Here is a 141625-nt window from a genome sequence, read left to right as displayed (position 1 = left end):
AGTAGCTTAAAATAAACAAAATAAGCAAATGAGCACAAAACCTTTTTTTTTATGTTTTAAAAATAACTTCAATTATTTATATTAGTACAAATAGTTTGATTTCTTTTTCTTTTTTACAAACACCAGCATGAAAAGGATTACAATAACAGTAGAAAATGACTGTGAAAAACATATTAACATCTTCTTTAATTAAATGTCTGCAATTAAAAATGGCATTAAAGAATTACATTGCAAAGAGTCTTTATCTGGAAAAAGGTTCAAAAGAAGTATTGCACATAACAACTTGAAGTTAACTTGCAACATTTACCACATTCAAGTCTTTAAGCTCCCCTTCCTCCAGATAGGTCTATATAAGATCACCTCGACAGACAGCGGGGATGAGTTCTCAAGTCTATTTTTTTTTTTTTTATTCTATTTTATTTTTCAACAGTGTTCTATCCAAGGATGCTCGACGCTCTGCACTGCCAAAAAAAAAAAAAAAAAAAAAAAAAAAAAAACCCACCCGAGGTTTAAGATTCTCCCGTTTCATCATGTCTGTGTCATTTGCATCCTAGCTGAGGTCTGCGAACGTAGAGGGGGCGGGGAGACCAACACGTGGGAGGGGGATCGGGGGCGGGTTGGGGCATGAGGGGGGGGGAGGTGAGCGGGTCTGGGGGGGTGTCCTTAACAACTCAATAGTTGAGAAACATTTGGTGCACACCACAACAATTAATTTTAATAGCTAATTCATGTACTTGTCATTTTCTCTTTTTTTTTTTGTCATGCATGCTAAGGATTACAATAGGTGCTAGTTGGCAAGTTCAAGAATATATATATGTATATATATATACTTTTTTTTTTTCAAATAGTAAAATATCTAAACACCAAACATCCATTCTTGTGATATGAGATCCAGCGTTACGCGTGAACCGAATTTTGCATTCTCCTCGTAATGAGTTATACTCCATCTATGGAAAGGAAAGTTACCGTTTTCCAACTATTATAGTCATGTTTAGAGACATTAACATCAATTTCGTAAATTACTACTCGTCTTTTTTTTTTTTCTTTTTCTTTTTCTTTTTCCTCTTCTTCTCTCGCCATGCTATTATTGACCAGATTTGACTGGAGACGCCGCTCGTGCGGAAACGCCAAGACCAAGAGAGCGCTAACACTTTGGCCTTTTCCTCTGCAGATTTGAAGTCGCATTCAACACAAGTGCGCACTCGGTTTGTAAAGATTCCTCAGCACTGAAATGTATAAAAAGCATAACTGAAAATAATATATATTGAAATCACTCGACTTTTTTTGTTTTTTTTTTCTTAAAATGAACATTTCCATAATATATGCAGATCTCTCAGTAACAAAAGTACAAAAGCTACCTTTCACAATGTGAAAAATTGAGGTATTGCAAAAAGGAGTTTCCCCATTTGTGAAAAATGTGCCTAAAATGACTGTTGGAAAAAGAAAAAAAAAATATTTAGAAAAGTAGTGCATAATAAATGTTTATATGTGCATGACAAAATAATTTAGCTAGAAAACACTGTACCAAAAATCAGCAGGCCATGTATAAAATAATCTTTTTTTCCTCTCATCTCATTTTAACAGCAAATTCTTCACAAAGTGTTTTAACTTCTAAAATGCTCACCCACCGCATCCGCGGGACCAACGCCCAGATAGGAGGGCTGGTTCTTCTTTTCTTTTTTTTTTTCACTAGTGAGTAGAATCAAGTTTCGGCACGAGCTCCCTGACATGTTTAAATTGCTCAGCTGGCGGTGACGCTGCCGAGCCACTTAAAACGTCGAATAAACGTGAGGGTTAGTATTTTGTTGACGTTCGCTGTGTGAATGTGCACTTGAATTGTCCCTAACATGCAGACCTATTTGAGATTTTTATATTTTGATTTGAAAAGAAAAAAAGGACTGAATGTACACTTCCGCTTTGAGCTGCGAGAGAGTGTGAGGCCTTATATGTGTGTGTGTGTGTGTGTGTGTGTGTGTGTGTGTGTGTGTGTGTGTGTTTGTGTTTCTGCAAGCCCTGGTGTTTTCCCCACCAGTGTTAAAAAGGGTTCCACTCCACCGTCCAAAAACACATTTCTTAGACAGCGGGGTCGAACCTCATTAAAAGCACCAGTATATATGTATATTCATATTTCATGTTCAAGGCCAATCTTTGGTTTGCTGGAGTCCATCAGGGCTTGACAGTTGAGCAAAACTGGGTAGCAATGACGGATTGAAAATAAAAAAAAATAAATGAGAACAAAAAAGGAATCTGAGCCTAAACAGGAAATGAGCGACAGTATGACCCACTACTGCACAGCCATCTTTGGTTCCCAAAAAAAAAACAAACAAAAAAAAAAAACAAGCCACTGGGTACAACCTACTAAACCAGCAATTTGTTTTCGACTGCATGTGGGTCACCGGTGTGTAGTAGTAGAGCGCACTGCAAAGACTATCTTCATTTATGCTTCAAAAACACTGGATGCTGAGTTGGATTCGCTTCGCAGGAGAGAAAGGACGGAGGGTTCGCCCAAAAGGGCACGGCCCTCCCTGTGACTATGGCTGATGACCATTCGGAAGTCGGCTAATTGCCTCTGTCTCTTAAAAGTAGTCGACTCTCGCATGCAAAGAAGAACCTTTTTCATTAAAGACTCGGGAGGATTGCACAAATGTGTTGAAAAAGAAAAAAAAAGGAAAATAAAAAGTAACGAGACGGGCATATCCCCATTTGGGTGGTAGCCCTGTGAAAACAACAAAACTGCAATAAAGGTGGCTACCTAACCAGCCGTTTTCCTTTCGTTCCTTTTGTTTTTTTAACCTTCTTTCCTCAAGGGGTAACCTTAACCTTGTCGCTGAAAGATCTGAGTTCAGGCCCCGCTGCGACAAGATGCACAACGGGTGGGGGCGGTCGGGTGGGTATGTGGGGGGGGGGGGGTTATGGGTTCTCAATCTATCAGTGAGGCCCTGCCCTCGATTAGCTGCTAGCTTAGCGGCAGAGGCTGCAGGCAGGCAGGGAGGGGACGGGATGGAGAGGGGGAGGGCTGGGGGGGGGGAAGGGAACGGGTGATGGTTGGAATCTGTTGCCTCCTGGAGCCTCCCTATGCAATACATTCCCATAAAACACTCTATACTGCACCACGCTCCGGCGTGCCCCCATCGTGACGCTGGGTTCAGTTACAAAAATAAGGAGGTGATGAAGCAAGTGAGTACAAAACTGTGCCAGTCATATCACAACCTGCCTGTTGCATCACTTCCCTTTGATTATGGTTCTAAGGAAAGGAGAACAGCGGCAGGCCTTCATCTTTACTCTCTCTCACTCTCTCTCTCTCTCTCTCTCTTTTTTTTTTAAACTGTATTCGGCACGTTAGCAGCTGAGTCTGAGGTATTAGTTTTGCATGTCAAAATGGAGATTTTGCTAAAGAAAAAAAGGTAAAAAAAAAAAAAAAAAAGGGAATTTCGTTGTGTTATCATTTTTCCAAGAAAAACATCAAGGTGTTTCGTGTGTTGTTTAAAATTTAAAGAAGAGAGAGGGTTTTTTTTTCCTTTGAATCTGGGAGGAGAAAAAGTCCAATATTGGCGAGAGGTGGGGCCGCCCTGGTCTTCACTGTTGATGAAGATTCAGCTTTGGTTATCAACTAAGGGGTCTCACACACTGTTATCTGCACTTAACCTTGAAACGAGCGCGCCCTTCTCGAGCGACACCTTTTCGTCAGTTCACGTTTCGCCCTGGAGCCTTGGGGATCGATGGGAGAACCGGATTGCACGTCTCGTGGACAAACAGCCCGTAATGCACTCTTTTGATAGCGCCTGCTCGGGAGAATCGCAAATGATCAGGCCACGGATCTGCTACAAAACAAGTCTAGCCAATGGTTTCGAGGGGGGCCGCCTCTTGTATCGAAACTAAAACCACATACATTAAGAAAAGCATGCCAATTGAATACCAGAGTACCATAACACACCTCAAACCTTCCGATATATGATTTTTTTTGTCAGAACTCATAAAAAATTATATATATATGTATATATATGTATATATATACGTATATATAAAAAGAAAAAAAAATCAAACACATAAATAGAATCATGTCACACATCATTTTCTTCACCGGACAAACTTGGGTATAATTCCAGTTTTGTTTTGCTTTTTTTTTTTTCTTCTCTGTCTCCAAAATATAGATATATATTAACTTAAAAAAAAAAAAAAAAAAGGTGACAACAAGGTTTGTTGAAATCAGAGCAAAAAAGGAATCAGCAACAGAAAAGTGCATTTATTTTGTAAAAAAATGATTTGCGACTCCTGCACTATCTGCCTTCCTGCTCCCCCTGTTGCCCTCCCGCCCCACCCCACCCCCCATCCCCACCCCCGTCGTCCACCTCAGTTCCAGCGGAAGGAGATGTGACGGGGTCGGTCGCCCCCCTCCTTCACCAGGGGCTTGTGAAACTCCCGTCCGGCGCGCGAGTGGATGGCCGCCCAGCAGTACTCGCAGTAGTACTGCAAACAGGTGACGTTGGCGCAGAAGAACGGCGCGAACTTCCCGCCACAGCGAGTTCCCTGGCACTCGTCGCACAGCTGGTCGTCCAGCACATATGGCTTCACTTCCACCTGCGGGCCAGGAGAGGGGAATCGACTGCATCATGACTCCTGATCATCTTTGAATTCTACTCCTAATCTTAAGAAATACCTGACTTTGGTTACTTAATCGACTCATATTTCTAGAAATGTCCTGGGATAATCTGCACCTCTGGTGCAAACTCGCAAGAGGAGCGGCACAGTGGTTAGCACTTCCGCCCCAAAGCAAAAAGGTCCCTGGTTGGATTCCGACAAGGAGGCCTTTCTGTGTGGAGTTTGCGCGTTCTCTCCCTTATCTGTGTGTTTCCTCAAGGTGTTTCCTCTCACAGTCCAAAACATGCAAGAGGGTTCATTCGAAAACCTGAATTGCCCAAACATGTGAATGAGAGAGAGTGGTTGTTTGTCGCTATATGATATTGAATGTGATTACCGTAATTTCCAGACTATTGAGTGCACCTCACTATTAGCCGCGCCGGCTAGCCGATCGCTATCTCGGGGCTTCCTCCTGCGCACTAAAACTGTCAAAGTCATCTTCTTCGGTGTCGGGAGTTGAACAGACTCAGAATTTCTCGGTCATTTCATCGGTCCGATGTGACGAGGATAAATGTTTTGGTGGCGTGAAGCTCGTTAGCCCCCCCCAAAATAGTCCATCTATTAGCCGCAGCGTTGTTTGCGTGAAAAAAGTCGCGGCTTATCGTCCGGAAATTACGGTAAATGGTTGTATGTCTCTACATGGAAAGTTCCAGGGTGAACGCCTATCACCCAATGACAGCTTGGACCGCCTGCAGCCCCCCTCCAAGACCCCGAGTGCAGGATACGTTGTATAGATAAGACTTGAACGAATGAACTAGAAAGACCGGTAATATGAGGCACAATGCTATACAAGTCCCGTATTTTGAATTATTACGCAACCTCTCTGCTGTATGTTTCTGTGTATCTGTGAAACCATGCACTGTGATTCGATGAGTCAGATTTGTGCTTAGAGGGTAAATCATCCCTGCGCTTGGCATTCGGTCGCCGCCTGCAGTAACGGCAAACAGCCCGGAGCACGTGCTGGACACAACTGCAGTTACGAAAGCGCCCGCCGTTGTTTCCATTCCTCCGCTGTGGGTTGAGAAACACCGTTTTGCTAAACCTGCTATTGCACTGTTAGGATGTGTTTGGTAGTATTAGCTTCAGCTCCGTGGTCTTATCAGACACTTATACTTAAGTACTCGTGTACATTGTGCATTTTGCACTTGAAAAAGAAATGTAAGAGTCTCCTCTCCTTTATGCGGCTCAAAAGAAAGGAGCAGGACTGTTAAGGGGAGATTAAAAAGGAAGGGGGCCGAGGGGGGAGACACCGAGACGTCTTTTCGTTCCACTTACCCGTTTATCGATTTCTCCATGCTGCAGCTGTACAAAGCGAGCACTGATAGCAGCAATGTAGCTCTGCTGATTAGAGAAGGCGACCCGCCCCGCTCCTTTGGGGTACTTCAGCTCAGGGTCCGTGTCAATGCCGGCATAGCAAACCCCGCCGTAGAGGCGGTCCATGATCATGGCCAGTTCCACTGTGGGTGGTAGAAAAAAACACAGGGAATATAATGAGGCTTCACATTTACGATGGGTGGTTGCAAAAAGTGATTAAGTAAAAATGCGTGCACATTGGTGTGGCTCGATTAATAAACTTGAGGTATGTTAAAACGAACCAAACAGTGTAAATAGTTCATGCGCGATAGCTCCTTATGAACTTGATCACCTGCTGCTGCAAGGAAGCACTAAGTAAAGGTACCGGCGGCTCACAAAGAACCAACACACTCCGAGTCGGTGCGCTTTTGAAGGGGGGGACTATCAGAAATTTAATTTTCTACATAGCAAATGGTGCCCCGGAGACTACATCCTAATAAGACAGGAGAAGGTCAAAGTCAATTTCAGCTCCTACGCCCTCCAGTAGGCCCCATGTTTATTATGAACACAAGCTGATCACATTGCAGTGTCTTCAAGGGAAGCGGTTTGCAGGCGGCTGGCATTTAAAAAGATGGAGGAGCTACTAAAACAAGGAAAACGGACAGACAGAGAAAAAATGAGTCAAAAACTAGGGGATAGTGTTGATAATGAGCAAATGCACCATGAGAATTCCGTAAAAAGGAAGCCTTCTCCTTAAACCTTGTTAATACCAGAACAATGACTGGAAAACAGTCTAGAGTAAGTACACACCAAACACAACCCCAATGTTTTCAATGTCAACACTCCTCCTCGCGATGATGAAGAAAATCTAACAGATCAAAGATGTCAGGTACCTGCGCGGAGAGGACGAGGCACGCCCCCGACGAAGATAGTTTTTCTCGGGTCCAGGGGTTGAGATCCATCCATGACAAAATCGCTGTCGTTCAGGTTCCACGGGCGGATCTGGACCTGCAAGTTCCACTGATATCAGCCTAGAGAGCTAACAGCCTCAGCGCGCAGTTTCGGCAACACAAAGGGAACGGCGTTCACGATACGTGTGTCCACTGACCGGCTTGTCTTTGATGGTGGGGCTGGAGACGCACAGGTATAGCTTCCCGTCTTCCTCAATGCAGGCGTCGATCAAGGCCTGCACTGAGCTCTCATCCTGGAACAGCAGGAAGGCATAGCCTGGACAAGAGCGTGACAGGGGTAAGAAAAGGAAGAAATGGGAATTCGCAACACCGATAATCCTGCCTTAGAACGATCAGGACTTTTTGCACAAGCTATTTTATACCAACAGGAAAACCGAAAAACAGCTCGGACACGACTTCAAATGTGCGCAGTGCAAAGCCATTTCCTTTTTTCCAAATATGAGACAAAGCATAAGGATTTACACCTGAGACGGCGTCGGATCTGGAGCACATACTGAGCCTACCTTTGGGGGGGAAATAAGATTTGCTCTCGGCTTTATGAGGCCAGTCCACGAAGAGATGCCCAAAACGGCGGAAACTCGCGGTGATCTCATCTGAAACAAAAGGAGACAATCGAATGACGGGAAGTGCGGCAAAATATCCTATCTTCCTTTTTTTTTTTCCGACCCAGTAGAAACACCGTACCTTCGTCTATATCCGGAGGCAGGCCTCCGACGAAGACCTTGCGCGAGTAGCGTTCGACGCGCTCTCCATTCTGGTGCGGAAAGCAGTGGGGAGATCCCAGACCCGCAAGGCCCTGATCGCCGCGCTCGTCGTCGGGGAAGCCGTCCTCCATCGGGAAGAGCGAGGAATGGCCTGAGGGGAAGGGGAGGGGGGTAAGGGGCAGGAGAGTTTTATGTCACGGGTGGGGGGTAACACTAGGGAGTAAATGTAGCGAAACGGTCCCTGATACTGCTGATGTACCTACACCTAGTCAGTAATAACACATAATAACACGTCACTGTAGCAAACTGAGGTGAATCATCCAAAATGAGGAGAAAAAGTCATTTTACAATTAGGTATAATTATAGCATATAACAACCTGCACTCCTGATACTTCCCGTCTTTTAATCTTCAATACTATTTGGCAGGGCAAAACTCTAAAATATGGTTAGAAACATCATTTTCATTTATCATTCAAAGTCTGCTCACTTCAAGGAATGAGCAGTTTTTTTTTTCTTTTCAATTGCTTAATCTTAAATTTGTCATCCCTACAAAGCAAACAGCTGTTTAGCATGTGGCAGACCGGACATTCACGTAGCAGACGGTCTGTGCAGGAGTGTACAAGTGTGTTTGAGTGTGTGTAGAGGTTAAGCCCTCCCTGGCCTATTCCTGCTCCCATACAACCTGCCCTGAGCTGCTTTATAAAGATTTATGCAAGGGAGTTAGCCTCAGCTTACAGTATGAACTGTGTGTGTGTGTGTGTGTGTGTGTGTGTGTGTGTGTATGTTTGTGTGCTCTCAGCACAGCCATGTGCCCAGCCATGTGTCTGTAAATCACATAGTGTACTCTGCATGTCATTAACTTTGAGCTAAATGTGACTCTTAACAACCTTCAATTTTCTGACTTATTAATCTTGAAAAAAGGCGTGCATTCACAAGGGTGGAAAAAAAAAAACACGTATGTAAACATGGGCCCTAGTGTGAGATGACAAGGCTCGACGCTTCATGCAGACGAACGAACAGATCACTTCACGGGACGGACACACACTGCAGAGTCATTCACAACTGATGAGAATGAGATAAAGTAATGGAGTAGCATGTCAACATTCAATAACCAGTGCACCAAAAGACCATAGCTTAGCATCACAAAAGAAGAAGTAGCGTGCCAGCTGGGAGAGATGACAAGAACACATCCATGATCGTATTTTACCTCGTCTCCTGCTATAATTCCTGGCTGCATGTGAAATAAGGACAAAACCAAAGAAGAAGATGATTATAAAAGATGCAGAACACAATGTGCCAATCAAAGTGCCAGGCCAGAGCCAGGTCCACAACAATGGAGGGATACTCCACTGTCCGACGGCCTTTCCTCGGTTTTACCGATCAGCTATGAATCATGATCAGCCCACGGCACTGACGATCGCTGAATTACTTAAATGACAGATCAGTATGAAGCGGCGCTTTCTTTTATTTTCTTGGCAGGGCCAAAGGCCACAGTGAGGGAGGGTAATGACATGTAGAAGAATTGGTCCGGCACGGTTTTAATCACACACTAGTCAAATATCAGGGCGGACACCTTGTGTTTTAAAAACAATCATTTGGAAATAACAGCCTTGAAGCACCTCAGGATCGAGAGATAGAACACCAATTCCGCTGGACTTCCGGAGAGAAAAAAAAACTCAGCAGCGATGAAGGGCCTGATGTGATAGCCAAAATGGAAACCAAACAATCAGAATTCTGACAGAAGCAATAAAAATTGAAGCCCCAACTTGAAACAATAACAAGTGGGACAGAAAGAGTATAATAAAGAAGTATTTCAATTAGTCTGAAGAAAAGAAAAAAAAAAAAGATTGGGATGATAATCTAAAAGGCAAGATTGTTGAGGAGAAAATAGCAACAAAAAGAGGGGTTGTGCCTTTTTCTGTTACAAACGACAGAAAGTGACAAATATAGTTTACATAATGCATAACATTACTTTGGGATAGCATTATCTAAATGCCTGGGGAAAAAAATGACATTTTCATAAACTTACTTGGGGCCTATCAGTAATGCTTTTTCAAAAAAAAAAAAAAAAGGATATTTACAGCAGAGAAAGGTTTTTGTCCTGACATATAAAAATAAGCCAATGAGCGTGTCTTGATTTACATGGCGGGTCATCCGAAACAACATTGACGAACTCTTTTCTTTCCAGTATGAACGTGAGCCTCCATCTTTAGATATGCGCAGGTTTGCCTCCTTTGCAGGCCTGGTTGGATAGGCAGTGTGTGTGTGTGTGTGTGTGTGTGTGTGTGTGTGTGTGTGTGTGTGTGTGCCTGTGTGTGTGTATAGGATAAGGATAAGCGGCATAGATAATAAATGAATGAAAGATGACAAACCATTGCAAAACAAACATACCCATATATTTGCATCTATTACACAAGATATAGCAGACAGCAGATATAGCAGATATAATCGGACAATCTTCACACCCCATGTGTCAAAATATCTGTCAGCATTACTCGTTGATTCACACACACAGGCTATAATGCTGTTTGTATGTATTCATAGGATAGGGCTTTGTTACAAAGAGCCCAAGTGAATTGAATTAAAAAGTAGAGGCTGGAGAGACCGAGGTGCTCGCACATCTAAAACTGCGCAGACACTGAGTCGATGAACAAGTGGCCAGAACACACAAGCAATAATCCCCGGCTGCCCAGCTCAGTGGACTTTCCAGATGGACATTAACTCTGGGGGAAGGTCAAAGCGAGCTAAAAAGACAGCAGAGACAAGAGAGCAAATTGAAACAAAGCGTGGGGTGCTATAAAAAGGCCCATGTGAGGGACGGGGTAAAAGATTGCAAAAGAGAAACACGTAGATAAAATTACAAAATTAAAAAAAGGAGGTGGCGGAGAGAAGCATTAGACAGAGAAAAGAGATGTGTGCAGCCTCTGAATCCTGCCTATCCACTGGCACCATCTGTCTGGAGGCTTGATGACAGCTCGCGACCATGTGATCTACCCATGTGACTGATTTACATCCCGGCCCGAGCACAAATGACACTGCAATGAAGCAAAAGCGTGGAGAGGCAGCATGCCTGATGGGTAATGGCTGCAAGTCAAAAGACTATTTTTTTTTTTTTTTGCCCAATGACAGGAGAGAGGCAACACTGTTTACACAGCTCAAAGTACTCTACATCCACAGTGCAGAAAAGACCATATCAGGAAACACTCGTGAGGGTCAACATTTTTAAGAATCCATACGCTTTCTATTCTGACCAGAAAATAATAGATTTCACCAACACAAAAAAATAAATGAATAAAAAAACTCAACGTCACATGCATTTATATATTATATCTATAAGTTCACGATGCAATAAAGGTCCATAAAAAAGCCAACAAAGTCAGATTTATTTCCCAGCATGAGACACATGGGAATGATCCATCCCTTCATTCCACTTCCATGCACTTTTACACTGTCCCTTCCCGATGATATAGCGCCGATGTAATACTTCATTGTACAAATTGTGTAGTGGAACACTCATGGTTCTCCGTGGCATCAGCTGAGACTGCTAACCTACCAAACACGAACTAACACATCGCACTGCAGTGCTGTAAGAATTCAAAACGCGGCGGGCCAACGTGCACAGACTGCTGATCATTTGTGTGAATGCCACCTGTGATTTTGGGGGTCGCGGTCGCAATCGTAATAGCAAATATGTTGTGTTGATCCACACCTGATCCAGAAACAAAGATATTCAGAGGGTATGGGCGTCATTGTGAAGAAAAATAAATAAATTCGAAAGACCGACAATGCTGCATTCACATGTCACACCCTCTGTTGTGGATCTCTGTATAAATTCACACCTGAGCTGCAATATACAGGCTAGACTGGTTATGTGTTGGAAAAAATAAAAAATAAAACAAGGCATCTAGTGCCAAGGGGTTCTTTGCCTGCCTCGATGTAAATCAGGCGAAAGAGGGGAATGACAAGGCTCCTTTCCCTCAGTCCAGCATCCTTTGGCGCCCGTCGCCCCATTTCTCACCATTTTTTATGTTGCTCTTGTCATGACCCTTAATCCAGAATATTTTGGGCAAACAAAAAACACAACTGGCCCACTCAAATGAAAATAAAAATCAAATAAAAGGAAGGGGCCTGACCAAAATGATGAACTGGGTGAAAGGTCACCAACAGAACTGCCTATTGGTTTAAAACTTTTATTTTGATATCTGGAAAGCAGAATCCCTAGCCAGGCACAAACATTCACTGTTATCTAAAACATCAAAACCGTTTATGTAATGGGTGGGAAAGTACTTCTGTAAATCTGACTGTTGACACTATTTAACAAGCAATATTGAATAAAATAAAAAAGCTCTCTGCCAGCTCCTCCGAGGATGTTTTAGGGCTATTTTATACAATAAATCAACTCATCAGCCAGGGTTTTTCCACACACCTATTTCTAATATTGGCGGGCCCTTGGAAACCTGATCGCGTTACAATACGTACCATTGAGGGGGAGTGGGTTGTCCCCTACTGGATGGGGGAACCCCAGACGACCTGCACAGGGAGACACAGAATAGTGATATTTAACGTCACGTGTCCTACATAACACTAAATGGGAAAAACATGAAGGGTCAGTGTATTTTTGGTGTAAACAAATGGGTTTATCTACTCCAGTGCCTTCTTGCAAATGGAATCTCAACTGTTTTTTTTTTTTATATAAGAGTGAAGAATGTATTAAGTGGACATTGGATCTTTGGGCTCGCTTTGAGATGTGACGAGAACACACCTCTTTAAAAAAACAAGCCAAAACAAACAAAACAAAAAAAAACCTGCACGCAAAGTGTGTGCTAGCAAACAACGCAAAGCCATTTTACCAGCAGTATCTTTAAAGAGCTTCTAGATTAATTTAAAAAAAATGACAGTATCTATGATGACAGTCTCGATTCTGCTACACGGGCGCAAAATTATTTTGCTGATGTGAGCAATTTCTAAACATGAGGCAGAACCGATTCCCAACAACGGGGGCAAGATTTAGCGAAAACGATGCGTCTTAAGAGACTTTTAGTAATAATGTAATAAACCAGTGCTGACAGCCATGAGCAAACTGGGTGTTTGCTTCCACATCAATCTCATTAGAGATTCTACATCTGTGGGATTCCAAGCTCTCATCGACCTCCAGTTCTCTATCAGTGTATCCCCCTCCCCGCCATCATTTCTCATATCATACATTTTACACTGAACCATTTGCCAGGACTGTCTCTCACACAAACATGCACCCACACAAATACATGCTGTGATGCCAAACAAGCTTCAAAGTTACGCAAGGCCCACTTACTGCCGAGGGATAATGAGATGAAAGGGCTGAAATAGTGCGACCATTGTTGTGCGGGGCATAGACCGTCCTGTGATTGGTGCATTCCAATGCCTCAGTCACATGGAAATCTGTAGGCCCCTCCCCCACACCGCGCCTATTGAGCCTCAGAGTGCCCCATAGATGTGGTGCATAAAACAAAATTAGGACTCGCAGACCACAGAAACCAGGACAGACCACCCATGGATTGTCCAAATGCATCAAATGTACCAAACTACGGATTTCTATGCATTTGGCTGTCAGGGGGAAAAAAAAAAACGTCTTTCATTCTGAATAAAATCAGAGGTGACACTGGCACTGCAGCACTGCACTACGGAATTAAAGTTTACATCCCTCTATAATCTAGATGTCAGGTAATGAATGGGCTGACAGGCACACCACCTAAAAACAAAGTCCTTCTGAGCACAACCCATCATATTGGATTTTCAAGAACTATTTATAATGTATGAAGGGTATGTCTGCTAACGTATGAACACATCACTTCCTTACTGCATCTACGGGGTATGATCGTGGCCGCTCCGTGAACCCGATTTGCATGCTGCTAGCTGCACATTTACAGTACAGTAACAGTCGGGGCACACGCATGCACAAGCACACACACAACATGCTGGCATGTCCGTGTGGTGGACTGAACAGAGGGATCCTTTCTGTCAGTCAAGACAATGCTGGAAGCAATTCAAAGCTTCTTCTACTGTAGACATTTTGTCTCGACCATTCCCTTTGCTTCATTGCTCTCAATTTGTTCAATCTGTTTTGATGGAATGAGAAATTCTTGCTGTGTTTATGGGTACCTAAATAGCTCTGTGTACATATGTTATCTGTGTTTATTGCATGTGTGCGCACAGGGCATATACAGTATGCTGTATGTGTACCATAACAAAGCTAGAGAGTTGGCCTGGGCGGTCCTCGATGCTACTTGGTTAAACTATATTTCTCATTTTGTTTTGCAGTTAGGGAGGGATCGGGAACAGACTCGCTTCACTTAACCGCTGCACTTGGAATTGCATTGTAAAATCTCAGCAAATAATTTAAGAGACAAGAAACAAATTGTGCAATATTTGGAAGGCCAAGGGCTACAAGACACAAAAATAAGATAAGGATATGTGTGATGCATCATGTGAAAGCAGTAAAGAATGAGGTACTGTATAGGAACAGATCTTAAAAACAGGTAGCCTGAGGAAAAATTGAGACAATCCAGGTCAAATGAGCGAGAGTAAATGTTGCCCTACAGTAACTTGTTCTTAAAATGGTGTAATAAAATGAAAAAATATTTTGGATAAAAGTTTTGTTTCAAACACACAAAAAAATGCTAAACAAGTACACCTTCTCTTTTCTCGACAGAAGAAGAGAGAAGTAACATAGACAAAATTCACGTTCACCTGGCCGTTTGAAGGAAAGGATGGGACCGGCATTTAAAAAAAAAAAAAAAAAAAAAAAAAACGGCATATTTTCATCCTAATTTCAAAGCCTGTACATGGTTTGATTCCTAATAAAGCAGCTGCTTGGTTTTATTTAGAAGATAAAGTGTGTTGTTTTCCGGTGCCAAGCTCTGGGATCTAACAGTTGCAGCAATCTGAGCCAGCAAGGCTGGAACTAAGACACCAAAACATGTATAATGAGGTAGCCTTCCAGTCTTCCTCTCTCAATATTAAGGGAAGATTTACTATGGTTTGACAGCAGAACATTAGACCCCAGCTGGATGTAGCTGAGCTCAGTGGTTGTGAAGCTTAAATAAATACACAGTGTGAAGTGTCTGGAGCTCCATTTTACTCATCTTGTTATTATTGTAGCTGATCACTTTGCATGTGTGTTTTACATGGCTTTAAAAGGTAAAAAATACTTAAAATCCCAAATTCTAGAACTGAATAGGTATAACAAACTGTGGATTGTGATCTGGGGTTAGGGGGATATAAATAAACTCAGCTTTATGTTTATGAGGGATTCAAGAATGGATTATTTTCATTATCAACTCCACCGATGATCATCTTTTCCATCAAACATTTGGTTGGTTGGTCAATAAATGCCAGAAAATGTTGATCAGTTCTTCCTGAAGACCATGTTATTAAATGTCTTCAATGGGGTTGAATTTGAAAGCTTTAAACTTACATTTTTAAATGAGGCTGAAACAAAAATAATCACATGAAGACTACAAAAGGGAGTAGGAGGTCACTGAGGACATTCACTTTTTGACTCTGATGACCCACTGGAAGGAAATATGACACCACAAAAAAACACACTGTCAAGATTATTCACATTGACTAAAGTGCGTTCTGTTATCTAAACACTGTCTATCTGCAATTAGCCAGGTACGTTCACTAAAACAATAAACAACCCAAGGTACTTCCTGTATTCAATAACCCACTTCTGTTTCTGGTGACCGAGGCCGAAAAAAAAAAAACATTCAGCCAATACCTGACGGTGACTTGTCCTTTTGATCAATAACCACAGTAACTCAGAATCGAATTGTCTCCACATTGTAAAAGGACACGGCTCATTTCAAGTGTTCGAATAAAGAGAACATAAGAGCCTAAATAAGAGGCAAACAACTAGCGCCCGAGAGCCAGCTGTAAACAAAGCACATATAGCATCAATCAGCATATGGCAGCGGTTAAAGCCACAGGCGTCTGCGTCGCCCACAAATGGACGTGTCAAATTAGTAATCATCTTCAGCGGCCATTATGAAAGATTTACAATGACAGGCGATGACAACTCCGAACCCAAAACAGTCTCCTCTCCCAAACACCACCTTAATTACAAATCAGCGCCGGGCAGCAGCCCTCGGTTCCCTGCATGATATCTTTCTACAACAGCGTGACTGAGCGAGGTGATATTCATTTTACCATGGTCTGGTAATTTGCAAAAATAAATTTTCAGGAGCTGACGGCTAACACCGGCTGACCTATGGCATTATTATTGACAAGGTTTTCCATTTCAACTTTTCATTTATTGTCCACCCAACCGTGTGCATCAGCGAGTGCAGAGTCAGACAATGTATTGTCTAAATTTGGAAATGGCTGATGAGGCCCTCTTCATTTTGCAAGGAGCTTTTCGTAAGCTTCTTGCTCAATAAGCAAGTCTCTATACAACTGGTAAAAAATGGCAGAGGAAAGTTCACCTATTGGCTGAAGCTCCTGAGATATGATGGGATGATTAGGGTTTTTTTTTGGTCTTTTATTACAGACGACATATCAGTTTGTCACAACAAAAACAGAGTCCACTCATGTTACAGATTACATCATTCCTCATGAATGGTATTTGACCACATGCATACAGCAGCTTAGCAACAGACTTTTAAACCGACATTAGCAGAGTGGTGGGATAGACAGATAGTATTAAGAATTGCATGGTATCATAAAATCATCAAATTCATGCTCAGTCATTTGATTATTAAAGATAGAATACTCATTGTGAAGCTATGCATTACCTACAACGAGGCATTTCAAAGTGCATTTCAAAAAATGTAAATATTATTTCGAGAACGGCGATAAACTGTAAGGAAATGCCTATGTAATGTAATTTATTAGGGGATAAACGTGCAAATGTCACCAGCTCGAGATCGAAAGTGAGGGAAATGCATGGAAACAGATATAGACAATAAACTATATGCTATGTGCGTATGGGTTGATCAGGCACAATACAAACTGAGATGACTCAGGGGATAAAATTAATATGTGATTTATTTAGATCCAACATGGAGAGATCGACGTCCTTGTATTGTAACTTGGCAAATAGCCATTATTAACACATAAATGAGTTTCTGATGTGTTCTTAAATGTGCCATCTACTCATACTCGCCCAATTTTTTTCCACAACAGAGCCATTTTTATATTCCCTCTGCCGAAGTAGGCGATTTCTGCAAACCTCCTTAAAATATCTGAGAGACACATAGAACTTCATGATATGTATCCAGGGCCAAAGGGCCAACCTCGAAAGCCTGCTGAGTTAACCTGCGCTCAGTTTAACTCCAAGATCACTTCCTCCTTCCGCTGTCCCACGAGGTGAGGATGCCAGTCACGGGCAATCGCAGAATTCATGCGGGGCACGGACTTCTGTCGACTTTGAATTCGGAGAACTTGGCCCGAGGGTGGTTGCACCCAGAAGCCACAGTCACGTCGATCGTCTGAATAAACCGATGTGGGTTTTACTGGAATGTAACACGAAAGGTAACAGACCTAACAGCAATACACAGAGCAGGTTGGGTGGGTACGCCCTCTCTTAAGAAAACTATATTAAATTATAAATACAATCATTCATTCTTACATAAAATCACACAGTCATATTTGAAGAATATGAAAAGTTAAACAGTATGAGGTTGTATGTGGAATGTGTATATCCTCAAGGTCAAGATAACCTTGATGAGCATTTACCATTATAGAGATTATTCAATTAATCAAGATAAAGATCAGCAGTCAAAAATTGATTTGGAATTGATGTTTATTTCATTTTTATTTATTTTATGAAGTAACTCTTGCTGCAAAGGAAAAACAATCCCATCGCTATTTCATGTTTGCTTAACTGACAGCTGTCACTCTCACCTTTCAGGTTGTCTTGCTCGGCTCTCATAATGTCAATCAAGGAGCTCTCCAGAGTGTTCATGTTGAAGCTGTCGAATGACCTGGTGCGTTCCTGGGGGGGGGAGACAAAAAAATAATATCACTGTTTTCCAGAAAAAAATAAAGCTTCAAACAATTGGGACAAACAGCACTGTTGGGCAGAGAGCAATTAATGGGAGCACTTGAGGAGGGGGGGGTGATGTGATGCAATATTTAAGATATATATCATAAATATGATTTATTCCTTAATTTTATCTATGAATTCTCTAGCCATGTCTAACAAACCACCATTATCACCACAAGCTTAAAATATAAATTCATCCAAAAGATCACCACGGGTAGATCCCTGTGACTGCAAGTTTTGTGGGGCATTTTAGTAAAACTACGACTTTCATAAGAAACTCATCAAGTTCACACGATACTCGATATATTTTTCGTGACTAACCAAATCCAGTTTGAATTTCATTGTTTTCTGTGACTCTTTCTTTTGCAACAGGGAGGTCCTGTCACCAAGCCATGGTTGAAAACAAGAATTTGTGCTTAATCTGACCAGCCTGGTTAAATACAGGTTAAATAAAATAAATACATAAAAAAAAGAAGTCCTCTGTAAAACAAACATCAGAACATGATGAGAAGACAGCTCTTCGGTGAATGCTCAGTTATGACAGACACATCCCTGGCACACCGACCATAAGTTTTTTTTTGTATGTACACAAACAGGGAACAAAACACACACATGCGTTGTGTACACAACGTGCTCACATTGAAAACATGTTCCCGTACACAAAGATACACTATGCCAGTGCCATGCTGATAAGATTTCTGTCTTAACTCCTCCGTGGCTAAACAAACCACGCAGCATCTGGAGATAACTTGTTAGACTGCTTCTTCCCTTCTGTCCCAAATTACCCGAATTCGTACGCTCTAGTGCTGCAGGAGACGACAGAAATGTGGGTCCTCAAACGTCAAGCTGGAAGATGTCCCGCCTTTCCCTCACTTGCGTCTGCTTTCCAAACAGCTCTTCAGTCAATGCCACTTTAGCAGCAGAAATACCTGGAATACTTTTTTATTGTTATATCTCGCACTTTGTTCCAAATATGGTACACTGTTTATCAAGAGGAGTCGAAAGCTCCAAAAATGTTGAAATATGAACGGTTTCGTCACAAAAGAAATAGCCTTTTAGCCTCTTATCACTTCTTTGTATGCAACTACGGGAATCAGGTGATACATCAATTGCATTATAAAAAAATAAATATAAGTGGGAGGGTGAGTATGACGGGTTAAATGCAGAGGTTACAATTTCCCGCAAGGGATTAATAAAGTATCGTAGATAAAAATGGAAACAATAAAGATTATTAAGCAAGTATAGTTTTGCTCTGCATGTTATTACATTACTTGTTGGCTGGAAGAAAAAATATTGATGAGATTGTGCATCTTGATCATTTTGGCTCAGTCATATTTCAAGCAACAGTTGAAACTTCCACTGTATTCTGCCAAATCCTGTCTGAGTCGGTATGTGGGGCGAGATATCTTAAAATTTTATCAGGCCTCACTCAGAATCACCTGGACCAGAAAAAGTGCTTAAATCAGCACCAAAAAAAATGTCCCTTAGAGTGACCCGTGAGGGGTTTCCAATGCGGACAAAAAAAAAAAAAACAAAAAGTGAAGATGGGCTTATGTGTCAATATGGACTTGAAAACAAGGTCTAAAATAGAATAGAAGAGAGAAGGAATTCTGGGCCGTGAGAGTCTTTATTTTTTTAATTCAGAATTCAAGTCTAGAGAAAAAACTGCATGTATCTATATGGTTCTGAGAAGGCTATTTGGTTGAGTGGTCACTTCTGACATGCGACTGATGGTAAATCGGATCTTCAGTAACTGAATTGCACTTCTTGTAAGTCGCTTTGGATAAAAGCGTCTGCTAAATGACTGTAATGTATGTAACGTAATGTATGAGAAACAGATTGTGGAGACAGACTCATAACACAACAGTTATTCAATGATTTAATGGTTCAAAGCAACTTCAAATTTTAATTCAATGCAAATGGAGTGATTTTTGGAATGTATGCCATCTTTTTTCCCCAATTTGAAACCCCAGAACCGTTGCTCATGGCCTGCCAGCAAGTGTAGCATCTATTGGTTTTGCAGTCTCGGCCATACAAAACAAGGTCTGACATTGACGGTTAAAAATAATATATTTACTCTGAACAGGAGAAACAGTACATCTGTAATTCAAAAAATATACATGCCAAGAAGAAAGCCTATAATCTCAATCAGAAAAAAAAGCTTAAGGTTGACTTCAAAGCGGTTTCCGGCAAAGGTTGAAAAATTTCCCGGCTTTCGATGCTGCGTAATCTGCTTTGCCCTCGGACTGAACAGACAGTCAGCAGTCAGTATTTCACAAGAATAAGCAAACTTTGTTGTTATCCTGCAAGTAACCGACCTGTGCGCTTTTCCTCACTTGCTTCTTTGTCTCACAAACGAGATCAATTTACAACGCGTTTTCTACATGTAAGTTCTCCGAGCAGCGGAGTCGTCCTTCGTAAGCGGAAGGACGTCTGAGAGCAAAGCCGCAGAGGGAAGACAGGCACATAGAATATTATGATAAACCATGAACTCCACATGGGGTCAGATGTTAAAGGGTTCAGAAAAACAGGGCCCATGTCAGCCAGCCACATGACCACTGGGGCCAGGCAGACGGAGAACTTTTTCCCTTCATTTTCTTTCTTTAAAATCAACTTCCTGCAGTAATTGTCAAATTTAATTACTACTATAACAATCTCAGACATAGACCACAGTTAGATGTCAGCTCCCTCTGGGCAAAACTTCACCGACAGCTCTACGGCTGCGAATTTCCCACACTGTTAAAGGGACATGCTAAGATGATGATGACATGTTTGTAGAACACACCCAGTATTCTCTGTCTCTCTCTCTCCAGCAGAAAAGAATGACAACAGAAGAATTGAGGCCACAGTCCGTCTGTTTTCCTATATCCTTCTCCACATCTTTTGTGGACTTGGTCTGTTGTTCCAGGTCAACAAGTGCATGTCGCTTGAGGTGAGCACCATGTCCATGCTGTACCAGATTGTTGATATTAAGGCAAAAAGACCTGCACTGCCCAAGCTGCTTTTTCACAAGTTTACACATTTTATGTTTATTTTATACAAAAAAATCTCCCTGTACTTAACAGCAAATGCCCTTTTAAAAACATTTGCTGACACCAGAATTAATAACGAATACAGCTGGAGAAATACAGAGAAAAGTGTCCACGTTCAGTGTTTTTTGTTATTTCTATGGGAAATCAAATATCAGATACCTGGATAATGGTTAGAGTATTTCCAGTGTCGGCTGTGATGCCATCATATGCTTGGATCTACTTTGCCTACTATTGGTCAGTGAAGGTCAAGAGATATTTCAGGAGTATAGTGCTGCTAAAAAAAAAGGAGCGGCGGTTTTGCAAACCACATTTCCAAAGTTGTTTAATCGTGGAAATGCTGCCAAACATGCAGCAAAACCATCAAACACCATGAATGGCTTTGAGGCATTTTGCGATGTTTCATTCAGGAAGCTGAAATGAACACTTTAACACTTCCACTTCATCTTATCAAACAGAAAATTATTTAAATTGATCAAAAACTTTAATTGTTGAACCCATCTCTCACGAAATATTACAAACTGAATTAAATATAGGTCTAGATTAAGTTTAGAGTTAAAATAGTTATCATTATTGAGGGTGGGTTTGATTCGTAGACCTATTAGGAAATCCCTATGCAGCAGAAAACAGTATGTAGTGTTGTCATGATACCAAATCAATGACTTTAAATAACCCGAGAATAAATATTAATGACAAACAAAGATTTTTTTTTAATTTTTTTTTGATTACTGTTTTTGTACCACAAAGGATAGCAACTGATTTTAACAGCTTGCAAGGGGACGGTAACTTTACTAGAATGTTGTATGCAATATTTGTAAAAGTTACCTAAAAAGAATTAACAATTATCAATAACCACTATTCCCTTGCCAAATGAGTACGTAAAACAAAAAAAAAAAAAAAAAACCTTTGTTATGTCTCACTCCAATATGAGGAATTTTTAAATGAATGGCAAAGGTATGTGACTGATTCCTAGCCTTTCACTCTTTGTGTCTTTGTTAAATGCTTTGGCATTGGCTGCCCGGGTCAATATTATGCTTCACGTGGTAAAAATATAGTGTTATCCACGTATCAAAACTATGACCGCCCATGCCTGCTAAAAACACGCATAGATAAAAGTCGTCATCACCGTGTCAAACCGTTAACAAACGGCTGGTCGGGGCGAGGTTTAAAACGACGACTGACCAACAAATATTGAGGAAGAAAAAATGCATTTGGGATGCCTAACGTGGCATTAACGTGTGCCCGAAAACTAGCTTTGAAATGAAACGTTATTACCCTATTCTGCAAATCAATAAACACAACGAAATTAAGGCACAGCCTGGCAAATCTCGAAATATTTAAAGCCGCATTCGATAAAAGTAAAATGAAAATTTATCACGCCAACTGAATCGACCAGAATTGCCCCAAAGGCAGCGGCATCATTTAGAACAGAAAACATAAGTCAAACCATTAAACAAATGGAGCAGAATGAGGACGTGAAAAGTACGAGAGGAATACAGAATGACTGAATTCTAAATGCTTTGGGTGATTAATTCCAGTATTAATCTTCCATGCCACCTGCTTTTTAATTAGAAAGGAGGGAAACTGAAAGTGAGGGGAAGGAGACAACAAAAGGGTATCTGGGTGAAATTCAAGAATTTGGCCATATTTCGATATCTACATTTACATCACCGGTGAGACTGTCTGCTCCCCCCTTTTTTTATTGTGTTTCTAATCACATCACTGAAAACGGGGAAAGAGAGGAAGCCGAAACCAATGAAGGGAAGGGGTAAAATGGCAGATGAAAGAAAGGGAAGATGGAGAGTGGGAAAGTGCGGTAAGGTCAGGAAGAGGTAAAAAGAGAGGAAGGGGGGGCAGGAAAAGGAAGCAGGTTGAGCTTTTGATTCTTGTTATAATGGTCTTCTCTAACCAAAGAATTTCAAAGTCCTGCTATGACATTAAATACCCCCAACTGTCAAAAAACAACCTATTACCAGGGGTCAGTAAAATGGCCCAGCGGTCTCGTATGTGTGCATGGATATAATGGAAGGGACAGGTGGGCATTCAAGCTGTGCTGGGTAGCCTCCTCTGGCTTCGGGGTTTGTGCTAATTTCAGTTTATTTTATGCAGTGAGCTATTTCAAATAAAATGCAGTCGTCGTCCCCCCCCCACACACACACACACACACTGACTCTACCTCGTTTGCTTCCCGAGACACATGTGTCGAATACATAGGCTGGGGAGTAATAAGGGCCCAGGCACACATGGATTTGGATGTGCCACACGTGTGTGTGTGCGCGCGCGTGCGCACACATGCACAAACGCACACATGCATGCACACACGCACACAAGCTCTTTCTCCCATTTCTGTCAAGGGTGTGAGAAGGGCACAATGAAGCTGTATGAGCATCAGAGTCGCCAGAGCCGCTCAGGCCACTCATTAGTCCAAAAAATATTTCCCTCATTTAGCGCCGATGTCACAAGGACCAGCAGTAATGGCTGAAACCTCGGTCTTCTATTGCTCAATGGCTCCATCAGAATTATTGTTCGTGGATGTACATGCACTTGCGTTGCATGATGGGAGAGCTCTCCAGATAAAATGAGACTTCTTTCTTCTGTATCATCTTTTTAAATTATGGCAAGCGGCAGCACAAATGAGTCTGATCAGAGTAAGACGCCCTGATTCTCAGCAGAAGCGGACGGCGAGGATTAGCAGTAGGTAGTTATGCTGACAACAAACCAGGACATCGTGACTTCAGGGTGTTTAGTTGGAGCACTACAGAGAAAATGCTGCCTGTGGGTGAACCATAGCCATGTTAGCAAAGCAGTTCAGATGTGCAATCCTTTTAAAAGTTTGGCTCACGTACTGCGCCGCTCAGCAAAAGAATAGCGCTTAGCCGACTAGTTATCGATCAGAATGAGCTCAATTTATGATCTGATCACTTCAACAGTGAACGTCTGAGTTAATCATCCCAAGTTTTAGCATTCATTCATGTCCAGGAATTTGACAAAGCTGTGTCATTTTAAACAATCCGAATTCAAACAAAGGTCAGGGTTCCATTTTAACAAAATAATCGGTGGCAAAACGCCACGGATGAGGCATCGCCCTGGGAAATGTCCGCAAACAGGGAACAACACATTTGAATAGCGTGATGCATACCTTCCGAATTTTCCTCCCTCAGAAAGGTAGCAAAACACCGGGCACATCTGCGATGTGGTATTTAAGTACATCAGACAGTATTTTTCATGTTTGTGTTTCCCTTCTCCCCCCCCAACCGACCTCACTAGCTTCATGTGATCAGCGATCAGCTGAGAGGAAGCTGAGCAGTCTAAGGGAGGGCCAGCATTCTCCTGTCAGAAAGTTTCAGAGCTCATATGGCATGGGGGTCATTTCAACACCCCGATCACAGAAACAAGTAATTTGACAGATTAAAAAGAATTAAAAAGCATTGCATTACTGCTTCACACTGCCCATAGTACACTAAAGTACTCATTTAAAAAAAAAATGCTAGTTTATATGCTATTCTACTGATATTCCCTCCTCTTTGATATGAACAGATGGCTGCAGTGCCTCACATAGATGAAGAAAGATAGAACTGACGTAGAGAAAAATAGAGCCACTTTGCGACGGCGTCCCATGGTCGGTGTATCACAATTGATTGCAATTGAACCGATCCATTCTTCCCCGCGTGTTTCAGACCTCGACAATTACTTGACAAAATACCCACCTCAAAGTTAATGACCTTGCCAAAAGAATGAACGTGGGTCTTATTTTACTGTGTCGCTATTCAGCAGCAAAAGACCTTGCTCTCTATTTGCATACAGCCATTTTGTCCATTATAGAGGTGGGAGCGAGTTCTTTGCTTTAGCGGGATACTGTAACATACCGCACCAGTAGCAGATTGCTGTTAATGTGTTAATGTAATCTCCTAAAGAGCCTTTTACTGCAAAAGGCAGACGCTTTTTTCCGTAGGAGTCAAATACTCCATTTGTCTCTGCAGCAAGTGGGGGAAAAAATATGAAACAATTTACTGTCTTAAGAATAGAATAAATTTAAAGCCGCAGTTCATTCATCTCTTCTGACAGTTTTAAAATGGTCGCTATGCAAGGCAGTTAACAAAACAGATTATAGCGGCGCATAGTCACAGCACTTTCTTGCAGAGTCTGTTTATCTCATAGTTAAAGGGGACTTCATTTACCAGTCACATGGGAGCTCTGGTTAAAGTAGCGTGTTCAATATTAACAAAAGCCCGTTGGCTGATGGCCACCACACATGCAGTGCAGGTGACCCGCTGTAGCCACCATTTGGCGGAGTGCATGGAATAGGAACCGAACTGGTGGAAGAGTGACTTGCTGAAAACAGCAATGTCCTCACCTGATTGAAAGTGAACCACTGTTAAGTCTTCATTCGCAAAGCATTGGCTGGGAAACGCCTCATCATTGCAGCCGATGGGAAAAGTGGATAACATTTGAAATGCACAGCTGCTAAGCCCACAGTTACGTAACCTGAAAATTCAGCCATGAACAGACAAATATATCAAATGGAGAGAGGGAGCGTGTGTGTGTGTGTGTGTGTGTGTGTATGTTGGGGGGGGGGGGGGTAATTAAGCTCTTCAAATTGGTTTATAATCTGCTGTGTCCACCAATGGCGATCTGGCAATAACTTCTTGCCACGTCGTTATGGTGACACAAGAACAGAGCCTGCACGATTTAACAATATTACGGGATCGACAAAAGGGGAGATAGCGGTTAAGTCTTGTTTTAAAAAAAAAAACATAATGGACTAGCCACAAAATAAACTACTTCTTCCCTTGAAGAAGAAATGTGTTATGTTTTAACAATACGCTGACTATATGATTAAGACATGCCATGACAGATTAAAGCAAAAACACACACACGTGCCGAACAAATACAGTTCAATGTTTTCCACGGGTTTATGTCCCTACATATCAACAAAGCCATGTCATGCTGGGTTTACTCATTAGTATCCAGGAGCCTGACACTGGGGGCTGCAGCACAGCGGGTGTGCCAGAGTGATGGCTGGTAAGAGGGGAAAGAGTCAGGAGGGTACCTGAATGAGTTTAAAAAGTAGGCCAGGAGTTGGAAGTATTGTATGTCGAATAATCTTTGTATGCTATTCTTACTATTCTAATGCTCTGCATGAGAGGGAGTGTGGGCATGGCCAAATACTTGTTTTCAAATGAACATTCCAAAAAGATGGCAACCAAATTTTTAGAGCTAGCGATTTTTAAGTAAGCCTGTCTACTACGGCCTACCTTCAATTCTTTTACAACAGGGAAGTCTTTAGTTATGACAGTAGTGGACAAAAAGATAACACCAGATAGACCGGCGCTTCTGCGATTGTTTTATCTCGCTGATTCTAGGTTATGAATGTGAAAGACAACACAAACCTTATAGGTTGAAAACTGGAACTATAAAGAGAAGGCCACTGAAGAATAAACCTGACACTTGGTTGCCTGTGTAATAATTCAACAGTGGTTTCTACAGTGACAGCTACCACGCTGCAACATGATCTATAGGCTCAGACCAAATTGACACATTTTCCAATTCAATTATGAAGAGTGGAACAGTCGGCCTCTGGGTCAGAAACATGATATACAGTATGTTCGCATTTACTCATACACATATTTGTGTTATTTCGGAGCAGAAAACAATACCTCCCCTGGACCTCTTCCAAAATTTTAAATCTGTCAGGGGCTCAGAAACAACACAATGGCTTACGCAGCAATGCCACCTTCAAGCTGCATTATGCAACGACGAGGGGCGACCAAAATCGAGACACATTTACTTGGTAAATGTTACTCTGTTAACGGTTACTCCCATAGTACATAAATAAAAGGGCAGAAGTGGGAGGTTCTCGAGGCAAATCGGTGATAAGATTCCAGTAAGTTTCGTTATCAGCCCATCCTTAATGAAAACAGCCAGTATGTAAAACTTCAATGGCTCTCTGGTTATTATATTCATTAATATGAAAACAAACCTATTCATTACAAATTCTACTGTTTTCAGGCTAATTACTGATTATTTCAAACATGTACTTTCAAGTGCTCTCTATGTGTTGACAGTAAATCTATACTTATTACCATTACTTACCCTTTTTCATTCTCAATGGGTTATATTTGCATAACCGGTCACACAAACACACAGTAAGGCCATTCTACACCCGTCCTGAGTCTGCCCATCGTGTATCACGAGGACAGAAGGACAATGCTAATTTGCTCTATCTGATTTAACCCCAGAAAAGAGCAGCAAACTGCAGCTGAAGTAATTCTAGCTTTGGGTTGCACTTGCAACAGAGATATGCAAAAGGAGAAAAAAAAAAAGTGCAGTTCAGTTATCAAAACATGCTAAATCATCGTGTGCTGCTTGTCAGTTTCTTGTCACAGCATGAGGACAAAATGCTAAAAAAATAGAGAAGTTCTTACGATTACGGCCCGTGAGAAATAATTCATCACACCTACAAAAATTTGAATACCAGCCAATCATTAAAAAACGCTTTGCTACTTTTTCAGTACAAGAAAAATAAATAAACAGGGTATGCCATTACTTATTGTTATGGTCTTGCTGAGTAGAACATGAAGGAAGCACAGTGCTGTAAATGTTGATAAATATCAGTAACGCTGTCTCCTAGGCTTTTTGTCAAATGGAAAGCTAAAATGCAAAGAAGTTTGATGTGTCACAAAATTATTTCTGATCCTGTGAAATTTCTGGTGAAATTAACCTTAACAATTGATTATATCACACCTATTGTTATCATGCATGAAAGATATGATAAGCATTGATTGGATTATCTTACATGTGATTTTCCATGACCAAGCAATGGGAACAACTTCTGAATTTCATGATAATTTTTTGACTAACTGCAATGCACCAAGAAAGCATCTACACACAAACAGTTAATGCATTCATTCTGCTGTTTGAAAGAATGGAATTAAAATGAGATTATGACGCCCCCCGACAGGCACGACAAGAAAAACTGTGGTTTCTGAGGCCAATTTGAGACCATCAACTGCAGGTACTTTAACAATTTTCGCAGCATCTTAGATGATCCAGATACGGATGGTAATCTACAACTTATGAGTGACCCAAATGTAATCTGGCATAGCAGGCATAAGTAGTGCATTCAAGAAAAAAAAAAACCCTTTCAGGTCATCGGAGTCGGCTAGACCAATAGCAAAATCTCGTCCCTCTACCTCAGCCTCCTTGTAATGACCTACGCAATCAATCACAAGCTAGATCAATAAAATGAATTTATCTCTATGCTCCCTTCAGCTTATTCCCATCAATCCTATCAGACCTTTTCTACATGTGATGATACAATTAGGTATGACATCTTCACAGTAGGTGGACCCGGCTATCAAAATTAAAGAGAATAAAATGGCATTTTGTTCATGACTTGCTATTCTGCTGACAGTTCAATCCTGGCTAATCAACAAAGCCATAGTTGTGAGAAATCAAATCACCAAGCTTCATTTAAAAGATCAAAATGTGTAAGGAAAGAAGAAAAGACAACTGATTCGACTATTACCATACCTACCTGTCCTTTGTTTCTGCAGAGAATGAAAGACATCCAGAAATGATGTTTTCTCGTTGACTGTCGTATACAGATTTATTTTCATCATAGTCTACATCGCTCTTGGTCGCCAACCCCTGTGAACATTTCTCCCGCACTATTTATAACCCATTTTTCCATTTCCATGCCCTCTCCCCATTCTTTTCTCTCCATCTCTGATGCTTCCCCTTCACTGCGATGCCTCCCTCCAACCCCCCAGCTCGTATACGTGGCACACACACACACACACACACACACACACACACACACACACACACACACACACACACACACACACACACACACACACACACACACACACACACACACACACACACACACACACACACACACACACACAGCCGCAGTGACAGAGCCACATTAGTCATCATCAGGGACACAGTTATGGAAGTACAGAGCCCAACAACCGATTTTTGAGCTAACAGGCTAACGTACGCATCACGCGGATCCACGCTTTTCCCTATGTCAAAGAAGAGCAATGGCAAAAGAGTTAGTAATTGCAACATGAATACAATAGACGGTAGGTTGATGATTAGTAATATTTGCAGCACTGAGGCATTGTTCAAACACATGCTTGTAAAGGAGTATGTTAAAATCAAATCATTAACAAGAAATATAATAGGAATACCACATGCAAACAGACCTGGAAGGGAAAGATATTATCGCTTCTGCCGACTCCGTCGTCCATCCACGACTTGGGGTTGAAGCCTGCGGGACTGTTTCGAGGATACTTCTGGGATGCCACGTGGTTGTTAGCGAAGGTCTTCTTCAACGGTGAGATGGAGTTGATGGGGGTCATACCGCCATTCAGCCCTCTGCGATAGTCTCTGCCCTGAGACCCTCCCCAGCCACCGCCGCCACTACCATAGCCCCCTCCGGGACTCCAGGAGGTAGAGGAGCCAGGGGAGGGAGAGGGGCTCTGATAGCTAGCCGGACCCCAGGGGGACGGGGGCTTATTCAGGCTGTTGGACAAATGTGGCAACTGGCTGAAGGCCGGATTCCTGTGCGGAAAGGGTGGAGGAGGGTGCGGAGATGCAGGGGAGCGTCGATGCTGCTGGTGTTGGTTGTGGGGGTGCTGGAAGTGGGGGTGAGGCGGGGGAGCTGGGTGGTGCTGGGACAAGGCAGCAGTCGGTCCTATTTGAGGGGAGAAGTTTCCACCGAACCCTGGACTGACATGATGTGAGAAGTTCTGAAACAGCAAGGGCCCATTGTTTGCAGAGGCTGGGTTGAAGAAGCTAACATCCTCGTTGATGATGGTTGATGGTGCCGGCGGTATTGCGGCCGACCAGTTGTTGAAGCCAGTGAGCGATGACGAGGTTGTGCTGGACTGCACCGGTCCAGTTCCCCCCAAACCAGATGCCTCTTGGTAATCGAAGCCCGTCAGGACCGGAGACTCCAGACGTAGCTGTTTCTCCTTTCCGTTACTTCCTTCGGATGTGCTGGTGTCCGTCTTGCCTTCCTCTGACCGGGCTTTTTCGAGTTCTGAAATGATCCCGCCACCGCTTCCAGCCTCTTGGTGATTCCCTGGGGACAGCTGCTTTTCTTGCGTTTCCTGCATTTCCTGTTGCTGCTGTGCTTTGGGCTTCTCGGGCCCCCCGAGGATTTCGTCTTGCACACTGTTGTGGGTGGCAGAGGCAGGGAAGAGCCAGGGAGAGCCTCCTGTGGTGCCATTCCCCGCGGCTGTGGTGCTGTTTATGAAAGCTGCAGGGCTCTGCGACACATTTTGGTGATGGTGTGGGGGCTGCAGATGCGGGTGGATTCGGACTGGGAATGCAGACTTGTTGCCGGTGTTGTTTTGAACTAGGACTCCGAACCCGTAATCCCCCATTTGTTTTCTGCCCCCACACACAAATGCTATCCCGTGATCGTTTGGTCCTATTAAGAGAAGAGCACACAGGGTGGCATGCAAAGAGTTAGCAGTCAGCCCCTCTAATTCCACTATAGATCAAGGGATTATGAAACAACTAGGTGATGGACAGAGACATTTTCCAGTGACATAAAAGAGCTTTTTTTCCCCCTTCATTCGATCCGTTTTACTCCCTCAGAGAAATTGTAGACATATGATAATCACACAACGTTGTCATGAATGAGCTCATTCTTGCACCGAACAATCCACCCTTATCACTCCAGGCAAAGCTAACCAGTTAACATTTACAGTTACATCTTTAGCTAATTATAACCCCGTGACGTTGCAAGCTTGTAAGGCTACAGCTGAGCTGCTGGCAGCCACTAATGTAGCTGGAAACACTCCTCTTACGAACCGACTCCCTCTCTCTCCCTGTGTGTGTGTGTGTGTGTGTGTGTGTGTGTGTGTGTGTGTGTGTGTGTGTGTGTGTGTGTGTGTGTGTGTGAATCTCTCTCTGTCTGTCTCCCTCTCTCGCTCTCTCTCTCTCTCTCTCTCTTTGAGACGTATTCTTGACGCAAAACCGGACGACACGAATTTCCGTATTACCTAAAAGGAGACCATTGCCGTGTAAAAAAACAGGATCGAATGAGAAAATAGTTATGCTAGTGAGATATTTAGCGTGCTAAAAAAAAAAAGCTCGACCCGTTTGACAGCTGTCAGCAGACTAAGAGTCATACCTCATTTTTAATCAGTCAAATTGACGAAATACCGTCGAAATACGCCCAATAAATCCCAGCATACAAAAATGTCCATCGTTACGTTTGTACAATAAAGGCAAATGTCGAGCCGAGCGCTTAAAATAAACTACTTGGCAGACTCCAATCCGTTGCTAACATTAGCTAAGCTAGCTATTAAGGATTAGCACGAATGCTAGCTGGGTGGACAGACTTGATGCAGGCGAATTCGTGTCAATTTCACCTTCTGATCACCACCTTCGACCTCGGCGATGTCTTTGTCGAGATCCTTCCCTCGGGTTGATAGCGAGGTGGTGTCCTTGAAAGGATGTGTGCTGCAGGCAAGGGTTTTCAAAGGCGATTTGGTAGCTGACTCGGACAGTGCAGTCGGTCAGCTTTTTTTTCCTCTCCCTTCTCCTGACGTGTCCTGCCTGCTCAATGACACAGCTCTGTATCTGCTGCCTCTAATCTCAACTCTGTCATCAAAGAGCTTTGTTTGCGTGGCAATGCGTGAAATATACTCGGCCGCGGATCTCTCACAAGCCTTGTTCGGTCGGTTTCATTGTTCGTGTCGTTTCAGCTTTTATTTTTTCCGTGTCTTCCCTATAGAGCGAGCCGAATCCTAGGTGCTTCTTGGCTGCCCCTCTCTCCTGAAACCGACCGTTGGCCGAATGACAGCGAGAGATCAGCCGAGACATACTTCCGCTTCAAGCCCCGCCCCTCCGCCGTGGCCACGCCCACCCAGGACCACACCTCGACGGGTGATTGGCTGAAAAACCGGCAACCTCGCCTAAACGCTGCAACGTTTCACAGCCGTGCACCAATGATACGTTCATGTCATACACAAGTACGCCTCCATGAGGTCAGGAATGATCTGAGAAAAATGAAAAAAAAAACCTCCACCAAACACCATCCCGTCTTTTCACGATGCAGCTAGTATTAGAACGAGTGAAAGCTGAGACGCCCAACACCCCTCTCCCGTCCCCCCTTTAGGATGCGGTGCAAGTTCGACGCCAGGGCAAGCGTTTTGACGTGCACGCAGTCCACCAACCGAGACAGTTGGTTCTTGATGTATTTTATTAAATTTAGCAGAAAGCATATGACTCCATCACTGCTAGACGCATTTTTATAATCAAACTAATGAAAAAAAATTAAATTGATTATGCAACGGTTTTATGTACAGCGATGTTGTATTCACAAATTTTAAATTATTACTGTTTTTTTTTTTATTCCAAAATTCTGTCCCAAAAAAATAAAATACAATGGTTGTTGTTGATGGATCAATTTTTCATTGCAAGGTGAAATCTCATGTCGTCTAGAAAAACACATTTTACATTTGGCTGATTTGAAAATGTGCATGTACACATCAAGATAGTAACCGTGTTCAACTGTGAGGATATGCAATCATTTTTTTCTGTTTCTCCAAATAGTACCAGAGTGTGAGAGATTTATATCCTTCAGTTGAGGGTTGCAATGATTTATTTTTTTTCTCAGCTCCTCCACGCGATCACTGTATTCGCAGGTAAACCCCATATAAGACTTATTTCTTTGTTACAGTGCTCTGGCAGATGTCTGGCAATTCAGCATTTTTCTCATCATCGCTACCCACACGGTTTCCCACATCCCCTTTATGTTTCGCTTCGTCCTCCACCATGTCCTCTTCCCCGGTCTGGTCATTATCACCTGGAGGTCATCAGGCTGCTTTGACGCTGTCAGTCTCACCGACCCTCACCTCGTTGTGTTTTATGCGTCCACAAATGGCTATCTAATAAATCTGCCCCCTCAAGTCCAGCTGGAGGAGGGTGATAGATGGGGGGGGGGGGGGGGGTCTGCTCTGCACCGTTAAATGTGTAAGGACTGGATAAGAAGCCAAGGGTTGGATGGTAGCCGGTAAAGCCAAAGTTAGGGAAGAGCAAGCTTGCTATTAAAAGAATAATCAAAGATGTCTGGTTGTCCGGTACATATGAAAATGCTCAGGTCAAAATCAACAAACATTTTATTGCGGCGATTCTCAATCGAGACTAAATGTTGTCACCTACAAAACCATTTTTTAAACTCCTTTTCCTTTCGGCTGTTCCATTCAGGCGTCGCCACAGCGAATCATCTGCCTCCATCCAACCCTCTCCTCTGCATCCTCTTCTCTCACGCCAACTAACTTCATTTCCTCTTTCCCTACATCCGTAAATCTCCCGCCAGGCACTTCCAAACTCAGCATCCGTCCACCAATATATTCATTATCTCTCCTCTGGACATGTCCAAAGCATGCTTTTCTTCTTGCTTTGAACAATACAAAGCTTAATTCTTGCTACAACCAATGATAATGATAACAACGCCGAAAGATATGTCAAAGTTTTGATGGTAAAAAAAGGGGAAGTTTGAAATGAATTACATAAGAATGGGAAATATTTATCCAAAGGATCTATGAGACCGGGTTCAATTAGCAGTGCAATCAGTAGCCGCATACCTCGAAGGCCCGTATATAATTTCCAGAGAAATCGATGAAAAATATCCAATGACATTTCAATTTTCATGAAAATTAAGATATCGTGACCCACTCTCGGGCATAAGCATGCCTGAGAATAGATTGCAGATGAGGACGGGGAGCAGAGGGTATCGGGGTGGACCTTTATCTCATGCCGGAAGTTTAGTTAAAGACAAGCAAGTCTGGTAAATGCCAGAAACAAGTCACGAGGTATTCTTATCAAATAGCAACATATTCAAGCCGACAAAAAAAAAAAAAAAAAAAAAGTCCGAAATGCTAATGGGGTTTAGATTGTATGATAGAAGAAATTATGTTGGAAAAAGGAACAAGTAAAAGTAAATATTGTTCCCTGGCCATTATTCCACCCCTTCATTAAGTTCTGTAAAACCCCTTGAGGTACGGATTAATCTTTGATAGAAACTTAAAGCCCTTGTGTTTAATATTATGCATGAAACCACACCACAATTTATGAATGCAAAGGATTCCTCTAAGGAATGATATCAAGTTAGTCCTTTCTCCTTATGATAGTAGTATGACAAAGAACTTCTCATGTACACATTTTAATTCCATCGTTTTGCAGTCTTTTCTGTTGGATTCAGGGCAACGCGCGCTGCAGACCGAGACCCGGATCGTACATCATGCCGCCGCACGACTGACATCCATTTCCTTTCCTTATTTTAATATCTTTGCTCTGTTCATTAAAAAAAGTGACATCTAAATCATGGAACTGAGGGCAAGAATCAGCGGGAGGAAGAATATTCTTAAATCTGCTCCATCTATCCCGAGTCTCCTATGGAGGGCAGGGGATTTTTCCTCACAGAGGGGTGGATGATTAGGCAGAGTGCCCGATACAGAAAACGGATTTCTAGGACAGAATAACAGGTCTTACTGGCCTTACGCCGGAGACACACATACTCTCTCTCACACACACACACACACACACACACACACACATGCTGACAGGGTTTACATTACATTATCCAAATGAATGCAGAAAGCAGAAATTCCTCCAGCATATGAAATGATGTACATGGCAACATCACCAGTATGGATTCCCCCTGAAATGAAGCCGAGAGTTGAATTTTTCCTCCACTGGACTCCATGTATTTTTTTTCCTGGACATGGGTATGTGTGTGTGTGTGTGCTCTGCTATATCCAAGACTGGATAGGTACTATGAATAAAACATTGAATCCATTAAAAAATTAATCGCCTCTACCTTAGGCATAATTATGGTGCAATTCCTCCCGAATGCATGAGTGTCAGGGTTCACATGAGTGACTGAACACAAAGTAAATTTGCTGTAGTACTGAAAAAACACCTCATAAATGACTATATATATACTGTGTGTGTGTGAGTATACGTATAATGATATATCTTAATATAAATAACTTATTAGATTTCTTTGTCTTTATTTGAACAATCTCTTCCTACTTTTGCTAAAATCATGGCGGTGTCCTGAGTCGACATTTATGAAATATGAGGCCTTGACCGTGCGCTTGTGTAAATTTCCAGGGACGGAGAGGAGGGGTAATTTCACAGATATGAAATAATGCAAAACTGTCACAAGAACATTTTACACAAAATATTGGTCAAATATCGCAAAGATATCGTATGAAACAAACAGGAAATAAACCATGACTTCTTTATTTCCAAGCTTGCCAGAATTTTTTTACAGAATGGCATTAAAAATAAAATTGCCATTTGGTAATAAGGAAATTATCAGTCATTGAAAGTATATGAGGACCAGCAAATAATAAACTGATAAGAGACTTCTTTCACACAGTTACTGACAAGCACTCAATTCTATCCACAAAAAGTCAAATTAAAGTGGAACTAAATTGATGCTCCACATTCAAGAGGTGAATTTTCCTTATTTGTGTTATTTATTTGACAACCAAAGCAGATATACTGAAATATATCCATCACTATCAGCCTTAGAGTGAGTTAGCGGTAAAAGAGAAATAAGGATAAAAGGTATCCAGGCTTATAGTGCCCGTCATAAATGTCTCCAACTGATGATTCTGTCTGTTGGAACATCTTAAAAGTCCGTCTCTCCTTGATTTATTTCCACACGTACGCACACGTGCACACACACATGGGGAACCAATTGCATGTCAGTCTTCAAAATTTCTACCGTGACATACTTTGAAATACAAATAAGTCATTAGTTTCCTTCCTGATTGATATTGGAGTACCACACTTCTCTTTTTCACTCTCTCTCTCGCTCTCTCTCTTGGTGTGTGTGCGTGTATGTATGGGTGTGCATGTGTGTGTGTGTGTGTGTGTGTGTTTTTTTCCTCTTTTGACAGCCTGAGACCTTTCACATCCTTCATCCTCCCTGTGTATTTTGCCCTGTTGTGCTCTCCCCGGGGACTCCATACTAATTATCCCAAAGAGGTCGAGTAGCGGACCAGGACGACTGTTTGAAAAAGATACGTAGGCCCAGTGTGTGTGTGTGTGTGTGTGTGTGTGTGTGTGTGTGAGAGGACACATAGATGTTTATGTGACTCGGGCCAGGCTGATTTTATGACTCCATAATATATCACAAGAGAGCTACCGCCGGGTCAGTGATGCAATGCTTATGTGTGTGTGTGTGTGTGTGCGCGTGTGTGTTATGAATGCACAATTTTGTGTGTATCCATATGCAAATTTCAATGACTGAATTTGCAGTAAAATGAAGAAATAGAAGAAAACAGCTTGGTTTGTTTTCTCCCATTTTCCAGTAATCAGTTTTAACAGATTCCCATTTAACTGCAATAAAGGATAATAAATCTGGTGATATAAAAGAAACTGTCGGGCTTTTTGAAATGTACTTAATAATAAATCATCTGGAACAAATACAATTCCAAATCAGCCAAATTAGCATAATTACGCCGACTAGCATAAATAAAGAGTACTGGCGAGCGATGCTGGCTGTTTCTGCACGGGCTAAACTTGGACCAAGAAACAATCGTGGTTATCGTGTATTCACTCATGCATTGAGCCAAAATGATGGGAAACCTGACTCGGATGCTGATTCTGGGACGAGTTTTTCACCGCATCCCAGTATCTGGAGCGAGTGTCCATTTACATGTGACGGTCTGCAATTTGCGATGTCAAATTGGGTCCATTGCTCGTGACATATAAGAGGAATTTGTTTATTTGCTGATTTATTGTTATAGATGAACATGGGAATAAGAAAATTAAAAAAAAAAAAAAAAATTGGATAGTCTTAATTCTGTTTCTCTCAATCCATCCATTTATCTGTAACTGTGTGTGTGCGCAAGCGTGTGTGTTTATAATTTAAATTTGTGCACAGATGTGTGGGAAAGTCATTTGAGGGAGTGGGGTGCCTCGGAGCCGGAGTGATTTACCTTCTGGGCACTTCTGCATGGCCTGCGAGTCTTGCTGAGTGACAGGCTTGAGAGAGGCGGGGGCAGAAAGTGAATGAGCACAGCACGAAATAATACATTTTGGGAATTTGAACTTAAATAAATTGTGACATCCACTTAAAATTTGATGATACTTGCCTCTTCTTTTTTTTCAACCTCCCCAACCCACCAAGTTAATCCAGTAGAATACTCAGATGGACTGGGTTTCTGTGGAAAAGGTGACATACCATACAGGGTAGGCTCTTTTAACCGGCCTGCATTGTTATTTGAGTGCCGGATTAATTTACAACATAAAGAACAGGCTTTGCTTGCTTATATGCTGGCTGCTTTTTGTGCGTTTGCCTCTTCCTGCTCCCTTGTACCAGCTGCTCTACATTTGTCATGCAGATGTCCTTTCTGAAACGCACTGTTCAGTATCTTTGTGCACGTTTTGTTGCGTTCACCTGTTCTCCTTTTAAGCAACGGCTAGGGTCGATGTTGGCTGGATGTATGTCGTACATCGTTTGGCCTCGGGGGACAATTGACGGCAAAAATGAACCTCCTGGGTAACTCCTGGCTTACCCCTTGCATGATTTGAGTAAATTAACCGATCACAAATCGACAAAACAAACCGGTGAAGTCTAAGCCGCAGATGGAGTTGATTTTCAGAAAGTCGTCTGCGCGTGTGAGTCTGCGTAGAGTTGTTTGTTGTTTTCCTTTGGTTTTTGATTGACTGAAATTCATTGCATCGGGGATCGATAACCAATGACTTGTTTATTTCAACGTGTCGCAGGCAGTTGTTTCTCAGTTAGTAAATCCTTCTATTTCCACTGAAGTGAAACTGGACAATGATCTAATATTAATTAACATCATAAAATGACAAAAATGAGAAACAGAAAATAAAAAATCATCTGAATATTATCAAGTGACAAAAATGACACAGCAGACTACGGTTGCTTTAAGACTCACACTCTAGTTGTGTAATTTTTTTTCTTCACTTTAATATGCTCATGCAAAAAAAAGGCAGAAACGCAACCTTTTGTTCATCAAAGCAGGAAGGTAGAAGGACATTCAAATTTAAGCCGGTAATATTCCCAGCCTTCTAACTGTGACTGCGGCAATCCCTCCTTCGAGCGAACAGGACACGTCTTGTATTTAAGCTACGAACTGGGGCAGAGTTGCTTTAAGGAAAGCGTTGTCAGGCCGTTCCAAGGGTCTCCTAACAAACCCCTTGCTGATAACACTTTATTTCCATTCAAGCCCCTGAAAATCAGTGCTGACAAAGTCTGCATGTTATCCACTGACCTGGATGTACACCGACTTGGGCTGTTTCTCTTGTAAGGTCTGTTTGAATTGGGTTTATTGTCTGTGTTTGTATTTCTATTGTTTTCTCTTTCCTGTCTGTCCGCGCACGCGCGCACACATACATGCGGGCACGCCAACAAACGCACACATCATGCTGACATAGGCTAAAAGAAAGAGCAATGAACAGAGGATTGCTGAGTCAAACAGACAAGACCCCCCCCTTCCACACACACACACACACACACACACAGATACACACACACACACACACACACACACACACACACATCACACCAAAATAAATGTACAGAGAATATGGCCTCATCAATAATGGAAAGTTCACCCTACAGTGTCACTGATGTGTGTTTTTCAGTGGGAGGGAGTAAAAAAACAATTGCATCTGTGCTATTGGAGTTTGTTTACTCCGACATCAGGGTTGTTTTAATCGATGCAATTGCGTGTTTGCTGTTGCGAAGACTTGAATCACATCGAATTTTTCCGACCGCAATGAAGTGGCACTCCCAGCGTCTTGTATGATGTTGCAGTGGTGAACGGTGTTACGCGTCTCCGTGTCTGATGGCCACAGTGTGTTATTTCTACACATGACTACATGGTAATCCCCCCCCCCCTCCACCCCCAGCTCATGCTGCTTTATAATCCCCTAAAATCTATAGATTTCTTCGACTCTGAACCGAGAAATGAATAACCGCAACCCCGGAACTCATGTTAGATATCTGGAAACGGCGGGTACGTGACTTTCCTACCATTAAACTACTTGCCGTACACGTGCAAAAGCAAATCTGACATCATATCTGAATCCGATTCATCCGCTAAGGGACTTGTATCATTTAAACTGCATACTCTGTGTATTCTGCCACTTACAGAAAAGAACCAGCGCTTCTTCGATATCCGACTTGTGAAGGACTCTGTATTCTGTTTGCCATTTGTCACAAAAGCTATTGATGTCACGAGATAGGCCATCGACTTCACAATTTGCAATTTTTACAATGTCCGCCTAGACATTTTTTTTCACTAGATTTAAAGGACAAGCACTGCATAAGTTAGTATTATAGGGTTTGTGCTTGACAGGAAGATGGGGTTTACATTTTTTGATTAATAAAGATATAATCAACATAGCTGACTATAATTTTCTTCTGCTTGTTATTTGTTGTATAGGAAATAGAGGACAAAATGTACAGACATACACAGCTGTCCTACGTAGGAAGGAGGGTTAGCTTAGCTTAGCTTAGCTTAGCTTAACTTAGCAAACATATTAAAATGTGAGAAAAAAAAATCTGCATCAATGCTGCACCAATCATAACCCCACCATTTTGAAATTATAATAGCCCTACGCTTTAACAACTCTGGCTGAAAATATTAAAATACAATGTAAAAACAGAAATTGAACTGTCTGCCGATCCTCCTGGAATGAGGCTACTCGTCATTTGTTGTTGTTTTATATTCACTTTTATTTTTGAGCTGGTATCTTTGTTTCATTCAGGAAAGGTAAACATCCATCATGTCAGTCCCCCGTGGATCGACATGACGGATGCTCAGCATCAAAACATGCAACAGCCCAGCTATTCAAAGACAGCTTTTTCATTCCAGGCCATTTAAATTCAAAGATATTTTGAAAATGTTGCCTTTCCATGTGTTCAACCGCTGAGAGGGAGAAAGCGCCTGCCTCACGATGGTGCATTTTCAGAGTTTCCTCTGTGGTGGCTTCAAGTTTCTGGATGAAACATAGAGCTGAATAATAGACTGGACCTTTAAAATATTTATGGCTTCAAAAATCACACTTCAACTGAAAGTCAGAATTTCAACCGAATGGAGAGAACATTCATCATCCGAACACGTAAATAGTCTCAAGAGCAAGAAAAAAAACTTGCCGTATGAGCTGCATTAGCATTATTAGCAAGCGTAAAGACTTTGTGACCTTTCCAGAGTGCGGCAGTGTGAGGTGGGCTTTTAGTAAGAAATTGATCCCTCCCCCCCCCACGATCTGCTGTGTTTATTGACCTCAGTTTGAAGGTTTCACAATCTGGCTTATTGGTTGTGAGACTCATTGATCGTAGTATAACACATAGATGATCAATCTGATAAAATCGCCCTGGTTGGGCTATCAGTCAGTCGCCACGCCTCCCGGGTCACGGGAGACGCACGGCGACATGGCTATTTTAAAAAAAAAAAAAAAAAAAAAAAAGATGGCTTTGGATATCGGAGCCATATTGGGTCACGAATGCTCTGCATGCAAGCACTCTGTGTGCACAGATGCATACAGTAATATATCACACAAACACACACACACACACACATATATATATATATATAGAATGCAAACAGTGTAAGTCCACATTAATCATGAACATAAACATGCATACATTGTCACGGCGATTGGCGATCAATACCAAAATCCATCTCAAATTCTCCAGCGCACACGTTGATCATCTGCATCGCTCCCTCTGAGTGATTTTCATCTTTGACGTTTGATTTCTTTCAGAGCGATTCAAGCTGTAAAAAGAGGTGAAATGAATTCATAGGTTATTTTTCCTCTTCAGTCACGTCAGCCCGCTCTTATTTCACGTTACCGCCTTCGGATTCGATACTAAATCGTAGAAATGGCTGACGTATTTCCCATGAAATCTGCAATCACGCTTTCAAGGACAAGTAGTCTAACATCTGCATTGCTAGGGACGCTGAAATTGCACGTGTGTGTTTCCAACAGACGTCCGTGTTCACGCTTGCTATCTCAACCCAGTCTCCCTCTTTGTCTCAGTCGGCAGTAGTGGACAGATGGTGGGATCAAAACCCATCAAACATTTACAACCTTGCAGACACAGTCTCATCACTCTCACTCCCTGACATCAGAGAAGCTTGCACGTGCGCACACACACACACACACACACACACACACTTTCAAAGTGCCTGCCCTACTGCCTAAAGCTCTGAAATTGTTCAAATTAGGAATCTGATGGAGCTTTGATGGAAGTGTGATCGGCGTTGTGAATCTTTCACGTCAACTCCGACTGACCTTCATTTTAAGTAAAAACGATCCCGCAGACACCTTCCGCGCTGAACCACTTGCGTTTTTTTTTTTTTAATTTTGGTGGGATTGTTCAAATTTTGGTCAAGGACTTCCATTCGGACTTTGCCGAATCCATCTGGCACGTTTTACCGCAGCCTTGAGTCTGCGGGGAACACGATTCTCAGACAAAAAGGGAAAAGATGACGGAGTAGAAAGGAGCGATCACGGGCCGCGAGAAGGTGGAGGACGATGGAAAAGAGAAACACGGATGATTAGCAGGTAATGGAGAAAGCAGAGTGAGATGGAGATAGTTGGAGGTGGAGGAGGAGGAGGAGACACAGGGACTGAAATGGATAGTTGCTTTACTGTCATGTAAGAATGACCTTCAGGCTTTTTTCACAGAAACAATAAACAGGTTTTTGCACCCACCAAATGATGACGAATGTACGCGCGAGGAGATACAAAGTCCCGTGTGACTCACGGAAGCATAAGCGGCGAGATGTTGAAATTGTAGTTATGGGACACGAAAAAACATCATTCACACGCTTGCGAACAAAAGCGACATGCGAGTTTTAAAAATCAAATTAATGATCGCTCTGTTTCTATCTCAACAACCCCGCAGAGATTCGGTTGCCAAGTCAACCACGGCCACCACGATGACAACCATGCAGCAGTGAGCATGTCTTCACCTCATTTCTGCAGTGAATCACGCTTGCAGCTTTTCTCGTCATTTGTATTTTCCCTTCCTGAAAATGAGCCGTTGTATATTGCATGATACCCGGTTATGAGATTATGGGATTTATTTTTTTTTTTTTTACACAGAGTTTAGATTTGCTGCTCAAAAGATTTCCCAGAATCACTTATTTAAGATCTGTATGGCACTCATGTATGTGGGACAACCAGTTCTATCAAGCAGAGCTCCTCCCCCACAATAGATGAAGGGCGTTGCAGCAATTTCTACCAACAGAAAAAAAAAATTAGATTTATTTAGTATCAAAGATCATTCAAGAGAGTCCCGAAAGAGTAAAGAAAGTACAATAATTGATATCATTAATCAGTACTAAGTATTATGCAAGTACCTTCACATTGACTCAAGAACCCCAAGAGTATTGTATCATTGGAGTGAAATTTAATCAAGATTTGTGGATAATTTTGAAACTTTTCTCATTGGATAAAAAAAAATCTTTAAAAAAAATCCAAGTATAGCACAAACGCAGCCGAAAATTCCAGGCGCAAACAGACTCTGGACATGGAGATACATGATACCAGTCATTAGTCAGTCAGTTGCTCCAAACAGGAATATGACGGGAAGAGTTTATGAGTCATAAGAAAGAGAACGAATGATCGGATCATTGCAGCCTGTGTGTTGTCATCCGTTTTAAAGATCTTTTTGGAAAAGAGCACGTCGGGTGGGGACGTGGTGGTTCCCTTTCTGGAACGAAAGTAACCCAATGTCGGAAAATGCACATGTGTAACTCACAAATTTTTTTATTAACCTCACTGGAGCTCATAATTTGAAAGAAACAAACAGTGTCTGAGCACAAGTGCATGCAAGTCTTAGAATAGGATGTCAGAACAGGATGACTTGGTGAATCTTGGTTGAACCCATTGTCCTTGCGTCTTAGATTATTGCATAAATCAATGGATATAATAATATTACAATTTTTTACAGTATGGATTTACACACAACAGCGAGTCACAAATGTGCAATAGATCACGACTGTTTGGTTTTTTTTTTTAACTTTATCATTTTCAAGGCTATCGCAGAACTTTTGGTGATCCCCTCCCCCGCAAATCGTCGCTCTGTAAACCCCAAGAGCTCTACGACGCGTTCATTTATTTGAAATCTGCAATCTCTGTCACCATCGCTCCTTTTGGGAGCTTTCCAGGCGTTCGTATTAATCCAGCCGTTGTTGTTTTTCTTTTTTTACTCCTTTTTTTTTTTTTTCTAATTAAAAATCACCTTGCGACAATGTCACAAACACAGAAAAAAAAATGTAATCTGCATGCTGGAGAGGACAGAGGAAAAACCCAAAAGGAAGAAAAAAGGACATAGAAAGAACCTCGTCTTTTCATCAAAAAGTGTTTCTCCGTCTCGCCTTTTAGAAAGCAATGTGCCGAGGTGCTGGTGGCACAGTTACAACCCTCGACTTGGTTAGGTTTTGCTTTTAAAGTTACAAAAGCTTTTTCTTTTTTCTGTAGGGAGAGTAACAAACAATACCAGCGAGGTTATTCGTGGATCTGACTTCATGTTTGAAGAATCTATGCAGGGCGCAGTCAAACACTCGCAGCCTGATCTCAACACACTATCCACACACTTCGCTCGCTCACAAATAGAAACACCCAAACCCCTTTTGCTGTCTGTGCTACTTATCGCACCTAGTCTATAATAAGCGCTGTGAGTCACCCTGCCAGGTAAGTACCCATAATTAGTCCGGGCAAGTAGGTCAGCAAGTCAAAACAGAGAAAGCAAAACAGCGAGGTCCCGGCGGCAGAGAATCTCCCTGTTTTTGTTCATCGGCTAGAAAACACAGGACGGTTTTGAACGCCTCCCGCCCCCCCGGGAATCGGAAAAGGACATAATACCTGATGTGACACCGAAACTGAGACTGTTGATGAAATGCTCTACCGGCGCTGAGAGCGCTCGACCCACTCAGCAGTGCGTCTGCAGTCATTGGGATGCACGGCTGGGTCTGAACAGAGGTCTGCCAAGTTGTAGGCAGCCATTTAAACCGCCGGGAATAGGCGAGGAAAGAGAGACCGAGGTGAGCTGGTTTGTCTCGGGCCATCTCATCCCCTTTCTGCGAAAATACAGCGACTGAGCAACACATTTGCACCACACACACGCACAAATCCATAGAAGTGTTTGCAAAGTCTTGCATAGGTTGGAACACAGTGAAGCATATTTGCAAGGAAGTATAAAAAGTATAAGATAAGATAAGATAAGATAAGATAAGATAAGATAAGATAAGATAAGAACAACTTTATTAATCCCGAAGGAAATTGTTGTGCCTGAGTTACAGAAAATATAACAGTAATAAATAATAAAAAGAAAAGGCAGAATTAGAAATGAAATAAACTATAAACTATAAAGTGTCTCAGTGAAACTATAAAGTGTCTTAGTAAACAAGTGATAAAACTATAAGTGTCTTAGTAACAAGTGAGGTAAGGAGTGCACAATAGTATGATAAAGGAAAAATTGTCGTGTACTGTTATGAAATGAAATATTGCACAGTTCTGAATATTGCACAGTGAAATGAAATATTGCACAGTTTTTGTTTTTTTAGGTTAAAGATAGGTTTTTATGGTTGCCGGCGGCTGAATGGAGAGGATACAATATAATCAATATAGTCACAATATAAGCAATGTTGCTTTTTGACGATTGCTGCAAGAATACGCGTCTATAAAATTTGTGGCAAATGAAATACCAAAGTGTTATCTAAAATTTCGAATATTGCGTCCAATGGACCGAAAATACTTCTCCAAATGTCCCCAGCAATTTGCTAAAGATTTACATGGCCTTGTACGGGAGCGAAACCGAAACGTCGCCTCTTGGCCGGTGTCTGTTTCTACGGCCCACCCGTCTGCTCGGGTAAATAAATACATGTATAAATAAATAAAGAGCACTCCGAAGACATATTTGTAATGGTTTTCATCTTCGGCTCCTTTGAAAAGATGAGTGATGTTGCACCTGTAAGAGGAGCATCGCTCAACGTTTCCCCTCCGGGATGACGAAATAATGAAGAAACACCTCGAAGTGTCAGGATGTGGGGGGGGGGGGGTTCGTGTGTGTGTGTGTGTGTGTGTGTGTGAGTGAGTGTGAGTGTGTTTGTGGAGGGGTTAGCTACGTAAAATGTGAGCCATCCGTCCGCGGTAACGTTATTAACAGCCGTGTCACATGGGGTTTTTAGTTTCGCTCGGAGTTTATAACAGCATCCACTCTCAACAGATGCGGCGCAATTAGTAATAATTATGATATGGACTAGGACAATGGTGATTGACAAGCGGGGGGGAGGGGGGGCATTCAAACCGGAAGCAAAATGCGAATAATCTGACAGGAGCTGGGCGGAGTGAGACAGAAAAGATGAACATGTGTTTTTGTAACGGGGACAGCCAGCTGACTGCGATCCCACCTTATCATTTATCACATTTTAATCGCCTTCTCTCACTCATGCAATATTAAAGGCCGGTTTTCATAAAGCAGGGTTTGCACAATTATGTGAAAAGTAATTTTTTTTTTTTTATTATTGTTTGAAGATTTTTGTTTATTGTGCACGGGATGGGTTTAATATTAAATAATGGTCCTTGCGGCTCATATGTTTGAATAGCAAGGCGTAGCGCTCATGGCTAATCTAATGTAGCTGCATTGGAGTTTTCCCTGGAATATCACCAATATCAGTGCCTGAGATAAAGAAGGAGAATTAATTGCAGAGTTTTAGGCATAAAAAAAAAAAAAGCGTCCAGGTTTCGTCCAGCGGGGTTCTGGAAATGGTGAAATATACTCATAATCGTATATTCTGAATAGCGATTTCTCACAAAAGCCAAACTATTCAAGATTTAGGTTAACAATGCCATCATGCAAATGAGAGAACAAATATGTTTTTTTCCGTTGTATTTTTTTTAAACAAACGTGTTGCCGTTGAGCGCCCGAAATCCTGTTATTACGGATTTATTACGCAGATTCATTTTATTTTGAGCGTGACGCGCGAGGATGAAAAATCAGTCAGCTGTTGCGATCACTGCGGTCAAGAAAAAGTCATCGCCTAGGATGACTGCATCCCTCCAATTTTCTCTCCGCTCTTTTATTTTAATCGTCCGAAGAGGCAGTCACTGTATTTTGAAAGAAATGAAGATAATAACAGGCTTTGCCCCCTCGAACGACAATATCTCAGAAGCGCCTCGGTGCTAAATTCTCACACCCGCACACAAAAAAAGTAGAAGGGGCGCCGATGGATCGCGGGCCGGACACGAATGTAACACGAGACGAGGCCTCCGAGGAGAACCTCGAATGGTTGTCACATATGGCCGTGTTTTTTGAGCAAGTTCTCAAGAGGAGGCTCTGTGAGAGCAGAAACTGCACTCTCACTCATCATAGGGATGCTAGGTCTTGTTTTGTTTTTTTTTTTCCTTTTGGTTCCAGTGCCGCAGTATCAAGGTCAACGCCGAGCTGACCCCGCAGTCACTCACTCGCACTCTCTCCTGCCGTTTTTCCGCTCGGTTCGCGCACATTTTTTTTTTTCCCACACAGCATCGCCGTTTGCATCTCCCTGTCTCGTCGTGCCCTCTCCCTCCCTCTCCCCTTTATTTTGCTGCTTGCTATGAGTTGCAAAAAAATAAAAATGACGAGATTACCATGACAACATGGAGGGGTTGGGGAGTGACGTGGCGGTTATAACTGAGGTCTCGCGCTCCATGGAGACAAACTTGATGACACCGATGATTCATCGGGACAAAACGGACTGGTACACGTACCGTTCCTCCTCCTGTCCGGTGCGAATAAACATGATTAGCCATATGAAGCCATGACCAAATTTTTAAAAGGAATCACACAAAGGCTGTGAGTGTTTCTCCTTTTTCCGCCGTTGCAGCGGGTGGAGCCGAAGCCTTAGCCGAAGGGGCACCGCGTGAGGAGTCGTCAAGGGATGGAGGTGATAATTACCTGGTTTTTCTCTCATACTTTCTCCGAACTTATAAACCAAGTGCTCATTTATTGGTGCACCCCTCCCCCAAATGCATTTCTGCTGAACTTCTACAACCCCTTCCTCTATTTTCGCCCCCCCTGAGGAACGGCTCCAGTCGGAATCGAACCCAACCCCTTCTATTTTACCTCATCTTCATACTCGCCATCGCCCTTCATCCATTTCCAATCCACGTCTAACCCGATCTTCGCAACGCGGCGCCCCATATTTTCACGCCGAAAGCCTCGTCTTGGCAACGAAGCAGGCTGCATTGCGAGAAGGAGAAGGAGAGGACAGCAGAGGAGAGATGCTGGCTGATTGAGAAAATAGAGCGAGGGTAAATGCAAGGCTTTGCCATCCAAAAAGATAAGTAGGTCAGTCCTAATCTGAGGTTGAGTTTTTGCATATAAATAAATAATGCAGTCAGCCTCACAGTAAAAAAAAAAAAAAGAAATATCTCCCAGTGCTGCACCGCAATATGCAGAAAGAACAGGTGCCGTCTCAGTCCGGTACAAATTTCTGTGGTCATATTGATCGTTTTCAAAGCGGGGGGGGGGGGGGTTACTGGTGATTTCATGTTTTGGGTGATGGAGACAGATGTGGTCGGCCTGGAGATGGCACGAGAGCGTGCCGCTGTCAGACGGCGGGGGAAAAAGTGATTGGCAGCAAATACGGGCCGCTGTGTCCGAGAGACGGAGAGAAAAAGAGAGAGAGAGTGGGAATAAAGCCTGCATTTGGTTGTGGATCATTGCCGGAGATATGCGGTGCATTAGACAGATGGGCTTTGTGAGAGGTCACATCTGGTAAAGGGAGAGGAAGAGGAAGAGGAAGAGGAAGAGGAGAGGAGAGGAGAGGAGAGGAGAGGAGAGGAGAGGAGAGGAGAGGAGAGGAGAGGAGAGGAGAGGAGAGGAGAGGAGAGGAGAGGAGAGGAGGGAAACAAACACCTTGAACTAAATATGTGATTTATATCTGCAGTCGAAACTGTCTACCTCAGATGGAAATGTTCACCTGGCATCTTGTCTGATGCTGCGTCACGCTCGTGAAGCTCCAAACCAGCCCCGGTGGCGGTTTCAGGGCACTACACTTTTTTAATAACCCGGCACGCATCTTGTTTTTACAAAAGGTCCCCGGTTACCAGGATGCACCAGCTACATAAAAAAAGATAATAAAATATCTCAACATATGTTAGTTTGTATAATATTGTAAAAAAAAAATTTTCACTCCCCCCGCTTTTGTGTCTGGGTAGTGACGTTGGAAGGCAAACCTGGACTCGCCCCGTTCGTTTTACCGTACAGTGCAAAAATACGTCATCTGTACAAAACGTGCCATTTAAACACAAGAGAAATGCAACATAACATTGAAGACAGAAGTCAATATGAAAACGCAAAAAATCCAAAGAGGCTAGTGTCTGCAAAAGTAACGGCAACTGCGTTGCTATGCTAATAGAGAGAGCGCATGTGTTGTTTGTCATTGGCCACTCACTGTAGGCTTCGGACCGGGTGACTTGTCGTCACCTTCCTCCATGATTGTGCCGGTGCCCAATCTAACATCATCAGATGCTACTTCTGCAGTAGCAGGTTGTTGACTTCTCGCAGGAGAACAACCAGTGTCTCCCGTCCGTGGCGTTTCTTCAAGGATCTTTGTCTACTTCTAAAAGAAAGTGTTACGGATTTATTACGCAGATTCATTTTATTTTGAGCGCGAGCACTTACCAAAGTGTCTGGTTTAAACTAGCAGCGCCCGTGAACTCTTATAGCAAAGTCAAAGTCAGTTAAATGCGGCCAGCAGATCCCTGGGACGTTGTGTATGTCCACATGTAATTTCCCACTCCTTTCTTCTCTTGTCGTCCCTTGGAAAGCGGTGTAGACTTCTAGCATCAGTCCCTTTGTTTCCCTTGGACTGGAAATGACACCCAAAAGTAGCACAATGTGGCATTATACCACATATATCTTACCATACCAACCCAGCATTCATTGCTCTAATAACAATGGCGGCACGTCCGGGTTAAAATATACTATAAATTGCAATTTTTAAAGAAATAATTCTTTGTGCTTTCCTAACAACACATTCTAGCATGAGACAAACAGTAAAGCATATTTATGCCTGTTCGTCCCCCCAGGCAGGGTTCCCTTTAAGGAGAACAACACTTGCACTTGAACCCTGGCAGATATCCGGCACGCTGCCGTATTGCCTTACACGCTTCTTTTTGTCACCTTCCACCCCCTTAGGCCTTGGCTGTAAACGGAATGGCCGTTCTGTAACTTTACCAATCTTACAACACGACCGCTCTTCCATTTTTAACCCCATTCAGCGAGAACTGGAGGATCACCGGGTCCATCAAAGAATATACCCATATTTTGCTTAGAGAAACACATGCACGGCTATACAGATTACGGTTGTTTTTCTAATTCTTTTGTCTTTTCTTCTTTCGGCTTTTGATACACTTGACGCGCAGATCGATATTTATCGAGAGACAGAAAAGATCCTGCATGTGTTTTTGTGTTTTTTTTTCCGATATTTAGCAGGTCACAAAGGACAGGGCACAATAGGTGACCTCGCAGTGATATTGAACACAAGTGCAGTTTCTCTGGTTACTATCCCCGTAGTAACAGACATTAATGCTGCATGTCCCGCCCGCGCTCAAAGTGACAGCCTTCCCGTTTCAAGAACATCGCTTATGGATGTGTTGAGATGCTTTAAAAACAAGTTTTCGTGAGGGTTATACCTCTGTCAGCAAGGAAACATGCTCTTAATAAAATTATTATCATTGACTGTTGCTGCTGGAGATGAAAACCAAGAAAATGACGAATTCCTCCCACTATCTTTTTAATTTTATCAGCTTATTCCCTTATACATCCTTCTGCGCAAAATACGCATGCGTGATAAAGGACTAAACAAGCTCATAAGCATTCATTTAGCAGTCTAGATGCTCGGGATATTATCGATCCTGATATGTAATTGCGGAAAATACAATTGTGTATGGAAATGATTGGTTGTATTTTTCCTCCGTGACAGTTCACTAATGAGACAACAGATGCAGGCCACTAGGTCTTTGGCGGACAGCGGGACATTCTGTCGTTCTCTTCATTTTGCATCTTGTCAATGTCGAACGTCCGCCAGATGTCCCGTATTTTTAGCGTGGACACGCGTAGAGTGTGTAAAATCAACACGTCTTTTGTCGCCTCAACTGCCCTCCCTTCCCCTCCCCCTCCACCTGCCTTTGCTAGATTCTCCTCCACTTTCAAGTGTGAGTTTTGTGAGATGGGATTTACCGATGGAACGACTCGTAGGGCCGGAGCGGCGCAGCTGCTGTTTGTGATGTCCTGTTGTCATTCCTGCCCCATTAGGACAGCACACAGCAGCTGAAGGAAATGACAAACGTGCACATGCCCACGCACGAACACGGGCAACAATTTGACGCAGTATGAGCCTTGAAGCTTCACACCACTTGTCAAAGAAGTGTGAAAGCCCTATTTTTTTAATTTTTGTTTTTTATCAATCAACGACAAGAGAAACAACACATTTCCAAGTTGTCAAATGTAAGTCCAATCTTTTTGCTTCCAACTGGATTTATGCTTTAATATACTTAAGTCAGAGAAATGTTTTTATGTCGGAACTATCAATTCCAGTGCAATAGCTCTGGTGCTAAGACAGTCCGTTTTATTGTACTCAACAATAATCTTTTTTTTTTCTTTATTTCTTCTTCTTCTTCATCTAGAACTCAGAAAATTCTCAGAATTAGTATGAGTTCTTTCACTTAAAATCAAGCATAAAAACCTCTGAATAAACCAACGGCAATTAAAGCTACACTCAACAAACAGCTTACATTTTGTCCTAATTTTTCGGGGTGGACTTTGGGTTGCCTCTGTGTTAAAGGCATTGGGGTAAATGTTTTCCGTTTATACTGCGCTTACATACAATGTGGTATTCAAAGCCCCTTTGCACTGGATAACAGAGACAAATCTAACATCCAAGGCCCTAAGCAGACCACGCAGGGAGCAACCGGGGGTTTCAGAGTCTTGCCCGAGGACAATGGCGTGCAGACGGGAGAAGCTCGGAGTGGAACTGTCACCTTCCGATTGCGCCCGCTCTACAATTGCCCCAGGAAGTATTGAAATATTGTCATTGCGCGACTTCATAGCAAACTTCTCCATTTTATCTGCGAAGAAGTGACACAAAAATAAAGGGTCGCGATTGTTCGGGCAACCCGGGCGACAAAAATCAGTCGTCAACAGCTGATCAACTGCGGGTCAGACCATGAATTTAGTTCTCATCTTAGGTCAATTTGTTTTCCAGTTGTTTCACAGAATCAACTCTAAAACCCTGTTCCTTATCCTTTAAATGACTACCCAGCTTTCATCCGGCAGACTTATCAGAGCGTTGGAATCTCTCTGCTCAGCTGCCTCACAACTTCTGGCTGTTCCAAGAATAAAAAAAAAAAAAAACCAACAGGATGAAGCTTCTTTTGGCTTCTGCGCCCAGTGAATCCCAAACAAACAACTCAAAGAGCTAGAACGAGACTAACTAAATTCAAATCTGGGGCAAACCTCCATTTCTAGCAATTTCTTCAGACCGGTTGTAGCTTGTGTAACTGGTTTTAGTCTGCTGGCTGATTTTATGATTTCTTTGCAAAAGAAAAAAGAAGCACCCATCAACATTGTATAAAACAATTTTAAAACAATTACATTTTGTATCTCTGATAGAAAATGACTCGGAGTTTATTTGCCATGGTGCACATTAGTTGATGCCTCCTTTTTATCCCTTTTGGAGCAGCATATCTCCCTCTGTTAGTATTGAATTTGGAATCAAAGAAGCCTAAAGAGAAACAGGGGTGTAAAAAAAAAAAAAAAAAAAGACGCAATAAGAACATCCTGTTCCCGTGAATTATGAAGACACATTGATTTTCATCACACAGAAAAATTAGCTGAAGCTTTTTTTGCATACTTGTTTCCACAAAAATCACCCCGTAGCCTTTACTCCTTCGGATGTGTTTTGACGTGTCAGTCCGGCTTACACAATTTAATGAAATGAGGCACAAGCCTCCACTTGGCCTAAAAGGGGAACTAATCACATTTCGGCAACCAAATGTCATGGGCACGTTGACCTAGCGTCCATCCCATCCTTGTAAACGAGGCATCTGAGAAATCACCGCAGAAAATGTCATTACATCGCTATAAAAATGTCCACTTGAACCCAAAATTTTGAAGTGCGCGGTCAAGATCAAGATCACGCTGACATGGCGAAGCGCACTTCTGCACATCAATGACCGCTGACACGATCACCGTGTTGTGTTGCAGACCGGCTGCAACTTGGCACGGGAAGTAAGCCGTGCTGAAACACGATCGATATTTCTTGCAGCGTCATGGGTTACGCGAGGTTCAGCGGCGATTGTGAGTTGAGGGAAAGTGCAGATTTTTTTTAAAACACAACTGTCAGCAACAATGGCAACTGTTGATACTTTGCTAAAAAAGGATCTCTAGTCATATAAGACAAGGTAAAAAAAACTTTTTATCTTGACCTGAAGCGCCGTTAGATGATGCACTAGCTATGAGGTGACCCCTTAATCACCAGGACCATGGTGACATAAATTGTGGGACATATTTCACACATGAAAATCAACAGCGGCCTCGGTTGACCTGTAAAAATCTGGTAAATAGCCTGGTGGTTCTTGTTGAGGACGACTTACCATGACACAATCGAGAAGACAAAATTGATAAGGGAGATTTAAATCGGTCAAAATACGCCAGGTTCGGAGGCGCCTCGATACTCCTGTGTTTCAGAGATGCAAGTGTATTTTTTCGGAAACATCACGCTTAAGGCCCCTTTATGGACAAACAGCTAACAACACAAGACATGCTGAAGCACAGTAACCGTCCTGTTTTTCGAAACGCGCGCGCACGTACACACACACACAAGCACGCACAAACACACACTGAGAGGATTGTTGTGTGAAGTTAGTTCACCAGGCCTCAAGCAGCAGCACATGGTGAGCCCATGTGACCTTATCAATGTGACTCTCTCTCTCTCTCACTGTGCTTCTCCCTCTCTCTCTCTCTCTCTCTCTCTCTCTCATGCACATCTGCATTGCTACAGGCGTCAGGAAACAGGACACATATGAGATACGAGACACGCATAAACATACGCAGTAACCTCAACACGTGCAAGAACTGTAAGAGGGAATGCCTCAGCAAATGTGACACACGGAATGAAAATAAATAGAAGAAATGCAGGAATTACTCAGATTTAACTTTGGCCCTGGCTAAAATCACACACACATTGTTTGTCATGTGACTGCATATGTGTACCTCTTAAACCAGTGTCCTGTCAATGCATTGGAAACATGTTCAATATATCAGATATACATATATATATATATATATATGTGTGTGTGTGTGTGTATATATGTGTGTGTGTGTGTGTATATATATATATACATATATGTATATATCAGATATATATCTTCCTTCAGTTGCAGGAAATTTTCAAATCTTTGCACTTAAGACCTTAAAACATTTTATAGCCTTGACTTTGACACTTTATTGTTCAATTTGTATTTCTTATTCTCCCCCCCCCCTTTTTTTTTTTTTTACTGTTTATACAATCCTACTATTATTTCTTATTGTTATGTTTTACTTGAAACTCTGGCACAACAATTTCCTTCGGCATAAATAAAGTTGTTCTTATTCTTATTCTTATTCTTATTCTTATATTATTTTATGCAGAAAGAGTGAAATACTCACTAGTGTCAGTAAATAACGAAAACAAGGTTGTTTTAGAAATTAGCCGTCTGTAAAAAAAAGAAAAAAACACATATGTGACACAACAGTTTGACAAAAGATATCTAACTAAGAAATGATAATGATGCAAAAGTCCTAATGCTTTATCCCCACTCCCGCAATCAACATGTGATGGAGAAACTCACATGCGTAAAAGCGGATGAAAACCGGATGAATGTCTGCAGTGTGCCGCAGAGATTAATAGTGTTCATGAATGTGCCCCGGTTTCACAATGTATTATGGATCATTCGGGAACACACTGCTACTGCACTCGCAGACACTTGATAAAGCTGTGAAATACTTTGGCGCTGTCACTTCAGTTATGAAAATGGTACACGATTTATATAAGAAAAGGTTAAACCACGTGAATCACTGGAGTATTTACTCGCCAGTGCCGGAAAAAGTTTACCGGCCAAACACATTCGGTGGCTTAATTTATCTTTACAGACTATAATCAAGTAATCAAGTAATGTATAATTAATATTCTGATTTTAATATTTTCTTTATACAGGCTGTGCTCTGAGTGTCACTAATTTACTTCAATACAAAATGAGCATGACACTAAAATTATTAATTACTGCTTATCTAATTTTAAATTACTTTGCATTCGGTTAACTCTTTCAGCTAAGGAAGAAGACTACCAACAGCCAATTGTTACCTTTTAAAAATTACACAGTAAATTCCAAAACACTCTTACATCAGCTTATAAGAGGCTACTGATAAATTATCTCTAACTGATATTTAGGAGAAAATCGTAAATTCACACATAATGTAGAAAATCTACTGTTCTGAATATTTTAAGAATAAAACAAAAATGTCAAAGTGGATGATTCAAAGTATCATCGCAATCTCATTCGGATGTGTTAGCATGCGTTAGCCATGTTTAGCACCTGCAAGAAATCCTTTCCCTGGATCTGTTGTCAAACTATTAGCCACCTTTAGGAACACATTTTTCTGGTTTTCCTGGTATCTCCTAATTATGCAAGACTTAAAAAAACAACTATTTGCATTGTCATTAATCTTTCCAGTGACTTGCTAGCTTGGCGTTAGCACCTATAAACCATGCAATAGTTAACATGGCCAAAGCGATGCTAGCATCGCTTAAACCATAAGCACATATTAGCATTATTTATCTATCAATTGCACTGATCCTTAAAGCTATATTTAAACTTATAGTTGGGATTATGTCAAGCTTGGGGAGGAATTGAAAAGCAAAAAAAAATGTGGAAGAATAATAATAAGTTCAAGTGCTGAGGATGAAAATATGTCCCTGCTCCGGTTGCGCAGTGCTGATTCAATATTCCGGAAGCTAATTTAAGAAGAGTCTACAAATCACAGTATGTTAGGAAATTTTGTTGAGTGATACATTCAATTTTCAATTTTTATATTAAATTCCATAAGTGAGGCGGCTAAATAATGCAGGTTCCGGCTGACTACATGAAAAGAAATGGCATCGGGGTAGTGTCCGAGCATGCGAGTATATACGTGTATATGTGTGTGTGTGTGCATGAGTGTGGGTGATACTGCCCTTGTGAGGATTGTACATTTCAGAGGATGCAGAGAGAGAAAGAACAGGATCATTGCTTATCTCAGGACCTCAAGGTCTCCTTGGCTCTTCACCAATCCCGCCTCCCGCCCTGATTCCACCCCCCCCCTCGCCCCACCACCTCCCCAGCCCCACTCCGCTGCGCTTTTCATGTAGAGGGTTCAGATGAGTAAAGGGAAATTTAGAGCGCATCCCCAAAGTAACCGCATCAGCATGGGAAGAGAGAGTAAAGCTTTATATACATGCTCTGTAAGGAAAGCTTCATCTGCTGCAAACGTATATTTGTATGCAATAGGAAGAGGCTTAGGGTGAGGCGGTATCCTTTGAATCCCGAGATCAAAACCCGAGATTTCTAACAGACGGCCTTCTATTTTAACTATTCACACACACATCATCATCATCACCCTTCATCCATCTGTCACACGTGTCTCGGTCAGCCTCACATTAGCAACCGAGCATTCAAGGAAGAGGAGAGCGGAGGAGGAGGAGAGCGGAGGAGAGGCCATCAAGACATAATTGATGGAGACAGCTGACTTCCCGTAATTCAGCTGATGAAGCTTTTCACTCTCCGGACTGCTGGCTGGACACAAACAAACTCGGCGGCAAGGCGGCCGAGGAGCGGAGACGGTGATAGAAGACCGTGGAGGGGGGGACGAGTGGAAGTGGGGGGGGGGGGGGGGGGGTTGCATTGCATTTTGTTAACGTATCATCCTCTCCGCACGCGCGCGTTACCACCCACTAAACAACCGAGTGGAGACAAAATGCTGATAACGCTGTTCTCATTGGAGGGTTGGAGAAGGCACGTGCACGGTCGGCTGGAGCTGTGAAGATAATACGGCATGCTAGGCAGTAGACGGGCCTGCTGGTGCTGCAGAGGAATGTTGTCTGACCCTATTTGGGCTACTGTTTTAAGACAAGAGACAGCCAGAGCTCTTTCAAGCTGATTTCTCATTCAAATTATTTCATCGTTCGCAGAGCCCGGGCGTATCCGCACCAACACGCCTATCAGCCAGGTCCAATCGGATCGGCGCGAGACAACCTCGCCTCGACCCTGTTCAAAAGGACCGGGAGCAGGCAGATTGCAGACCAGCTTTCGCCTTTGAAGGCAATCCTGCACTTCTCACCCCTCCCCTTCTTTCCTCGAGGCTCTCCCAATCCCAGCCCCAGCGTGCGCGCGCCTGCCATAAATAGCACTTTGTGAGGCCGAGGCAAAAGATCCGCGGATGAGAGGGCGCGCGACCCCGGGATTACACCTGCTTCGGCGACATCCCGGCCGCGATCTGCCGCGGAAAGGAAAAGGGAAAGGAGCCGATGGGGACACAAATAGGTTTAGAAACGCTCCGTCATCGTCGGGCTCGGTTTTGAATTCGAGATTTGTCTAGCATCGTGATATATATTACGCTGATATTTCATCATTGCGCACTATTCTAGATTAGATTCCCTGTTCTTAAATCCTTTTTCATACGTAAGCGTGAACTATCTCAGGTTGCCACGTATGAGGCGAAACCAAGTCGGATAGCGGTGTGGAAAAAAAAAAAAAGTGTAAGAAAGAGATGGGGTGGGGGTGAGTGATAAAAGGAACGCGGTAATTCTGCATTCACTTCCATCCTCTCCCGCTCTAGCTGCAGGTCCGTATGAATGATAGCGCTTTAAGCTCAGGGCGTTTTACTTCAAACGCCGCTCAGCTTCGGATACTGTAAAATCGAGGACATGATTTGAAATTCAGCGCAAGAGATGGGAGCTCGTAGAGGTTCGATCCATTAATATGTCCGACCCGTAGACCATCTATTTCAAGGGCAGACTTTAAACATCTTTAACGGTCAAACATATGGATGGGGAAAACTGGGAAAGAAAAGACGGCGACGCTGAAGTCCCAGAGAATATGCCGTGTTTCGGTACATTCGAAAAACATCCCGAAAATTAGCGGGTCGGAGACGTGGCCTTTTCCGATCTCACCTCCCAGCCGTATCTGTTAAACCGACGGAATCCGAAAATGCCGAGATTCAGACTTGAGCGTCACTAATAAAGATGTGCATTCCTACGTTTTGAGATTTTTATACCGTTGTTTAAAGGATAAACAACGATAAAGTGATCCAGAGGGGACGGCTGAGGGGCGTCGGCATGTCGTGTTTCATTTCATATTGAAGCGCGACGCTGTTTGACGGGGTAACAGCTGACGGGGAAATCTTGGGGCCAAAGCTATCACTCAGGCCCCATTGATCTCGAATAATGAAACACCGGGAAGGAGCGCCGCAAGGCCATGGAGTCGTAGTAATTACAATGAAGAACTGCTCAATTAAATCCCAGGCAGGAGGGAGCAGTTTGGAAGTCGAGTCGAAGATGTACTTTCACGCCGGAGTATTGGTGTCACTTATTATGAAGTTCAGAAAAATACACCCCCAACTTTCAACTCCCAATCTTAAATGACGCGTGCTTGAATGCGACGTTTCAATACGATAATGCAAAAAAACATTGCACGGAATAAAATTTTATAGATTGACTTTTCTGTATGAAAGGAATGCAGTTACAGATTGGTGTGCTAGCGTAAGTTGTTTAAGTAGAGTGATACCTCGAAATTTCCCTGTTGTAATGCTATTAATCCAATCCAGCCCCCCCGGTTGATTTACATGTTTTTAAATATAAAAAAATGTACTCGATAAATAACAAATTATGTATTAAAAATTATAATATGAATGTAAAGAAATAAACTGGTTTCATTCAGGGTATTTACCTGAAAGATCAGATTAAGATGCTGCTGACGGCGGAGTAGGTTTGGGGAGTTTTTCATTTGGTGTTTTATTGCTTAATTTAACTTACTCTCTACACACTTAACGCAACAATATATTGCTAAATTTAACTGGTACACTACTCCACACTTCATCGCTAAACTTAATTCCATTTAACTCTTTTTAAAATGATCAAACCATCCCCAACTGGCTTTGTATGCCTCTTCCGATGCCTTATCTGTTGACGTTGTCACCATCTGCTGCACCAAATCCCCATTAATGTGTTGTGTCTTCTATTAGTCACTGTATCTCACCAACAACAACTTCTCCATCTCCTCACGGACAAGTAAACAACACACACACCTCACTCATGTATTTTGATGGGTTAACTAGCGGCGGGCCAACCGTTTTCTAAACACCAGTGGCGGGAGCTCAGTGTCAAACGCTCATCCCGTCCATTCATAACTCAGATCTCAGCTTGTATCAAAAACAAAAAACAAACAAACAAAAAAAAAATCGACTTAGCAATGGCCCCATAAGTTGATGCACTCGAAGTCAATATTCCACTTGTATTTGTTATGTGTTACATTAGGCTAATGTATCCCAAGCCTGAGTCCAAAAACAATACCAACATGATTAACATAAACATTTTTAAGTACATTGTTATGCTTTGTTTCAATGTTCCCAACATTTTGGTAATTGTTGCAGAAAAAAAAAAAAAGTCATAAATCCTTGGCTGCCAGTTTCGACGGGTTAAACTCGACAGGTTGCCGTATGACATTTGGAGAGATTCATCAGCTTCACTGATTGCTCCCGCGGTTGGAGAAAAAAAAAAGCCATTATAACCAGAGCAACAGGTCATATTTTCATGCAAATACTTCTTCCTGATGATATTTGCATATTCAAAGTGTCCACATCTCGGGCTCTTCAACGTCACCTCCGAGCTCATCGCTGTCCTTTCATTAGCAATGCTGGAAATAGAGAGCGGATGAAGTTAATCCCGCCGCCTTTGGAGCCTCGGTCTTTTTCAGATTTCTGTCTCCCATCATGTCAACGTATGTGATTGGCATCCTCGCGATCTTAAGTGTCCCCCCCACCCCCCCCAGGAGGCGGTGCATCAGCGTGAGGATTAGATTAGTTGTTCTGTGATCCATTAACGCGACACGGCGCATCATCCGGTTGACGAATTCAGAGATTTTCTTTTGCTCATCGCAAATCCCTGAGCTGATGGCGTCACCATCAACCTGAGTGGCAAGAATGCTGTCACGCAAAAGATTGAGGGGGGGGAAACGCGAACACGATCACAACACAATTAACCTCCCCTTCCCCCGCCATCACCCACCGTTAAACTTCTTGAGCACCTTTGTATGCTAATTTCAGCAGTTAACTGTAAGCGCTGATAAAACAGAGATCCCGGCATGTTGATAGACATGTCTATTAGTTACAACAATAAGTGTGAGAAGAATCTGAGGATGTACATCTTACATAGCTATTTAGAAAGATCCCGCGGGAGGTTTTGAATTCAATCCAGACATTTTTCCAATGACTTATCATTTCATACTAACGGAAACCAGGTTGGCTTCAAAAACAATTGTAATAACAATATTACAAAATTAATTGAAATAACCCGTGCACTCTGTGCTATTACAAAATAACTTCTGACAAAACTAAAATCACTCAATTCTTTTTCCACTATGAAAATCCCAATTACGAAATTTTGCAATTCCCCCATTTTTTTTTTTTTGCTTCTAGTTTTAATTGTCAGAATTTGTGTTTGATAGTTCACTCGTCAATAGGGAAGGGAAAATGCGACGAATATAATCAATAGGGGAGGGAAAATACACACCAACATCCTACATTGATGTAGGTGCGCGCGCACAGGGAGGAAATGCTCCAAAAAAAGCCCTTCCCCCATGATGCCAGCTCTTTGTTTCAGAGGAGAAAGTCAATAATATTGATTTTGTGATGTATGTTTAAAAAAAAATTAGAAAAGGTAAAAATGATTTAAATAGTAATGTGACCGGGGCACCAGAGATACACTCATAAAGTTGTGTTTCAGATGAATATATCAGATTCCTGTGACAAATTTATATGTTTATCAGTTCTCTGTTAAAGGGCTACTCACATGCTCCTATTGACCTGCATTCGGGGATAGATTTTTGCGATCGGCGGCCTCAGAAAAGACGCAGTGTGATACGGGAGTAAGACGTACGGGCAAGCCCAGCGGTGTGGGGGTGAAGGTGGAGGTGGAGGTGGAGGGGCTCGCCGGCTGCTGCCGGGCTCGGAACGTAGCGAAGAAATCCCAGCACTCAAAGAGGCGGAAAGAAAACGGGGAGGCAGAAAGTCAAGCAACATATTGGTCTCCCCTCATTACATTATCACCATGAGGACCCAATCTGGGATAAACTGGCATAAACACAGCCTGATCCCACCCTGAGAGTGTGTGTGTGTGTGTGTGTGTGTGTGTGTGTGTGTGTGTGTGTGTGTGTGTGCTAAGTGACAGTGTCCCAGTAAAACAAGGCCATGGCAATATATCCTTTGGGACAGCCAGAGCTTGCGTCTAGATTCATATTAAACCAAAGGATTACACAGATACAAAGCCAAAAACTTGGGCATTGGAGTCCATGTGTTTTACTTCCATCTTTCCTTCTGTGTGCGAGTGTGTGTGTTTGTGTGTGTGTGCGTGTGTGTGGCCTAGAATCTTCCACACACGTTCATGGGTGGTTGCTCATGTGAGCGTTTGTCCGTGTCAGTTCGTATGTGTGGGCACAGTGTACGATCTGGACTCCATGTGCCTCTGCTCGGTCATGGATGCACGATCGGGCCAAGTCCAGCCATGCTCGTATGTATGCGTGCGTGTGTGTGTGTGTGTGTGTGTGTGTGTGTGTGCATGCGTGTGTGTGTGTGTGTCAGAGCATTACGCTGTTGCTGAGGGAGGCTGCCATTTGTGCTTGGACTAAAGAGAACCACTGCCTGCCAAGGACTGGCTTCGCAGCATGGGAAAAGGAGGAGCTGCCGGGTGAAATTGGAAATCGGAATATTCCTAATACGCATTTCATTTTGGGCCGAAGTCACATGCACGCAATCTGTAAACTCTATCATACACGCTATGGTGGGATATTCTATTTCCTTTAGTGCAGTCTGTTTCAGAATTGCGTACATTTCTCAATTAACGGTAAGATAAACAAATGTGACAAATGCTATCCTCATGAGCGAAGACGTGAGGCGGTAAAAAAAATTCCTCGATTGCTGATTTCCATTAATAAAAGAACAGCGGGAAAAAATTAATAATTCAGTTCGATAATTAATTATGGCAATTTTTTGAAATATCAGATTGGAAATGAAAGGGAGGGAGATGAAGTGGGAGGAATGATGTTACGAAGAGGAGACTGGGGGGGGGGGGAGGATGCTGGACGCTGGAGGAAGGAAGTTTGTGAAAAAAGAAACACAAACACACGGATAAATAACACACGCGGTCGGCGCAAACCTTGATCTCGTATTCTTTCAGACCCGAGGAGAGACGCAGAGGGGATGAGGTTGCCTAATGACAAGCGCGCACACACAGACACACATGCGTGCATGTGCACACGCACACACAGACAGCCACACGTGTGCACACTCAAAATTACAGACAGGAAGTGAATCCCATAGGCGGAGGCTCGCCGGCTAAATTGAATTACTGTTATCGTACACCCACAACTGAGACCGGGACCCTCGCTGCCCACCAGCCACACCCTCACTGGTCGGGATGCGCGGAAAAAAAAAAAATACACACACACACACACACATACACGGGGTCAAATAGCGCACACACTCTCCAACATGTCCACCGCAAAGCCATGGTTAACAGTCTGTATTGATTACCCCCCGGCGTTGCGCACGCATGTTTATCCGGTTTTGCGAGGCCGATCGGTGACATCATGAACTTCCCAGCACCTCACTTGAACATCGCCATTACAGACGGTTTCCAGCACGAGCCGTAAACAACCAGCCCCTCGAAAACGGATTTTAACCCTCCGTCTGGCCTTTGAGAGACTATCCAGGAAATACGGCTGAGGACCTCACAATAGATCCGGCGACGTGCACGTTCTCTTAAATGTCTGCGCGTGTATGAACGGAAACGCCGTGCATTTACATGCAAATTCTCTATCGATCAGATCACTGTCTGGTGATTCCTATCGGGATATGAAGTCACTCTTCTACATTTCAGCACTCTGACTACTCCGGCGTCTCTCATTGTTGTTCTTTTTTTTTTTTTTCTCTTCCGCATTGTGATGAGCGTCATCTCATTTTTCAAACTAAATGGAAAAGGGGAGATGAATAGATGAGGGGTATTGAAGAATCCCTGCATTATACCACCCCACAAAAACAGAGCAGATGAATGCACGTAAGGCAGCGAGCTGCAGTGAAGCTACCGCCGTCCTCGAAAACCTCCATATCATCAAGCAGAAAGATAAATACGTTTTTTGTTTTTGTTTTTGTTTTTTCCCAGACCAGCGAAACTAGAAAAGAAAGAGAGAGTGGTAAAAAAAAAAAAAATAAGCTCAGACAAATTCAGATTTCCCGGATTCGTGCTGATGTACAGCACATGCAGATATTTCAGCTACATCCCTGCCGGAGAATTAAAAAAAAAAGAAAGGTTGGCCGGGGACCAACTGTGCCATCTAAATGAAGGCTGTTGGCCTGCTTTTGGCTGTGGTTTGTGATGGAGGCTGCAGAGAGAGAGAGAGAGAGAAACAGGGCAAGAGCGTGACAAAAGAGGGAGGGAAAGAGAGGACGACGAGAGCGAAGAAAGAGAGAGGACGGGAGGAAAAGAAAAAAAAGAGAGAGATACGGAGCTGATGTTGCTACCATGGTAACTGTTGGCACCGCAGAACAGAACAGAACCGCTGTGGGGAAAGACCCGGTGCGTATAGACAAGCGCACACACACACACACACACACAAACTTTAAACTATTGGGTATTCATGTATGTTTAATTGAAGCAGCACCTATTTTTGGACTTGAAGTCTTGGTGGAATATGGAATTTTCCAGCCTGAGCGATGCCCCAACGGCCGGCGATGTTTAATTGATACAGCTTACACACGCCCCTGCATCCGTGGTTCACTCATACTATTCAAATAACAATCCCCAACATTGCAAAAGGCCTCTTTTTATTATGTGCATTTAAAATCCGCACAACTAGAGGGTTTAATATCTGGATTTTTTTTTCTTTGTTTGCATATATATAGATATATATTGGGGGGAAAAAAAAAGTGCTAGACCAATGATGTGCAAAGCCTTTCTTTGTGAGTACAGTAAACCATACTGTACGTCGCTCGGGCTGAATATGCATCCCCTGCTGGCAGGCGACAAGGACAAGTCCACCCCCCTCCTAACCCCCTTCCCCCAAGCATTTTTCACATGCAATGTGAATCTCTTCCGCACGTGCGTGAGAAATGATCCCATTCTGCAAAGTTATCTCTGGTTCTATTCATCTCGGTTGCCGTTCGCGGGTGTTTTATTAGCCGCACCATCTATCAGTCAAAGCTCGGGTCGCCGCTTCGCCATCAGATCCTGACGTCTTCGTTCGAAAGACGCGTTGGACTGCTGAGGATAAACAACGTGTGTCCATCATTCAAAGCTACTCATACCATTTTTTTTTTTCCGGACAGCTCCATTTTAATGACATCACATTATGTCTTATAATACCTTATTACCTTATTATTTCTATTTTGACACTTCATCAAAAACAAAAAAAAATCACACTTTTGAGATTTGTATGAACAAGCTGCGTTTAACGTTGCGAGAGGGGTGTTTATAACCGTTTTCCCCGACGTCAAGGCACCGTAAGAGAGGGGCGAATTTATTGCAAATGCCATTTTGCTATTTATAGCTTAGCATGTGCCAGAGGAATGTGCCAGCAGATGCGATGCGTGTAACAAGGACATAAAGCAAGCAGGATAGGTGATGCTGCAGGACGAGTATGAACTGCACCTTTATCATAAGGCTTTATAGCTACTTATGAGAGACGGGCTTGATGGGGGCGAACATAAAATAAGGCGCCGTTCACAGGCACGGTAGCACTTTCAGCCGTAATGACGGCGCCAACATGCTGATGCTTAGCGGATATGATGTTTATATTGACGGCATTATCACAGATTCATCCAGGCGTTCTTTTGCACAGCCCCCATATGGTGATGCAGACAGTGTCAGAGAGCTTAATCTAAAAAAATCAGACGATGACGAGGACCGGCTCCGTCAGCGAAACTTCCCGTTCTAGTTCTGCTCATGCTGAATGGACGTCAAGACGGATTCGGGAGATTTCACGCGGCGTCTCGCGTGAGAACTGTTTTTTTCAGGGGGTCTTCACCCGTTAATATCATTCCGAGGTTCTTGGCAGCGGTTCAGCGGTAAAATGTGTTGATTCTGCCCACCCATTAGACACATCCATCACCCCAGTGTGATAGTACAAGGTCAGCATCTGTGGACAGTACTATATTTTCTGTGTGGGAGGCACTGTGACCCTGTGACACTTCTGTTTGCAGTAATGTTTAGGATGCACCCACCCCACCCCCCCACCCCCTCCCCACACACAAACACACCAACACACACACACACACACACACACACACACAGAATGGCACCGATATATATATAAATGTCATAATTACACATCTTTATAAGCTGAGAGAAAATGTCAAATGCTGTGGAAAAAATATATAATATATCTAAAAAGCAGGTTACTTCATTACAGAGCCAAATTTCTATATCATAATCCCATGAGTTAATGAATGGTTATTAATAATTTTATGAACATATAATTACAATTACATTGCAGGTCGGAGATAAAAATGATAGAATCGAAATATGATAGAACTGCAATCAAAAAAGGAAAAAGTAACACTGAATTTTGGTGAGAAACAGAGGAAGTTCCAAATCAAAATTTGATAATTAAGACAAAGTTAAAGACGGCAAAGACATACAAGTAAATTGATTACAATCTAAATATTCTGAATGGGCAACACAATGATATCAATTATATTATTCTGAATTTGTAAATAAGCTGTAGAATAAAAAATCATAGCACAAGGAATAGAAAAGACTGAAATGAAAGATTAAATAAGAAAGTCAGTAAAAGTGCTTGACATCAGAAATTAAAAAAAAAAAAAATTGTTACTTACTGATTCTATTTTTCTTTTTTTGTAAAATGATACATACGCATGACCTGCAGCAGTGTGTCATACAGTGTTCAAGAAACCCGATATTCATGCGTGCTGTCTTTTGTTTCTGCTGTAACCGACATTAAAAAAAATGACATGGGATAGTAATAATAGAGTCAGGGATTATCTAAATGAAGACATTTTTGTTATTGTTTTCACCCCTCACAACCCTCAACCTTATGAATAATTTCCCCCTTGTACTTGCATATTGAAGTCACATTTCCCCCTTGTGCTCTCTGCTAGGAATAAAATAGCGTTTTGTTATCTTTGAACATGCTTCCTTTTCGTATTTTATTACAGGAGAGAACGTGATCTCGTCGCTGACAAAGACAAGTTTGCGCATAAAGGAGCAAGAGAGGAGAAAAGAGGAGAGGAGAGAAGGGATGGATGAGGGGGAGGTCAACAGAAGGAGAGGCAGATGCTCATGCCTCCGATGCCTGTGCGAGAATAATTATCCTGATGAGATTCACCGGGAGCATCACGAAGTGCGGAGGAAGAGGAGGTAGGATTCGGGGAGCACCTCACGACACACAGGAGAGGCTGATTCTTTTTTTGCTTTTTTTTTGTTTTTTTTCATACGAGCGTACGTATGTGGGTTAGGCTCGCTACTATCTTCTGATCCCCCCCCCCAACCTCCTCCTCCTCCTCCTCCTCCTCCTCCTCCTTTCCTCGTCATCTGTGTCGTGTTTTCTCCCGGCTCGCCCTACATGGCGTGAGAAAGCGGAGCCTCCCTCTCATCTTTTTAAAGATGCATGAAGCGGCAGCCTGAGCTTCAGGGTCGGACTATTTCAGAGAAAGACTTTTATGCCACGGGGACAGATAGCCTCAGTGAAAAAAAAAAAAGGTACACGCAGGTAGAAAGGACAATGGAAATGAATATGTATCACTGATATTTTTTCGCTGAGACTCCTTCATTCATTCCTCTCCGAGACTGGCCAGCAGCCCTTTTTAGAAGAGCAACGCGCTGATAGCAGGACTACCCTGTCTCCATATGTGTTAATATTAGCAGCCACCTCCACTTTGAGAATCCTGCCTGGCACGGTCAGATGGCAACCTGTCAAAAACAGAATCATCGCCGGCCTCTTTTCTTCACGTTCCAGCGAGTGAGCTTGATCTGCGTCAATTCCGTCCAATTTCCATGCTTTTCTTTCACGTGCACATGGTTGGAACAGTAAAGCGATGGCGTAACTTCTGTAATCTATCTGTCCGATGTGATTTCTAATGTCTATACCAGAAAAAAGATAAAGTGGCCGCACAAATGCGGGGCAAATCGAATGACCTTCTGCCGCTCAACACCTCCAGCTTCTCCACTCATAGGATTTAAAGTGTGATATGATGGAGCAGCTCTGAACTGATGTTAGCATGCTAAATGCTAACGCTTCACTATGGTTACTGCCTTGCATCAGCATCATGTATAGCTAATCATATAATCTGATCACTCTAATTAGCTAATACATTTGTGTATTCCTTGTGTCGCACATGTTTCAAGATACAAAGGCAGTAGATATTCAAAGCTACACTGCTGCTGATGTTAGGAAATCCTCTCCAATTTCTCTGAGAAAAATCATAAACAAAAAACAAACACCCAGCATAAATGAATAAAAACGTTAATTTTTATGTCACAAACCATGACCGTCTCTCAGAAATAAAGGCCAGAGTTGACTGAGAATTTATAAAAACTGAAATTATAAGTTCTCCGCTGCCTCTTTCATTATTGATCAAATGTTTAAATCTGGATCATTTGTTTTAACTGGAATATCAGCTTCAAATTGAAATGTACTTTTTGCCGAAGCGCACGTAAAGCGGGAAGTTAAAGGAACCCGGTGCAAAGAGCTCATTCACAGGCGAATGTATTGCAGGGGAACAATAAATGACTTAAAAAAAAAAAAGGAGCTTATTGTCATAGAATACAGATACATCCAAGTGTCATCTGTGACAGCTAGGCATTAACACCGGCGCTCATCATCTGCAGCCCACATATGTAGCGATTCCTTGACAGACGCAGGCGTGCCAGCCAGCACCACCAGCTCGGGTTCACATTGGCATATGTCTGCAAAGACTTGTCATCCAGCTCAATGTTTCGCAGTTTCCTCGTGTCCGTGTTCCAAAAACAAAAGCTGTGACAATGCATTTCCAAAAAAAAAAAAAAAAAAAAACCTGCCTGAGTAAATAGACATTCAGAAGAAAAAAAAAAATAATAGCTCTCTGGTGCTCTACGTGCCACTATTTCATTTTCATTAAAATAAACAGACAAATCTCCAAGTCCATGTGCAAAAGAGTGGGCTTGAAAGAAAGAAAGGAAGTGTGAAAAAAAAAGAGAAAGCAAAGTGTTTGAAAGACACCAGTGGGGAGGGAGTCGGCAAGGGAATAGGAGGTGTTTAAAGTGAAGGCGGCATGAGGGATAGTTCCTTTGAGTGGGATCTCTTGAGAGGGAACAAACTTAGCATTACAGTTTCTTATGACACACGTGTTCTACCACACACACACACACACTGATAAGAAATGATTTGGCCCGGAGGATTCGGATGGATTTCATCTCAAGGTGAGCGGATGAAATGGAGTCCATTTTTGAAATTTCACGATGATTGGAGAAACACATCCGCGGCGGAGTGGGTTTGCGCGCTTGCGTGGTTTAATTCAACCAAATGCTCATTTCATCACGGGAGCCTTCCAGCACAAACTGTATGTGTGTTTTTGTGTGTGTGTGTGTGTGTGTGTGTGTGTGTGTGCCCCCCCCCCCCACAACCAATTTAAAATTCATGGAGATCCACAAACCATTATGTACCTATTTGCTTATTTACTATCTGTATACATAAAACATGACTGATCCAACCTTGTGTTTTCTCTATTTGCCACCTTCAATCTCAATTCCACCAAAGTGCTGACAACCAAATGGATATCGCAAAGTGTCAATACAGATTAAGGATATTTATTCAGCAGTGTAACAGACATAAGGGAGCAGCCGCTATTTCATCCTTATTTTACCACACACTTCGAGTTTCGCATCCAAATTACTGCCATCTTCCAAGGACCAGTTTGATGCATGAAAATGTTTCTGCAGACCGGTTAGAGGCTTCAAATAAGGGTTTGGTCAGTACTGAATCGGAATACAACGATTACACTTAATATCAGGCAATACCAATATTAAATGCGGCTGTAAGGCGAAGACAGAAACAGACATTTTTCAAAATAAGATCCGGAAGGTCTAATGAAAAAACTATGAACCAAGAAAGATTATCTTTGCGGACCAGTACCAAATGATCCGCAGACCGGATGCTTATGAAGCACACAACATGTTGAGTGACGCCACTGACACGCATGAGCGAGAGGGTGTGCGAAATCATTGAAAGAGCACGATGTGGTCACGTGTTCGGAAGTTTGCACGCACCCCCTCGTCCTTTGACCGCAGCATTCCTGACACAGACGATGTGCGGCCGGGTCATGACCGGAAAAATTAAAAGTCCCATTAGATTTGCTAATTTCAAAGTGATTTCTTGTTTTGGAGAAATGGTGGAGATTCCGCTTATTTTAAGGCAAAAAGGTAACTTCCACCAGTTTTGTCACCCCGTTAAAAACGTTTTCTTGCCTGAAAATAATCCTGTTATCTCTTCTTGATTGTTCGTTTAAGTGAGAAGATAAATATCAGAGACAGTTTCCGCATCCATGGGAAGGATAAAAGAACTCGGGGTGAGTGTTCCATCATGAGGCTACTTTGCAAGAAACGCAAACCAGTATCGTCTAAATTTTAGTAAAACCGATCATCAATCGGTAACTTGTGTGACTACGCTTCAACATTCGTTTCGCTGCTTAAGTTTGACTTTTTAAATGCTAAAATTTGATGTCACTGTGAGTATTAATGCATGCGTGTCTTCTCTTAAAAAGGTCCTGCACTTGACAAGGGGAGCCGATTATGAAGACCGAGTCATTGGATTTCCTCAAAGATTTGTATCCTGTGTCTCCACCATGTGGACACTCAATGCTCGCAGTATAAAACAACCTCCGTTCCCCAGAGCAGTTCGGCAGGAGCCATCACACGGAAGCTCGGCTGCATCATTATCTTATAAAACCTGATTCATCTGTTTATTCCAAAGAAGTTACAGATCTGAATATTTGGTGCCTCAAACAGCTCCTCAAGTTTGAACCGGCGGAAAACACAGCGACATAATTCAATTAATATGAAATAGCACAAGACTGATCTCACATTGGGATGAATTCCTTGACAATTAAGCCAGTTTTTTCACACCGAATTATCTTAAATGTCACGGAAGTACTACTTCTATTGATGTCTATATATTTTAAAGTTGAATGTTCCTCCCGAGAAAGCGATCACAGCTTTTGCAACTATACCAAAACACGTTTTGATATTTTAACATGTCGTTCATGGTAAATAATATCTATTTAATTCGATCATTATATCTCCAAACATGATTCAACATTACGAGGCAGGACATTCCAATGACATCTCCGAGAATGATCGACGAATTGATGGACCCAGAATGGATTGGGTTTACGTACCAAAACAGAACACTGAGCTTAATTCTATCAACATCTTAACTGGTGGTGTTGGTAAATACACATCTGATAGTAATGGCAGGTGTTACTGCTTCCTCTAGGAATCTGCTGATTAAATGTATTTCTACAAAACCGCCTGGTCTGAAATCACTGCTACAGCCCTCTGGAAATCGGAACGGTAACGAGAGAGTCAAGTTCAATTCTTTTTGGTGATTTGTCCTGATGATTCATGGTGAACGCGGAGCACAAACCAGCACCGTAAATTGGACCCCCATTTGCTGGAGAAGGCTCGCTAACCTTGGTCTTTGAAATCAAATCAGATGTCCCCGACCGCGGCGTAGGCTGTTTTCTCCCCCATGCTGACAACAGCGTGATGAAATCCTGCACTAAAAACATCTTTGAAAGTATGTATGTTACCTGCTAATGTATTTCTTTTGTTTTTATTTGTTGTTCCAGGATGTTTCAGACATTTTCTCTGCCTGGCATGTCACCAAGTCAAAGCACAGATTCTGCTGAAGAGGGTATTTTGGTCAAGAACTGCTCTTCTATATGACTCAATGACCAATATCTGTGATATTAAAACAGTGGTGTTTCTTGAAAATGCAAGTCATGTTTTTATAAAGTTATACTTATGTAAACTACATTTGTGCCATCATTCTGGAAGTAACTTTACAGTACAGTAAATACAGAGTTTCCCCTTCTTTAACCCAGTGTTTAGTGTGCTATCAGAGATCATCAGGTGTGCTGTGGAAAAACACCCGCTGTCACCTGATTGGTCCAAAAATTATTTATTCAACGCAAATTATGTGTCTTCGTACGTCTCTCTATGTGTGCAGCAAGCAATGACAGGCAGAATAATCAAATGCTCTCCCACTAGATGGCAACAGGTAGTGAATTAACCTGTGTATCTACCTGCTGCTGCTCAAACAGCTGCAGATAGACACACATGGCTGACTGTTGCTAAGGAGTTCCCCATTCTGGCAAATAGAGCTATTTCAGTTCTGCTCCCTTTCTCCACAGCATACCTGTAATAAAGACTATAAAATAGAGAGACTCAAAGTAGTTGAAGGAGATCTTGGTGTGTGTCTCTCCTCAGTTCCTGCAAGAATATTAGCTTTGTGTTCAACCAAACAGGGCTAGATTTCATACTGAGTAAGTAAATCGAGATTACCGTTTCATTCTAATTTATTAAAAACATTTCTCACATATTTATCTAGTGCTGTGCCGTGTGATTATTCTATTGTAAAATATTTGCCGTGGCTCAAAAAAGGTTGAGAATTACTGTTGTAATCAAGCATCAAGCTCTTTTTTGGAACACATTTTTAACTTTTCCATTTTCTATTTGGGCCTGTGTAGTGTAAAAATTAAGCATCATCTTTTTGAGATGTAAAACAGATGTCCACCAATGGGTACCCAAGGTCAAAATGTCCCAAGTTGTAGTCCCTTCTAAAACAGCAACCGCCTGACAAACGATGAAAGTTCCTTGAGAGTCACAAACGTTTAGGGGGGGTTTAGGAAAAAAAATTACTTTTCATACTATGGTGCAGTCACTAGACATGAATATGCCCATTTCCAGCAAGCTTTTATTCTGGTTTTAGAAGTACACCCTGTAAGATATTTACCAACAGAGCCAGACAGCCTGTGCTCAAGGTGAAGTGTAGATTTATGTGTAAAAAGCAGATTGATACATGTTTTACTGAGATTGTTAGTTATGCTTATACTGAAAAACTAACAAAACATCATAACTATCCGGAGATAAACAATATAAAGATATAGCATGTTACTAATGTTTTGTTCCTTCCTTAATTCAACTTCATGAGAACTTAACCTAGTTTAATCCCAAATGTTTTCCCCTGCAAAATAAGTGTATCCATGTTATCAGTTAGCACTGTGTTAATGCTAGCATGCTATTGTGTTATGCTAGTATCAACAAAAGTAGCCATGCTTATATTTACTCTTCTTCTGATCGAAAGATGCAAGCAGGCATATAATTGTCATTATATATCAGCATTAGACCTTATTGTTATCAAATATTTCAGTTCTGTATCTTAATTAAGTTATTTTACTTACTTTCTCTTGCACAGGTGTGAAGCTGACATCTCCTCCCTGAAGAGCAGGCAGGAAGTAGAGATGTGGTCATGTGACCATTCCCACTAGTGACACAACACTGACACTATATACAGAGGAGATGACTTATTCTTTTATTTTGAAACTTGTGTTAACTGAGCAAAGCCAAAACAACACTTTAAGGGCTTTCAACACAATTCCAAAAATAGATACAAAATGTTTTGCAAATTCTAACAATTTTCACAACTCCGCTGTTGATTGCAGGGACAATTGTAGGGAGCACACATCATGTGAGGCAATATTTTTCTATCCCCGGGGAGAGTGGAGCCAAAGAGTGTCTTGCCTCGTTCTACTATATTAATGTTAAAATGCTCAAGTTGGCAGCCCCCTTATCTGTAGCTGCACACTATTCCACAGATTTGAGTCTAAGAGGGTCAGCACACGGGGTGTTGCTTGTGTAGGTTTTGTTTTTGTGTTTTTTTCTAAATCCACTAATAGCTCTGGCTTGCAAAAGGAGCCGTGTGGAAAGGTCAGAGGTCAGCAACTCCTTAAAGAACTCCCTTTTCTGCTCAGTTTACCTGCTGATCATTCGAGCTCTCCATGTATGAGCATGCCACCCCAGGAGCAAGTGAAGTACCGAAAAAAAAGATTGTATCAAATTACCACCTTAATGTGGTCGGGGAGTTCATATATAATGTGAAAAATGTAAAATCAATTTGTATCACAGAGTATCTTACGCTTTCCACATAGAGGGATAGACTAAACAATTTTAACTTTATTTTTAGGACTAGCCCAGATACCCTCCTTTTGCAACTTCTTAGGCATTCTTTGGAAGTCCAGGAAGCTGCAGTTTCGGGAAGGCCGGTACCTGTCGCCCGGTCGGAGCCCAGTGCGCAGGGATGCCGGGGTCAGCTGCGTGTCTGCCATGGATGCGTGCCTGGGGTTTAGGGATCCACGAATGAGCCCCTTCATCCTGCAGGTCGACTATACATCACTGCCATGGTGTTGCATAATGAGCCTCAAAGCAGATGGAAACACAGATGTTTCTCTTAAATCTCTTTGTTAAATGTGACTGTGTCACAGTCGGCAGTCTTCCCAAGTAACGTGTGTCTCAGAGATTTCCAGACAAATATCTGGGACTTCTGGGAATCCCTGATTTTAAAGAAATAAACACTTTAACACTTTCCCTGTCTTTGTACCGAGTTGATGGTGCTGCAAACCGATGTTGCATTGAAATACACACAGATGAGGGTGACATGCACATACTTTTTTTTTTAAATCAAATTTGTTTTCTTAATTTCTGTCAGGACTCAAACATCTCCTGAAAATTGTAGCCTCATCATTTAAAACAGCAAATTATTACACGTATAACATTGCTAATGCTGTCAATGTAATTTCAAACTCATCCATGTGTCTCTGCTTGATCTACTCCTCCTTGTCGCGTCCGTCGGTGCAGACATCCTCCAAATGGCTCCAAAGCTCATGTTGACTCATTTCAATGAATAATATCGTAAGCTAATTATTCCAATCTCCAGCCCTTGTCTAAATGGAAACAGCCCAGACAGTGCCTTATGTATATATATATATATATATATATATATATATATATATTACACCCATAGAGCTGGCCCTGGCGCCATGGAAACCAAGCTCTCGGGGGCTTGATGGCGTATCTTGGCGATCTCAGTGCTACTTTGAAAGCTTGACATCTGAATTTCGCACGATGAAACGTAACGTGTACGTAACGTGTACGTAAAGTGTACGCACGTTGGGCTGTCCCGTCATGTTTGACATGACATGATAACATGGCAGACCAGCATTTGATATGATATCACTTCATTTCACTCATAATTCCCCAGAGACTGAGTCCATCTGCTGGCAGAGCCTGTTGCTGATGTTGTTTTTGTTTTGTTTTTGTTTTTTTTTTCTATTCACAGTCTGAAGCCTTTTAGCTGTGCAGCTGCAGAAAGTCCACCACCATCCGGTATCAAGAGGGATTCATCGGACAGAATTATCACATTTTGGGAGCAAATAAACATTACCAAGATTAATTTGCTCCACGGGCATCTGGCATGAGCACTTCTGGATCTGGTTCAAAGTGAGGACAGGTTTTGGCTCCAAGCCCCTGAAGTGTGACTCAGATGTGGCTCTCAGTGAGCAAGAGCAGTCTTTAAATTTACCTTAAAAATGATTGAATGAGGTGGCAACTGCATGTCTGAAGTTGAGTGTCAGCTCTGTACATTTATACTGAAAATACCGCTCCCACGCCGTCACGGTTCACGTTTCCTTTGGCCCCCCAGAGATACGGTTGTTCAGTATTAGCTGTCTTGTGGGCAAATCTTTGAATTCCAAAATGTTGTGAGTGGGTGCAGGTGCAGATGAAACAGTCAAATATTTGGTTGAGCTGCGGGTTTTTCAGCATTCATGCTAGTTATTGGAAATGATAGAAACATCATATCGTTTAATATTACTGGAGGATGTTGTCATTTCAAGTACTGATAATGTAATGTTGTCAGAGGTTGGATTTAAGACTGAATGTCGAGTTATTTTTGGCTAGTCTGGTGAGTTCAAGGATAAGAGAGTCAGCAAGTGAAGGGGTTAAAGATATTGTCAGGAAAGTCAGATCACAACAAGGCTGCTATAAAACAGTGACTTTAAACTAAATTGAATTAAATTAAATGTTTTAAAGATTGTACAATTTCTGGAACGCATTACCACCCAAACTCAGAGACATCAAAAAACACTTTCTCCCACTTTCACAACTCAAAACAAATCTTTTTCAAGGGGGCCTATTCTGTCTGACGCCAACTTTATCACTTTTATTATTTTACTTTTTGCACTTTGTCACTGTTATTGTTTTGTTTAATTGTTTTATTTTCAGGATTTTTTTGTTTTTTTCTTTTAAATCTGTATTTTGTGTATATGTATATGTCTGCACAGAGTACCAGAGTGTTGAGTAAGTTACCTTAAATAAATGTATAATTATTAATATTATTATTGCTTTGCCAGAACCTTTTTTTTTATTATGGCTTGTGCTTCGTTGTGCAGGTTTAGAAAAGAGATACATACAAATACAGAAAGCAATGTAATCTCAAATATACACTTTCAATCATGAATATGATTCCATTGTTCTTTGGCTACCAGAGAAAACATTCACAACACGCGGTGCTAGATTTTAACATTAAACTTTTTACAAGCAAGATTCTCAAATGGCACAAGAAGGCACTCTTGATCACACACTTGGCACAAAACAGCATTGGCATCCTTACCTGCGAATTTCTTGATTAATGATGATTTTTATCAATATGTGAGGCAAATTTAAGATTAAAACAAGAATTTCAACATTACAATAATTTTAGTTTTCACACGATGAAATGAAATGAATGCAATATACTTCATCTGCGAAGCTTCCATACTCCGTATTTTACCCGTTTCTCTGTTAAAGGGTGCAGGGTGAATTTTTGTCTGCTCTGCATCTTGTCTAAGGTGTTGCTGGATGAGTAATTGGTTCCTCTAGATGGAGGGGAGGGAGTTTTAATTCATCCCTTTCTGCAAAGGATGGCCTGCGACGGAGGGGCTTCTCTGAGCTCGTGGCAGAGAGAGATAATTCACAAAGAGACCTGCAGAACAGTTCAACGTTAGCGCTACAGATTTCAAGAAAGAAGATCCAAAAACACGCTGCAGGTTCACTGGAGACCCTAAACTACATGTGTGGATGAGAGGATGAATGGTTGTCTGTTTCTATATGTGGCCCTGTGATCGAAAACATTAACAGCCGGCGTCTGATAACAATGTTATACAAGTAATAATTTACGGTTTTAAATGATTAGGCTAAAATTGTCAGGGGATATATGACCACTGACAACAGAAGTTAAGAAAAAAATCATATTTACTCTGCTGAGTAGCCTAATTATTATGATATGTTGCTGTGATGAAACAATGCACGGTGAAAGCTTTCCAAAATAATTAATCTTTTTCTTCTTCTTCATCACAAAGGGCTCTGTGTAATTCGATGTCTCAATCACCCATTGGGTGACCTTCACGCAAGGAAGCGACCAATGGGAAATTTCTTATAAGGAATGATGAATTTCAATAAGCTTCATTATAATCACGGTTGCAAAATGTCAAACACCGGGATCCTGAACTAGCAGCCCTTTTTATTGGACGCGTCAAGGATTATTAAACCAAAGTGTAATTGGTTTTCTGCGCTTCCTCACCCAGGTTTGGTCTTTTACAGGAGGAGTTTCTCTGGCTGGAGTCGGAGGAAGCTGAAGTGCTGTCTGTGGAGCTGGATTTGACGGAATGCACCGACGGCACCGACGCTCTTGGGGCTTTTGCGCGGGGTTTGGGCACAGCTCCGACCGATCCCGAGTTGCTCCACTCTAGGTGACACAACACCATACACAGGGAAGGAATTAAATCCTCTAATTTAAGCAATAAGGTTCATTGCAAATTAGCACATCACCTTGGGATTGAAACTGCCGCCTAAAATATTGCATGGGAATAGGAGGTTACAAAACAGCGTGATAACATTGTTAAACGCTAGCATGTAGCCTAGCTTCACTGATGAGACGTCAACATTGTGAGATATCAAGATGTGAAATGAAGTCACCAGAGTGATCCTCAAGTCTGAAACGCCCAAAGCAGAGATTAATCCTCCATTCTTTCCTGACGTTCTCCTTCATCAGACAGTGGAAGAGAAAGATGAAAATCCCTGAGGAAACAAAGAACCACGGTGAGATCACGGTGAGACGCCGTGATCAAGTGACAACTTCAGTTTTGACTTGAATTGCACATTTAGAGATTTTCTGTGAAACTCTCAGGTGGGTTGTTTTTCCACTTCCTGTCCTTCCATTCATATAAAGGACACATTTTATCTGACGGGCTCTTTTACTCTCCCAATACATTTTCAAAATTAAATTTATTTCCAAGAGGTCAGAGGTTGCTGGTTTTCTGTGAACTGTGAAGAGGAAGTGAAGTGCTAGTGTGTCATCGCCCAGCAAAAGAAAAGGCGATACAAATTAAATTTAAGCAACTGTATCCAAAATGGCAACCAGGATTTGCCAGAAATAAACAAGATTTAAGTCTAGTCTCAGAAGCTAGGATGCCTGTTTATTTCATAAGCAACGACTGAATCGTATCCTTCCCGGCTCGTTTTTTGTTTTTTTAAATTAATTCATGAGGATTATCTCAAAGGGGCAGATGATAAACAGAATATTAATTGGAGTCATGATTTAAGATCATTTCATGGATGAAAGTTTAACACCTAATTAATTCAAATGAAGTTATTTAATTGAGGTCGAAGTCGCCGATGTTCCCCCGTCTCTGAGAACAGGCTTCACGTTGTTCATGAAAATGCATGAACCTGCTACCGGGATCCGTCGTGCATCACGCGGCAGAGAAACAGAGCTTCCCGGTCCCCCCTCCCGTGCAGAGAGGGACGAAAGAGCACCTTGCAAGGTGTTGAGTCCGGAGAAAAGGTACAACAGCACCACTCTGCCCGGCCCCCAGGTGAAAAACCCAACCGTCCACGTCAGTCCGAGTAACAAGGTCAGACTAGCGACTCCCTTCAGGTCCTGAGTCAGTCCTCTTCGGCTCCCCGCCGGACTGTTGATACGCATTCGTCGGATCTGTATCAGAACCACGACGAAAACCTGTGAATATATTCAGAAAGGGTAGAGATGAGGAGCAGCAGAGCGGCAGAATGACTGGTTGGCACAGGACTGGGCTATGCAGGAAAAAAATGAATATTAGAACAAATTTTTTAAAAATGTGTTCACGGGCTTCAATCGTTTCAGATATAGATTCATTTAGGCACATAAATCCAGGCCTGTCGGTTTGGAGATAATGCTGCCTGCATTGGCGAACCAATGCTTGGTGACGTACGACCTTTCTTTGGAATAAGTTACCGAAATATTGAAGAGGAGCACCAGCAGGGCATAGGCAACCACGGACACGTAGAAGGTGATGTCATCTTGTAGCCAGCAGCTGCGGAGAGAGAAGTCAAGCGAGGGTTGGATTTTATACTGATTCGAAGGTTTGAACTATCGAGATGACCCTCCTCAATAATAAGTCTTCAAGGATCTGAACTCACAAGTCGTCTAGCGACTCCGGGCTGGCGTTGGTGTAGATACGGGCGCCGTAGGCGTCCCTGTCCACGATGAGTACCAGGACACAGATCACCAAAGGAATCCCTGCAAGGAGCAGCCAAAGACTCACAACGCATGTTAAAACGCATTTCAATATACAAATTTTTTGAACACTTACAAGTTCCGTCTCACAGGAAATACACCTGCAATCTGAGACTCACCCCAGCCAAGAGCACAAAACTTGAGGATGTATGAGGGCACGTAGACGTTGAAGACTTTGATGAGGGCAAAGTACATGTTGACCGCCTCCAGGCCCATCCAGGTGAAGGAAGCCAGGAGAAAGTAGTGCAGCGTTGACGCGGCAGCGATGCAGAGGCCGTACAAACCCCAGGAGGACAGCCAGGAATTCACCAGAAACACCAGGTTCAGACCCAGCAAGGCCAGGGACAGGTTGATGAGGATCTGAGAGGGGTAGTCGCGACGGAGCTTCCTGAGGTGGAGGGGCCAAAGAGGGCAAAAATCAAGGGAGGACACAGTTTTCAAAATAACAAGATACATGTTGGATATGAGATCTGCTTAGTGTTTCTATTCTCACTCAAAAACCGTGTAAGTGAGGACGGTCACCCCCAGGAACAGCGATGAAACTCCGCAGCCGACATACGTTATAATGGTCAGGATCTCCTCGTTTGCCGGGTCCACCCGAGTCCTGGAGACTTCCTGGATGCATTGAAACACACACACACACACACACACACACACAGATTTGTTTACATTATATGACATGATATGAAACATCACACATGTATCTATTTAAAAGGGAACGTTCGGGCAGACATACAACAAATTAACAAACTGGTTATAGTGATTCTCTTACATATCACGGCTTGCATTCGTTTGTTTATCTTAAATTCATGTTAAATGCACAGTTTTGCGTTATAATTATATATATTTATAAATAGTTTTGCTTTATAATTACTTAAAATATGGAAACACTGGCATCATCAGTATGACTGACGCCCCTAAAATATATTGATGTTTTCATTTGTGTATAAGTCAGCTAATATCTTCACAATGCTGTTCTGAATTGAAAAATTGGCCCTTTTTCATTGATACCGTGCTGATGCAGACCTCCTCTGTTTTCGCCAACATCACCATGACGCCCAATCCCAGGAGTACTTGGGTTTCGTCCGGTTTGACCAAATTGTAAATATGACGCTCATCTTACCAAAAGGACTCCAAAGTGTGTGAGGTGATCACACAGGCAAGTTGTGTAGTTGGCGCTGCTGCTGTCTTTCCTGCAGCCGTGGTCATCCCAGCCTCCGAGTCCATCTGAGAGATTCACAAAATTTAATCAGTGGTTGCCTTTTCACAGATGCAAGTATTTTGACTTGTTGAAACAAGAAGAGCATTGTATGGATTTGTGACCTCAGCGGTGACACAACCGGCGCCAAGGACTACATGTGGTGTAAAATCTTCAAATCAGAACCTTACTGTTTTTATTGAAGTTCCAGTATACACAGCGTATGTCCATGTAGGGCTGTACAGAGATAGAAATCTATTGAAACATTATTATTATTATAATGATTATTATTATTATTATTATTATTATTATTATTATTATCATCATCATCATAATCATCATTATTGTTGTTGTAGTTGTTGCTATTGTCAATAACAATAATTATGATGCATTAATAGTAATGATAACACCAGTAAATGTAAACATTATATTTTGTTGCTGCTGTTGTTGCTAATAAAAGTAGCAACACATTGATAATAAATATAATAATGATGAGTATGATTATTATCATTGTTGATGGCAATTATGACAATTATAATAGAAAATTGTTATTATTGTTAATAATTACTTTAGAGAAATACCATCAGGATGAAAGCTTGGTCACATCCTAAGTGAACAATAATAATAATAACAATAATAATAATAATATTTTTTCTTTGTTTTTTTGCGCAACATAGCCACAATCAGCCATCTTCGCCTACACTGATTGGTTTAAGATGCCGGAGTCTGACTTGAACATCCTCCTCCAGGTCTTGGACTGGAGAGCTGGCATTGGTGACACTGGCCGACACCACAAAACTGTAGAGGATCTGCCCCTTTTGACTGCTCTGCGATACATAAATGTATTTTATTTAGAGATAGGACATCATCACCACCACTGCGTTTATTAAATATTTCCTATAATTGAAGAGTGGATTGTATTTGCTTGTGTCGGACAAATTTCCGAGGGGAAAAAGGTCACCTTGAAGAGCTGCGGGATGCCGTAGAATTGAAACTGAATCCTCGACGAGCTGTTCTGCGGGAAACTGTGCTGTAGGACAGGCGGCAGGGAGATGAAGGCCACCGTGCCGTTGACGGGACTCTTGTTAATAAATATCTGCAACACAGAAAGGAGGCAGGAAACCTCTTAAGTGCTAAATTATTCTTAGATTGCTTGTGAAATGACAGTGAGGCGTATATAATATGTCATTTTTTGTCCCATTAAGGGATTTAGGAATAAAAAATTTGGCAGAAATGTGCGCCGGCTGACATATTGCCCACACGAGTCAATTTTCCTTCCCTTTGTCTTGCTAAATGAAAAGACGTCCATTCCGTCTGGTCTCAGCTGCGTAATTATGAGTCGTATTACCTCCAAAACAAAGGGTTTGAATAAACAAACGATCCGATCGCTCACCCGGGCTTAACAATACACTGGAAACAGGCTGAGTGACAGACTTATTTGAATATTTTCTCTTAATAACGGGTGTCTTCCACCATCCGTGACAGCAGACGTGAGTCATTCTCCCCTGTTATTAAGTAACGGAATTAACTGGTATTAGCGACTCTGCTTAAAAAAATGTTTGTCAGTTTGTAGAAAACAAAAACCCCCAACTTCCCCCCGCAGAGGATGCAACTCGTTTTCTGAGCCAACTCGTTTCCGATACCCACATGTGACAAAAGTTCATGACCCCGTTATTACATATATAATGTCGTAGCAAGTAGATCATGACACAATGGCTTCCAATAAAGTTTACATTTTAAATATTTTGATAGCCTTAATGATTGCGGCATTAAACGTCTCACTAGAAGAGACCCTAGAGATTATGGTGCATTTCTTAGTTTTACAGTATATTGTTGCAGGTTAATTTCATATGTTGCTAAATACATAATTTAACTTAACATTCACTGTCTCGTTTTGACAACAGGTTATCTTGATTTTCTTTCATGGGTTCGATGTATGTTAGTCCCTCGCCATATTCTGGTCTCACAAATTTTAAATGTTTTTATCAGATTTCATATCGCCAAGTTTTCACCATATCACTGGTGGTTGCAGTATAAATGTATTTTTATATGTTTATCATTTCAATTATTTTCTAGGGTGGCTGCATCCCGTGCTCTGATTGGCTCAGCAACCATAGCATCATTCTCTGCATCTCCGGCACAAAGCATGCATTCAGCATCTCGCTTTGTCCATTTCATATCAACACACAATTGCAACTTGCAGCGTTACTCTGCAGTGCTGCGTTTGTGTGATTTATCCATGAAAGTTTTTCATTTATTTCAACCCCTACTATGACGCCTGAACGTTGTATATGTTCTAAGGTATCCGGTACTGAATCTATGCGGCGGGGGGAGATGCTAACCAGGTAAATAAGAGTATAGTAAAGGTTAATGTGAATGTGGGGAGGGTCATAAATCTTTAAATCTCACCTCAGGTTTTGACCCCGTTCGGTCAGACGACACTCCGAAAGTCAAAGTGGCAAAATGCTCAGGAACCACATCGACCACCGAAATGGCAATGTCCGGAGCAACCAGAGTGGATGAGCCCTGGAAGCCCACCATCCTGTCTCCCACCGCCTCCGTGATGTTCAAAATACTGCGGGAGGAGGTGAGGGGTAGACACGGATGAGAACCGAGGCAGCCAAGGTCGAATCGGACTCCAGGTGGCCTCTGGCCTTACGTGTTGGTGAAAGGCAGGAGGTCGCTGTCCGACCCCAGGATGCTGGAGATGACGTTGATCAGGGCCTGGCCCAGGGCGGGAGTGACCTCGCAGTGGGTGACGATGTCCAGCAGCTTGTCGAGCACCGTGACCAGCTCCTGGCTGCTGAGCTTGGATTGTTTGCTCACTAAATCCTCAATCATCTCCACCACCTCCTGCGCATTCTCTGCAGATAGAGGATACAACTGTGTGATAACAATTGTGGACACATTGGACTGTTTTATGTGACATTCCCATCGTTTTCATCGATGCTCTGAATATCCTCATGAATCCCGCCTCTTATTCTTGGATAAATCTATTCTCTTGTTACTTTTTGAGTATGATAAGAACCAGGCTCTCTCATTTCACAGGTCCCACTGGAGTGTGTGTTGATCTACTCCAACAGTCCTGCTAGGCGTCCACCATTATTTTAATTTCATGCATATTAAAGCTATTATTTTATCATGTCAGCTGTTAGCGCTTCTGTTATGATCATTTGTTCGAGATAATTTGTGCCCGTGCCGCCTAACCATCATACTGTCCTCTCTCACTCGGTCTTTCTACCCCAACTAGTCGAGGCAGAAGGCCATCCACATCGAGCTGGGATCTGTTCAAGGTAGTTTTTCTGTGTGGTCGCTCACGGACGGGTGGGACGCTGTGTTGGGACCTGCTCAGGCGTCACGGGACAAGTGTGTTGTGATTTGCCGTTATCCAAAAAAAAAAAACGTCTGGGCTTGACTTTGTAAAAGATGAAATGCAACACAGGAGGATTCAAGTTCGATTCAACTGACCTGAAATGACCTCAATGTGGTCGAGGTCAGGGATGGTTTCCACCAGCAGAGGACAGTCTTGTAAATCCGGCGCCATCCACTTGGTACTCAGACACAGCTTACTATAAGATACATGGATATACACTCGTCATTTCCTTCATAGAAAAATGTGTGTGTGTGTGGGAGTTCCCCTAAAAATAACCTAAATTTGCATGTTTTTTCTTTCCGCCTTTTGCAATAGTGGAAATATTCTTAGATTTCATGTTGATTCACCTAAGATTCCTTTCAGTTTACCGCTTATGTGGCTGTAAATATCTGACCGACGCAGATGTAAACCCGCCCTGTGTAGGACAAGAGACGGGCGTGATCGATCGGCTCCACTCATTATTGACAGACGCGCCCCAGATTCATGCTTTTATTGCGGCGGCGCTCATGTGAAGAAACTGATAAATATTGTCACACACGCCGAGGTGAAGCAGCTACAATGCAAATATAAACCAACAGATGCGGACGCCGCTCGCTGTTCATGTTTACCAGTGTGTAAAATCATGTCTAGAGGAAGTGGAATTCAAAGGAAATTGTCCACCGGGTAGCGATAATGTCAATATGTGCCAGGTGGTCGACAGGTGACAGGTTAACTATTAAAGGCTATTTGGGGTTTTTTCATGGAGAAAATCAATCAAGCATTTCAATATTCACAGTATGGGGGGCGTTTCCATGAATGGGGATTCATAAATCAATGAAACGGAAGGCAGATAATTCGATATTGCTTAATTGGAACGTCAGTGGATCGTCCTGACCGTGTCTACGTGGATGAATAAAATTAGGCTGTTACAAGTGACCCGGCTGATCAGACACTGAAATTCAATTATCAGTTTAATTTAACTATATGAAGGAGTTGATGAGACTAGGCACTTTTTGCTGGACAAGACGTCAGCACATGACAATCTGTAATGGACAGTCTGTGTGTCAAACACACCACGGGCCTCAGTTTCTGCACATTACAGATTCTACAGCCAAGGAATATGTCGGTGGACCTGAGGACCCTGACGTGGATGACTACATATGTCTAGGAGTATTGACTAGGGGAAGAACACCGACCTCCTCTACAAGAAGAGGCAGAGCTACCTCCTTTCTGAGGCAGCTCCTTTAACATCTGTACCATGCCCAGACTGTTCTTTGAGTTTCTGGTAGCCCGTGCTATCTTCTACGCTATGGTGTCCTGGGGCAGCAGGCTGAGGATAGTGGATGCCAACAGGCTGATCCTCTGACAGTTGTGTCTGAGAGGAGAAAGCTTCACAAAGTGAAGGTCATCTTCAACACCATGTCCATGAGGTGCTGGTAAGATACAGGCATTCTTTCAGCACCAAACTGATGACACCGCAGAGTGCCGGAGGAAATCATTCCTGCCTGTGACCATCAAACTGACTCAAAAAATCTTCACTCCGAGTGTCGGACACTGTGTCAGTTGGTTGTCGCTGGAATCATCATGTGCAATAATTTCCTTCTGTGCAATAACCTAAATCAAACACTGTATCAAAATCATACACATATACTTGTAAATAACTGATTATATTGAGTTTTATTTTTGTTTTGTTTTTTTCATATGGATGCTTATATTTTTTATTAGTACTTTTGTGAGTAGGAGCCGCTGTAACAAAGAGCAACTTCCCCCCATGGGGATGAAATTATTTTCATTCTGATTCTAATGCTGATAACCCATGTTATTACTATTCTGTAACATTACAAACAAACTATTTGATACAGAATATGATGAGAAAAATAAAGGATAGTAATTAGGGTTATGAACTCTGCAGTGGTCAGGTTCCTGTATCAAGCGTGTGAGTTCTCACCAGTGTCTGGTGGCGTAGCGCTGGGCGTTTTTGGGACACGGCAAAGTAGCGTTTTTCCCCCCTGAGGTGACGGGCCACTGGAACAGACCCCTCTGCGTGTGGTGGGTTTCTGCAGTGCACCTGAAAATCACTTGCGAAAAAAAAATCATAGAAACGAATAAAAGTAAAAACATGGCGTGATTCTTTTCAATTTCATGCCATTGTAGCTTCCTCCGAGTGTGAACCTCACTTATGCGACTTATTTGTACGCCCTCGGTTGCTATGGAAATGGAGCCATCATTGTAAGGCATCAGCAGGAGGGTACGTATCCGCTCCTCCATTTCCTGCGTATCCGTCGGTATCATCATGACCTGAACCTGGAAGATGCAGCTCTCCCTGTAGACAATAACAAAGGTATTACACATTCCATTGACAGCTCCTTAGGTGTTTTTACAAACTTGAATTATTGAACATAGCACGAAGCCAAACAATAAACTCGCATGATGAGGAGCCTTTTTCTTCTTGTTCTTTTTTGTATCATATGTTTACCTTTGTCATTTCTAATGAGTTGTTGCAGAGCTCCATACCTTGTTACTTTATGAACATATTCCTGCAAAACAATAGATGGTAGGGGTTAGTATAATAAAAGAAAGAGTAAAACCAGTTTAGGATTAATTAATACATTCAAAACAAACTGAAAGAAGCTTCAAGCCTGACTTACTTCAGAAGAGGAGAGCTGGGTCTGCAAAGTGGAGTCAGACCTGCAAGTGAGATTCATGTCTCGGTTAAATATTTCTTTCAATCTGTCAGTACGTTGCTGGAAAGCACGGCGACATGTTTGCGCCTGTCACCTTCTTGCTTTGGGGAGCAGCTGGAGGTCGAGCACTAGCATCATGTCATCAGGCAGGCTGGTGTTGAGCTGCGGTGGGCGAAGGACAGGGTGGGATCAGAGATTTCCATCCGTGAATGTGAAAATAACGCGTGCTTCACGACGCCTACCCAGGTGGAGAGAACGTGCAGGGCCTCATAGTCTCCCGTGATGGACACGTTGACTTGAACCTCAAAATACAGAACTGCGAAGCAGAGCCATAAAGAGCGGGAACTTAACAATGACTAATCCTTCGGGGGCATTTGCAAAGAATCTTTTATTCATTCACAGACATGCTCACACACCGAAGGCACCAGAGCCGCCATGCATGGTGCTAACCAGACCACATTGGGTTGTGTGCATGTATTTGCGTGTGTGTGTAAATGCTTTCAGCACTTTCACACATTGCAATTTCAAAGCATTTTACACGAGATTGGATTCACCCATTCACACACAGGCTCACACAAAGATGACACCAACGCCCTTGTCATGCTACGTGTGTACATGTGTATGTCTGTGTGTGTGTGTGTGTGTGCGTGTGTGTGTGTCTGGTGACAGACCGGAGACATTCAGGCTGTCGTGCGTGAAGGGCTGGAGTGTAGCTGCTGCGGTCGTGCTGAATTCAACGGTTGTTGTCTGAGACGTGTCCGCAGCCGGAAAGGTGGTTGTAAAGACGGTGCTTTTGACGGAGGTGGGTGCCGTTATCACATCGGGCGGGGCAAGGGTGACGGCGGAGAACCTTTCTGGAAACAGAAAAATAATAAAAACAAACACAAATCTTGGATTTATTCCTCTCAATGCCATCGGGATGGTTTCCCTACCGATGGGTGTGGTGCGAATATTATCAGGGTCTGCCCTCAGCAAGAGCGGGCTGTTGGGGTTGCGGTAATAATGCCTGAGAGCTGTGTGGACCCGGCTCTGCACCAAGGCCACATCCAGACCCGGGATAACACTCATATACACCAAGCAGTTGAACCTGCAAGACAGATAAAAATCAGGTCCATTTGTTCTCTTTCACCATCTTCTCAGTTATCATTAGTTCATACATTCATTCATTTAAGTGCTTAACCTGCACTCATGGGGTGCTGGGGCCTACACATCATAAAGAGATATATAAAAAAAAAAAACATGAATTCTCGCATTCACACATCATATAGAGACATTAAATCAATTTACTCTCTCATTCATGCGCCACATGGAGACATACTACCGTTCATTCTTTCATCCACATGTCACATAGAGGCATAAAAACATTCACTCTGTCATATACATGTCATATGAAACATATCATTCACTTTCTTTTAATTTTTTTTTCATAAACTTACTATTAATGGAAATTTTGGGCATACAAGCAATTGTACCAGACTGTACTCAGTTACCTGTCAGCATTGAGCGGAACCCATCGCTCCTGAGGAATAAAAGACACATCAAATTACTAGATATTTGATATTAACCCGCATTTCCTTTTTGCATCACATTAAATCGCATTGAACATAACATTGTTCCATTTTGTATATTAATATTATGAATGAAATGAACTGGCATTCTGATATTATTCATTTTCATGCAATTACTGATCATGTTACCGACCAGGTCGTCGCTCATAAGTCAATAATGTTTCTTACCGGCATGTCTTTATAGGCTTTTAGAAAAGTGGCTTCTGTGTCGGATCTATGTAAAACAAGAAGAATCAGTTCTTGGCGGTGTCATCTGTCACGCGCCGTGATTTTAGAGGACTTGTCAAAAACCAAACCTTTACCTGTACGTGTGGAACACGGACACTCTGTGTAGATATATGTCAGTCAGCAGCACCTTCCTGAGCTACAGACAACAAAAGCACCGACACGTCACCATCACTGACAGTTACTGAATCGGAAAAACAGCAGCTCCGTCAAAAGTCGTGGGAGCTGTGATGTGATCAGGATCTACAAAGGTAACATAAAACAACAACAACAACAACAACAACAACAACAAGAAACACAAAACCAAAAACAACAACAACAACAATAATAATAATGATCATAATGATAATTATGATCATTATTATTATTATTATGATAATAATGATACTAATGATAATAATAATAATAATAATAATAATAATAATAATAATAATAATAATAATAATAATTTTAAATGTAATAAGAATAATAATAAGAATAATAATAATAATAATGTAGGCTAATTGGAGACCCTAAATTGCCTAGAGATCAAGGTATGAGTATGGTATGAAAGAGAGAGTTAATCGTTTAAGGGGTTTATTTGACATGCAAATGAGAGTGAATGGTCATATGTCTATATGTCATGTGAATGACACAGTGAATGGTTGTATGTCCTCCACCTCTTGCCAGATGACAGCTAGGATAAGGACAAGCATTAAAGATAAAAAAAGAATGAATGAATGAATATATGTAAGCGCTGTGCACGGGAAAGGCAAGCATTTAGTAGGTTCTGACACAAATAACAAGAATGACTGCAGGTCAGCAGATGTTCTTCTGCTCCAGTGGGTTTTCTACCATTTATCCATTTAATAGGGTTCATTGTGACTGACGGAGTGCAGCTTGATCTATTACCATCAAACACAAGGCAGCCACGTGCATAATATAGATCCATCCGCAGTCCAGGCCCATGTGTGTGTGTGTGTGTGTGTGAGTGTGAATCCAGGTCTTACCCACATGTGTGCGATGTCTCTGGCCATGTATAGCTCTGTGTTTTTCCCATCCCACCGTAAGATGGTAAATATCAGCTGCACTTCATAGAGAGACCATTCTGTGGGGAAAAAGAAAATAATGCACGTTTCAAAGAGCCATCTAATACAATTAAACAGGGGTTGAGCCTTGTTAGATTGTTTTTGTCATAATTTCTCTTTTTCTTCGTCGTTGAACATAAAGAAGCAATGTGTTTCTACCCTATTTCTATAATTTAGCTTGGAAAATTTTGTAATTTGATACGACCCAATTTGATGTGACCCAATCCAGATGTGAGAATCTCCTTCCATTCTGATTTTATTTACGACTGAACGGACTTCCATATTTGCTCGCCATAAACAAAGGGGGTCGATATTTAATCCAAGGACACGGGCTATGAATGAGGGTAACCATGGCGTCCGCCGAGGAGGAAGGAGCTGTAAAATGCTCTGTGGAGCTGCCAGACCGTCGCAGTGTTGTTCTTTTTTTCTTGATTTGTTTTTTTACCCTTTGAATCTAAATGTATTATCTAAAACATGCTTTATGGGAATGGAGAGGTGTTTTCCTCTGACTCACCACACTGCAGGCCAGGATCAGGGACAGCGACGCAGAACTGCATGTCCCAATCGTCCCTCTCCCACTTCACCAGTTGGCCCTCCGTGCATTTCAGCGACGTCAACTCCCGCGGACCGTACTCGCGCCCCCACAGTCGAAACAGCGACAGCTTGCCCGGCAGACGCATCAACGGATTGACCTGGATGTTCCCGTTCACCAGGACGTGTGCGGCGCCAAGGGTGAGCGTCCCGTTCGGGGAGAGTTTGCAGCAAGAGGTAGAAACGGGAATGCACGTGTTGAAATGAGCTAGAAAAGAAGAAGGGAGGGCTTTATTGGGAATGAAGTATATATTGATACACATATATTCATACGGTGAGTGTACTGAATCATGGACTTTGCATCTTCCTGAAGCCGCAGGTGTTGGGGGGCCCACCTGTCATCTCCATTAGGGTGCCGTTGACGTACAGGGCGGGTCCGTCCCTGGTACGCGACCCGGTCAGACACAGCGAGTGCCACCGTGCCGGCCAGAGGCTGACTGGCGGGGTCATCCACTCCGCCCCGAACCACCACACCGCCAAGCGACCCCTCTTGCCTCCGAGGCCGAGCTCGGCGCACCGCTCAGCGGGGCGCCGGTACATGAAGGCGGTCCACGGCAAGCCTTTCAAGGCCTGAAGAGAGAGGGGTGGGAGTGGGGTATGAAACAGTTATTTGAAACGTCTGTCAATCTTCCCATCGCGGCAGTTACAGATATTCACCTCGATTTGTACGCTGAGGCAAACGGTGAACTCCCGCAGGGCCGGGATAGAGACATGGGGCTTTAGTCGCCAGTGGCTGCACCTGAAAGAGAAGTCCGCCACCTTCCCCCAAAGGCTGGGCGAGGAGGCTGACAGGGACCCCCAGCCCCAAAAAACGAATAATGACAACAATACAAGAAACGCCAGCACACAGCACAGGGGGCCCCTGGCCGGAGTAAAACACTTATTTACCATGTTGACTGAGGCTTTTCATTGACTTTATTTTTATCTATCAACTAACTTTACAGTAAATGACTCGATTTTCATTTTACAGTTACCTTTCCCTAATCGAAAACAAAAATGATGACAAGTAATCTGTAGAGAAGGAGAAATCCACTGATACTTAGAACAGGAAACTATGTTGTAAAGATTCTTCTTCTTTCGGCTTTTTCCCGTCAGGGATGGCCACAGCGAGTCAACTTTCTCCATCTAACCCTATTCTCTGTATCCTCCTCTCTCACACCAACTACTTTCATATCCTCTCTCACTACGTCCATAAATCTTCTCTTTGGTCTTCCTCGAGACCTCTTATTCATATATTCATATATTTACAATATAATGAGGAAATATTGACTCAGTTGACCTCCGTTGCAGGACTTTTTAAAACCTACCGCTTGGTGATATGATTGTAAAATATAGAAAAATAAACAAAATTAAAAGCATTATTTATATATATATATATATATACATGTACTGTATACAGTGGGGAGAACAAGTATTTGATACACTGCTGATTTTTCAGCTTTTCCCACTTGCAAAGCATGTAGAGGTCTGTAATTTTTATCATAGGTACTCTTATTTTGATTATAGGTACTGTGAGGGACAGAATATAAAACAAAAAAAAAAAAAAAAAGTAATTTATTTGCATGACACAAGTATTTGATCACCTACCAACCAGTAAGAATTGCAGTAAGAACTTAATATTTGGTACAGAAGCTTTTGTTGACAATATCAGAGATCAGATGTTTCCTGTAGTTCTTGACCAGGCTTGCACACACTGCAGCACGGATTCTGGCCCACTCCTCCATACAGATCCTCTCCAGATCCTTCAGGTTTCGGGGCAGTCGCTGGGCAATATGGACTTTCACCTCCCTCCAAAGATTTTCTATTGGGTTCAGCTCTGGAGACTGGCGAGGCCACTACAGGACCTTGAGATGCTTCTTACGGAGCCATTCCTTGGTTGCCCTGGCTGTGTGTTTCGGGTCGTTGTCATGCCTGAAGACGCGGCCACGACCCATCTTCAAGGCTCTTACTGAGGGAAGGAGGTTGTTGGCCAAGATGTTGTGATACATGGCCCCATCCATCCTCCCCTCAATATGTCGCAGTTGTCCTGTCCCCTTTGCAGAAGAGCGATTGGAGTTCAGACCAAAAAGCACTATTTTTGTCTCACCAGACCACATGACCTTCTTCCATCCCTCCTCTGGATCATCCAGATGACAAACTTCAGACGGGCCTGAACATGCGCTGGCTTGAGCAGGGGGGACCTTGCGTGCGCTGCAGATTTTTAATGCATGACGGCGTAGTGTGTTACAAATGGTTTTCTTTGAGAAGTTAGTCCCAGCTCTCTTCGGGTCATTGACCAGGTCCAGCCATGTAGTTCTGAGTGAGTTCTAGATTGAGTGTGTGGACAGGTATCTCTTATACAGGTAACAAGTTCAAACTGGTGCAATTAATACAGGTAATGAATGGAGGGGGCTTTTTAAATAACTAATAGGTCTATGAGAGCTGCAGTTCTTACTGGTTGGTAGGTGATCAAATATTTATGCCATGCACTAAAATGCAAATTAATTACTTAAAAATCATACAATGTGTTTTTCTGGATATTTGTTTTAGATTCCGTCACTCACAGCTGAGTGTACCTATGATAAAAACGACAAACCTCTACATGCTTTGCAAAAAGCTAAAAAATCATCGCGTATTAAATATTTGTTCTCTCCACTTTATATATGTATATGTTTTTATATATGTATATCGAATACACACACATATATATATATTATACAAAATAAACAGAATTCCTGCTTAGTGAACACATTTGCTAATATTTTAATTACTATTATCTCTTCTCATTGTATATAACATCAATTGAAAGAGCCTTATAAATACATATTATTTTTACTACTATAATTCATATATAAAATGTATTTACATCCCCTTACCTCGCTGCTCTGCATAGGTACCGCTACTTAACAGAGTCACAAAAATTAGAAATATCATCCTGGACCTGAAAACAGACGTTAACAGTTTCTGGTACTTTTCATTAAATGAATAGGCTTATGTAAAATACTTGAAAAAAAATAACAGCCTCATAAAATAAGATCATCCTCACAAATTGTATTTCACGTCTGAATTGCTTTTTATTTCAAAGTGCCGTTGTCACACTTTGTTTCACTTAAGGATCTTGATTTTAAGCCTCCGTAAAGAAAAGAAGTACTTACCAGATTAGATAAAATACTTCATAAGCAACTTAGAGACGGGAAGGTAAATCCTGCTTCCAGCCGCTGGAAATAAACGAGTCTCCAGCGAAATGGCAATGACCCGCAAGCCTGTCTCTGCAAACAGACCCCAGCACATGTATGTATTATTGCAGCATGTGTGTGTGTGTGTGTGTGTGTGTGTGTGTGTGTGTGTGCGCGGGCACCTGCACGCAGGGGAAAATTATTGATTAATTTTCTATTAGGCAATCAATTGACGTTTAAAGAAAAAAAAGACCCAAGTTGTCAGAAGTTCATTTCATTTTAGCAAGTAATAGACAATTTGTCTTTATTTTGATTTGAAGATTGACAAAAAACAAAAAAAAATAGATGTGTGCGACATTTATTTATTTATTGCTCAAAAAGCACTGAGTACAGTTTAGACATAGATGTCACACCGGATTATAGACGCAGGCTAATTGTTCCATCAGGCTTCTCATGTCCTAGTTCATGTACAAACACCAAACTCACAGCATGAAAGGTTTCAATAGAAAAAGGAAAAGTGCATCAAGCAGCTGCTTCAAAAGTTAAATACATAAAGTGTAGGATCCCTTTGGAGTGCATGATTGCGATCAATCTCCTAAAAATGAGAACAGAAAGCACGTGTATATTTTGGTCATAATTGATGCCTTTTGGACGATGCAAAAACAAAAACACTTCGGAAACTTCCAACATCTCCAACTAAAGTGACTTGAAGAAACATGACGCCGGTCCTCTGCGATCAGATCAATAACAATTTCCTTGATTGACGACTTTATGTGAACTTTTCAAGCACAGGACTGATTGATTTGATTTACATTTCATATTTCATATTTCAAATCCCCATTTTCTGTAAATAAAAAAAGAGTTAATGCATGATCCTGCGTGCTAACTGTTTGCTATCAGTAGAAGATGGAGGTTTAAGCTTTAGCAACAACAAGCCATTCCTGGATTAAATCTACTGACAATGTTGTTTAAACACCTGTTTAGGCTTTATTTTGTCTGACACAAATCTATAACACACACATCGAACAGTGACGTGTGCGTGTGTGTATGTGTGTGTTTGCAAATGGTCCCAGCTTGTATGGCCGTTTCACGCCTGGTGGGTTCAAATCGCTTTACACCAAAGTGCTTTCACTCATTCACACACAAGTTCACACACCGAAGGCACCAGGGCTTCCATGCATGGCGCTAACCAGACTACATTGGGTTATGTATGTGGATACGTGTGTGTGTGTGTATAAATGGTCTCAGTGCTTTCACACCTCATGGTTTCAAAGCGTTTTACCATTGCATTCACCAATTCATACACTCACACAAAGATGCAATGCATGGCGCTTGTCAGGCCACATTGGGTTGTGTGCATGCATGTATGAGTGTGCGTGTGTGTGTGTATGTGTGTGTGTGTGTAAATGCTCTCAGCACTTTTATACGTTGCGGTTTAAAGCGTTTTTACACTAGATTGCATTCACCCACAGAGTGGCTGCAGATCTCCGATGCAAGGCCCTTAACAGGCCATATTGTGTGTGTGTGTGTGTGTGTGTGTGTGTGTGTGTGTGTGTGTGTGTGTGTGTGTGTGTGTGTGTGTGATTGTGTGTTTATAAATGGTCTCTGCTCTTTCATGCCTTGCAGTTTCAAAGCACTTTACACAGAATTGCATTCACACATGCTCACAGACCGATGGTGCCAGAGTTGCCATGCATAGCACGAACCAGCTTGTTGGGTTTGCGTGTGTGTGTTTGTTTGTTTTTGTGTGTCAGGATCAGCCAATACTATCAATGGGCATAAAGCCACTTTTCAGTCTCGACATTCCGAAAAGCTCGTGATCAGGCTCCGAAGGCAGCCTTTACAACATGAGTCATTTTGAACCAAAGTAAAAACCGATGCAAGTCAAAAGATTTTAAAAACAGGATGATGATGAGGAGGAGGAGGACAGCGACGACGACAACGAAGCTCTCTGTTTTCTACTTGCTGCCGCAGTCCGCGCAGAGGATGTCCCTCCCCTTGGCTATGAAGCGCTTGTTGGACAGGCTCAGGGAGCATTTCTTGCAGTTGAAGCAGTACTCGTGCCAGGAGCTGCCCTCGTACTTCACCACGTTCACTCCTTTGCCGAACCCTGGGAGCAAAGCAGAGACGGATGAGACCCAAGGGTTGTGTGTGGACCGGGTGCGGTCCTGCACCGACTCACTTAACACAAGTTCGCGACTAAGTGTAGAAATATGCACGCATTGCTTTATTGTAAAGCATAAAAGAAACCCTGTGTAGGTGCATTGTGTCACAGTTTGCTACGGCCGCGCCCCTATCCCCAAACGTCTGGCACTGCTGTTCAGTTATTCACTCCTCCCACTGCTAAATGAAAAAGAAGCCGAGCAGAAATCCAAAAGGCTCGAAAAGACAAACACTTTAATGAGTGCACAGCTGTTGCGTTCGGGTCCCTGATCCTGAGAGTTGAGAGCTGCCGTGTGGAGAAAGAAGACGATTTGGAGCGTGACGGGCCTCCTACACACAAAGTCACAGTGGAATTGTGATGTTGCAAAAGTGACGTCACTCAGAGAGATGCTTTGCCAACCTGTGATGGGATTTTGACAGCCGCTGCACTTCTTCGCCACAGTGCTCTTGTAGCAGTCGACGCAGAAAACCTGGTCCTGGTGCTTGGTGAAACTGGTCCCCACGAGCTGGTTCGAGCAGGAGCTGCACACGAAACAGTGGCTGTGCCACGGCTGGTCCTGGTAGTTCACGCCTCCGGAGGTTATGGGCTGGAATGTGAAACACAAGAAGCGTGGTGAAGTATGCATTTGTAAGTATGTAGAAACCTTTGAACATATTTCATTATAGAAACTTTGATCCTTTTTCAATCTCGGGAAAGCATTATTGTATATCTCAGCAAAGGAAAATGAATAAATAAATGCATAAATAAATACATTTATAATTTCATTCCCCTGTAAGCCAACGCAAATAAATAAATCTGAGAATAAAGTTAAAAATATATGTTAAGAAATGCATTGATAAATATAGATGAATAAAGAAATAAATAAATGAATACATTAATTAAAAAAGGAATGAATTAATTAATCACTTTAGAAAAAAATAAAAAAATAAATATAAGAATGAACATAATTACATTGATAAATATAAATATAGATGAAAAAATAAAACAAACCTTCTTGCAGCTCACACAGTGTTTGGCAAACTTCTTCTCATAGCAGGGGCTGCAGTAAATGTCGCTCCCTTTTGAGAGAAAACTCTGAGATGAAATGGGCCGTTTGCAACTGGAGCAGGTAAAGCACTCATCGTGCCAGGAGTTCCCCTTGTATTCCACGCTCTCCGTACCTGCAGGGGGCGATGTGTCCAAAGAAATAAGGGCAGAGGAGGCAAATGAGATGAAACGTTTGATGTCCATCTTGAAATTGGTCAGTCTCTTTCACTCTGCCGCATTTGGTCGGTCTTACCAGCCAGTATGGGCTTGTAGCAGCCGTGACAACGCGGCGCATCCTCCTTGGAGCAGCACTTTCCACACATGATGCGGTCATCCTTGGTGCTGAAGGGCTCCTTGGCCAGGGGCTTGTAACACTTGGCACACCGGAAACACTCCTCATGCCAGTAGCGGCCCTTGTGGCTCAGCTCCTGACAGAATTAAGAGAGGACAGAGAAAGTCACACGGGTATGTCCCTGGGGGATGAAAACTCTGCCGAAATCAAGTCTCGTACCTTTGATTCCACGGAGATTGGACGGTGGCACTCGGCGCAGTTGTTTGCACAGAACTTTGTGTGACAGCGGACACACACCGGCTTTCCCTCACTACGAACAAACCTCTTACCGCCAAGATCCTCCCGACAGTAGAAGCAATGCGAGCTGTCCGCCATTGTCACTCGGAGGATTCACACCTACAGGAAATAGCACAAGAGGCACAACCACACATAAAAGAATGGCATAAGACACATCTGTTTTGATGAGGGTGTATAATATAGGCTGCCAGCAAGTTTTCAATTGAGATGAAAGATACAAATACGTGTTCGTTTATATCATAAACTGTGGTTTATGATAAGCCTTTTTATACCTAAAAACTTACACTTTCTTAGCAACACACAATAAAAACCAAACAGGAGCAATCGGGGTGTTTCCTTCTCCCGTCTATCTTATGAAGTGAATTTATTGAGTGGCTAAGAATCTCAGCTGCTGTAAAAAAGTATCCATAAAAAGCTTTTACGTTTGCGGCAGAGAAGTCTGTGTGCAGCTAGAATCTAAGAGAAGTGAAGTGACCCACCCTCACGGGGGCACTGTAGAGTCACAGAGTTCAGGTGAGGATCAGAATCAGCTTTGCAAGGACCTGTATGTTATATTGGGAGTTGTATTATTCTTTATTCTTTCAACCATGAGACGTGTCGATAATTTATTCATTCATTCATTATCTATACCACTTATCCTGCACTCAGGGTCATGGGGGTACTGTGACATTCAACCATTCACCCTTTCATTCAAACTTCACATGAAGACATACAGCCATTCACTCTCTCAGTCATGCGTCTAATAGAGTTCACTATCACATGTTATATAATAATACATTAGTCGACACTCAAGCACACTGTGCTGACATATGCAAAAAAAACAGTATTAAACAAAAATAAAAGCAATAAAAGGGATAAAGTGGTGCACAAATACTCACATAGATATGCTAATATGTATACACAACATATACAGAGACATACAAACATTTACACGTCAAAATGAGACATACAACCATCCGCTCCTGCATTCGCAGGTCATTTAGAGACATGCAGCCATTCATTCTTTCATTCACAATGGGAGTCTGCAATGAACCAACTCCATGTTTTTTGGACTGTGGGAGGAAACTAGAGAAAAAGAAGGAAACCCACGGGTAGAACATCCACACAGAAAGGCCTCACCTACCGGAACTGAACCAAATACCTTCATGCTGTGAGGCGGAAGCACTTACCACCGTGCTGCTCAGATTATTATTACAATACAAAAACAAAATACAAAGTGCAGTGATGCTAAGTAATTCATGAATATCCCAGATTAGAAAAGTGTAAAAAAGATTAACATATGGACATGTTATTATTATATATTATTCAAGACAGGATGTGTCTCAGTATGTGCAATAAGCAGCAGATAGTGACGGTGTGTGGTCGGGTGAGATGGTTAGAGGAAGGATAAAGAAGGAAGTATCTTATCCAATCAGATCTTTTGACAGAAAATACTTTTTCTGCACTAAGAACATTTCCCTTAAGAAAATGTACAGTAATGTGTTGAAAACTTATGATGACTGGGATTTCAGAATCTATTTTATTTAGTTTTAAATATTGTTTTAAGACTCTGTTATACAGCTGGGGATTGATTAATTAGCCCTTGAGAACAAATATCTAAGCCATTGTTTAGATATTTCTTTGTTTTAATCCAATGTTTAATCCAAACAATGGCTTAGATATTTCTTTGTTTTAATCCAACTCAATATCTCTCTTCTCAATACTATATTGATTTCATCTCACAGTTGACGTTATCATGGTTAAAAGCTCTGTAATATCAGTGTGGTTAATTTTCATGACATAATATTCATCATTTTAATTTCTTTTTTTATTTAAAAGTAGTTTCTAGACAGAAGCCAGAAAATCAGCTATAACTATGTTAGAAACATTTTTATAGGAGCTTTTTCTGACTGCCATAATAACCGTTTCTTAAGTAAAATATGCATATAAACGTCTTAAAAAAGGCACCAAAATCACCACCTTTATCTCCATGACTCCTATCGCAGGGATGTAATTGCAGGGTTGGGATTCCATGAACACGCAGGCATGCAGAGAGGAAGAGATGGCTAAAATCTCTCACTCAGTGATTTCCCACATCAAGTTCACAATGGCTGACCGCGCGGAATTTACTAAACTGCTGTGAGAAGTGTGTGTAAGTGTGAGTGTGTGTGTGTGTGTGTGTGTGCACATGAGTGTGTGTGCATGCGTGTGCACAGTGAAGTGCACACATGAAGGAATGCCTGGTATGACTGATGTGGTGAGATCTGGAATGTCCAAAACCCCTTTGACAGAATCACACACACACATACACACACTTGGTCCTTCCAAGGACCACTCCCTAGGAAATTGCCCCCCAAAAAAACAAAAAAAAACCCTCACGCTCGAGTGTTCGCCTCCTGGATTTGGCTTCGTGCCATGACAGATTCGTAAGGAAGCTGTGGTTTCCAGTCAGGACAGGCGTTACCATGAGCTCCCGAATAGGGCTCAGAAATCCCGATCCAGTGGTTTTCGGTGGAAACTTCGCTAAACTCTCAAGTAGCTGAAGTATTTGTTTTTCAGCAGTGACATCCCTATGGGACTTTCTCTATTATGTAGTTTCACTGAAAATGGCATGTCATGTACTAATACACCTTAATATTTATAACGGTTCTTGATAATTTCCATATTGGTGGTGGCCTTTTGACATTGACTTTGGCGGAAAATCAGTGAGGCGTTTCCTTAAATTTGGAAGGGGCTGTTGGGAAGCTACTATGAAAATATGCAGGAGACTGTAAGATTAGGTCTATTCTAATCTATTTCTAGCTATCATTCATGCATTCATTTATTCTCTACCCTCTCTAACTTGCTCTAAGGGTCACAAGGGTGCTTGCCTATCCCAGCTGTCATTGAGTGAGAGGTGGGGTTCACCCTGGACTGGTCGCCAGTCAATAACAACCATTCACCTCCTCATTCACACTTTATTATATAAACAAGACCATTCCCCCTGTCATTCACACTTTATATACAGACATACACCCATCCACTTGTCTGGGCAATTTCGGGTCTCCAATGAATATACTGCATGTTTTAAGACTTCACATCGAAATTCCCCTATTGCAATTGAATTAGGGAATCTCCTTGCTGTTAGGCAGAAACGCTAACTGCTGCCATCGTGTCACCCCATTTTAAGGACACAATCACTACGCTTGACAGAATGACAGATCCACGAAGCGAAATGAAATTTTAAATAAATGTCGAATTATCTCATCAAAAATTATGTGGGTGACATAATAACGATATGACGATATGATATCGATAAACACAATAAAACATTTATAAATTTGAAAAAAGGGACTTCTGGCTATTCAGATTTTTTTTCCACATGATCCTGTAGTTTTGAAATTACGTAAAATCGGCAATGTCCTGCAGCATTGCAATAGACTTCAAACAAAGGTTACTCAATTCGCAACTTGACAGAGAATAATAAGGAACATCATCATCTTTTATGCTGAACATTAATGAAATGCCTGTTGTGAAACGTGACAATATTCCCGTGTTATATTTACCAAAAGTGTCAAATTAACTGAGAGGCAACTCGTAGTCCCACATTAAGTGTGGGAGAGGGTGGACGCCCAACCTCACGAGGAGGAGATTTAGACGTCAGTGTTGCATAACAAGTGTTTGAACTAGATTCTGATGTTGGCACAGCGGCACTCTAAGAAGTCACTCTAAGAGTTTGCTAATATCCTGTTAACCACTGTTGTGCTGTGATAGCGGCACGCTATCACAGTACAATGGAACCGCTTCTGTGAATGGCAGTGGATTATGGGATTGCGGTGTCTGTCACCTTTACCTGATAAGATACATATTATAAAAGGTGTTGCCTTTTATCCTTTTAGGTTGTGATGGTTCAAGACTTTACGGGGTTTTAAATAATTCTTTCCAAATGGTAAATGACAGAGAAATTCACCTTAGGACCTAAAACCAGAATCAAACTGGGAACCTTCCACCTCACAGCAAGAAGGTCCCTTGTTTGCATGTTCTCTCTGTGACTGCTGGGGATTCCTCCAGGTTCTATGGTTTCCCCCTACACTTCTAAAAACATGCAGTATGATTGGCTCAATGGATGTTTGTGTTTGTTTCTTTATCAGAAGTTCCCCAACCTTTTTATTGCTACAGACCACATACATCCTGGACAACTATCTTGCAGACTAAGGGTGGGGGCTTGTGAGTCCTGATGAACCCGTTTAAGTAGGATTCTTGTTTTTTTCTTTTAAATCCAACTTTTTTTGCAGACACTCAGAGACTTCTGAGGTCTTGTCTTTGGCTCTTTCTCCCTTTTCAAAATAAGCAATAAGCTCTCCAGTAATTTGTTTGCTGGCCATTTTAGCGAGGGTTGGCTTGCTGACGTACTTGCTGAAAAACCCTTTGCCTTTGACTGAGTCAAGTGGAGGAGTGAGTTGCTGGGAGAAATGGCAGTTTCTAAATAAATACCAAGAGGACTAATTAAAACAAAATACACTACATTTTTAACAACTTTATTCTTTCCTCGTGGCCTGGTAACAAATAGTCTCCAGCCCAGTACCAGTGGTACTGGCGTGAATAAGAGAGTGAATGGTTGCTTACCTCTATGTGACAAGTGAATTAGTAAGTAAGTGGTTGTATGCCTATACATGGCTCTGCGACTCATCCGGGGTGAACCCCACCTCTCACCCAATAACACCTTGGCGCAGGATAAGCAGTATAAACAATGAATGAATGAACTAAAGCCAGAAAAAATCCAGAGTTCTCAGCTCAAACCTGCCTGCACAAATTAGGTCAGCATCAGTCAGCCTATTGTCTACTGAATGAGATAAATGTCAGGGGTTAAAAGGTGACAATGTTTATTATGAATAAATAAGATTAAATAAGTTTGCTGGGGTAGAGACGGGGGGGGGGGGGTGACATTATATAGAGCGCTCATACATCATCCTCTTAGTAACCAGTTATTTTATCAATCATTAATGGAGAACCAGCAGCCAATGTTTTGCTGCTCTGGGTTAGGTTTCTCATCCATCTCCACATGGTGACAGTGAAACTGGTGTGGTATTTTCCTGTTTTTCTCAGTAGGGGTTGGAAAAATGTGCTACGCTCTACAGAGGCCAGGCCAAAAATATGACAGCGAGCATCCTGAAGCTGAAAAATAGATTTCAATTGCATCCTGATTAAATAGAAAGCCCGATAGCACTGAACCTACCTGCCTGCTTGCAACACCGTCTCTGACTCAGGATGTTGTGTGTTTTTCTACAAAAACCTGTACAGGCTGGCAGCACATGCAGGCCACAGCACCGTAACATACTGCACAGGGTAAACAAAGCGCAACTATAATGAGACCGGAATCATAGAAAGTGTTATCTGATTAGAGACGAACAATGGCAGGGAGGAAACGGGTCGGTGTCTGCACAGGCCAGAGGCACTGACGTCACCGATGTCAGACCCATGTCGTAGATGGTGCTGCTACAAGTCTTGACTAGGATTCTTAAAACTCTGCGGCACGTAGACATCATCTGCTGACTCTCACATTGCCAATTCTGAACATTGCGCCTAATCGCCGGGGAAATGGCGAAATCACTTTGAGTCACGCAGCACAGACGATGCCTCACCTGCTGCCAAGGGCAACATTTTGCTCCTTCGGCATTTCAATCACATTGCAGGGGCCATAAATCTGTTCATGAACTCATATTTCTGAGACATGTCTCAGAAACATTCCGAGACTGAACATAATATAGTAGCCCGTTCGGATTTTTGGGTCCAGAGCCAACAGCAATATTTGACACTGAAAAAAAAAAAAAACTATCAGCTTAAAAATAATGAAATCCGTGTGTTTTTTCTTTATGCTAAATACTTGTATAAATTCATAAAACATGCCTCGCTCCAGAGAAGCACAATGTGCTGATGTAAGCAGCTGGTCTGTAGTTCAGCGATGTTTTTCATGTCAACACCAGTCTCACACACGCAGTTAGTCAGTTGTGTAGTTGAAATAGTTTGTTTGACTTACCAATAAATGTACATTAGTAGCAGTACAGGGACAGTTAGCTGGGGTTCGTGTGTAACATTTAGCCACATTTGTGTCTCTGTGGTTCATCAGGAGCAGCAGTGTGACCTTGTAGCAGCTGTACTGCATTACCTATAGGCGCAGACGAAACAAGTTGCCACCATTTGGTTTAAAAGTGATGTCACTGCATTTTTATGTTAAAGTTTGATGTATTCAAGCGCATTAGAGAAACCGCATTCTCTGCGGCGATGTTTATGAGAAAACCAGACATCTGGTGTTGTTAAAAAGATAGCAAACATGTGTTTAAAGCAGAACATTTTGGTTGGTGTTTCTCGTTCAAATACACCAAACAAAGGTCAGATCTGCGGAGTAAAACAGAGGGTACCGCACAGACATGACATCACCATTGAGGAGAAAGCCCTAAAAAGAGGCAATGTAAAAACCAGGAAGAAGACATTTTCTACAAAACAAGACGCGAGCAGACGATCCAAAATAGATCGTATGTTAAACGTCTTCCTGTGCCCGCCATCTGTGTGTCCCATTGTGCATGCTGGCATGAGCTTCTCCCTGAAGAATGTAAAACTGAGAAACAGGAAGTGTCAGTGAAAACGGTGAGTTTACCAGCTTCCTGATACGCGTATGCACAAGTACACGCACACACGTACACACGCTTAATAGTTCCATGCACTGGAAAGTACAATATCGTCATAAACGTTTAACAAATGCCTCCAGATTATAATCCCAAACTAAATGTACAGAATAAGGGCTAATGCTCACTCTGGCACTCTGTTCTTCAAAAAAGAAAAAAAATCATTGAGGAATATCAAGTGAGCAACACCCATATATTCAGGTATAACATATTTGGGTTATGTTATCATATAAAACTAACACAAATTAAATTTTTAATATTTCAGAAGTTTGGGAGAAAAAGAAACATTTGGATTTGCCTTTTCATATGATTTCCATTGAATCCAAGAGTCGCCAAACAAACGTGGGAAACCTTGAATTAGAAATCAGAGGGTAACGATGGTTGCCATGATTTATCTTTTTAAGTACATTGGGAGAGAATTTTTAATAATTTAAAACGTTCTATTGACTTCCACCAGTATGACAAAAAAGCAATCATATATCTATGGCACGATAAACTCAATGACCCATAATGCATTGCAACATCAAGACAAGCGCTTTCAAAAATAGATTCCTCGCTGTCAGGGATCCATTTCTATAGTTAAATATCGAGACTATGGAAAAATAATACCCAGTCAGACATTGTTCAGGACCTGTCAATCATTTGCTGCTCTTACTGTGAACAGCTGCAAATGACCAAAAACAGAGAAGTCGCAGGCTGCAGGACTAACACAATAAGTGGGAGAGGCCCTGATAATTCTCAGCGTTTGAAACGAGACAACACCTTTCATACTAAACATGATCCTTTAATTTAATGTCAATAGGCAAATGTTTTTAAAGCAGCTTTGAGGACGTCGGGATCGGCTTATCGTGATCCAACGCCAGCAGCTCCACTCCGGTCGTACTATCATAGAAACAATAAATATGCCTCGATAATTCAAACCGAGCCAGGGGCTCAGCAAACATTTGCGCTCCACATCAGCCAGCGGGGTAAAGTGATAGTTTTGTTTGGCAAAAGCCAGCGACATTCCAGAGAGTACAAGACGGGGGATACTCGAGATCGAAATCGTGTAGAACGCGATTGTCGTGCTGTGAAAAGCTGAAAGACACGATGGCTTTACCAGAAGCATCCGCTTTACCTGCCTGCACTCCACCAGCCGGTTGGTGCGCTGCTGCTTCCTTTCTCATTTGCTCCCACCAGACTTTGCAAAGTGAAATATCTTTCAGAACGAAGCAGTTGCCAAAACATGAAAAAGCTTCACCCGGTGTTCAAATCACTCCCATTTCCATGGATATCTGTTACAGTTTCTGAGTGCAGGACCCCCCCCCCCCCATTCTTGCATACCGGAAGGGCTACTCTACTATTGCTGTGAATGTATTATCCAGTGGTTATTACATGTGGCGTTGAAACCTTCAGTGTGGTCTTGTACAGGGGTTCTAAAAACCTTCTAGAAACTGGGGACTCCTCACTATTCACATCCCTGGATTTGGAAGATGTATTTCATGTAAACATACACACAAACAGGACTATCCACATTTTTGATGTTGTTTTTTTATCTCAAATATAGATATTAATTCTGAGCTAGGACAAATATTAGTTTTAGTCTTACACAGCAACTCTGACCTCATGTGTTAGCAACAGGAAAAAACTGGAGCTGAGTCGTATAAAACCAGAGAGGGCGAGCTCAGGTCGCCCTTCAGCTTTCAGCGAAGGACCTCTAAATTTAAGGGCGGCCAAAAACAGAGGGATTTGGTGCCAAAAGGTCAGACCGAGTTCGACCACATTGGTCTGATGTTATCAACCGGGCTCGATTCCGTTACCAAGATGACAAATATGGGGGGGGGGGGAGTCCTTCAAAATAAAAGTCCCAAGATCTTTATCTGTGTTACTTATAGCGTACCATTTTTTTCCCCAAACACACTGTTTTCGTAGCACTTGTGGAGAGGGAAAAAAAGAGAGACATCAGTTTATATCATTTTGGGTCTATATACAGAAATGGCAAGCCAGACAAAGTACATTAAGTTTTATGAAGTGTTTTTGATGTATTTTAAAGCACTGAGTTTATGGTAATTTCTTTAACATGTACTTGGACATGCGCAGCGGGACAAGCACCAGGGGTCTGGCATCACATGCGCTTTTCCTTTTTTTTTAATTTCATCGATTTTTTTTAATATGCTGTTTCCGTTTGAATCCTCGTGGGGCTGTAATCAGTTAAACTGCATTTAACCCAAACTCCATATGAGCGTGCTTTTTTCAAGTAACAGTGTCTAAGTTAATTTTGTCCTGGTCAAAATCACTAAATTATTATTATTTTTTTATTCATTTTGGGTTTTTTTTACCATATTTATTTCTTAATACATTAATACAAGTAATCTATCACAACATTAAAGAGAAAATAATAGTTTAATTTTCAAATAGTACATTTTAAATGTATTTTGTTTCCATTTTTTTCCTGATATTTATTTTAATTTCAGGTCATTTTGCACAATTTTTTCACTTTATTTTTTGTTTGTTTTTCTTTTTTTTTTGCATATTTTTTTTTGTTGATCTTTCCGGGAAAGTTGGTTGCTAACCCGCAAGCAAATCTCAGTCCTTGTTTTTGGGTGACTTTTGTCTCACCACCAGCTTACGGATTGTTTATTCCAAGTTCATACGCTAATAGTTACAAAAGTTAGCTAATAAGAAGCAGGATAAGCAAAAGGACTGGCGGATATTGGCCGGCATGACATCAGACATTTTATTATAAAGACAAGATGGCTGCTGCTACCTAAGTGGATTACAGGGCCCTGATGGTTTAACTTTAAAGGGGGAAGAGAAACACAATCGTATCTTTGGCGAAGAAGAAACACATGTTCGCCGGACTTCTGGCTGCATCTGCTCCGTTTGCATTTCTCCAAGTCTTCTCGCACACTCCCTCCGATCTTCTGCTCCATCACACACACATGCTATTTTATCAGTTGTCTTGATACCTGTTTAACCCCCTGCCCCTTTCCTAAAAATATGAAACATTCACAGAGTCACAGAACATGTGGTTTGTTCTGGTGATTCTTCTCTTGGCATTTGGGAAAAAAAAACAGCAGGAAAATAACAACCAAAAAACTCAGTGAACAACTGTCAGATCATCGGCCTTGTGCCTTGGAGTCTCATACACTCCTAATCCATGCACGTCCGTAAGAAAGGAGCACGGATATCCATAGGTGAACATGATGTCATCGACGAATACCATTTTCTTCCTCTTAGCTTTGGCAGTTGACTTCCAGAAGGTTCTGTTGTCAGTCACGCATCTGAATTTAGTAAGAAGGCTCCTTGAATAATGAACTGATGGAGCCAACGCTGCATCACACACACACACACACAGACACACACAGACACACACACACACATGGAACAATGACTCGCAATAGAATTTTAATTGACCTGTGACCTTTTTCTTTGCCTCCACAGTTCCATTAATGCGAAAAGAGGGAGACTTCCTAACTGGAAACAGATTTCAGGCTCCCCTAAGTCAGCATGTAACTGTATCTCTTTCTCTCTCACTCTCTCTCTAACACACGCACACAGTAACAGAAACAGATAGCCAACGCCCCAGACAACTTTTAGGTATATTTCCCCTTCTGAAGATAAAAAGAAATGTGAACTCTCTCCAAAATATGCGTGTTTTAAAGAACAAATAGTGCGTGGATATTCCACGCTCCGTGGGGCGCGAGGCTCAATCACTTTCTATAGAGTCTCATCCGTGGCGCGAGCCGAGGCTCGGGGTCAAGTGTGGCTGTTAAAGGCAGCATCTTTGCTAACCTGTGCCGTTTAGTCTTAAAAATAAACAAAAACAAACAAATAAAACAAACAAAAACAACAACAGCGCAGACACACAAACACACACACACACACACACGGACGGACGGACGGCGCTTTTTCTCCGTCAGTCTTACCGGTTGTCCCGGGCGGTGCGTGGGGTTGTGCTGGCTGGTCGGAGGCGGCGGCGCTTTTCGGTTTTTCACGGTACCCCTCTCCTGTTGCGTCTGTTGGACGCAATCCACCGAGCTCATACCGGAAGCGCTCTCTTTCTTTTCAAAATAAAAGCACGACCGGAAGTACAATTTGCTTTCAGCATAAGATGTGTTATAAAGCGGCCTCCCCCCCTGCTGTCTATTTACATCTTATCTACCTGTACAGACAAAAGTTTTAAATATTCAGGGTTGGATTAAACTGTGATTAGCATTGTTCCCTGTTTTTCAGGGAAGCCTCATGTTTCCTCCATGGATTTACTCCACTGCACAATCCTCCTCCCATTGACCCAAATCATGCACTGAGTTTACTGGTGAAACATCTCTTTCCAGCTGACAAGACAAGTGATCCAGTGTTGTTATGGTTACATGGTGCCTGCTCAAGAGGCAACCATTCCATCCTCTTGCACGGTGACAACAAGGGGTTGGATCCAGCCGCTCTCTGATCCCTTTGGACAGGATAATCCAAGCAGAAAATGGATGGAGAGGGACAAGGTTTGGCCTGTAACTGCTTTCCAGTGCGGCATTCATACTGAAGGACAGACGCAGTCAGTGAGAAAGAGGGTTGCATTCATGATCTTGGAAAACTCATGATAGCTCTGTGCTGCTGGAGACAGACAAATGTGGTTCAAGGAAAAGGTTTCTGTTCATACCTCGAAATGCATCACATGGATGAACCCTGAAGGGCTAACGCATTACAATGAGCGAATATGACTTCTGTTTTCCAAATATGGACACAGGCAGTGCAATCGATTTGCTGTGTCCCAGCTGCGTAAGAGTTGGGCTGAATTCTTCATTCTATTAATCCTTAAATGGGGAGAGTCTGGTGTTCTTTCAAAATGAGGCGTGGGTGTCGTGTGTTGTGGGTCAGAACTGGAGCATATACGATGAAAAAAAAAAACTATCTTCAACTCCTTAATTCTTATGCAGCTCGGTGACAGAATAGTTAAAAGGGGCGCAGTTAACGATATGAATATAATGATAATTCAATGAAAACCGAAAAAAATAAAGACATCTTATTTTCCGGAATTGTTTACATTTATTTCTGGTACACTTGCAACAAGTCTTACAGATATAAAAAGAAATGAAGGACTCCACAGAGGAATACAAGTCAGTCTGCCTGGAAGTCATTATGCCACGCAACATTAGTTCACATTTTAAAAACATTCACATAAGGACTTATTGCAGGTGTACTTTTCATAAACTAACAATTTCTACAGCTGGTAGAAACATAATCAAACATGAATTTTTTAACAGTAGGGTTTGGTTTACTACCTTAAATTACAACGTTTCCTTCAAAGGTCTGTTACAAATAAGTTACTCAACTTTTTTTTTCTCCAGTTGCTCAAATACAATTAAGCAACAAAACGAAAATTGATTAGTGTCGTACTCACAAAGTAGAAAGAAAAAATGCATAATTAGTCACATCCATAGCTCTGAAATGTTTATGCAGACAATCCAAATCTGAAATACTGCTTGAGGAGTGAAAACAACAACAACAACAAAAAAGTCAGCAGCTTAAGCACAATCAACACGAACATTGTGACCAGGGGTCATTTCTGCTTCGAGCAATAAAAGTCACCCTCCCTGGTGTCGGATCAGCCTGCTGACGGGAAAATACAGGACAAGCATGGGCTTCATTACACAAACTGAGATGCCTCAGTGCAAGATAATCTCCCAAAAACACAACAGGGGCGCTCGGGAGCCAAACTAAGTGCAAAAAAAGGAGTCAGAATTAAGGAAGTGACATCCAAGTACGCACTCACAAGGAGACGATGTCCAAAAGAGTATAGGTGCTCTTATTCGTAATATTCATTGATTTTTTTGAATATAGTATTTTGGTTCACACTCTTGTGGATCTTCCACACTGAAAATAAAATGTACCCAAACAAATTAGAAGAAACTGATTATACAGGTAAAAGAGACTCAACGTCCATCATAGCATCCAGTGTCATATACGTACAAACGATAACCTTCCTGAACATTTGCAAATCAAAATATGTACAAATCTACATAAAATCGTTGAAATCCTGATCAGGCACTTTGATTCACGACAGTTAAGCCCTCAAATTCATATTTGATGATAAAACATCAGATGATGGTTGTGTTTGGTTTGCTTTTTGCAAGGAATGAAACAAGCTGAGGACAGAAACCAGTAAGAACAGAAACATGAGCGGCGAGTCTCAACAGTGAAATTTATAGGACTTCATTCTGGTATCACTCACAAGCTTGTCAAACACATGCACAGGGAAGCTCCAGTGACTGAAAATAAAGTAACGCCTTCTGCTACATTACAGGAAGGAGATATTCAAAGATGCATCTACAGTTACGGGCGAGAAACACCTGGAATGAACAGCCTCCCCTCGTAACTCGGTGAGCCGGAGTGCTTTTCTGAGAAAAAGGTGCTCACCGATCGCTTTTCCCCGCCAAGCTGCCCCCATGTCTTAACAGGGCGAGAGAACCACTTATATCACACTACGTGACAATAAATAAATATAAGTAATTCCCTAAATAACCCAATTTTAGTTTGATGTGGTTGAACATTTCAGGCAGCACTAAGAACTTATTGGAGCTGTTCCTGGATGACGTCACAGAAGTGGTTTTGTAAGTCGAGCCCGGCCTGATTTTTAAAATACTGCTTTTGACATATACTAAATGTAAAAAGATTTTGTTGCGTATTCATTCCAAGCAGGGACAGCAGGCTGTTTGGCGCTGACATCACGAGCCAGCTGTTTGATTTTGATACAAATGATAGCTGATGCGAACTGTGCTGTTCTTCGTTGTAAAAATTACAATTAAACATCTATTAAATGTCAATTAAAGAAAAAAAAAAAAACACACACGTACAATTTACAATTTGACTACATGATATTATGGTGCTGAGATTTTAGCTCCAGGGTTTGATCTGAATGTCACCACAATTTTTAAATTTAAATCTCCCAATATAATGTATTGTTTGTTCTCCCATCAAATTGAGTTCCATCACTAAACTCACTTTCGCAGCAGCTGATTCTCTCTTTGCAAAATAATTGTACCATTTGCATCTGATTGGCTCTTGTATAAAAAAATACCCATCTAATTGTATCTCAAATATCAGCAAGCTTCTCACCATAGAGAAAAGATCAAACTTTGTGCAAATGTATAAGCGGACAGCTCTTTGGGGCTGGATGGAGTTGGACTTCTTTGAGATAAAATACGTCGTAGTGCAGAGATTTTCTACAGCCTTGTTTTACGCTCCTTAAATCGAAGTTAAATCTACATCATGCATGTATTTTAAGTACCCTATACAATTGAAGTATGACTCTAAGCCCTCAAGTTAATCACAAACCTGCAGGTTAGCCACAGAGGAGGTCCTGTCAACTTGAGATTTGTATGACAGAAAATTAAAAAGCAGTTTGGCCTTTTAATCCCCCCCACAAAAAAACTAAAAATAAAAAAAAATAAATAAATCAACAAAGACTGAATACTTCCTTATTAAATCAAGTTAGATTACATATCATTTTTAACGTAAAGATAATTAAAAGCATCATGGAGGGGTGTGTCTTCTTACAGTCTGTGCCTGCGAGGGTCGGAGCGTGGCGGGGAGGGCGGCGGGGGCAGGGTCACAGTAGTCGGAGGTTCCACCGGGTCATCCATGGGCAGGACCAGGCAGGTCCCGCGGATCGCCACCTCGTGTTCGGCCAGGGCCAGCTCATGATCCAGGCCCTCGTCCGACTGTCCTGTGCTGACTGTGGAGGAGCGCTTGCGGTTGATGGTGCGGGATCCGGTCGCGTCCGTGCTGACGGTGACGTCGGCGTACATGGAGCTCACACTGGCGTCGTTCAGGATGAATTCTGAATCGTCGTCACGGAGCTGACTTTCATTCTAGCGTAGAAGAGGGAAAAGAAATGGGGTACAGTATGTGTATTTATTTTGAATTTAAATGCTATGACTCGTCTTCTGTGTTGAAAGATGAGGCGCATCTATACCTCGTAAGCCTGGGGGCTGGTCAGGCATCGTGCCAGTGGGCCACAACATGCTGGCAGGGTAGCGGTGAGAGGAGGGCCACTGTGGGTTAGGAGAGGTTTCAGGTAGCTGGAGAAAAGTTAAAGATCTGCTAACTTATGCAAAGGTGCTGGAGGAGTGGTCTGTCTTTGGACCAATCACCTGGTCCCGACCTTCTCACTGTGGTGATGCTACTTCAGCTTCTTCTTCTTCTTTCGGCTTTTCCCTTCAGGGGTCACCACAGTGAATCTACATTCTCCATCTAACCCTATTCTCTGTATCCTCCTCTCTAACACCAACTACCTTCATATTTTCTCTCACTACGTCCATAAATCTTCTCTTTGGTCTTCCTCGAGACCTCCTGCCGGTCAGTTCCAATTCCAGCATCTGTCTACCAATATATTCACCATCCCTCCTCTGTGCATGACCCAACCATCTCAGTCTGGCTTCTTTGACTTTCTCTCCAAAACATCTAACATGTGCTGTTCCTCTGATAGACTCATTCCTGATCCTATTCATCCTGGTCACTCCCAGAGAGAACCTTATCATCTTCATCTCTGCAACCTTTCGCTCTCTCTCCTGTCTTTTCATCATTGAAACTGTTTCTAGGCCATACAGCATCGCTGGTCTCACCACTTGTACACCTTTCCTTTCATTCTGGCTGATTGTCTCCATTCACATAGCATCCTTGACACTTTTCTCCACCCATTCTGACCTGCTTGAACCCGTCTCTTCGCCTCTTTTCCACACTCGCCCTGGCTCTGGACTGTTGACCCCGAGTACCTGAAATCCTCCAACTTCTTGATCTCCATTCCCTGTAGCCTCACCGTTCCACTAAAGCCAATCACACACTTATACTCTGTCTTGCTGCGACTAACTTTCATTCCTCTCCTTTCCAGCACATACTTCCACCTCTAGATTTTCCTCAACCTGTTCCCTGCTCTCACTACAGGTCACAATGTAATCTGCTAACTACAATAATTCAAATTCCTCATTTGTCAAAGAACTGTCATTGGCATTGGTGATTCATCTCAAGTTTCCAGGACTTCACTCATCTTAATTGCTTGTTCCCAACTGTATTTGGAAGGGTTATAATTCATTTTAGAAGTTTTTTTTTTTTTATTACACGAAAAACGCTGTTTGCAATCTGATATATACACATTACCTGGGGAACTGTATTTTTTTTACACCCTACGGCACTGCTAAAGAACTATTTGATCCTAACCCAATATTTGCACTGTGTTAGAATATTACAAAAATCTTCAACCTTTATCAAAAAAAAAAACATAGATGTAACAATTCAGGAAACTAACCAGATAGTGTGAAAACATTAGCTAAGTGTAAAGTGTTGCTTCCGGAAATGCACTTGGTGGGAACGTTCAGCCTCAATCTGTCCGGCTGCCTGAGGCTGCTCCTCGCTCTGCAGGAATTGTGTTTACAAAGTCAATAACGTGTGTTCCTTTCACTAACAGCCTTATTGCTCAAGTGCTCCTCGGATAATTACAGCAAGAGTAGGAGCTGCTGCTGCTTCTGCATTCTCAAGCCTTGAAAATAAGGAACAAGAGACACACTCTGAAATGTATATGCGGTTGCTCCGGAAAGCATAAGTTGTGTAAGTGTAGCGTCATACGGAATTGCTGCAGGTCAAGAACTCCCTCTGGTGTTCAGCCTGTATTATAAACAGGTCAGAAAACAGCAATTATGCTGTGATCAGTGGTCTCAAAGGATACTTGTGGTCAAAATTGTACCAAATCCTGAAGGGCCAGGCACTCTCATGCTTGGTGTTTCTCCGCTGTGATCCGTCCAACATGGTCGCACTCTGTCAGAATGAACGGACAAAACAAGGGCATATTTACATCGAAAACATTGAAATTCTAATACTAAATAAACAAGTGATTTCAAACTCGGCTTTCTTACTTACTGTGTTTTCTTGGTCTGAGTCCACACCCACCCTGAAGGAGAAATAAAAGTCAGGCGACTGTAACACGCAACTATTAACTCTGCGATAGGGAGATAACATGTCAAGTTTTAATTCCTGAGGCGTACGGTATACTCATGAAGGAGAGCATGGGCATGGTGCCGCCCCCACAGACCCAAACGGTGAAGAATACAATTAGAAGCGTGGTCGAAAACATCATCTGGCGAGCGTACGTGGCGGTGTCTCGGATAGAAAGAGCAAAGGTCATCGCCCCACGTAGGCCTGAAATATTACATGAAAATTAGGATGGTGTGAGAAAAGATATTTCTACAAGTGCGAGTGTTTTGATAAACAAAACATGATATAGCCAGTGTGAGGCAGAGCTTTGCCTTCAGCTCATCTTCTAAAATATTACTGGACAGAACTCTTCAAGCAGTCAGTGAAAGCCGAAAGAAAATCCATGATGACTTCCTATTGAATTTCAGGCAATTTCTAAACTTTTACCCTTTGAAACAATTAAAAGCTTGATTACTTTTATATTGTATTTGACTGTCTCCCGAGCTGGGATCTGTCCTCAACCACTCAATAAATAATTTCTAGTTACCCTCTGTTTGTTTCATGTGACTATAAGTGGGATTTTATAAGGCTGATTATATTAGCTACAGTAGCTAAACTGGGCTAAGGCACTTTTTTTTGCCAAATGTAAAAGCTCTTTGAACATGTTCATGCCGAAATCAACGACTTGAATTTCTTCAGTTTGAAACTGAGGAAATGTGAGGTGAAACGTCTTCAAGGGAAGAAATTCAGGTCAAATTGCCACAAAGAGTTTTTGTACATGCTTTCACGAAAGCGTGTTAAGATGATAATTGGGAGGGGATTTCCATCGGTAGCCCCCTTTAACTATATAAATGTCAGCTGACACAGGTCTGGTACTCCTTTGAGTAGTGTATCTTGAGTAATTGTGTTTTTAGGGCATGAGTGGGTTGTGCACATTATCTGTCTAATTTTTTTGTTTGGTCTTTACTGCTGTTGTCCCGTACCATCTCTTCGGTGAGAAATGTATCGTGCGGATGTGAATGTGAGCCACAGAGAATTATGACCCGATCTATCACGGCCTTCAGTTCCATTTGTGTACCTGCAAACATCATGACATGCTGAAAATTTGATCTGATCTTGTTCCTTCGTCCCAAGTTGAGCAGGAAAGACAAAGGGTAGATGTTCGCTGCCCTGCCCAGAAACACCGCCAGCTTGACAACACAGAAAGGTCAAGGAGAAAAAAAAAAAACGAGGTAAAAACAAGTTTAGAATTACTATAGAGACCGACCTCTTTTTTGAGTGCACTTGCATTTTCATTCTCTTCCCTAAACACTCAACATACTACTTTATGAAAACATGATCCTCATCAGCACCTTTCAGGTCAAAATTATTGTCCCAATCTATAACTAAGGCAGACCACCCAAAATATCGGTGTGGTCGAATAATGCGCAAATTCCGAAATAGAAATACAACGTCAGGATTGTGACAAACATTCACAGGAAATTTGGCACCACCGGGGCATTAGGGAAGTGAGAAATGTGATAAACTTTTTTCACTCTCCAGTCTCCGAAGTATCTGGAAAGGGCCTTGATTTATTTGGGCACGTAAAAGGATACAAAGGCCCCGATGATGAAGAGAGGGTTGAAGACGTGGGACTGGAAGGAGAAGAGCGTCAGACCCATGTAGGAGAAGATGAAATTCTCCGCCAGGAAGTTCAGTAGCTCAAACAACTGTTGGTGAAGAGACGAGCAGATATAACCTTAAAAATAGGACATTAAGAATCCAAAAAGTCATCACGAGGTTCCTCCAGCTTCATTTTGTATTAATTCGCCTCAGTCGCGTGAGAATTTATGCTTGAATGAGGCAAATTGTTTCCAGTCTAATCATAACATTCATTTGACTGCGGAACTAAAGTTCTCTAAATCAGGAATTTGAGCTGTAAAAATATCCTTGTGCATCATGGGAAGACACTAGGACAAAGTGGTACTTTGTGGTAAGACACAACGGTGGGCAGCTGTGCCATTCGGCAAAAAGGTACGCAAGTACTCTTCTTCTCGTGGAATATTGTTACTGTTTTCGTCAAAATTCTGGAATTTATTAACTGTGAATACCGTACTTCTGAAAGGCGCGCTGAGTCGATACATCAAGCGCAGTACAATTTGCATTTACATCAGAGGAAGTACTCATGATGGCGCAATGATTGATGTGGTTAAATAAAAAAGATAGACGGACGAGCAGGAGGACGCGTCACCTGTTTGGTTCTGTCCTGAGAGTCGGGAGAGAGATTGTTGTAGGTGTAGTGAGCCTGTGTGATCCCACAGAACAGCACAGCAACCACACCTGAATCAGGCACAGAGCGGGAGAAAAACAAATAATTAACATTTAACAATAAATACAGTGTCAACAATTGTTAATTTTTTCAGCCTTTATACGAATTACCACTGGCACTGAAACTTAAAAACAACCTCTCCGACTTCAACTGAATTAAATCTCAAAAAAAACAGCCCCTCGTTACTGATCTTTGAATATTAAAATCCAAAATGCAGCATGTCCGAATTCATCAAACACAATTACAAGACAGGTGCGGCATTTAAATTAAATTAAATTTTAAACAGGCCTGGTTAAAAAGCCGTAGACTAAAATAGGAAATGCGTCGTCTTGATGTGTCTGATCAAAAATTAAACAAAGCTCCCCCTTTGCCCTCGTTCAAGTCTGATATCTGCGGTAAACTCAGGCCTGGGTTTCTACGCTGCTGCTGATCGTATAACCCTGTGTAAATGTCGCTATGCATCCTGATTTCGACGCGTGTAAAACTCTCGGTCTTCATTCAAAACAGATGTTACTTCTCTCTGCCCCCGCACTGGTCTGGCAATGCTCGAGTCTTTGGGTGTTGGGTGAGTTAATTGACTGATTGCCTTCACATGATGGGGGGGGGGGGGGGGGGGATCTTCCTGCCACAGCTTATACATTCAAATTCCCAGTTTTAGGCGACATTACTTTGAGACGTCTCTAAACACCATGCCCATTACACTGTACACTGACACTTTATTGCAGCATCATGTGGTTTAAGTGTTTTAGCCCTAAAATTTAATGAAGTCCGGCACCTCTCCTAATGCTTAACAGAAAATAATTGGAAAGACTTTATGTAGAATATTCTATAGGCAAAGTCTCTACAATTAAATTCAACCTTAAAAAGGTTTTGCTTAGGAATGATTGAATGTATTTTGACGAACGCTGTCAATAACTGTAACGACAGGATGTGTCAGGATGTGTTTCGTTTAAACTACGTGACTAACTCCAAATTATAACCAGATGCTAAAACTGACGCTCTTAAAATGGCATGTATGACTCTCTGGTGCCGGCATACCTGTGAACCCGCAGGCCTCAGCCAATAGGAAAGTGCTCCAGGACATGAGGAAAAAAAGCGCTGTCTCCAGCAAAGGAAAGTCCCTCAGTTTAGTGAACTTGGTTACGTGATGGAAAGTCAAGGAACAAAAGCAGAAACGGCTTATTCGCTGTCAATCGGCGGCCCCTTAACAGTGACGAAACAGAACTTTCCGAGTGCAAATTAGGAGTGAGAAATGCTTTTTTGTAAAATGAGGCAGTTTGAACACGGGAAATACAGCAATGGAACGGTGTGATGAAGTCTGCAATTACACTTTAACTACCGGGGTGTCCTTTTGTTTAAGTAGCTGCAATAAAACCCTTTAAAACATGTAGTCATACCAGGTAACTGCTAATAAGTACTCTTAAAAATAAAGGTTAATTAGCAAGAAGGCAGGAAATGGGTTGGAAAAGATATGAAAGCAGTCATGACGCCAGTGGCCACTCCAAGAGCAAACGATCCACTGAAGACTCCCAGGAAGACGCCAAAGGATTTCAACATGGCCATGGCCTCGAAGCTGTGGCTGTTGTCTCCAACGGGCTGGTACGCCACAATGGAGCTGGTGGTTCGGATAGAGCACACAACATTTACACGAAAAAGAAAGCTGTCAGTTTTGGAGAGCACGAGGAGCAGACCAGGTCTAGTGTCAAACATGCTCACAGAGAAAACACAAAAAGATTATTTAAACATATATGTTGGGCATTAAGAAAAAAAAAAATTAAAGTTTAAGCAACTCAAATCCATGAATGGCTGATTTTACCAGCACTATGTTTGTCTTATTGGGTATAATATAGATATATATCAGCCAACATGAAATTACAAATCAGCCAACATGGACTTGAGTTGAATTTGGCATTCATGGCAAGGGAGGAATGTAGCAACAAGAGGAATGAATGTTTATTTCTAATAAGATATCGGACGTCTCAACTCTTTCCATTGATATCTAATTAGAAAACTTTGCAGAAAAAGTACATTTTAAAGAAGCATATTCAGGCACTACCAGAGTCTGATCAATACATCAGGAAGGCCAGTGCTAACCTTTCATGGATAAACCCAGAGTGGCATTTACAACGGCCAATAACAAATGTTACAGACCGGCAATTTATATGTAAAAGACTCAGTCGGTTAGTTAGGTTTTCATGGCCTGAGGGGCAGCCAGTTGAACATAAACATTGTATCAGCGTCAATGTTTAATCGAGTGCAGGTTGTAATATCAATGTCAGAGGGTCTGTGAATTGATTTAGACAACCAAAAACTGCTGACGTTGACATCACGAAGCTTTTGAGTTGTATCGTTCACTCAAAATAGATCCAAATTCCATCCAAACGTCCAATCGTTAATGCCCTTGCAACATCTTAGGACGTTTGTGCCTTTTTTTGGAGTTGAATGTTCAGTTTCAATTTCATTGACTACAAACTACAATGGGATGTGTGTCCGAGGTCTTGCTGACACTTCATTCATATAATTCTGGCATTAAATTAATGTCTGATTCAGCTCATAGTTCAAGACCATTCAACCGTATTGCGTTGAAATTTGCCATGTAAAGAATGGGAAAAATATCATGCCGTTTTATCAATCCATGAAATTTTATGGATTTCATTTAGCAAACTGTGAAGACCAGGTGCTAATACTACGAGCCAATGCCCCACCCACCCACCGAGGAGTCATCGTTTCGTTTTCTCCCGGCCATTCCTCCACCCCCTCGGTCCAGACTGGACCATAATCTCCAGAAGAACGAAAAGCCCCGGCCCTTTGCCTACTCTGCTTCTCCAACCGCAGCAGAACACTCCATACATACGTGAAAGTAGGTGATGATTGACACAGATGGGTGGAGGACAGCAAGTAGTGAAATGACAGGGCGATGTTGTGTTAGTATGATTATTGTCCACATTTCTCACATTTATCCTGATTATTGAGCAGCTGAGCAACATAGAAATTCATGGGAAATACTGGTGAAATAGCAGCGAACACTACTGAGGCTGTGCTTGTGTCTGTCCATTACTTACGAAGAGAGGACGATGGCAACAGCATCATTGAGGACACTCTCCCCGAAAAGCAAAGCGTAGAGGTCCACATCTACCTTCAGCTCGTTGAAAATAGCTAGTACAGTAACTGCGACGCAGAGCAGAGGAAAAAAAATTAAAACAATAATCGTTACAAACATAAATAAACCGGGGTTGAAAACCCACCTGGGTCAGTCGCAGACACAATGGCCCCGAAGAACAGGCAGTCAGTAAAGTAAAAATCACCCCCAAGCTGGCCCACGACTTTCATAAAGGACACAAAGCCATACATGATCATTCTGGGGAGAAAGAAATACAGACATCGATGCAACTTTCGAAAAATAAGCAAGAGAACATCTTTCCGTTATATAATGCAGGCTGAGTGGGTGTAAAAATCTCCCTTTATAAAAATGCCTTAGACATCTAAATAAGAGGGCTGTGCATATCTCACACTGAGTTCAATTTGATACAAATTTCTTGTTTAAAAAGATGCACCAACATAAACACACACACACAATATATGTGTCCAACAATTCAGAATTCTAAAACTACGCCCTGACATGTAAAATGTCAGTGTGAATCATGACATTATTTCTTGAATGCAAATTTTTTTCTTTTGCGAGGACAAACCCCAATGTCTATGAGGAATGCGAAATTAAAGGGAGAGTGAAAGTGTGAGAGCAAAGATGGAGGCGTGCTACGGTGGCATTAAAATCTTATCAGGAATGTCATTTCATGAATGAGATATTGTAAACAAGAATGTGTAGATGATTATTTAGAACCGCAGATAATGTGATATGTGGCATTTCACAACCACGTCAATGGTTTCCATGTCCGTTACAGACTTCGACTAAAACCATATTATGAATGCTTAGTGGCACCACATCAATTGTTGTCTGATGTATATGAGGACATGAGCAGGGAAAGACAGAAGCAGAAGTAAGACCATTTTTTGGGAGCGAGAAGGCTAGAATCTTCCTAGTCACGGACTTCAAGCAGTGTCAATGACTGCAAAACCACTGCAGTTTGTTGCTATTGCCAATCGTCATTACACTCTGCGAGCTTCTTCTGATATTGTATGCCTAAATTAAAATACCTATAACATACATTTTAAAGAAAGGGTTCATGCAAGACCCAAATCCCCTGTTGTTTTCAGCTTGCAGTGCTATGTATCCAATTAAACCCTTTTTGGCACAAGTTTCTAATTTTTCAAATATCCACGTCAGAAATGTCTGCATTAGGATTAAACAGAAGTGACTCAGTGAAACCGAGCTCTTGTGTGAAGCTCAAGTTCCCTTAAATAAGGTTTGCGGAACCAGACAGCAATGTCTGTTTCCTGAAATCACGGTCTGGTCACGCAATACTAAAACAAACACTTGTAATCAAAACTGTAGTAATCCCAGTGATTAAACTGTCAAAAAAAAGTCAAAGTCAGCTTTATTGTCAATTTCTCCACATGTACTGGACATACAGAGGAATCGAGAAGTCAATCGAGAAGCCCGCGATGATATGAAATTAGCAAAATAATAGCAATAGATTGCAAATTAGTAACTATGTCCTAATTGTTACACAAAGCTGCACATTGATATTTTGTGGATCATTTAAGCAACTGCTTTGTAGAAAGAGTCAGTTTTAGCACTACCAGGAAAACTCCATTAAGGTCCACTGTTTTTACAGATGACAGACAATCTCATCCACTCACATACTGAAAAGAACAGGCACGCACACCTGATAAATTACATGGATATTAAAAAACACATATTCCTAATTTAGCGTTACAGCTTCCCTTTAAGCCTAGCATCACTTAATCTATCAGCAAACACTGATAAGTATGGATAACTTACCCAATCACAAAGCATGATAGAACTGTTCCCATGAAGGCATAGGCAAGGATGGAGCCGATATTTCTGAAAAAATGTCTCTGAGACAAACAAGGATGCAGATTACTTTAAGAGATGTCTTGTTTTAATACAACAGCTACCAAAATCTGGGAAACATAATTTACTTTCATAACAGTGAAATAATACATACCTCTAATTTAACAAACATCATTTTTTATTAAAGATAGTTATTAAGTTCCTACAATCATAGTCATAAATCATTTGGATCCTCTTACCCGTTTCAGACTATAACCGGCATGGAAGATAATGGGAGGCAGCAGAATGTTGAAAAACACCTCAGGGTCGAAGGTCACCTAAATAGACAGAAAATTGAAGTCTGATTTAACCATGTTTTGTTTTTGACAGTGCAAACTTGTAACATCTCAGAGTTTGCCACTGAAATTTCCGCATTGTTATAGATAAGGATAACATTAATATATTTTATTCACAAAATAAACACGATTTTAATTTACTCACAAATATCAAGGGGGATTAAAAGTCAAATGGACCAATGCAGTGGGTCATGAATCTATTTTCCTTTCAGACACTTTCAGACATATGTTCAAGAGAGGCACATTTAAAGCAACAAGTTTTGTGTGTTCCACACAATCGTGTCAGGTCCTTGCCTTTCTCAGCATCTCATCGTCCTGTACTTGATGACCTTTGCCCCTGCTGACTTCGCCCTTCAAGGTGTACTCATAAAATCGCCCGCTAATGTTGACGAGGAGGGTGGCAGGACTGGCATTGACAGCACAGCTTAAGATCGTGTCGCTCATGCTCTGAGGCACGTGGACACCGAACCTCAGGATGACTCCCACCAGGAGGCCTTCCCACGGAGAGGAGCAAACAGGGAGAAAAAGTAATTAACCAAGAATGTGTTGGAGTCACCTACTGCAAGACTCAGTTGGAGCGGGAATTGCATTGAAACAGTCATGTGGGTAATTGAAATTGTATTAGGGAGACTGAACATAAATAAATATATATATATATATATATATATATATATATATATATATATATATATATATATATATATATATATAAAATATCATATATAAATGAGAACACATTTTTCTAAAAAGAGTGGACATGCTTTCTCAACAGCTATTACAGCGTGTAGTCATGCATAACAAAATTGAATGATGGTGCATTTATCTGAATAGTTATTTCTGTACAATTTGACAGATTACTTAACCGTGCTTTAACACCATTCAACAGGTTATCAATTTTATTCTTTATTTTAGTTGGGGATTTGTCACACAACACCCAGCGTCGCAAATTAATAATGGAGGCTAAATGTAACTTCACAAGCATAGATGTAATATTGTTTTGAGTGTAACATAATCACTATAGTATGTTAATATTTAAGAAGTCTTCTTAGGTTTTAGAAGGTGTCGAATTAGCTTACCATTCCGGTTGAAGGAGCTAACGGTATCGTAGCCAACGGCTAGCATCAACGCTTTGTGAACTTAAGACTGGCATTAACGTTAGCTAATGTTAGTGCTTACCATATATCATAGCAAGTCCCGTTTCGTGCAGAAATCTAAATCGTCGGTGTTTAAACAGCCATATAGTTAAAATGGTGAGAGTCAAAAGCATTATGAATATAAGTAGGTTGGCACTGTCTTGTCTGTGGCTTTCTTCAGCCATCCTCTCAGTCTCGATGTTGTCCATCGCATTGCCCTCGCTTTGGCTCCCGACGAGCACAAATGTCAACAGAAAAGGCAACAACAGGGCCGCTTTCGACGGTCCGATGTCAAAAAATCGACTTGGTGGAGATACCATAATGGTTTCAGTGAGCCGGTAACATTTGTCTTTAGAAGTAGTCCTAATTGTGTGACGAGAAACGCTGCCTGTCTCCCGGGACTCTAGCAAATGACAGCGGCTTCCGTAGCCGTTATCAAAACACTGGAACTTCCGGCTCTGTCAAAATAAAAGTAAGACAATAAAAACTGACAGGAAGCAATGTGGGGTTATGTCGTTGACTTTGTGCGTTTAATTGCATTAAAATCAATAACATTTTGATTTATTTTTTGTCTTTCACTTCTAGCTTCTGCATGCATATTTTCTTGTTACAGATCTGTCCTTGATATTAAAGTGTTACACATTGTAAATGGCATAAGTGACCACATAATTGTATGTATCACTGAACCATATGCACCTGTATATTTGTTGTACAGTGATGCAGTGATGAGCGTTGTAATCCTTATACCTTTGTTAGCGTACTGACCTTTACACACCGTTTAAGTTCATTTAAGAAAGCATTTTTGCACTTCCACGTTTTAAGTTTAATTTGGAAAAGGATAAGGATTAGAAACCATTTGCATGCATTAGTCAGCAAATGTATTTGGTGGGGAAAAAAACGCTATTGTACTGGTGCAGAGTAGGAGGCGTTAGTGTGCACAGGAATACACACACAATCCTACCCAGCAGAAACAAGATAAGGTGGTATCACTATAAGGCGATACTATGGTCAACATAATATGTTTCATAGATGGGTTTAAATGGTTTGGTGTCAAGAAAATGACGTTAATCACTTGGAAATGCTGCAAATACAGTTAATTCAATAGCCTTGCTTACTAATATAGGTGAAAAGCTAAATTCTACAACATTTGTGGGCAGTTTCGACACAGAACCATTCCCTGCACATTATCAGAAAGAAACTAGATGACACATTTTTATTTGATTATGAGGAAGCAAGTTCCCCTAAATGGAATTAAATCATGAGCACAGTTAAGCGGGCAGGAACAATGTCAGCCCCTGGGCCCAATGACATTTTATATAGGCTCTATAAGTACGCACGGGGCGTCTTGCGGTACCTCTGGAAGATAATGAAAGTGGCATGGCAGAAAGGGTTAATACCGAAGGTATCGCGAAGGGCAAGAGGGATCCTGATTCCTAAAGAGAAGGAGTCCTCAACTATTGATCAGTTCAATCAAATCAGCCTTCTGAGTGTGGAAGGAAAGATATTCTTCAGTGTTGTTGCCCAGAGGCTTTCAGTATTCTTGCAGAAGAATAACTTTATTGGCACATCAGTGCAGAAGGCAGGGATAAGCAGTTTCTCAGGATGGCTGGAACACACAACTTTCATCTGGCACCAGGTACAGACAACCATAAAAGAGAAGAAGGACCTACAGGTTTTCTTGGACCTTGCCAATGCCTTCAGATCGGTGCCTCATGAGATTTTTTGGACAGCGTTCAATTTCTTTCAAGTCCCAGAGGGCATCACAAGATTGGTCAAAGCCTACTTTCACAACCTCCAGTTTTGCATAACTCTACAGGCTAGCACAACTGACTGGCAACATCTTGGGCATAATGGCAGGGGGGCACCATATCCACGCTGGCATTTACTATGGCAATGGAACTCATCATCTGTGCATCCTGATGGGTGGTTGGAGGGGAACGGGTGAAGAGCGGGCAGCGTCTGTCTCCAATCGGGGCTCACATGACCCGATTCTTTAACGACAAACATATGCAAACTCCAGATGAACATCAAATGGATGCGAATGGAGATCAAACCCAACAAATCCCACAACATTTCATTCAACATTCAACATTGTCAAAGGCAAGCTCGCCAATGAGAGATTATTCATCAATAACGAGCCAATACCAACTGTCCAGGAGAAGCCTATCAATAGTCTTGGTTGCTGGTACAGTGCACAACTCGAAGACTCGAAGCAGGTGCAACAACTCGTCCAGGATACCATCAGTGGCCTCGGCTCATGTGGCCAATTTCCATCTCTGAAGTCGTTCTGTCCCATGCCACTCGACTTGAGAGACTGGCGAATGACCAAGTGAGGAAGTGGCTTGGACTGCCGAAATGCCTAACCAGCATAGGCCTGTATGGCAATGGAGCCTTCTCCCTATCAATCTCAAGCCTGCTGGAGGAGTACGAATGTGCCAAAACAAGGCTGGAGATCAACTCTGCAACTGAGCAACTGGGAGGAAATGGAGGCTGCAGCGGTAATGGTGACAAAGGCCGCCCTCAGACACCAGGAAATAGTGAGGCACGTCTAACAGGACAGAGGGGACCTTGGCTTGGAGGCTACAACACCCACATGGCTGCTCCAACCGAACGGTGGCACATGGTGGTGGAGGAGGTGCACCACCAAGAGGGAGCAGCCAGGTGTGCCAAGGCAGTCTCCCAAGCCCAGCAAGGCAATTGGATGAAGTAGGAGGGTGTGGATAGGAGGAAAATCACGTGGAGCAAGATGTGGAGCATGGAGCCTAACAGGCTTTGCTTCATCATCAAGGTGACATATGATGTTCTGCTCTGTCCATGCAACCTACATCTGTGGTATAGAGAAGAACCAGCCTGTCCCCAGTGTGCAGCCCCAGCAACCCTGAAACACATCTTGGTGGGGTGCAACAACCAAGTGCTCGGCAGCTGAACTGGAGGGTAACCACCAACGCCATGCCTGCAGATGCCCAGATTACCATCCCACAAATAAAAACCTTCGCCCAGAAAGGGGAGAAATGGCGGACCAGGCCAACACCCTCAGACTCAGGCCCACTGAATGCAGCCCGGGATTGGGAAATACGGGTATGCTTCAGCCAGACACTCACCTTCACACAACTCACTATGCGATCTTTGCAAAGTCCACACAATGGTCATGCTGAAATTTAGGGATCTCTGACAGCTAGTCCTATAAAAAATCTTGAGAAGGCTTCAGTTTGACATACTCAAACGCTTTTACTCATTTAATGTTCTCAATAATGATATGTTTGATATAGGCTTCATTCAAAACATACCAAGAAATAGCCTTGATTAACAATGTAGGATCATCCATGGATTATTATTATCTGTTCAGTTATCCCCAATTCAAAAGATTTAAACCTAACTTAACTGAACTAATTGCTTATTATACATGTTTATAAAAATAAAACATGCTCGGTCAAAAAGGACTTATGGACAAAAGGTCTGTCTCTAAAATATCTGCACAGCCATCAAAGTTCCGCCTCACGTATGAAAACGCCTACTTTTTTTTTCTTTGACCACCTTCCTCTTACAGGAAACACAACTTTTGTTTCAGGTTCTCTGTTGGTTAAAGGATTAAAACATAAATTTACTTTTTTTTTCTTTAAACAGTTTTGGGCTGTGTGTTGGTAAAAGGAGTAAAATATACATTGTCGCACACACAATACGGATTTTCCTTTCAAAGTTTCACTCTCTCTATGTAAAAGAAAAATGATGGGGTTTTTTTGCTCATATTTGAGTTTAAAAGACCTTCACCTTTACGTACTTGAATATCGTGAGCAACATTCCAGATGAAAAGTGGTTCAAAAGCTATTTAGTAATATATGTATGTGTGTATGTATGAGGAAATTTCAAATCTGTTTTTATTAGAGGAGGACACGATGTACTTGAGATGTGATTTAATAGTTATTATTGAATCGAAAGTTATATACAATGGGAAGTGTGTTCCAAGTGTGTTCCAAATATTGTGAATAGTGGTACAATGCACTGGAGTGGAGAAGGTGAAATAAAACAGAAAGTGAAGCCTTTTCAACGTTTGGTAAATTCCCACTTCACTTTACTTAAACAGTTTCTTGCTGTTTCGTTTATTGCCGATTGTCGTTTCTTTTTTTTCTTTTTTTTTACTTTCTTTGAAATTGCTTTGTATAATTGGGGGTAAGCCAAATTATACATTTCAAATTGATAAATAAAATGATACCAGCAAACAGAGGGTATACTGTCTATCAAATATTAAGGTTATTTATTGATTTTTAATTCCAGCAGGCATTGATCTGTGTCTGATGTTGAGTATCTACTGGCACTGAAAAGAGAAGCGTTGTGGTTATCTCAGACAAGGCATAATATGAGCGATGTAGAAGTAGACCTGCACTCGTGTTAAACGCTTCCTGTTTTGTTTGCCATGATGTCGACTGCACTGTTTCTGCTTCTCTGTCTCACTGTCGGGAATACATTCGCAAAAGAACCACCAGGTAGGTAAATTTTTAGGATTTAAAAACAAATCTATAGGGCTCATCAAGTGTTTACATTTATTTTTATTCCTTTTATATATTTCTGATGAATTACTCAGTTGAAGATTTGTAAAAAAGGAAATGTTCAACAATAGATGATGGCGGAAGGAAGGCAAGAGGTCATCTGAATCAGCCATACAAATATTTGATTGATTGGTCTGTGAAACTGACATAAAATATCACTTTGATATTAATTCTGAATTCCTCTGTGAAAATACATTTTCAATATATTTCCCAATGATGTCACAGCCATTTCCTTTATCTACAGCCATTTGTCTATGGAAAATTTACTGTTCGGTGAAAAGTAACACATCGAGCCAATATTGAACAGAACAAGATGAAGTAATGTGATATTTTGTGATTCAGTTTTGTCAGTAATCATTCTCACCATGCCTTTTTTCTCTGACAGAGGTGGACTGCATAATAATTCATCTGAATTATGTTCACTGTTCCTGGAAGAGTCGTAGCACTCCGCCAGTCAACTATACCATCTCCGGCTGGTTTGTAAAAAATCAAAGTGAATCAAAAAATGCAGAATTAAATTGGTAACTTGATGAAACTACTGATGAAAGATGAAACCTTTGTTTCACAGTTTATGTGACTGCATTTTGATATGTGTGTAAGCGACTTAAAAGTGATTAACTACACAGGTTCGAAGGAAATCAACCAACATCTTCATTGTGTGACGACTGCCAGACAGAGAATGGCATAATTTCTGGATGTAAATGTCCTTACTATCCCCTTGGCAAGTTTTATCCATTTTATACCGTCCTTAAAAATGGCAACGACACTTTTCAGAAGACGCATGATCTTGGTACAAAAGGTATGTACATTTCTTGCAGTGACATAACAATGGAAAGCTCTAGACTGAATTTTACTCCTTATGAAAGCCTTTTTTTAATATTACATTTTTAAAAACAAACATAAAAGTGTTTGAATTGAATTTAACTTGGTATATCTGCCAATTGCATATATTGTTTTTTTTCTATGATAAATTGTTCTCTGTCACCCCAGTCAAACTGAATCCACCAACCAACCTGACCGTCAAAAGCGAATTGGACTCTAAACTGTGGTTCTACTGGAACCAGTCATATAGTCAGTGTGTGGTTAGTGATATTCGCTACAGGATTAACAACAAGGAGTGGAAGGTGGGTAATCTGAATAATCATTTCAAAAATCTACTTTTTATTTCTGTCCCATCCTCTTAACTCCATTTCATTCGACACAGTTATGCAGCACCGGTACTGAAGAGCAAAGTTTCCCCATCAACTGGCCACGTAACAATTCCAAGTATGAGCTGCAAGTAAGGAGCAAGTTGGGGGATCAGTGCAAAAAGTCAGAGTTCTGGAGTGACTGGAGTGAGCCGGTGTTCTGGGGATCCAGCAACAACACAGGTGAGATTCCACAAATGAATTATCCAAATTTAATGAACAGTTACTGGTTCAATGCTCGGCCCAATAAAATGTGGATTTAGAAGTTATACCATCTGCTCATGAGAGCAGTCACTTCTAAATAACTAGAATTCATCCAGATGCCCCCCAGACTCAATTCAGTGACCGTAAAGTCATGACTAAAAGAAGGAAAATGATATATTTTATAAACTGGTCATATTTTTTAGTTCTTAATGAAGGTGAGTACAGCCTCTAAAATGAGAGTTGAACACCCGGTGACAATCATCCCGTCAGTTTGCGATGCCAGATGGCGAAGCAGCATAAACAGATATTTACCTCGCATCGTGTTGTGCACAGCACCATCTGTTGACAGGATGCTTCTGTCCTTAGCTGTTGAATCACCAACACTCTTAGCTAGAAGAGGTTGGGAAAACCACTGGCAGTTCGACAGAAGGACATTAAAAGATTTAGTGGCCGAACGCACATTTTATAATTCCCAAATCAAAAATAACTGAGGATCATAGTGGTTCACTTTTTTGAAAATGAAAACAAATTGATGCAAGTGTCTGTGAATGTCTTTACACGGTAACACTTTAACCAACGTGGTGATGAAAAGATCGTGATACAACGGCCTTGTAGGTTGTAATTATCAGCTCGTACGTGAGCTTTTTGAATACCGTCGTTGGGCAGACCATGTATTTTCCCTCTAAAACCAAATTGCCTTATTTTTTTTCTCTTAAAATTGAATGTAGGTTTGTGAGCTTCTGTAACCTTTTCTCCAAAGCTCTCATGGTTTTACAGCATTTATCATTCTACATGTTTATTGTACATAGCTGTAATTAAATGTATCTCTCTCTCGCGCCCTTTCTCTCTGCTTGTAGAAGCGAGCAGTCCCTTGGGATGGTCTTCATGGACACCAGGGTACTTTACTCTTTTTATACTGATTGCTGTGGTGGCCGCCATGTTCCTGAACCGTGGCAGGTGAGTTGACATGTGTGTTTTTCTCACTGGGATAGGATAAGATAATTATGATTTATCCTTAACCCAGCAACAGGTATGAGCATGAGCATAACCCAGGAAGGGGAGCAGTTAGGGGTTCAGTGTCTTGCTCAACAACACTTTGACTAGGAGGTGCCAGGAATCGAACCAGGAAAGTTCAGTTCCAAAGACCATTGCTCTACCTCCTGCGCAGGATAAGATAAGATAAGATAAGATAAGCTAAGATAAGATAAGCTAAGATAAGCTAAGATAAGATAAGATAAGATAAGATAAGATAAGATAAGATAAGATAAGATAAGATAAGATAAGATAAGATAAGATAAGATAAAACTTTATTAATCTTGAAAGAAATTCTCGTGATGTATGCAAAATTACAGTAACAGTTAGAGGTAACAACAATTACAGATAACAATAAAATCAAATAAGTGAAGTATAGAATAAGTGTCTAAGGGGTAGTTCAAAAATAAACAGCACTTAATAGAGTACCAGTAGAATATAGCTACATTAAGTATAAAGTAAAACTAAATAATGGCAATTTAAATGGAGAGTAATTTTAGCATTGCTACTGAGAGGTTGTATTGCACCAGAAAATGAATGTAAAAATTGCACATTATTAAATATAATTGCACATGATAGTAGAAAATGATAATAATGAAGAGTGAAGAGAAATATTGCACATGACAGTGAAAATATTGCCCATTGTATGACAACATGACAGTCCATGACCTAATAGAGAAATATATGAGGGGAAGTGATGGGATTAAAATGCCGCCATACGATATTTGAAATGTGAACCCACTTCCAATTTTTTTCTTGTGTTGATGTCTGCCAACGTACAGCAAAGAAGAACCAATTCTTTCCACGCAGGCATGAAACATGGACAAAATCTTTCTACTTTTACATATTATTGATATCTTTTCACAGTAAAAAAGAACAATTTCCGTATCGCACTTGCGTCCATGGAAACAAAAATAAAAATCAGACTAATACTGGCTTGCAATGATTTATCAAAATCATGTTTGCAGGTCTGCTATCAAGTGTTACACTTTGCACGTTCATTATTATCTATGAGAAGAAGAAAAAAAACATTTATGGCATGGAGGTATTCAATTCATTTTGCTCTTTTTTAATCAAAAAAAGCATTTCATTTCATTGTTGATTAAAAGTGGTTTGCAAAAAAATCTGATTGAGAGGTGAAAGTGATTCTTCCTACTGACAAAAAAAAATCACAAAAAGTAGATATTAAATATCACCACAAGATGGCAGTGATATTTATGTCCAACTGCAGGATGGATGGATGAATGGAAGGATGGATGCGGATTAAATTGAGGTGCTGATACAAGTGCAAAAATGTGACCCTAAAACGCTCAACAAGAAGGACTAGAGCTGAAATGTAGGTGAACTGCTGCTGACGTCACCATCTGAAAATGTTCCTATATTACATCCACACAGGCTGCGAATCATCTTCATCCCTGTGGTTCCCAAGCCTGCACTGATTCCCCACGACGTCGAGGTCAGTTGCACCAAATCCTCCAGATATGAGATCTTTGTTTATACCTAATTATTGGAACGCGGCATTTTATCGAATTCAACGCTTGAACTTGCAGTCGTGAAAAAAACAGAAAGAAAAAGCAGAATTACGAAAATGTAAATACCATGAGAAAGGGGAATTAAAATAAAGCTGGATTAGGGTAAGGTAAGACTTTGATATAGTTATGTAGGTATTTTGATATTGTACTGTAGCTCTTTTCTGTATAATTATAGGCTTGATATTTGTTTTGGAGGCACTGACCTCAGCACATTATAACATATATGGCATTACAAGTGAACAGGACAATTCATGCAAACATCTTTGATTTAGCAAATGTCTTGTTTTCTAAAGAAAGGCAATAGATTTTGTACTGTTTTACCGTTATGTATTTCACATCTTCCAACAAAGTTTATGGTCTACGATTACTCCGTTAAATTTATATCCAACAACCTTTTCGAGTTGAACTCAATTTAAATGTAGTTTTATTTCACAATTTGTTCTTATTCTACCAAATCATCAATTACTGTGTATTATTTCATTTGGTGACAACTCACTTCAATCATACCTTTTTTAATTCACTCTGTACAATTTGTAATAATTCATTCATGTCCTCAACAGGGCTAAATAAACTTGAATCATTAGCAAAAGTTACAATGCTCAAAATATCAGATACAATTTAAATAACTTTTGGATCAAAAATAAATAATTTAGCTCCCTTAAACTACTTGCTCTCTCGTATCGCTGCAATAACAGGAAGATGATCTCTTACATTAGCGACTAATCTTACTGCATTATATTCTTAAACATTATTATAAATCAGTGTTGCGCTATCCTTTGTTATTGTGCTTGACTTTACAATTAATGCATAGATACTCAAACTGAGCATGGCATTCACAAATTCTGCTGTTTTCTTGTGATCATTAAATCATTCGAGGATCACTGGGGTCCTAAAAATTCAACTAATGAATTATTATTTTCTCATTGGTTCCACCTCAAATTTTATATTTACAAACTACATGAAATTACAAATGGCTGTTGTCATTTCCCAAACAATCTTGCACTTTAAATTATAACCGTCCAATCCGTCCTGCATATAATTTATAATCTTGAAAATCAAAAGACTTAGAACATCTATTCTCTTCCATCGTCCTGAAACAGATTATCACACTGTCAATCTACACATTCCATACCAGAAAAAACAAAGGAAACATAACAAATAACAATTTCCAGCCTTTCACTTCATCGTTTCACATAAATTTCCCTTGGTTTCATCTGGAACAATCTCGATTAGTCATTTCCATGATGGCTATTACTGTTACCCGTTCGGCCTGATCCATTCAGTCTTGCGGTTCCTTGACCGGGTGCCATGATTTTGCTTTTACTTTCGCTTTCACACCACTCATGGAGCATTGTTGGCCTCCTTATTGTCCTCAGTAAACAGTACATACAATGGATGGGTGGTCTCCAGTCCGTAAATCACTCATTCATCCATCCCTTGTGAATTGTTATAAATCGTGTGCTCTTCTTTCAAGCGTGTCAGTTTTGTCTTTTTAGCTTAGTCACAGCCTTTAGGTGCCGCTCTTCATCAACTAAATACAGTATCTGTTGTTTTGACACTTTGCTTAGTTCTTTTGACATTAAATTCAGAGACTTTTTAAATTTCCTTCATCTCTATATCATCATCTCATATCTACTGCTAGCCTTTTAGATGCTATTTCCCTGTTTCCTTATGAAAAACAAGATAAATAAATAGAAAGACCAAAAAAACTCTTATCTTGCTGAGGTTATCCACTTCTGCTTGTCAAGCAAATGCCACTAAAGTGCCCAAAACTTTAAGAAAATTAGCAGTGAATATTAGCCCTCAATGTTGATTGTCCTCATGAAACTAAATCCCTTCACTTGCCAAAAGTGTTTTCATTATTTTCGATGGATTCGGGCAGCAAATAAGCACAGCAACCATTTATTCTAAATCAGCAATAGACAACAAAATACAGCCAAAGACCCGTGATTTCGCAATTTTAAGATGTAATTTAGCATAGACGTCAAAAAAGTAACCTCTGAAGAGTACATTTCTAATGTTGGTCCATATCATCTCCTAGCCTACTTGGTTTATACTGAGATTATTACTTAAAATAGAACTCCAATGGATTCCATCAGTAGGAATAGTGAGACCCAATGTGTTTGATAGGAGTGAAAAACAGCATCATGATTGACTTTAATTATCAATATTTTTTTCCATTTTTCAAGGCCTGGCTTCAAATCTCCAAAGGCTTCAAAGAAGGTTTCGAGACACGCTACAACGAGCGTGGATGTGTGGTTGGCGAGTACTGCTCCGAATCTGACAGCGAGAGGATTGACAGCTCCATGTCCTCCCTTATCTCCGACTACTCAAACTCAGTCACGGCCCAGGAGTCAGAGGACCAGTCCTGCTCCACTTCCACCTCCACTGTTGTGATCTCACCAGAGAAGTAACAGCTTGAGGGTGCATCTCGCTCAGAGTGGGGGTTTTCCCAAATCTTTCAAGGCAGGAAATAGATGAAGAATGTATGATCTTTTGCTGTCTCCTTTATGAGAAGGAAATTAATAATAATAACATCCTTATTTGAAGTGCTTAACAGTTGTAGTAAATAAATGTGGACTTTAAAACACAATAGTAAAGTTATAGGTTTTAGGGAAAATCCTGCAAATTCCTCAACTTGACAAATTATACTTAAAAACAAAATTCAGGTCCAGAAAAATAATAAAAATCCCTTTCTCAAAAGATTATATATATTTTTTTTATAATGCAAGGTCTTTATTCAAAATACTTAAAAGCTAATCAGCTTTTGACGTAATGTAATGTCTTATACCGACATTTTAGGGTGTGAGGGGAAAAAAAACCTTCAAATTCTTCAATTATCAATTTTTAAACATTTGAAAAAATAACCAGACAATAAATGCATCATATTCATTTGTATCTTTTTTTGAACTATCAAATGCAGTGTAGACTATGTATAGCTTCTGGATAACTTTACTTTTGTTAAATACTGCTTTGTAACTTTGTCCTTGATCGAGCAGCAATGGGTGAATTTCAGATGCTAAATACAGATTTTAATATGGTATGGAGCACAAACTGCAACTTTAAGGGGGATGATGTCTTATCTAACTTACAGTTGAGAGGTAAATGGAAACTATGGTGTATATCAACATTTATATTTAAAAGATATAATTCGACACTTCTGCGTATGTAGAGAGGCAATACTATGTAGAACCTGTATGAGTAGGTATTAACTTGTTGTATTTTGTCAGGTTTAGTTTGTTTTCGAAAGAGCTTATGAAGAAAACACACAAAAAATACTTTAAATGATCTTTCACATGTATCACGTGGTTAAGTATTCCATATGGCAAGATTACAAACTGTTATATGCGCATAATGACTGTGAAGGCAGCATCATTATTAACAAACATGTAATCAAATAGCCCACTCTTATAAAAATAAAAAATATTTCACACTATATTATAAAATCATTTACGTTTAACAATTTGAAATGTACTAGCTTACACACAGTGGATATCAGTAAAATAACTTGACAAGTTCATTTAGGCATTTACACGACTTTTTATATTATGTTACGTTCTCTTGACTGTTTACAATGCATTCCACATTCTCTTTTTACTTATAAGTGATTCTACGTATAAACATAATAATTATAACAGTATGTATTTTTATTATTTTTCTTTTTAACTATTCTCTTTCTGCTTTATTATTGATTGTGCAAATAAGAAAAATAAATGAATACATTCTGGAAAGCTAAACGTGAAAGCTAAACGTTTCCAGGCTTCATTATTACTGCTAGCAGAAACAATAAAATTGTGTGAGAATCCTTTCAAATGGGAAAAAAAAAACTTTGATGAACATTCGTTCTCGATATCTATCTTTTTTTCTTTTTTATTGCGTGAAATCGAGGTATTTCGGACGACTCAGGTAAGTCGCCCCCTTCGTATGATCCCCGCACACCTGGCCGTGTTTCCACCGGGCGATGCGCCGCAGCCGCCGCGGTTCGCCAGGGTTCAGAGCGCTCCGTCCGGCTCGCCTCCTCGTCCGTTAGAGGGAGCGCAACGTCCCGCTCAGCGCGGAACTGAGTCAACGCATTTCTCAGACTCAAGAAGGGTGGGGCGAAGGGCGGCTGGCCCCCACAAGAAGAGAGCCATAGTCCGCTACTTCCTTGGTATAACCGTGCGGCTACTGCGGGTCCCATTCATGTCTTCGGACGCGATTTGAGACTCGGATGTGATTCGGCTGCTTCGTGGCGCATTTGCTGTTGGATTTAGAAAGAAAAAAAAGAAAATACATTAAAAAAACACCCCGACAAAATGTCAGAGCCTGCGGTGGCCGACACTCGCCGGTTAAATTCCAAGCCTCAGGACCTAACGGACGCGTACGGTCCGCCCAGTAATTTTCTGGAAATAGACGTTTACGACCCACAAATCGTTGGAGTTGGACGGAACCGTTACACAACTTACGAAGTTCGCATGCGGGTAGGTGTTGAAGTTAGCGAGTGTGCGGCTTTAGCTTGACTTTAGCTAGCCCCGGCCACTTAGCCACTTAGCATGCTAGTTGCTCGGCTTTGAAGTCCGCACTCCCCCCTCCCCCGGCGGGGATGTGACGTTGGCGTCAGCTGCCCGGTGCCATCAAAAATCGAGGCCCGGGGATTACCCGCGGCCTAGCTAGTAGATTAGCACCGGGGTTCGTTAGTGTGTGAAAGATTGGGTATATACACCGAGGGTCCGAAGAAGGCTACAGTGTTTTATTTGTTCAACACCCCGGAAAGTAGTTTGATGACATATTTCTACTCGAATGTGCGATTGGAGTTAATGGTTCCTCGCTGCCTGTGAAAGTAATTGCTAAGTAACGTAGGCTAATGAAACGCATTACGACTGCAGGCAAAAATGGGAGTTGTAGCGGAGATAGGGGGGAATTAGCTAAAATCGGGTAATAGATTAAAATGTAAAAAAAAACCACATTATTAATAATCTATTTTGCTGCTTTTCTGTCCGCCGGTTTCGTTACCATAACATGAAAACTGATCACACAGGTCACAGTTAGCTACTAAGTTCATAGAAGTAAATGCTAGCACTGTTTTTGAATAACTGAATTCTAGTTACAGGAGAGGATCGATAATACGATCGGATTTTTTTTTTTACTTTGGTTGAGTGAAAAGTCCTGACACAGCATTTAAGGCGCCTTTCTAAGGAAGCTGTTAGTAACCGTGTAATTGCATAATTCCCTGTCACCCCTTCAACGGCACCAAGGTCCCTGTTTTGAGTTGCGTCTTCTGTCCGTTTGCCACCATTAGTTTGACAATCTAACTGTATTGGAAATACATTACCTAAACATTTATAGACTGATGAAAGTGATCTGTGACAGTCCATTGAGTCAGATTGGTGGGGCAGCCACAGTTTAATTTAGATTATGTGGCAAACTTTTGCTTAAATAGTATCCCGTGCTCTACGAAGTCATCCATGATGGACTTCCTCATATTTTCCCTCGAGTCAGTTCAGGCAAGAGACGCGAACTTTCTCTGGAAACCTTGCTACAAGATAAAATCCCTCTCTCTCCCTCTCTCTCTTACTCTCTCACTCTATAGAAGTGAATCACCTTAAAAGGTCACTATCTTTTACCAACTGAGCAATCAATGAGACTAAACTCATCAGTTATTGCAGGAGTCACCCTGAGAAACGTAGTATGCTCACTGGTTGAGACAGAGGGTTGGGTACTTTAAATTCCTTTAGTGTATTTTACAGGTTTTCTAAGGCTCAGTTAGCATACATTAAGGAATCCAAAATAACACATTGAGCTTTGGGACGTAGTGACGATCATGCATCTTTGTGCACACACACTCTAAACGGGGATTGTTCTTTTTGTTTGTTTTGTTGTTTTGTTTGTCTTGTTTTCTTGTCCTGTTCACCATACAGACAAACCTCCCCATTTTCAAGCTGAAGGAGTCTTGCGTGAGGAGGAGATACAGCGATTTTGAGTGGTTAAAAAATGAGCTGGAAAGAGACAGTAAGGTGAGTTGTTCCATGCCAGTTAAGGTGGCCTGATGAGCATTAATAAACATGGAAAAATATCATGTGTGTATATTTTGTGTATGAATATATTGTATGTGATAAAGCAAATGGAATGTAGTTTCGATGTTGTCTTGTTAAATTAGTAGAATGACTTGAAATCAATGTCTGCACTATAGAATTTTTACACACTTAGTATGTGGTTTACTCTTGATTCTTAGGCTTTCACTCTATTTATATCTTCTTTTTCAGATTGTAGTGCCACCTCTTCCAGGCAAAGCTCTGAAGAGACAGTTGCCATTCCGAAGTGATGAGGGCCTCTTTGAAGAATCTTTCATTGAAGAACGGAGATTGGGCCTGGAGCAGTTCATCAACAGGTTAGGCAGTTGTCTGCGGATGAAATACAATCCTTTTTGTTGTAACTTTACTACTACAGACCTTTGTCACATTTTTAAGGTCAGAAAATATGTTGGAATGAGAGCAATCTTGCTTCCACATTTGTAAGATTGCCTGAGCTGTCTAGTCGTATTCAAGGCTGAGAGGGTATTTCTGAAAAGTTAAAATCTGGGCCCTGTTTATCCATGTTCCGTTGTCAGAATTATGAATGAAGACAGCAGAGAGTAGAATTCATCCTATATTGTGTGCGAACAAGCAACAGCCAATAAGCTACAAGCTGTCATTTATCCATGTCAGGCTAAAAGGTAATTTATATTTCCGGACAGCCTCGGTTTCCAGTGACAAGAATTAGACAGTAGACTCTACAGATAATTGTGGAGGTAATCTGTAACATTAGTCTACAGCTGAGACATTGCATTAATAGCACTGGCTCTGAAGAACACCAGTGTGAACTTGAGTATGAGTTAGATACAGCTGTCCGTAGTACAGAGCAGCCCTGCATTCGGGTACAGAGCGTCATCTAATTCAGTTTTGCAGAAATAGATTTGGTGCATGCAATATTTTTAGGAGGCACCTCTTGAAGTCGCCGTCCAGACAATGATGCTGTTTGAACCAGAATAAGAACTGATGAAATAAAAGGGGGCTAAAAATTCTACAGTACAGGGTTGTTGTTTTTTCTAAGACACCTGCTGTAGACTGCGCGGATGTAATGATACAGTGTGCTGAAACTACTGTGTTAGCCTTGTTATTATGTTGACCCGGCTATTAGTGCACCTTGTCATCCCGTGGCCTGATTCCCCATAGAGGCGTTCCACATATCCAGGATGTAGTGAGGCCCCCTTCAAATATGCTACAGACCTAGAATATGGCCAGACTTTTAAATATATAAATAATCCTGTTTCCCCAGTATGTGTCTGGAAAATCATGTGCAGGGATGCCTGGGTGATATTTTGATTCATGTAGAAATTGATGTCATATTTACTTGTAATATCGTGTAATATCGTGTATTACATATTAAAAGAAGCAATTTAACATCCGCATGCAGATCTGGGTCCTTGTTGGGTCAGAATTCTTGTTTTTCGCTCATATGTTTTGAACAGTAAATTGCTATTTTTGTAGGTTCCTTTGCCTGTTTGCTTTATGAATCATAGGAAAGTGCAAACACTGAAATGGCAAGGAGTCCCCCTAAAAATTAAACAGGTTCACTAGCAAAAAATCCGACGGAAATAATCAAGAAATAGAAAATATAACCTGGATATTTGAAAGAAAAATCCTTGATAAAATAATGAGAAAAGCATAATTTGGTAAACGTGCAAAGAGAAAGGTTTAACAAAGCTGTACCCAAACCATCTTAAAGTGGAGCTACTAAACTACTCTCATCATACAATTCATTTAATTGGTACTTATATCTAATGCAAGATTTTCAGTAACGACACATATATTGTGATATATGACACCATCAACATTCTTCTAAATATTGAAATAGATTACCGGTACTTCTCTACATCAGGCTACCCAAGGCAGGCAAGTGACCTACAATAGCATTAATTCGGTCAGAAAAAAACCTTGAAAATAAGCTGCCACTGAATTCCACGTATCGTCTTCTCTGTGTGAATGTCTGTGTAGAATTGCAGGTCACCCCTTGGCCCAGAACGAGCGCTGTCTTCACATGTTTCTCCAAGAGGAGAGCATTGACCGTAACTACATTCCTGGAAAAGTACGACACTAGGGTTACTGAGGGAGATGGGCTGGTTGGGGTTAAACTCTTGGATGTAGAATGGACCGTCTCCTGCCTTTCTCTTCCCACAGTTCTGCTAAATCTGTTTCTTTCGTTATCTGCCTGCCTCTCTGTCACTCGTTCTGAGTACACCACAGTATATTCCTATTTACTCAGTCTCTGAGATAAGAGTACGTCGTCTTACTGTACATCAGGACATGTTAATAATTTTTCAGACAACTCTGTGACCGGTCTCTCTCCCCCCCAGCGTGCATTCGTTTCATAACTGTATAAAATGGAAAGCATCCCTCAGTAGTTATGATTGTATAGTGAAGATTTGACTTTTAATCTCAAATCATTCGGGGAGCGGAAAATGATGCACGTCACATTTGGTCTCGCTCCCCCAAGAGTGTCCTATATTCTTGATTGTAAATAATGTGAATAAAGTAGAAACATGTCTAAATAAGTGTGTTGGCACTAATATGTATCATGCCAATGAACTATAAAAGAGAGTTCTGATTTTGTTTTGTTCTCTTTGTTCTTTTAGGTATGAATGAAGTAAGTTTGTTTTACTTTATCTTGTCTCTAAGTGCTTTCTGAGAGTCAAAGGTAGTTGCATGAGCACTGTCAAGACCAAAGGCGATAGTTCACAAATACTTATGCCAATACCACATATGAATACTCAAAGAGATCCCACCTGGGTCTATCATTAAACTTGTAAATACACCACACATACGTTGGTTATCCAACCAAGCAAGCAGTCCCCCTCTCACCCCCCAAAACATTTGTGTAACCATGCTCTAGAAGAAACTTCTGCAAGCCAGTCATCGGTGACCCAGTTCCTATTCCTGTTGTCGTGCGCAGAAAACCGAACGCAGTTGGAAGTGTTTGGATAGCCAAAAGAAAAGGGATGTTTCTCGGGAGCTGGCTTGCCGAACGTTCTCGATCCAACAGCAACAAAACAGTGGTAAACCGCCACTGGTGCTCTGAGTTAATGTGAACTATTGTTAAACAGGGAATCTGGATTGTACATCACCTATGGCTAGAGCGCTTTTCAACATTTCTTCCTGAATTAATCCTAATACATCGCCACTATCAGCTGCACTAATCATTGTCTGCATGGCAAATTTGCACGCTTTCTTTGCGATATGTGTGTTAGTCTTGCTGACCAATAATGTCATACGCCTCTTGATCGCCATCCCGTTTTCAGTCTGCTGATCTTTATTTGCCTCGATTCGATTTTTCAATCGCAAGTTAACCCCTTTCACATGAAGTACGCATTTAATGTTATAATTGTCTGCAAAATGAGTTGCCATATATTACAAAGTCATACTGTGTATTTTGATATTGTCTGCATCCTCCTCAATTGACCACCCCTCTATGGTTTATTCGGGTCATTGGACCTAATATAGAATGTGCTAAAGCTGTTACAATTTCCAGTCAGTATTCTGAATATGATTGACATAAATGTACCGACAAATGCAATCAGGGCACACAGTATCTATCTCAGCGGGAATACATGAAACCAGTACATGAGAATTGCAAGCATATGCGTTGCATGATGAGTTCTGTGTGTAGCGGGCATTTCGTCCTCCAGCTCAGGAAATCTGTGTCCAGTTCTGAAACCATCTCATAACAGCTACAAGCAGGCATCTGTAATACACTGTACCAAGCTTGTAGAAGAGCCGGTCTACCCGCTTGCCTGATAAAAGAGTTAGATACTGTCAATGCATCATACTTTGTCCCTTTAAAAAAATGCAGGGTGCGGAAAAGATACTCATATAAGAACTTGGGAGTTCCGAGAATTAATTACGCTAATGACAATGGCTTACCGGATATGTAACACATCTATCCATGAATAATCTTCATCATAGTGACTAGAACAGGATCTAATGTGTCTGATTGTGTAGAATGCATCACCTCTTGTCTTGACACACATATACATGATGAGAAATTATTTAAAAAGGTTAAAAAAAATAAAGGGTAGCTGTTATCATTGGTCATATAAGGATACTTTCAGTGGCTAAAGGGCAACATGGCGCCACCGTGTTTGTCAACACATCAGGTCTATCTGCTCAAAAATGGCCTGCCTCACTAACCAAAAACCTCTTGTGTGACTGGAACACATTCGTTTATTATTTTTTCACATCCATGTCTGTCTCTTTTTCTCTCTCAATTGCAAAGACAATGCCAACTGCTGCACCGGGCCCATGTACATTTATTTCTTCGTGTCATTATAAAGCTGGTGGAAAACGTCAACGGTATAGAGAGCACTTCTATCGCATCTGGACATAAAAAAAAACAAAAAACAAAACAAAAATAGATCCAATTTTGAATTTTTTGCTGCTCTGTCTTTGTTCAGTCATTCCATGTACAATATGTTAAGTGATCAGTGAAAAGTAAACATGATTGATTATCCTTTTTTTATATCGATTAAGAAGTTTTCTGAATGTCTTTTTAAATGATTTGTTTGGGTTTACAAGATGGCAACGCAAACTTTTTATTTTCTTTTTTTTTTTTTTTTTAATATTTTCATTTATTCAGCCGAGAAGTGATGTGTGGCAACAATTCTCCCAAAGTCAAGCAACATGTAGCATCATGTCATGGTCCACCCCTTCTTTCTCAGATGTCTACATGCTTTTAGACAGGATGACTCAATGAACACTTGTTTTAACCCTGCTGTCTTAGGTACATTATCATGCCGGCATCTTGGCTGCGCGGTCAAATCAGCTATTGGGAATGTTAAGTTAGATAAATGACCATATCTAAGCACTGTGACAAGAGGTTCATTATATGAACAATAATTCATTGTTAAATGTAATAATCAGCATCTGGTTTTTTCATCTGAAAAAGGCTTACACCATGCTCATTTTCAGCTGTTTTTTTTTTTTCCTATCAAAATTATTGTGATGTGTATTAATATGTGTTATAACTACCGTTCCACTATGGGTAATGAGGAATTCCCCTGTTAATTCTGTCCACCTATTAAAATTCCTGATGCCTGCTGTGTTGTGTCTCACTATGTGATTTACAGTTGTAATGGAGCCAACAACACTAGACCTCGACCTGTTGGTGTGTTACAAGGGTATTACACCAGGAGAAGCTTAAAGAATGACCTCTTGTGGCTGAATGATTGTGTATTAATAGTTGACCTAGTACCAAAAATCCCCAAATCAGAATTTCGGAAGAAATGCACAAACCTTTGCGTTTAATTTAATATATGTAACAATTGCTTTACCTCATAAGAGCAAGAAAGCAGATGTGCAATGTTTTCTGTTCCATCACTGTAACCCGTATCAAGATAGCCTTCGATGCTTAAGGCATTGGTAAATTTCCTTTGCAGTTGCATTTAAGAATTATAATATGACATTGAATGAAGCCAATCCTGAACAAATAGGACAATGGCTGACTCTTCCTCTGGGATTTTGAGCAATTTGATTGTATTGTCTAGTCATGCTCAGCATCATCAAAGAACCCTTTGCTGACCCAGCAGAAGTGGATTTTGCATCGAGGTGACAGGAAGAAAAGACGGAGGTCGGGTTTAAGACTCCAACTCAGTTGCCACAAAAGCAAACCGGTATTCTAACTTGAGTTTTATTTCCTTTTTTGGCAGCAATCAAACCCTGTGCAAGATGAACAAATAACCAATAAATAATATATGCAAACAGCACTCAGTGTATCTGTATCTGGGCACAGGTTTCAAGCTTCAAAAATGTCAGTATGTGTAAGGAACTACATTTACAATGACTTTTTTTTTTTTGCTTTATAATACAAAAAAAAATTATAGACTGGCTGGCAAAAAAATATTGCACATCAATTCAAGTTATATTCTTTTAATGGCAACACTGAGCTTTTTTGGCTCTAAAAAGTCATATCTCACTCAGGAAAGGCAGGGATTAACAGGAAGAGGGGGAAAATTCAGGTGGATTAAAGTTGCCCCAGAATAGGGAACATGTGATGAAGACTTTGACCTGCAAGTGATCCAAAGCAGACGTGACCATAATTGGACACAATTGTGCTTAAAAAGAGATAGAGAGGAGAGGGAAAAAAGACTAAATGTAAGGAATGGAAAGAAAAATAATCTGATCTGCGAAACTAAAACTTCAGATGCGCCGCTTCCCTGCCGGAAAACCACATAGATACATTTAGAAATGTGAAATTCACCACATGGGTGTTCCACAATGATCTCTGATTTTTCTAATACCTCAAATATAATAATTGTTTGATCAGTAAGAAGTTAATGTGGATGCAGTTATGCTGTATTCCACATTTACTACTATGTATGAGTATTTTCACACACGAGTGATGCACCGACTTGTCGCTGAAAATTGATGAGAGCCGATGACTGAGTTTTAAAACGCAGCGAAACGAGCGTTAGAAAAGAAAAACTTGTCGGCGGCTTGTGTTACACTCACAGACCCTGACCTTACACATC

General features: G+C 41.5%; 7 protein-coding genes and 1 long non-coding RNA gene across 14 annotated transcripts in view; 3 read left to right on the top strand and 5 right to left on the bottom strand.

The window, feature by feature from the left end:
- cpeb4b (cytoplasmic polyadenylation element binding protein 4b) overlaps positions 1 to 31467 on the bottom strand; it is a 32035-nt gene extending 568 nt beyond the window's left edge. Inside the window, exons 1-11 of one of the 3 annotated variants that reach the window (XM_086177518.1) lie at positions 31057 to 31467; positions 28876 to 30107; positions 17489 to 17579; positions 12086 to 12136; positions 8814 to 8837; positions 7587 to 7757; positions 7406 to 7495; positions 7040 to 7158; positions 6825 to 6939; positions 5914 to 6095; positions 1 to 4578 (exon numbers count right to left, since the gene is read on the bottom strand). The exon at positions 1 to 4578 is cut by the window's left edge and continues 568 nt beyond it. In XM_086177518.1, coding sequence (XP_086033644.1) covers positions 4351 to 4578; positions 5914 to 6095; positions 6825 to 6939; positions 7040 to 7158; positions 7406 to 7495; positions 7587 to 7757; positions 8814 to 8837; positions 12086 to 12136; positions 17489 to 17579; positions 28876 to 30060 — 2256 coding nt within the window. In that variant the 5' untranslated portion in view covers positions 30061 to 30107; positions 31057 to 31467 and the 3' untranslated portion in view covers positions 1 to 4350. The remainder of the gene's footprint in view (positions 4579 to 5913; positions 6096 to 6824; positions 6940 to 7039; positions 7159 to 7405; positions 7496 to 7586; positions 7758 to 8813; positions 8838 to 12085; positions 12137 to 17488; positions 17580 to 28875; positions 30108 to 31056) is intronic. The other 2 variants (XM_086177519.1, XM_086177520.1) reach the window with 2 other exon arrangements.
- Positions 31468 to 65208: 33741 nt separating this feature from the next.
- LOC147216879 (uncharacterized) lies at positions 65209 to 70227 on the top strand. The gene is made up of 3 exons (XR_015109068.1): positions 65209 to 65406; positions 68533 to 68591; positions 68787 to 70227. It is a non-coding gene; the product is annotated as an uncharacterized LOC147216879 (long non-coding RNA).
- Positions 70228 to 75017: 4790 nt separating this feature from the next.
- On the bottom strand, positions 75018 to 79109 carry LOC147216878 (adhesion G protein-coupled receptor G2-like). The gene is made up of 10 exons (XM_086176625.1): positions 79064 to 79109; positions 78798 to 78901; positions 78168 to 78289; positions 77794 to 78062; positions 77578 to 77677; positions 77393 to 77471; positions 76936 to 77137; positions 76096 to 76197; positions 75701 to 75865; positions 75018 to 75103 (listed from the first exon to the last, which is right to left on the bottom strand). Exons 1-10 carry the CDS (start codon positions 79101 to 79103, stop codon positions 75018 to 75020), a joined length of 1269 nt encoding a protein of 422 aa, XP_086032751.1. The 5' UTR covers positions 79104 to 79109.
- Positions 79110 to 79555: 446 nt separating this feature from the next.
- On the bottom strand, positions 79556 to 89250 carry LOC147216877 (uncharacterized). Its single transcript, XM_086176624.1, has 17 exons — positions 89208 to 89250; positions 89017 to 89144; positions 88695 to 88929; positions 88283 to 88567; positions 87691 to 87788; positions 86779 to 86840; positions 85841 to 85995; positions 85580 to 85762; positions 85151 to 85224; positions 85003 to 85070; positions 84402 to 84547; positions 84173 to 84281; positions 82341 to 82441; positions 81532 to 81736; positions 81282 to 81447; positions 79834 to 79968; positions 79556 to 79699 (listed from the first exon to the last, which is right to left on the bottom strand). Exons 1-17 carry the CDS (start codon positions 89248 to 89250, stop codon positions 79556 to 79558), a joined length of 2337 nt encoding a protein of 778 aa, XP_086032750.1.
- Positions 89251 to 91856: 2606 nt separating this feature from the next.
- LOC147216876 (four and a half LIM domains protein 1-like) lies at positions 91857 to 105900 on the bottom strand. 2 transcript variants are annotated; one of them, XM_086177019.1, is made up of 6 exons: positions 105843 to 105900; positions 95216 to 95392; positions 94958 to 95132; positions 94669 to 94838; positions 94078 to 94264; positions 91857 to 93624 (listed from the first exon to the last, which is right to left on the bottom strand). In XM_086177019.1, the coding sequence occupies exons 2-6, from the start codon at positions 95369 to 95371 to the stop codon at positions 93473 to 93475; spliced, it is 840 nt and encodes a 279-aa protein (XP_086033145.1). In that variant the 5' UTR covers positions 95372 to 95392; positions 105843 to 105900; the 3' UTR covers positions 91857 to 93472. The 2 variants fall into 2 exon arrangements, with proteins under 2 accessions (XP_086033145.1, XP_086033146.1); XM_086177020.1 differs by lacking the exon at positions 105843 to 105900 and adding an exon at positions 95773 to 95835.
- A 1036-nt stretch (positions 105901 to 106936) lies between these two features.
- LOC147216875 (sodium/hydrogen exchanger 6-like) lies at positions 106937 to 121003 on the bottom strand. Its single transcript, XM_086177511.1, has 16 exons — positions 120632 to 121003; positions 119750 to 119949; positions 119360 to 119437; positions 119088 to 119164; positions 117430 to 117542; positions 117247 to 117352; positions 115659 to 115799; positions 115223 to 115329; positions 114107 to 114195; positions 113472 to 113585; positions 112955 to 113066; positions 111948 to 112101; positions 111823 to 111853; positions 111632 to 111720; positions 109886 to 109991; positions 106937 to 109781 (listed from the first exon to the last, which is right to left on the bottom strand). Exons 1-16 carry the CDS (start codon positions 120906 to 120908, stop codon positions 109464 to 109466), a joined length of 2112 nt encoding a protein of 703 aa, XP_086033637.1. The 5' UTR covers positions 120909 to 121003; the 3' UTR covers positions 106937 to 109463.
- Positions 121004 to 124930: 3927 nt separating this feature from the next.
- LOC147216874 (cytokine receptor common subunit gamma-like) lies at positions 124931 to 132831 on the top strand. 3 transcript variants are annotated; one of them, XM_086177515.1, is made up of 8 exons: positions 124931 to 125069; positions 125518 to 125608; positions 125759 to 125931; positions 126123 to 126256; positions 126337 to 126502; positions 127381 to 127480; positions 128951 to 129011; positions 131277 to 132831. In XM_086177515.1, exons 1-8 carry the CDS (start codon positions 125000 to 125002, stop codon positions 131499 to 131501), a joined length of 1020 nt encoding a protein of 339 aa, XP_086033641.1. In that variant the 5' UTR covers positions 124931 to 124999; the 3' UTR covers positions 131502 to 132831. The 3 variants fall into 3 exon arrangements, with proteins under 3 accessions (XP_086033641.1, XP_086033640.1, XP_086033639.1); XM_086177514.1 differs by having other exon boundaries at positions 125518 to 125653; positions 127384 to 127480; XM_086177513.1 differs by having other exon boundaries at positions 125518 to 125653.
- A 335-nt stretch (positions 132832 to 133166) lies between these two features.
- On the top strand, positions 133167 to 140195 carry LOC147216873 (sorting nexin-12). 2 transcript variants are annotated; one of them, XM_086177517.1, is made up of 5 exons: positions 133167 to 133547; positions 134985 to 135080; positions 135330 to 135454; positions 137100 to 137190; positions 137738 to 140195. In XM_086177517.1, the coding sequence occupies exons 1-5, from the start codon at positions 133383 to 133385 to the stop codon at positions 137741 to 137743; spliced, it is 483 nt and encodes a 160-aa protein (XP_086033643.1). In that variant the 5' UTR covers positions 133167 to 133382; the 3' UTR covers positions 137744 to 140195. The 2 variants fall into 2 exon arrangements, with proteins under 2 accessions (XP_086033643.1, XP_086033642.1); XM_086177516.1 differs by lacking the exon at positions 137738 to 140195 and having other exon boundaries at positions 133168 to 133547; positions 137100 to 137352.
- The last annotated feature ends 1430 nt before the right edge of the window (positions 140196 to 141625 follow it).

Source organism: Fistularia commersonii, chromosome 29 (assembly GCF_037954325.1).
Source record: "Fistularia commersonii isolate RoL2024-O1a breed Wild chromosome 29, RoL_Fcom_v1.0, whole genome shotgun sequence".
NCBI lineage: Eukaryota > Metazoa > Chordata > Actinopteri > Syngnathiformes > Fistulariidae > Fistularia > Fistularia commersonii.
This window is presented reverse-complemented; position numbering and strand designations above follow the sequence as displayed.

What these genes read in the sequence shown, in the direction of transcription:
- LOC147216876 (XM_086177019.1), bottom strand. Translation starts at nt 95,371, where the DNA reads ATGGCGGACAGCTCGCATTGCTTCTACTGTCGGGAGGATCTTGGCGGT. An exon ending in CAATCTCCGTGGAATCAAAG is followed by an intron (nt 95,133 to 95,215) that starts GTACGAGACTTG and finishes TAATTCTGTCAG; the next exon opens with GAGCTGAGCCACAAGGGCCG. An exon ending in ACTGTGTGAGCTGCAAGAAG is followed by an intron (nt 94,265 to 94,668) that starts GTTTGTTTTATT and finishes TTCACATTCCAG; the next exon opens with CCCATAACCTCCGGAGGCGT.
- LOC147216874 (XM_086177513.1), top strand. Translation starts at nt 125,000, where the DNA reads ATGATGTCGACTGCACTGTTTCTGCTTCTCTGTCTCACTGTCGGGAAT. An exon ending in GCATGATCTTGGTACAAAAG is followed by an intron (nt 125,932 to 126,122) that starts GTATGTACATTT and finishes CTGTCACCCCAG; the next exon opens with TCAAACTGAATCCACCAACC. An exon ending in GGGATCCAGCAACAACACAG is followed by an intron (nt 126,503 to 127,380) that starts GTGAGATTCCAC and finishes CTCTGCTTGTAG; the next exon opens with AAGCGAGCAGTCCCTTGGGA.
- LOC147216873 (XM_086177516.1), top strand. Translation starts at nt 133,383, where the DNA reads ATGTCAGAGCCTGCGGTGGCCGACACTCGCCGGTTAAATTCCAAGCCT. An exon ending in AGCTGGAAAGAGACAGTAAG is followed by an intron (nt 135,081 to 135,329) that starts GTGAGTTGTTCC and finishes CTTCTTTTTCAG; the next exon opens with ATTGTAGTGCCACCTCTTCC. An exon ending in CTGGAGCAGTTCATCAACAG is followed by an intron (nt 135,455 to 137,099) that starts GTTAGGCAGTTG and finishes ATGTCTGTGTAG; the next exon opens with AATTGCAGGTCACCCCTTGG.
- LOC147216878 (XM_086176625.1), bottom strand. Translation starts at nt 79,103, where the DNA reads ATGGACATACGCTGTGTATACTGGAACTTCAATAAAAACA. An exon ending in CTGGAACTTCAATAAAAACA is followed by an intron (nt 78,902 to 79,063) that starts GTAAGGTTCTGA and finishes TGAATCTCTCAG; the next exon opens with ATGGACTCGGAGGCTGGGAT. An exon ending in CACACTTTGGAGTCCTTTTG is followed by an intron (nt 78,290 to 78,797) that starts GTAAGATGAGCG and finishes CAATGCATCCAG; the next exon opens with GAAGTCTCCAGGACTCGGGT.
- LOC147216877 (XM_086176624.1), bottom strand. Translation starts at nt 89,250, where the DNA reads ATGGTAAATAAGTGTTTTACTCCGGCCAGGGGCCCCCTGTGCT. An exon ending in GGCCAGGGGCCCCCTGTGCT is followed by an intron (nt 89,145 to 89,207) that starts GTGTGCTGGCGT and finishes GGTCCCTGTCAG; the next exon opens with CCTCCTCGCCCAGCCTTTGG. An exon ending in TGCACGTTCTCTCCACCTGG is followed by an intron (nt 85,071 to 85,150) that starts GTAGGCGTCGTG and finishes CGCCCACCGCAG; the next exon opens with CTCAACACCAGCCTGCCTGA.
- LOC147216875 (XM_086177511.1), bottom strand. Translation starts at nt 120,908, where the DNA reads ATGGTATCTCCACCAAGTCGATTTTTTGACATCGGACCGTCGAAAGCG. An exon ending in TGAGGCCTGCGGGTTCACAG is followed by an intron (nt 114,196 to 115,222) that starts GTATGCCGGCAC and finishes TGCCTGATTCAG; the next exon opens with GTGTGGTTGCTGTGCTGTTC. An exon ending in ACTCAGACCAAGAAAACACA is followed by an intron (nt 111,721 to 111,822) that starts GTAAGTAAGAAA and finishes TCATTCTGACAG; the next exon opens with AGTGCGACCATGTTGGACGG.